The sequence below is a fragment of the Oncorhynchus mykiss genome, chromosome 25 (assembly GCF_013265735.2).
Source record: "Oncorhynchus mykiss isolate Arlee chromosome 25, USDA_OmykA_1.1, whole genome shotgun sequence".
Taxonomy (NCBI): domain Eukaryota; kingdom Metazoa; phylum Chordata; class Actinopteri; order Salmoniformes; family Salmonidae; genus Oncorhynchus; species Oncorhynchus mykiss.
This window is the reverse complement of record NC_048589.1, coordinates 16285696-16429874: the sequence shown is the minus strand read 5'-3', so window position 1 is coordinate 16429874 and position 144179 is coordinate 16285696. Positions and strand designations below refer to the sequence as shown.

The 144179-nt window shown below is 44.2% G+C and overlaps 1 protein-coding gene across 4 annotated transcripts; it reads left to right on the top strand.

Annotated features, from left to right (window-relative positions):
* Positions 1-37749: 37749 nt before the first annotated feature.
* On the top strand, positions 37750-108066 carry runx3 (RUNX family transcription factor 3). Of its 4 annotated transcripts, none has more exons than XM_036962234.1 (8): positions 37759-37985; positions 38707-38828; positions 71474-71715; positions 72725-72881; positions 74129-74248; positions 89918-90082; positions 99752-99823; positions 106635-108066. In XM_036962234.1, the coding sequence occupies exons 2-8, from the start codon at positions 38771-38773 to the stop codon at positions 107141-107143; spliced, it is 1323 nt and encodes a 440-aa protein (XP_036818129.1). In that variant the 5' UTR covers positions 37759-37985; positions 38707-38770; the 3' UTR covers positions 107144-108066. The 4 variants fall into 4 exon arrangements, with proteins under 4 accessions (XP_036818131.1, XP_036818129.1, XP_036818132.1 ...); XM_036962235.1 differs by having other exon boundaries at positions 37768-37985; positions 74129-74233; XM_036962236.1 differs by lacking the exon at positions 99752-99823 and having other exon boundaries at positions 37750-37985.
* The last annotated feature ends 36113 nt before the right edge of the window (positions 108067-144179 follow it).

The following is a 144179-nucleotide window of genomic DNA, read 5'->3' as shown; positions in this document are numbered from 1 at the left end:
TCGTCAGTAGTGTACCTTTGGTTCCTAGGGTGTTTCGGCCTTTCATACTATACACCCTCCCCAAAGTCGGCCAGCGACAGGGTGATCAATCCTACGCTTACGTCCCATTCCCAATTAGTCATAGGAGTTGCCTTGTTGTTGATAGCCAACATCCCATCTCATAACTTAGCTGACACGTATCTCTTTTCTGAACAATATTACATTTCTCCCTTCTGCTCACCAGAGATGTGGTACATTGTAAACAAGGCTAGCTGTTAGGTCACTTATTTATGTTTCATTTTTTGTCAGCGAAACCTGTTATTTAGACTGGTTTATGGAATGAGTTTGGCTGTGGATGTGTTCCATGTGATGCTCGGACGATGAAGTCTGCATTTATCTTTCACAATAAAAGGAGAAATTGAGGAATACAGTTGTGATGACCTTATAATCGTTTAGATGCTTTTCAGACAACACTGCTATTTAGACGCGTTTGTTGCATCATATGTAGACGTTCTGTTTCTACTGTTCCAATCAATACATTTTTGATGGTATGCTGCAGGGACCACTCAAAAATTATCACAAATACAGTGCCTTGCGAAAGTATTCGGCCCCCTTGAACTTTGCGACCTTTTGCCACATTTCAGGCTTCAAACATAAAGATATAAAACTGTATTTTTTTGTGAAGAATCAACAACAAGTGGGACACAATCATGAAGTGGAACAACATTTATTGGATATTTCAAACTTTTTTAACAAATCAAAAACTGAAAAATTGGACGTGCAAAATTATGTGAAACCTCCCAGGAAAACTTTCAGGGAACCTTAGTAAAACGTTCTCAGAACCTCCTTGCAACCTAAAGACGTATGTTCCCACAACTTCCAAGGAACCAAATCTGTTAGCTGGGCACCGTGTCAGAGGACCACAGAACCCTAAGAGGCACAGAGTGGTTTCCCCCTCGGCTCCTCTTTTTGGTTGCCTTGTAGGGAGAGCTAGACTGGTTGGTGGCATGATAGATCAGCCTGGTCACAGTGATGGAGTAGCTGGATTGAGGGAAACTAGGCTCTAGCCATGCTGCGGCAGGTGTGGCTAAGGGAGACTCACCGCTCTGGAGATGACAGCCACCCCATGCTGGTATCACATGATGAGACAGTCTCTCACACACACGGACATTGTGAAACTCATGTGCATCAAAATACAGCATAGCCAAAACAAGTTAACACAAATGTACAGCGAAGTTCAACACAATACGATATATGTAACGCATACTACTTCAAGATTGACTACTAATACTTCTTTAAAATACAAAAGCATGGCTATGGGGGCTGAGCTTATGGAATGAGTAGTAAAGCCTGATTCTCTTTTGGTGGATATGTTTTCTTGAGAGACAGTCGAGGACATCCAGTAGATATGTTATACTCGCCTCAATCACGGTCTGACGAGGAGGAAGGATATAGAACACGGAGAGATGGATAGAAATTGAAAGCAGAAACAAGCTCTCGGTATACACTGAAAAAAAGGAGATGCAGAGAGTTGGGATGAAATTCCATCTAAGTTTTAAGATACTTTCCCTCCATGAAACCCGGGCACTGGCCAGACAACCGCGAGAACGCCAGGGCCAGGGAGCGACCGCCATGAGTTTGCAGTTACTTTGTGCTTATTTGCCGAATACTTGTTAATGATCAATTGTCATTAGCTTCTCTCTGCGATGCCGAAACCAAGACCAGACCATTAAAACCCCAACAGAGTCCATCTAACTGGGGGTCAGAACCTATTAAACCTCTATAACAGGCTGAATCGACAAAAATCTCTGTAGGAGGGAGGGAAGCCTGCCTGCTCTGCAGCCAGTAAAACCTCTATGGTTGTTGTCAGAATCCACCAAACCTGGCTGCTAGTACTGTAAGACTCCACTAAAGCCTCCCTGGTCAGATAACTTGTAATTGTCTGTTTGGAGCATGCCCCCCTCTGAGAAGAGACAGAGTAAAAGTGAAGGGTGGAATAGTCAGGTGAGACCTGCGCCACTGTTTCCATGGTAGCAGACAACAGTAACACAAGTCTCTGTGGTTTGCATGTCTCTGGTTGGGTCCCTGCTATTGTTGTTGCTGATGTATTTATGGCCTCAGACGCAGACAGAAAGATGTGACGCCTGTCCCTGTCCTTAGCACTTAGCACTTAGCACTGATGGCTGTAAGATATGGGGCTCTCACAGACTGGTGCACTGCAATATATTTTGATTGCAGATTAAATCAACAGCAGAAACTGCATCTAAAATGTGATGAGGTCAACAAGGAAGTGAATGAGTCTTAGTCCTGGATGTAGACATCAGCAGACTGGTCATCTGTGTTGATCGGTGTATTCAATGTTCTTTCCCACGCCTGCAGACCATGTCCCTCCACTGGTGCGGAGTGACATGAAACCACGTTGATTGCCATCAAAAAACCAATGACTTCCTCAGTCGCCTGCTTGCTTCCACTTCTGCGCCTGTAACCTGCCGTCGCCATGGTTCCTGGCCAGCGTTCGCGTGAGAGCTTCTCAGACAGTCGTCTGGGTTCCGTGGTCACAGGAAAGCATCGGTCGCACTTCTAAACCGTTTTTCACTTCTGCTTTCGAGATTGGGGAAGGCTGGTGAAACAAACACACAATGCGCCGTCTGTGGTTTTCCACTCCCCGAACTATATCGCTGTCTGAACAAAACAAATAATATTAATGCTGATATGTACAGTGTGAAGTCAAATGTGATGATTCATGTCTAAGAGTGCTGTCTGCTGCCACCAATTAGAAAGTGAAAACTCTAGAACCCACAAAAAGTAAAAATTATAACTGTTCAATTTGAGCTTCCCCACCTATAAAGTTGATCCAATTATTATTTAGAACTTTTTTTCCTTCTTAAGATTGACTGTCATGATTGCAGTTCAATTATATTATGAAATAATTTCCAGTCTCATCAGCGCTCATCATCAGCTCTGATTACGGAAAGATAAGGTAGCTTGTTCAGCCATGTTGGATATTCTTCTACCACAGAATGACTGTCTACAGAAGCTTGTCACTGAGTCAGTCTGGAGGGATCACATCATAGTGTTTGGAACAGGGTCTGTTTTACTCATTAGCATAATGGAAACATGCACCTAACGACTGAGACATTCAGAAGACCACAAGTGATGGATGGAGTGATTCATCACCGCTCTCTCTCTCATCTCGCTGTTGACCGTTTGGTCTTTCAACGGTTATGTAAACCATGAGTCATCCAGCTATACTTGTCAGACAGTGAATAAATCCAAAAGTCGTCAGAAGCTCAATGAATCGCCAATGTAGCTAAATGGCTTATGACACAAGACATTGTTGGTCCAGTCATGTTTTTCTGAAGTTTTCTCAGCTGAAGGGGAAAGACAGACTAGAATACAGATTTTAATGTCTGATTTCTGTGAAAATTTGACCTCATGTTCATATGTTGGTCACCTACAGTATGTGGCTGAGCACCATTGGGAGAGAAATGGGTAGAATCCCTCTGATGACAGTCTAACTAAGGGAAGAGGTCAGTACTGCACGGTGTGGCGAAGATATGATTGAGAGCACAGCGAGAGACGAGTGTGTGTGTGTGTGTGTGTGTGTGTGTGTGTGTGTGTGCGTGTGTGCGTGTGTGCGTGTGTGTGTGTGTGTGTGTGTGTGTGTGTGTGTGTGTGTGCGTGCGTGCGTGTGTACGTGTGTACGTGTGTGCGTGCGTGTGTCTGTATGGACGAATCCAAGAGGATATTGTATGACTGAGTGAGAAAATACACAGCAAGTCTGTTGCATGGTTTTTTCCTTCGCATATGTGGTCGAAAAGCAAGAAAGGAACACCATCCACTCATACAGGAACTGGTCTGCGGCCAGGCCGGGGCAAAGCATTCTCATGCCAACCTCTGAATGCACAGATCAAACAAGCAGAAAGATGTATTCTCTATGAACCACAACGCAGAAGAGCATACAGTAGAACACATGCAGCAGTAGACCCATGGCGACACATTATGATTGCTCAATGGTACAGTAGTGTACTGCACTATAACAAATAATATTATGGCAGGATACTTCACTAATAATGATAACAATAACGTAGTCAACTATGTATTTGACTAGTTAGCTCTCACCTGGTTGTGAGCACCATACTGTTTTGCACCAAGGTCAACTGATGAAAGCCATGTTGCAATATGTTTGGCTGATCCCCAGTTTATTATGCAACAGGCTGTATCATTGTCATACCCACATGAATCACAGTGACTGATATATCTGTGGAAGTCTAATGATTTGATGTTGCAGTGAGTTGCACAGGTTATGCTGTGGAAAGTGAATGTGTGTGAACCAGAGTATGTGTGAGTCTCTATGAGTTTAAGCAGGCTGATGTTCAGTGAGTCAGATCATGAGCAGTGGTTTGTGTGGGGGTGAATGCAGACCTTTTGATACGTCTACATGACTCATCTGAGCAGAACCTGGCCAGGACTTCTGGGTAAAAAGGTTTCTAACCAACCCTGTGTGAAACTCAGCATCTGCACTTCAGATACATGTTGCCGTTATGGCATCCCATTGCAATTCCGATTCATTCCGTTGTGACGTACAACATGTTAATCTTCATATCATCATATTAGCTTGTAAACTACTGTAGTTTAATAGACCCACTATAGGGAATTCATGTCTTTAGATATTGTGCCTTGGTGTATGCCCACAAACCCTGCCTGGGCCCAGCACTCATTCATCTCTGGCATCTGTCACCATCAGTGGTGGCTTCTCTACCAGAGCAAAGCCCACAGGAAAAACAGACAGGGGCCCTTTAAACCTCCTACTTGCACCAGTAGTTAGCGTTGTAGTGATTCTACAACAACAACAATGCAGCACCAATATTATTATAGTAGCAGATTACAATATGGTTCCAGTGTGGGTCCTCAGGACCCCTTGACTGTGTCTGGTCCTATATGTGACGTCAGTTTGTTTCTGTAATGTTTACATCATGTTGTATCTGTAAAGCCAGTAGTAATACAATAGCTTCACTTCAGAATGGAATCCTGCATATTGAGGAGGCCTTCAGGACTGACATGAAGAAGCCAGTATTAGAACACTCAAGCTTAACAACACACACACACACACACACACACACACACACACACACACACACACACACACTCACATGCACACGCACACCATTGGCGGAAAATAAACCTCAGAGTCTTGTCACGAAAGCCTCTTGTCTGACAGGCAGGTGATGTGGAATGGTGTTTAGGGTACACTGCAAGCATTCTGTTACTGCCATACACACGCACCAAAAAAGGTTAAGCAGAAAAACAAAAAGAGGCAGTTCCCTCTGGGTTGTCTACAGAGCAGTGAAGCCGAGCAGCCAGCAAGCCACTGACCACAACCACAAGCCCCAGTATGTCAGCAAGCACCTGGCTACAATCTCTCCCAGACAGACACACATGCGACATACTGCACGCAAGTTGCACAATTTGGCTCTTTCCTAAAATTATGAGGAAGAAGATGCACCAAGCACCTGCTGCCAGCAAGGCATGAGCATGAGGCATTTGAGAATGAAGTGCTGCATGGATTGTCGTGCCTGTGCGCCAATTTATGTGTGTGTGTGTCAGCGAGTGTGTCAGTGGAACCCACCGGCTTGTAGGCCTATTTAAAGCAGTGAGCGTGGGAAACTACCCTAAACATGATGCTTGAAGTTAAAGGTGTTGTGAAGCACATTACCCTGCATGCTATGTTGCTTAAATGTACATACAGCACATCTGTTCCTTATCAAAGTTTACATTTACAATTTAGGTGCTATTTTGATAAGCAGAATAGATGCTACACACACACACACACACACACACACACACACACACACACACACACACACACACACACACACACACACACACACACACACACACACACACACACACACACACACACACACACACACACACACACACACACACACACACACACACACACACACACATTTATAACTAACCTTGTGAGGAAATAAATTCAGTCCAATTCAAAATCATATTTTATCATATTTTACCAAACTTTTACCTAACCCTTACTCTAACCCTTACCCTAACCTTAACCCTAACCTTAACCTCAAACACCTAACCTTAACCCTAAACCTAACCCTAGCTCCTAATCCTGAACCTAATTTTAACCCTAACCCTAACTCTAACCTTAACCCTAAACCCCCTAGAAAAAAACAAAATGTCCCCATAAGTATCGCACGCACGCACGCATGCACACACACACACACACACACACACACACACACACACACACACACACACACACACACACACACACACACACACACACACACACACACACACACACACAGAGAGAGACTTTAACCCTAAGAAAAGAGTTGGGGCAGACAGATAGGATTTGGGCAGAGATTCAGAGGAAGCGTTGTACTTTGGTAGCGTGGAGATAAGAAAGGACAGAGGCACGGTAGACCCCTTCCTTATTGTTTATATCTAGATGTTGATATGTAGGTTTTCTGTTGTCCCATATGCCCGCAAACCATTAACCCCACCAATACCCAAGTGATTTTGTTATCAGTTAAATGAAACAAACTCAGAAACCATTATCTTTGCTGCTGCCCATGCAATAACTGTGTCTGATATTAATACTGTACAGAAAAAAGTAGCAAACAGTCTCGAGGGTGTGAATTTCAGTCTTGGTCTGTACTGTACAACCCACTACAGCACTGAAGACCTAGGTGTTAAAACCACACTCACACTCAGTGCTCTGTAGCTCTCCTTTTCCTGTAAAGCAGTTGCAGTTAGACACACTGAAACACAAGGGACCTGTCAATCACTACAGTCCTGTATGTCTCAAGGTCAATGGTAAACTGTTACCCCCTTCTTCCCTTTTACATTGTGCTCCTATGTCCAGGCTAATCCATTCTACCAGCCCCCCAGCCCCCCACCAGCCCCTCGTTGACTGACAGTCCAGTCCTCTCCCAGAGCGCCCTGACACCCAGAGAGCCCATCCACTTCAAACAGTCATCTGAGGAGGAAAGGCATTAGGGGCCGTCTCAAGGCGGTATTTGACACCCGGCAAAGTGTTTATGTCTCTAAGTTGAAAAAGAGAGGTGGAGGGAGGTGGTTTCACTACACTGTTCCAACACCATGCGTACATGTATACCTCTGAGCACCCCATCAGTCCAGGGGGTTTGGAACGCATTAGAGGCCAAGTGAAAACCTGCCCTGAGTGGTCTTCATTAGGGGCAGGCCCTGCCTCCCTCTACCTCCTACCTCTCTGCCTCCTCCAGGGTCACAAAGGCAGCGCTGTCTCCCATGCAGAATAAAAGACAGCCGAGGTCCATACATCAGCCGCACCGTCTGGAACTACAAGCAATGAGGGATCGTATGAGCCAGGGGATTCAGGATCACACATACACACACACTTACACATGAAGAGACAGCACATGCACAAATCTGTATCAGGCCCGCCAAGGTTGACAAAGAGCGATGAGATCCAATATTACAGGGCAGAGTAGGGAGAGAGAGAGAGAGAGAGAGAGAGAGAGAGAGAGAGAGAGAGAGAGAGAGAGAGAAAGAGAGAGAGAGAGAGAGAGAAAACCATACAGGGGGTACTAGAGATGGGAGTCTGGGGAGTTGAAAGGCCTCAAAGAGAAGTTAGGGGCCATAGAGCGCCCCGTGTCACCATCACCTCATAAAACATCCTAATGGACGCTGCTCCCATTTGTCAGAGAGAGAGAGAGAGAAATGAAAGAGAGAGAGAGAGAGAGTGTAAGGGGGTGAGAGAGAAAGTGAGAGCGACATTCAGAAAAAAATGGTGTGTGCTGTCATATTACTGGTTCTCAAATGGGTGCAGGTCCCCTGACCTTAGGGTTCAATCACACAAACGCAAAGGTGCATACGTACACACACACACACACACACACACACACACACACACACACACACACACACACACACACACACACACACACACACACACACACACACACACACACACAACGCATTCGGGAAATTATTCAGACCCTTGACCTTTCCACATTTTGTTAGGTTACAGCCATATTCTAAAATGTATAATATTGTTTTTTTCCTCATCAATCTACACACAATACCCCATAATGACAAAGCAAAAACAGGTTTTTAGAAATGTATCACATTTACATAAGTATTCAGACCCTTTACTCAGTACTTTGTTGAAGCACCTTTGCCAGCGATCACAGCCTCCAGTGTTCTTGGGTATGAAGCTACAAGCTTGGCACACCTGTATTTGGGGAGTTTCTCCCATTCTTCTCTGCAGATCCTCTCAAGCTCTGTCAGGCTGGATGGGGAGCGTCGCAGCACAGCCATTTTCAGGACTCTCCAGAGTTGTTCGATTGGGTTCAAGTCCAGACTCTGGCTGGACCACTTAAGGACATTTAGAGGCTTGTGCCAAAGCCAGTCCTGCGCTGTCTTGTTGTAAGGTATATCTTCGCCCCAGTCTGAGGTCTTGAGCGCTCTCGAGCTGGTTTTCATCAAGGATCTCTCTTTACTTAGCCCACTGTTCCCCGATAGGCTGTCATTGTAAAATAAGAATTTGTTCTTAACTGACTTGCCAAGTTAAGGGATGGAAAGGGATAGAATGATAATATGTACATATAAATATATGGATGAGTGATAACTGAGCGGCATAGGCTAGATGGTATAGAATACAGTATATGAGAGGAGTAATGCAAGATATCTAAACATTATTAAAGTGACTAGTGATCAATTTATTAAAGTGGTCAATGATTTAGAATCTGTATGTAGGCAGCAGCCTCTCTGTGTCAGTGATGGCTGTTTAACAGTCTGATGGCCTTGAGATGGAAACTGTTTTTCAGTCTTTCAGTCCCAGCTTTGATGCACCTGTACTGATCTCGCCTTCTGGATGATAGCGGGGTGAACAAGCAGTGGCTCTGGTTGTTGTTGTCCTTGATGATCTTTTTGGCCTTCCTGTGACATCGGGTGCTGTAGGTATCCTGGAGGGCAGGTAGTCAGCCTCTGGTGATGTGTTGTGCAGACTTCCTTGCGGTTGTGGGAGGTGCAGTTGCCATACCAGGCGGTGATACAGCCCGACAGGAGGCTCTCAATTGTGCATCTGTAAACGGTTTTGAGGGTTTTAGGTGACAAGCCAAAATTATTCCGTCTCCTAAGGTTGAAGAGGCGCTATTACGCCTTCTTCACCACACTGTCTGTGTGGGTGGACCATTTCAGTTTGTCTGTGATGTGTACGCCGAGGAACCTAAAACTTTCTACCTTCTCCACTGCTGTCCCTTCGATGTGGATAAGGGGGTGCTCCCTCTGCTGTTTCCTGAAGTCCACAATCATCTCCTTTGTTGTGTTGACGTTGAGTGAGAGGATGTTCTCCTGACACCACACTCCGAGTGCCCTCACCTCCTCCCAGTAGGCTGTCTCGTCGTCGTCTAGGGATGTCGTCTGGGCTGGCAGCCTTGCCATGTATCCATGGTTTCTGGTTAGGGTAGGTTTTAATAGTCACATTGGGTACAACATCTCCAATGCACTTCCTTATAAACTCACTCAAGTAATCAGCGTATAAATCAATGTTATTTTCTGAGACTGCCCGGAACAGTTCCCAGTCCACTTGATCAAAACAATCTTCAATTCTGATTGGTCAGACCAGCGTTGAATTGTTCTAGTCACGGGTACATCCTGTTTGAGTTTCTGCCTATAGGACGGTAGGACCAAAATAGAGTTGTGGTCGGATTTCCCGAAGGGAGGGCGGGGTGGGCTTTGTATGCATCACCGACGTTAGAGTAGGAGTGATCTAGTGTATTCCCCACACGAGTGTTTGGCCGGCAGGGATGTCCTTGTCCCATCATGCTCTAGGACTCCTGTGGCGGGCCGGGCGCATGCACGCTGACAAGGTCACCAGGTGTACGGTGTTTCCTCCGACACATTGGTGTGGCTGGCTTCCGGGTAAGGCAGGCATTGTGTCAAGAAGCAGTGGTTGGGTTGGTTGGGTTGTGTTTCGGAGGACACAAGGCCCCCTTTAAGTCTATCAAAAGTGTGCGAGTTTGAACATGTGTCCATTAGGCATATGGAGGTTTTTTTATCAGCATAAATTAGATTGAGCAAAAGAAGCCCCACTTTTATTCCATAGGCTTGGATCCGCACTATGCAGCTGTTGCGAGAGCGCATTTTTCACTGGCTGTCCACTGGTTTCAAAAACAATGATGGGTAGGCAGCTTAAACTTCTTGAATTCAACCAATATTTGGTTCAAATACATATTTAGATTTGTGAACAGCCATCCAGAACAACCACAATCCATAAGGTGCAAATAGGTAAATGAGAGAGCAGCAGTGTGATTCACATCAATGCGTGATATCAATAATAAGTGATATCCATATCGCCGTAGACTACACCACTGCTGTCATCCTTACCTCCAAGCGTTTATTCAAGTTGGATAATCTTTGGATGCCGACAGCAGTCCTACCATTGGAAGACATGGCTTGGACTGTAGCCTACAAAGCCAATTCTTGCTATTTTCCCACGATTGATCAAACACATTTGGTGTATCATCATAGTGGTCTCTGACTTGTGGTCAGACTCGCTCAGCGTCTTTTTTCAATGCTGATTTGAATGTCATTGAGAAAACAGGAGAAGTGTCAACAACAACAAAAAATCGCAAACATCCTTTCTGAATTTAAAAGTAACTCTCGAAGAAATCGTCACATTTTTCAGAAGTATTTGTAATATGATTGCAATATTTTAGCTGGTATTGTAACGGATTACAGTTACCATTTCTTTGTAATCCCTTACAATGAAGGGGAATCTTCATTTCTGTTGAAACCACAAACACCATTATCATTCTGGTTTATCACTTCCAAAGGTGTGCATTTCGACATTGTATACAGTGGACTTTCTCACAAAGCAAAATTAATCATATTTAGACTATAGACTCAACATGTGCAGCTGCAGCCCAGTCTATGAACACTGCTCCTGGACTAGAACAATGTTTATAATTTCAAAGCACAATAATGCAATAACATTCCCCAACCCTGCTGAATACTGTTTATTTCTATTTGCATAAATGTCAAAAAATCTATTTTTGCTTTGTTATTATGGGGTATTGTGTGTAGATTGATGAGCGAAATGTTTTCTTTAATCTATTTTAGAATAAGGCTGTAACGTTACAAAATGTGGAAAAGGGGCAGGGGTCTGAATACTTTACAAATGCACAATACATCTGAGTCCCTCTCCCAGCTGTAGGTCAGTAAAACCATCCTGAGTACAGAGATGAGTGTGGTGACATAGTTCTGACAGGTGGGGGGGGTGGTCCTAAAAGCAGGTCGTGCCCACACACACTATACCACAGAACACACACTCTACCATAGAACACACACTCTACCATAGAACACACACTACCATAGAACACACACTACCACAGAACACACACTACCACAGAACACACAATCTACCATTTTACACACACAATCTACCATATTACACACACAATCTACCATATTACACACACTCTACCATGGAACGCATACTCTGCAGTAGAACACACACTCTGCCGTAGAACACACACTCTGCCGTTTAACACACACTCTGCTGTAGAACACACACTCTGCCATAGAACACACACTCTGCCATAGAACACACACTCTACCATAGAACACACACTCTACCATAGAACACACGCTACCACAGAACACACATTCTACCATAGAACACACACTCTGCCATAGAACACACACTCTGCAATAGAACACACACTACCATAGAACACAGATTCTACCATTGAACACACAATCTACCATAGAACACACACTCTGCCATAGAACACAGACTCTACCACAGAAAACACTCTCTACCATAGAATACACACTACCACAGAACACACATTCTACCATAGAACACACACTCTACCATAGAACACACATTCTACCATAGAACACACACTCGACCATAGAACACACACTCTGCCATAGAACACACACTCTACCATAGAACACACACTCTGCCATAGAACACACACTCTACCATAGAACACACACTCTACCACAGAACACACACTCTGCCATAGAACACACACTCTACCACAGAACACACACTCTACCATAGAACACACACTCTACCATTGAACACACACCTCTACCACAGAACACACACTCTACCATAGAACACACACTCTACCACAGAACACACTCTCTATCGTGGAAAACAGATCCAGAGAAGTTTGACCATTGTGGTGACAACATGACTCACCTTTCTGAGAAACAAAAAAAAGAAGTACCAAAACACCTTTCCTCTGAACAGCTACATTATCGAAAAATGCTGCCTTTTCTTTTCATGTCAATGCATGTGGGCGCAACAACAACAACAAAAAATATGCTCAGGGTAGGCTATACTAAATGCACACAGTGCCTGTGATTTTTTAACTGTTCCTACATAGCAATACAAGTATTTTCCTGTATTTCTGTTCTCCAAATCAAACCATATGCAGTGCAGGGAGGGTTAGGGTGGCTCAGGGTAAGGCAGGGACAGGCCTGGTTTTAATAGTGAGAAAACATCAGTGGTCCTGTAACAGAGACCTACAGACGATTAAGCGTTATTGTGCTTTGAAATGATAAACATTCTTCTAGTCCAGGAGCGGTGTTCATAGACTGGTCTACAGCTGCACATGTTGAGTCTATAGTCTAAATGTGATGCATTTTGCTTTATGAGAAAGTTCACTGTAAATGAGCTAATGGTTTGTTTATGTGTGATGGAAAGCTCCTGTATACAATGTCGAAACTCACACCTTTGGAAGTGACAACCTAGAATGATAATTGTGTTTGAGGTTTCAACAGAAATGAGGACTCCCTGCAATAAAAGAGAAAAAGACAAAAGCCAACAACTGCCCCCACTTGAAACTGTGAGGAGAAACGGATTCTCTGTAAGACGCGCGCGCACACACACGCACGCACGCACGCATACACACACGTACACACACACACACACACACACGCACGCACGCACACCACACACACACACACACACACACACACACACACACACACACACACACACACACACACACACACACACACACACACACACACAAACACACACACACACACAAGCTGTGTGTGCAGTAGCCCTTGGCACATAGCTACATGCAATGCCCCTGCAACAGTTTCCTGGTGTTATCACCTCTCTATCTTTCTCACAGAGGCTGGTACAATGATCCTCTCACACCCGCCTGTCTTCTTATCAGTCCTGCCTGAGAGTCTGAACCATTATCAGATCTCTGCTGAGAGATGGAGAAACTGCCAACCAACTGATTATGCTGTTTGTTTACACATGTTGTCTAATCCACATCCACATCACATCGAATAAAGGAAATTAACGCAGTGTAGTATTCCGGAGTGGTCTGCAAGTTTAAAGAACGACAAGTTATTCCCAGAGGATTTAGAATGATGGGAAATAGACTATATAAACTCAGCAGAAAAAGAAACGTCCCTTTTTCAGGACCCTGTCTTTCAAAGATAATTCATAAAAATCCAAATAACTTCACAGATCTTCATTGTAAAGGGTTTAAACACTGTTTCCCATGCTTGTTCAATGAACCATAAACAATTAATGAACATGCACCTGTGGAACGGTCGTTAAGACACTAACAGCTTACAGACGGTAGGCAATTACAGTCACAGTTATGAAAACTTAGAACACTAAAGAGGCCTTTCTACTGACTCTGAAAAACACCAAAAGAAAGATGCCCAAGGTCCCTGCTCATCTTCGTGAACGTGCCTTAGGCATGCTGCAAGGAGGCATGAGGAATGCAGATGTAGCCAGGGCAATAAATTGAGATGCCTATGACAGCGCTACAGGGAGACAGGACAGACAGCTGATTGTCATCGCAGTGGCAGACCACCTGTAACACCTGCACAGGATCGGTACATCTGAACATCACACCTGCGGGACAGGTACAGGATGGCAACAACAACTGCCCGAGTTACACCAGGAACGCACAATCCCTCCATCAGTGCTCAGACTGTCCGCAATAGGCAATGCCACCAGCCATACTGCTCGTTCTGTGCTTGATTTTCTGCAAGACAGGAATGTCAGTGTTCTGCCATGGCCAACGAAGAGCCCGAATCTCAATCCCATTGAGCACATCTGGGACCTGTTGGATTGGAGGGTGAGGGCTAGGGCCATTTCCCCCAGAAATGTCAGGGAACTTGCAGGTGCCTTGGTGGAAGAGTGGGGCAACATCTCACAGCAAGAACATGCTAATCTGGTGCAGTCCATGAGGAGGAGATGTACTGCAGTACTTAATGCAGCTGTTGGCCACACCAGATACTGACTGTTATATTTGATTTTGACCACCCTTTGTTCAGGGAGACATTATTCAATTTCTGTTAGTCACATGTCTGTGGAACTTGTTCAGTTTACATCTGTTGTTGAATCTTGTTATGTTCATACAAGTATTTACACATGTTAAGTTTGCTGAAAATAAACACAGTTGACAGTGAGAGGACGCTTCTTTTTTTGCTGAGTTTAGGTATATGGGTGATTCCAGTGTTGTGGACATTACATTCGCACGCAAGTTCACAACTTTAATGTCTTACAGAATGGACCCTTTACTCAGTACTTTGTTGAAGCACCTTTGGCAGTGATCACAGCGTCCAGTCTTCTTGGGTGTGATGCTACAAGCTTGGCACACATGTATTTGGGGAGTTTCTCCCATTCATCTCTGCAGATCTGCAGGTTAGATGGGGAGCGCCGCTGCACAGCTATTTTCAGGACTCTCCGGAGTTGTTCAATCGAGTTCAGGTCCGGGCTCTGGCCGGACCACTCAATGACATTCAGAGGCTTGTGCCGAAGCCACTCCTGCGTTGTCTTGGCTGTGTGCTTAGGGTCGTTGTCCTGTTGGAAGGTATACCTTCGCCCCAGTCTGAGGTCTTGAGCGCTCTGGAGCAGGTTTTCATCAAGGATCTCTCTTTACTTTGCTCCATTCACCTTTCCTTCGATCCTTGTCTCCCAGTCCCTGCTGCTGAAAAGCATCCCCACAGCATGATGCTGCTACCAACATGCTTCACTGTAGGGATGGCTTCCAGGTTTCTTCCAGAAGTGATGCTTGGCATTCAGGCCAAAGAGTTCAATCTAGGTGTCATCAGACCAGAGAATCTTGTTTCTCATGGTCTGAGAGTCTTTAGTTCCTTTTGGAAAACTCCAAGTGGGCTGTCATGTGCCTTTTACCGAGGAGTGGCTTCCGTCTGGCCACTCTACCATAAAGGCCTGATTGGTGGAGTGCTGCAAATATGGTAGTCCTTCTGGAGGTTCTCCCATCTTCACAGAGGAACTCTGGAGCTCTGTCAGTGACCATCAGGTTCTTAGTCACCACCCTGACCAAGGCCCTTCTCCCCCGATTGGTCAGTTTAGGAAGCTCTAGGAAGAGTCTTGGTGGTTCCAAACTTCTTTGATTTAAGAATGATGGAGGCCACTGTGTTCTTGCAAACCTTCAATGCTGGGCCTCGACACAATCCTGTCTCGGAGCTCTACGGAAAATTCCTTCGACCTCATGGCTTATTTTTTGGTCCGACATACACTGTCAAATGTGGGACCTTATATAAACAGGTGTGTGCCTTTCCAAATCATGTCCAATAAATTTCATTTACCACAGGTGGACTTCAATCAAGTTGTATAAACATCTTAAAGATGATCATTGGAAACAGGATGCACCTGAGCTCAATTTTCAGTCTCATAACATGGTCTGAATACCAGGGTTGGGTAGGTTACTTTCTAAATGTAATCTGTTACAGTTACTAGTTACCTGTCCAGAATTGTAATCAGTGACGTAACTTTTGGATTACACAAACTCAGTAATGTAATCTGATTACATTTAGTTACTTTAGATGACTTTCCCCTTTAGAGGCATTAGAAAAAGAAAATAATGTATGTTACCAATTGAACAACATCTATTGCAGGATAAATCAATGTTAAAGTTTACATAGCTGGCCATATATGGATGTTAAATTGTACTTTATGGGTTGGTTATGTTGGCTTCTTCTAAACCCATCGATTTCTACTACATATAATAACACGTTAAATTATATCTTTACATTAAAAACCAAAGTCTATCAGAATTCCAGTCATTCCAATAAATGATATGCACCTTGATCTTTAAGAATAGGACTTTAAATTATGGAAATATAGATTAGCCAAATTGTGTTACCTGAGCACAAACCCAAAACTAAAGACTTATTAGCCAGCCTTACTCTGCTGTTAATGTTTTGTTGTCATGGAGGACTGATTGGGTTCACTGATTTGAGTTGAAAAATAAATGCTGCTCTCATGGAATGGAATGCTTTGAGCACTACTGAAAGTGATATTTACATGTGAAAAATGAATGCCATGTGCTGCATTTGATATAGACCTACTGTTTACCTTTTTGTTGGTGACACTTTGATATCTTGATAATATGCAGCTGTTTAAAGAGCAAATCCACAAATGAAACAATAACACAATCATCGCCCCGTCTCTGTTGGCAAAAAGCTGAGGGAGAGACATGGAGAAATGTAACCACTAAACGTAACCACTAAATGTAACCACTAACGAATTACAGTTACCATTTCTTTGTAATCCCTTACATGTAGGGGAGTCCTCATTTCTGTTGAAACCTCAAACACCATTATCATTCTGGGTTATCACTTCCAAAGGTGTGCGTTTCGACATTGCATACAGTGGACTTTCTCACAAAGCAAAATGCATCACATTTACACTATAGACTCAACATGTGCAGCTGTAGACCAGTCTATGAACACTGCTCCTGGACTAGAAGAATGTTTATCATTTCAAAGCACAATAATGCAATAATATTCCCCAACCCTGCTGAACACTAATTTAAATAAGGTATTTCAGTTTTTTATGTTTTATAAATGTGCAAAAATGTCTAAAAGCCTGTTTCACTTTGTCCTTATTGTCACGCCCTGGTCTTAGTATTTTGTGTTTTCTTTATTATTTTGGTCAGGCCAGGGTGTGACATGGGTTTATTATGTGGTGTGTTTTGCCTTGTTTTTTTTGTAGGTATTGGGATTGTGGCTTAGTGGGGTTTTCTGGTATAGTCTATGGTTGCCTGAAGTGGTTCTCAATCAGAGGCAGGTGTTTATCGTTGTCTCTGATTGGGAACCATATTTAGTCAGCCATATTCTTTGAGTGTTTCGTGGGTGATTGTTCCTGTCTCTGTGTTTGTTTGCACCAGATAAGGCTGTTTAGGTTTTCACGTTTCTTGTTTTGTTAGTTTGTTCATGTGTAGTTTCTTTATTAAAGAACCATGAATCAAAATAACCACGATGCATTTTGGTCCGATCCCTGCTACACCTCCTCTTCAGAGGAAGAGGAGAAAGAAAACCGTAACAGAATCACCCACCAAAAAAGGACCAAGCGGCATGGTGACAGGCAGCGGCAGCAGGAGCAGCGAAATCCAGTTTTCTGGACATGGGAGGAAATCTTGGACGGAAAAGGACCCTGGGCACAGCCTGGAGAATATCGCTTCCCCAAAGAAGAGCTGGAGGTGGCAAAAGCGGAGAGGTGCTGGTATGAGGAGGCAGCATGACGACGTGGATGGAAGCCTGAGAGTCAGCCCCAAAAATTTCTTGGGGGGGGCACACAGGGAGTATGTCAACGCCAGGTAGGAGACCTGCGCCAACTTCCTGTGCTTACCGGGGGGCTAGAGAGACCGGGCAGGCACCGTGTCTCCAGTGCGGGTGCATAGCCCGGTGCGGTACATACCAGCTCCTCGTATCGGCCGGGCTAGAGTGAGCATCGAGCCAGGTAAGGTTGGGCAGGCTTGGTGCTTAAGAGCTCCAGTGCGCCTGCACAGTCCGGTCTATCCAGTACCACCTCCACGCACCAGCCCTCCGGTGGCAGCTCCCCGCACCAGGCTTCCTGTGCGTGTCCTCGGCCCAGTACCACCAGTGCCAGCACCACGCATCAGGCCTACAGTGCGCTTCGCCTCTCCAGCGCTGCCAGAGCCTTCCTCCTCTCCAGCGCTGCCGGAGTCTCCCGCCTGTTCAGCGCTGCCGGAGTCTCTCGTCTGTTCAGCGCTGCCGGAGTCTCCCGCCTGTCCAGCGCTGCCAGAGCTGCCAGTCTGCATGGAGCAGCCAGAGCTGCCAGTCTGCATGGAACAGCCAGAGCTGCCAGTCTGCATGGAGCAGCCAGAGCTGCCAGTCTGCATGGAGCAGCCAGAGCTGCCAGTCTGCATGGAGCAGCCAGAGCTGCCAGTCTGCATGGAGCAGCCAGAGCTGCCAGTCTGCATGGAGCAGCCAGAGCCGCCATCTGCATGGAGCAGCCAGAGCCGCCAGTCTGCATGGAGCAGCCAGAGCCGCCAGTCTGCATGGAGCAGCCAGAGCCGTCAGTCTGCATGGAGCAGCCAGAGCCGCCAGTCTGCATGGAGCAGCCAGAGCCGCCAGTCTGCATGGAGCAGCCAGAGCCGCCAGTCTGCATGGAGCAGCCAGAGCCGCCAGTCTGCATGGAGCAGCCAGAGCCGGCAGTCTGCATGGAGCAGCCAGAGCCGGCAGTCTGCATGGAGCAGCCAGAGCTGCCAGTCTGCATGGAGCAGCCAGATCCGCCAGTCTGCCAGGATCCGCCATTCAGCCAGGATACACACAAGTGTAAAGGGATAAAGAATATGTACATAAAGATATATGAATGAGTGATGGTACAGAGCGGCATAGGCAAGATGCAGTAGATGGTATCGAGTACAGTATATACATATGAGATGAGGGTAGCCTCATCTAACATACATCACTCTTATTTGTTTTATCTCTCCTACATGCCAATATTTTGAAGACCGATATCTTGGATTTACCCCCCATTCTTTAAGAAATTACATTTGTGAATTTGCGTGCAAATGTAATGTCCATAACACTGGAATCGCCCATGTACCTACAGTTGAAGTCGGAAGTTAACATGCAGATATGTTGGAGTCACCACTCCACAAATTTCTTGTTAACAAACTATAGTTTTGGCAAGTCAGTTAGGACATCTACTTTGGGCATGACACAATTTTTCCAACAAATGTTTACAGCGATTATTTCACTAATAATTCACTGTATCACAATTCCAGTGGGTCAGAAGTTTACATACACTAAGTTGACTGTGCCTTTAAACAGCTTGGAAAATTCCAGAAATGAAGTCATGGCTTTAGAAGCTTCTGATAGGATAATTGACATCATTAGAGTCAATTGGAGGTGTACCTGTGGATGTATTTCAAGGCCTACCTTCAACCTCAGTGCCTCTTTGCTTGACATCATGGGGAAATCAAAAGAAATCAGCGAAGACATCAGAGAAAAATTGCAGATCTCCACAAGTCTGGTTCATTCTTGGGAACAATTTCCAAACGCCTGAAGGTACCACGTTCATCTGTACAAACAATTGTACGCTAGCATAAACAGGAGGCGCGTTCTGTCTCCTGGAGATGAATGTACTTTGGTGCGAAAAGTGCAAATCAATCCCAGAACAACAGCAAAGGACCTTGTGAAGATGCTGGAGGAAACGGGTACAAAAGTATCTATATCCACACTAAAACGAGTCAAATATCTACATAACCTGAAAGGCCGCTAAGCAAGGAAAAAGCCACTGCTCAAAAACCTCCATAAAAAAAGCCAGACTAGGGTTTGCAACTGCACATGGCGACAAAGATCGAACTTTTTAGAGAAATGTCCTCTGGTCTGATGAAACAAAAATAGAACTGTTTGGCCATAATGACCATTGTTATGTTTGGAGGAAAAAGGGGGAGGCTTGCAAGCCAAAGAACACCATCTAAACTGTGAAGCACGGGGGTGGCAGCATCATGTTGTGGGGGTGCTTTGCTGCAGGAGGGACTGGTGTACTTCACAAAATAGATAGCATCATGAGAAAGGAAAATCACATGGATATATTGAAGCAACATCTCAAGACATCAGTCAGGAAGTTAAAGCTTGGTAGCAAATGGGTCTTCCAAATGGACAATGACCCCAATGTCATGAACCGGCTCAAAGCCGGTAACAAAAAGGGAGACAACGTGGAGGTAAAGAACAACAAAATATATTTATTAACTGAATTAAAGTTAATACAATCAACACTGGTGTGTGTTTAGTCCGTAGTCAGTAGTGTAAGTGAGTGGTCGCGTGTATACATGTGATAATGAGGGGTGTTGAAAGGTGCCAACGCAAACAAATCAAATAGCCACAAAAATGCCAAAACCAAAATCTGTCTGTGTCTGCATGGAGAGAGAGTCTCCTCAATGAATGGGGAAGAGGTGCATTTATCCTGGGACACAGCCCAGGTGTGTCCCATTTCACATGACGACCCTTCCAGCTCCGCCCACCGACATCCTATTAAGGAAAACAAGAGCAAAGAGAAAGATTTCGGCAGACAGAGTGGAAGGGTCGTCACACCAAGCATACTTCCAAAGTTGTGGCAAAATGGCTTAAGGACAACAAAGTCAAGGTATTGGAGTGGCCATCACAAAGTCTGACCTCAACCCTATAGAAAATATGTGGGCAGAACTGAATAAGCATGTGCGAGCAAGGAGGCCTACAAACCGGACTCAAACCTGACCAGCTCCGTCAGGAGGAATGGGCCGAAATCCACCCAACTTACTGTGGGAAGCTTGTGGAAGGAAGGCTACCCAAAACGTTTGACCCAAGTTCAACAATTTAAAGGCAATGCTACCAAATACTAATTGAGTGTATGTAAACGTCTGACCCACTGGGAATGTGATGAAAGAAATAAAAGCTGAAATAAATAATTCTCTCTACTATTATTCTGACATTTCACATTCTTAAAACAACGTGGTGATCCTAACTGACCTAAGACAGGGACTTTTTATTTGGATTAAATGTCAGGAATTGTGAAAAACTGAGTTTAAATGTATTTGGCTAAGTCTAACACCCATCAATAACTTGTCATTCTTTAAACTTGCATTAATTTCCTTTATTCGATGTGATGTGGATGTGGATTAGACAACGTGTGTAAACAAACAGCATAATCAGTTGGTTGGCAGTTTCTCCATCTCTCAGCAGAGATCTGATAATGGTTCAGACTCTCAGGCAGGACTGATAAGAAGACGGGTGTGAGAGGATCATTGTACCAGCCTCTGTGAGAAAGATAGAGAGGTGTTAACACCAGGAAACTGTTGCAGGGGCATTGCATGTAGCTATGTGCCAAGGGCTACTGCACACACAGCTTGTGTGTGTGTGTGTGTGTGTGTGCGCGCGTGTGTGCATGTGTGTGTGTGTGTGTGCGCGCGTGCGTGCGTGCGTGTGTGTGTGTGTGTACGTGTGTGTATGCGTGCGTGCGTGCGTGTGTGTGCGCGCGCGTCTTAGAGAGAATCCGTTTCTCCTCGCAGTTTCAAGTGGGGGCAGTTGTTGGCTTCTGTCTTTTTCTCTTTTATTGCAGGGAGTCCTCATTTCTGTTGAAACCTCAAACACAATTATCATTCTAGGTTGTCACTTCCAAAGGTGTGAGTTTCGACATTGTATACAGGAGCTTTCCATCACACATAAACAAACCATTAGCTCATTTACAGTGAACTTTCTCATAAAGCAAAATGCATCACATTTAGACTATAGACTCAACATGTGCAGCTGTAGACCAGTCTATGAACACCGCTCCTGGACTAGAAGAATGTTTATCATTTCAAAGCACAATAACGCTTAATCGTCTGTAGGTCTCTGTTACAGGACCACTGATGTTTTCTCACTATTAAAACCAGGCCTGTCCCTGCCTTACCCTGAGCCACCCTAACCCTCCCTGCACTGCATATGGTTTGATTTGGAGAACAGAAATACAGGAAAATACTTGTATTGCTATGTAGGAACAGTTAAAAAATCACAGGCACTGTGTGCATTTAGTATAGCCTACCCTGAGCATATTTTTTGTTGTTGTTGTTGCGCCCACATGCATTGACATGAAAAGAAAAGGCAGCATTTTTCGATAATGTAGCTGTTCAGAGGAAAGGTGTTTTGGTACTTCTTTTTTTTGTTTCTCAGAAAGGTGAGTCATGTTGTCACCACAATGGTCAAACTTCTCTGGATCTGTTTTCCACGATAGAGAGTGTGTTCTGTGGTAGAGTGTGTGTTCTATGGTAGAGTGCGTGTTCTATGGTAGAGGTGTGTGTTCAATGGTAGAGTGTGTGTTCTGTGGTAGAGTGTGTGTTCAATGGTAGAGTGTGTGTTCTGTGGTAGAGTGTGTGTTTTGTGGTAGAGTGTGTGTTTTGTGGTAGAGTGTGTGTTCTATGGTAGAGGGTGTGTTCTATGGCAGAGTGTGTTTTTTATTGCAGAGTGTGTGTTCTATGGCAGAGTGTGTTCTCTATGGCAGAGTGTGTGTGTGTGTTCTATGGTAGAGTGTGTGTTCTATGGTAGAGTGTGTGGGCACGACCTGCTTTTAGGATAGTTTTACTGACCTACAACTGGGGGAGGGACTCAGATGTATTGTGCATTTGTAAAGTATTCAGACCCCTTCCCCTTTTCCACATTTTGTTACGTTACAGCCTTATTCTAAAATAGATTAAAGAAAACATTTCGCTCATCAATCTACACACAATACCCCATAATAACAAAGCAAAAACAAATTTTTTGACATAATGCAAATTAAAACAGATATCTTATTTACATTAGTATTCAGACCCTTTGCTAAGAGACTCGAAATTGAGCTCAGGTGCATTCTGTTTCCATTGATCATCCTTGAGATGTTTCTACAACTTCATTGGAGTCAACCTGTGGTAAATTCAATTCATTGGACATGATTTGGAAAGGCAAACACCTGTCTATGTTAGGTCCCACAGTTGACATTTTATGTCAGAGCAAAAACCAAGCCATGAGGTTGAAGCAATTGTCCATAGAGCTCCGAGACAGGATTGTGTCGAGGCACAGATCTGGGGAAGGGTACCAAAACATTTCTGCAGCATTGAAGGTCCCCAAGAACACAGCGGCTTCCATCACTCTTAAATCAAATAAGTTTGGAACCACCAAGACTCTTCCTAAAGCTGGCCGCCCGGCCAAACTGACCAATCGGGGGAGAAGGGCTGAATGCCACCAAGATTGAACTCTTTGGCCTGAATGCCAAGCGTCACGTCTGGAGGAAATCTGGCACCATCCCTACGGTGAAGCATGGTGGTGGCAGCATCATGCTGTGGGGATATTTGTCAGCGATAGGAACTGGGAGACTAGTCAGGATTGAGGGAAAGATGAACGGAGCAAAGTACAGAGAGATCCTTGATGAAAACCTGTTCCAGAGTGCTCTGGACCTCAGACTGGGGTGAAGGTTCAACCTTCCAAAAGGACTATGATCCTAAGCACACAGCCAAGACAACGCAGGAATGGCTTCGGGACAAGTCTTTGAATGTCTTTGAGTGGCCCAGCCAGAGTCCGAACTTGAACCCGACCTAACATCTCTGGAGTGACCTGAAAATAGCTGTGCAGCGACGCTCCCCATCCAACCTGACAGAGCTTGAGAGGATCTGCAGAGAAGAATGGGAGAAAGTCCCCAAATACAGGTGTGCCAAGCTTGTAGCATCCTACCCAAGAAGACTCAAGGCTGTGATCGCTGCCAAAGGTGCTTCAACAAAGTACTGAGTAAAGTGTCTGAATACTTATGTAAAGGTGACATTTCAGTGTTTAATATGTTATGAATTAGCAAACATTTCTAAAAACCTGTTTCCGCTTTGTCATTATGGGGTATTGTGTGTAGATTGACGAGGAAATATAACAATTTAATACATTTTAGAATAACGCTGTAATCTAACGAAATGTGGAAAGGTTGAGGGGTCTGAATACTTTCCGAATGTACTGTATTTCCTAATCTGTCTTTGGTGCAGGTCACGTTATTCTTCACATTACTGTCTCTGGTGAACACACACTATATCAAATACAATCTATGTTTATTTGTCACATGCACAGGATACAGAAGGTGTGAAATGGATACAGAAGGTGTGCGCAGGATACAGATGGTGTGAAATGGATACAGAAGGTGTGCACAGGATACAGAAGGTGTGAAATGGATACAGAAGGTGTGCACAGGATACAGATGGTGTGAAATGGATACAGAAGGTGTGCACAGGATACAGATGGTGTGAAATGGATACAGAAGGTGTGCACAGGATACAGAAGGTGTGAAATGGATACAGAAGGTGTGCACAGGATACAGATGGTACAGTGAAATGGTCATTGGCATAGAAGCAACATCAAAAAAAGAAAATGTCTAGCTAAAAATATTTTAGAATTATTAGATCATGTTTACCCAGACAGACTTGTCTAAATTGATGGGTCATGTGAAATAAATGTTATAACCACCCCCAGCCACGTCTAACTAAGCGGATGGGTCGCTATTTTCTAGACATGTTCATGAACGACAATAGATGGCCGTAATCACCCCCAGACACACCTGGCTAACTTGAAGGGTCATGTAATCATCTGTCAAAGTGGATTCTTTTGTTTGGACATGTAGCTAGCTCAACAACGAACCAGCATAATCCCAACTCACACTAATACCAATACAAACATTGTCATAGCTGTAGTATAAATCTGCAGTTAACTAAAGCTAACCAACTAGGTTCAATGTTAGCTAGCTAACAATAGGCTATAACTAGCAAATGCAAATTGATTTCTGATTCAAATAATAGTACTACACAGATCATAAGCGTAACGTTAGCTAGCGAGCCAGCGAGCCAGCGAGCTAACATTCGTTAGCTAGCGAAAAATACACTTTAACTTGCAATGAAAACGACTTTCTGACAAAATTAGAAATGTATAATATCTGAACATTTAGCTAGACTCTTACCTGTATATATGGATGAACGCTTCACGGCAGACTGGAACCATTTAACTCAGTTTTGTTTCTTGCTACATCTTGTTTAGCTAGCATTGTGTCAAGTCACTCCGGTTCACACTGACCGTGGAGTGTGCAGAAAGTATCCCATTACAACTTTTTCCAACTGATCTGTCGATAGTCCATCAATGTTGTTGAGAAAAGCAGCAAAACATTTGTAGTTCTCAATGGCTAATGTTATATCTTTCAAAAATGACATGTAGAAAGGACACAAGCTGAGCAGCTCACATTATAGACAGAAGCATACTACATGGCAGACCAATCCAAACTCCTCGCCCGGCATGTCCAGCCCATCCATTAATTCAGCCAATCATGGCTAGCGGGAAGGTTCCTGTTTTTTTCTGTGACTAAACCAACCAGGCTCGTAATTTAACCATTTTATTTGTATATACAGATGTAATACACGTTTGTTATTAAGGCACATGAAAGTTCACATGTTCCAGAAGGCATTTCTGCCCAAAAACACATTTAAAAAAGAAGAAAAAAAATGCTCAAATGATGTGTGACATATGCCTAGCTTCCTGAAACGGGTCACATATGGTCATTATATGAACTGGCTAGCCAGATAACTTAACGTTCACTAGCTAGCTAACAAGCTAGAAACGAACCAAAACATTGTTTAGAAAGTTGCTTTTAGTTGCCTAGTTTGCAAGATTGACACATACTAAATTCATTTATAAACGGATGGGTTTATTTTGAACCATCAGGCTACTGATGTCATGCAGCCTGTAGGTTTTGTGTTTATACTTTTTCAAAACGGCAACGACAAGTTTGATGTCGGACGACAATAGAGTGTTCATGACGTCCCTGTGACAACTGTCTACAGACATGTCGATAGACGTAGTTTAAACTTGCCTTTAGTCTTGAAATCTTTGTTTGCTTAGTACACTACCATACTCACTCTGTTTAGCACATGGCCTCACATGTGAATCCTTTAAGAAATGGGTGGGGCTAAGACAAGAGGGTGTGAACAATTCTGAATGGGTGTAGACAAAGAAGAGCTCTGCAGTAGATGTTCCAAAACAGGGAAATTTTCTCAGGATTGGGGTTAAAGGTTTATCAACTTTCAAAGCAGAATGACTTTACCTTTGTTCCTCAACTGTAGTGTATAATATACCATTTTCTAGCTCTGAGTCTCTACTTTTATCCAATGTAAAAAACATAATTTCAGATTTTGCTACATAAGACCGAATCGAGCCAGTTGGTCACATATGATTGACTGAAAATACGTTTTTGAGACTTGGACTCTTACTCTAAAATGGCCAAAATTCATGCAATTTCCTCCTTAAACTTTTCATATAAAACATGAACTCCAGCATATAGACCTTAAAGATAAATGTAAACATGGTTACATTTTGGAAATGACTAATTACTAAATTACTTTATTTGGGCATGCTCAGGTTGACCTTCCCACAGAACCGCCCACATCTGAAAGTGACAGTTTTCTGTAACTGCAACTGAAAGTGACACCTGAAGTTTATTCTGTTTTACACATCACCGTTGTTTGTATGAATGGCACCAGGCTCTGCCATACATGCAGAGCTTGACTTGGACAGGAGCTCACTGGAGCTGAGTACCGGCACCTCAAATGTTCTACTGCTTGAGCTCCTGTTCCTCTTATAGAATATTAGAGCAAAAGTATTGTGGAGCTCCTGCACCTAAATATAAACAGTATAAATAATATAATATAAACAGAACCTATTTCAGTCCAAGTCAAGTACTGTATACATGTGAAAGAGTACAGGCAGTACGTGCACACATGCACGTACACACGTACACACACACACACACGTACACACACACACACACGCACGCACGCGCACGCATACAGACACAGACACAGAAAGTAAGTCACCGTGCAGCTGTCTGTGCACTAATTGAGTAGCTAGCGTGGAGCAGCATCCTGCCTCCACAGACAGACGAGCGTGTGAGCAGACCAGTCTATCACATCCAAACCTCTGTCTGAACCACAGGAAACACGCACGCACACACACACACACACACACACACACACACACACACACACACACACACAGAAACACACACAGGTAATAAAACACGGTCGGCCTAAATGACTTAGTAACTGTGTAAAACAAATGCTCTGCCAAAACCTCCCTGCAAACAGACATAGTGTGCAATTGACTTGAGTTACAAGCAGCTGGAAAGACAGAAACAACAATCATGTAGAAGAAGTGTTTTGATGCAAATGCGCAACGTTGCAGCAATGTTTCCTCTGCGTTTCCTGGCAGCATTGTGAGGTTGGTGGAGAGCACCTGGGTTGATGGTAGACCGTATTCTGGTCTGGGTTAGGTCTGATCTGGTCTGGTCTGGGCTGGGCCCGGCCTGGTTTGGTTTAGGGAATGTGTGCTTGGTGTTTTGGGTGTTTGAGGTCTCGGGGTTGCTGGGGATTTTTGAGAGGCTCCGGCGCTTATCGACTGTAAGAGATGGAAACCCCACAGAAGGCAGCTCCACCCACTCAGCGCCCATCAATCACTGTTGCCGCCAGTGAAGAGAAACCGACGCTGACACACACACAGCCATTTTCTGTCCCAAGTACAGCTGCAGTATCGCCGTGGCACCCCATAGTATGGTACCCCACGGTGTCGTTACCATCGCACTGATGGTGAAACCAAAACAAATCAAAACCCTTTCCAAATACATGTGAGATAGCACAACTTTATACAACGACACCCGTTTTATATTGTTAAGTCACAATCCAAAGTACATGCAAACCGTGAATGCTTTGGCGGCTCGTGAGAAGCAGAGAGTTTAGTGTCTTGGTTGGCACATTGTGTCTGAAAAACAGGAAGAGCTAGGGTAAAGCAAGCGGAGGGGGGGGGGGGGGGGGGGGGGGGTGCACCACAGAACCAGAGAATAGTAAAGAGATTGTAACACAACTAATCTTCAAAACTCTGTTTTATAATTCCACCATCAGTATTGTACTTTATTATACCTATTTTCAACATGAACTATATCAGAGTGTATTAGTCTGGATCCTCTAAAGTTCCCCTCCACTAAGTCCTACTGCTCCACCACAACATAAAACCTGGCTTGTCTTTAAAGAGTTTCTCCTTCTATCCCTACAGTATGTTCCCCTGACAGTGGTCTCCCAGAGTTCCGGCCCTGCCTGCAGGGTCTGTTGTGCAGGCCTAGCTGCCACAGGGCAGCTCCCCTACGGTGTGTAATAGAGTGTAGCGACACAACGGCCTGCTCTGCTCTCTGTGGGCTCACCACAGTCTCTATGTCTGCTAGAGCCAATAAATAAATAATGGGCAGAGTGATCACTTCCAACCACGATACTGAATTCTCAACCACTGCACTGCATCTGGGAGTACCTTGCTTTAGCAAAAACACACAAAGCCTAGCGGCGTGGGCTACTGCTCAGTTTGGGATGGTATAACTGCAGTAACAATGCTTCACAAGGCTCTCAATGAGTTCAGGAAATGACTGACAGTTTGGCTGTGTTTTTAACAGTATGTTATTTTCAAATTTTTACACGTTATCATTCTTCTACACATGGTGGCACACCAACTTCCTCCTGGTGAGGGTTCTGGAGGTGCCACTACTGGGAAAAACAGAGAGAGAGAGAGAGAGAGAGAGAGAGAGAGAGAGAGAGAGAGAGAAAAAGTTTAGAATTTCCAAGAAAATGTCTGCTTTACAAAAAGTCAGAATAACTGATTCCAAGTTGTATTTTGGATTGTACATCATCTGCAGTGTTAAAATGTGTCCCAGATCAATCATTAATAACAACCTGTGTACAAACTTTATATGCACAGAAACATATAAAAGTAACATGCACTCACATCTATTTTCTACAATTACGAATGGGCAGTATTGGTATAGCAAGAGAAGACAAGGTAGTTGTGAACAGTAAGGATACTAAGCCTGACTACTGTCTAAATCCAATCCAAGCCCAGGACCAGTGGATAAAAGGGCGGCCCATATCCCCGCCGGCGATGGGTGCAATGACGGCCACTTCATTATAAAAGCCTCCTCAAGTCCCACAGTGCATTCCACGTTTATGGGGAACATATGGGGAAGCCTGCAATTTTTAGACCACAAAATAAGACCCTTTGCAGCTGGACGCACGACCGCACTCGGTCCTTTTTGCCTCCCGAGCCACACCCGAAAGGCGTAGGACCACTGACAGTGATTAAACCACCACAGTTTTCTCAGCAAAACAGGAGTTATATTGAGCTTAAATACAGGGACTTGATAAACAAGGCATGGGCAGCAGAAAAAATTATCCAAAAGACCACAATGATCTTCTGACCATTTCTCTCACGGTCATGGGCAGAGCAACTGGGATGCATTTCAAAACACGGAGCAGATGTTTACCTAGGCAAAGAGCAAATACAGAGAGAAGAGAGGACAAAGACAAAGCCTTGAATCCACTCAGTTGAATTTTTGATTTGGCTAGGGCAACTAGATGGACAGAGCCAATGATATTTATTGCTCAGAAACAATAACGGTCACATGTTGTATAACTACAGTAAGAGAAAGGCTGGGGTTGATTCCTTTTTCTATGTTCCCCCATGGAAAATCCAGATGCAATTTCTTCACACACAGCAACAGCAAAAAAGGAAACTGTTGATTGTCTGAAGTGCTTTTCTTCTTGTAAACTTCCAAAATACCAATATAATCAATTAAATGTGAATACATAATATATCATTGACATGCCATGAACAACAATATTTAAATTATGCATACAAACCACATACACTGTTGTTCCGATGTAAAGCTTAAACATTGTACACCACTTCTGCTACACCCAAACGCATTGCCACAGACCTAGACGGCAAAGCCCCTACTGTGAGACCAATGATCCTATTACGGTTCTCCACTACTGATCTCCGGTCTCCCCCTCCATAAACACATACAGATGAAACAGGCCAGGAAGCCACAGAGGCCCTCCATTCCAACAGCTCGAGAACAGAGGAGAGTAGTAGAGGAGAGTAGTAGTGGAGAGTAGTAGAGGAGAGTAGTAGTGGAGAGTAGTAGAGGAGAGTAGTGGAGAGTATTAGAGGAGAGTAGTAGTGGAGAGTAGTAGAGGAGAGTAGTGGAGAGTATTAGAGGAGAGTAATAGTGGAGAGTAGTAGAGGAGAGTAATAGAGGAGAGTAGTAGAGGAGAGTAGTGGAGGAGAGTAGTAGAGGAGAGTAGTAGTGGAGAGTAGTAGAGGAGAGTAGTGGAGAGTATTAGAGGAGAGTAATAGTGGAGAGTAGTAGAGGAGAGTAATAGAGGAGAGTAGTAGAGGAGAGTAGTGGAGGAGAGTAGTAGAGGAGAGTAGTGGGGGAGAGTAGTAAAGGAGAGTAATAGAGGAGGGTAGTAGAGGAGAGTAGTAAAGGTGAGTAATAGAGGAGAGTAGTGGAGGAGCATAGTAGAGGAGAGTAGTAAAGGAGAGTAATAGAGGAGAGTATTAGAGGAGAGTAATAGAGGAGAGTAGTAAAGGAGAGTAGTAGAGGAGAGTAGTGGAGGAGAGTAGTGGGGGAGAGTAGTAAAGGAGAGCAGTAGAGGAGAGTATTAGAGGAGAGTAATAGAGGAGAGTAGTAAAGGAGAGTAGTAGAGGAGAGTAGTGGAGGAGAGTAGTGGGGGAGAGTAGTAAAGGAGAGTAATAGAGGAGAGTAGTGGAGGAGAGTAGTAGAGGAGAGTAGCAAAGGAGAGTAATAGAGGAGAGAAGTGGAGGAGAGTAGTAGAGGAGAGTAGCAAAGGAGAGTAATAGAGGAGAGTAGTGGGGGAGAGTAATAGAGGAGAGTAGTAGAGGAGAGTAGTAGAGGAGAGTAGTGGGGGAGAGTAGTAAAGGAGAGTAATAGAGGAGAGTAGTGGGGGAGAGTAGTAGAGGAGAGTAGTAAAGGAGAGTAATAGTGGAGAGTAGTAGAGGAGAGTAGTGGGGGAGAGTAATAGAGGAGAGTAGTAGAGGAGAGTAGTAGAGGAGAGTAGTGGGGGAGAGTAGTAAAGGAGAGTAATAGAGGAGAGTAGTGGGGGAGAGTAGTAGAGGAGAGTAGTAAAGGAGAGTAATAGTGGAGAGTAGTAGAGGAGAGTAGTGGGGGAGAGTAGTAAAGGAGAGTAGTGGAGGAGAGTAGTAGAGGAGAGTAGTAAAGGAGAGTAATAGAGGAGAGTAGTGTAGGAGAGTAATAGAGGAGAGTAGTAAAGGAGAGTAATAGTGGAGAGTAGTAGAGGAGAGTAGTGGGGGAGAGTAGTAAAGGAGAGTAATAGAGGAGAGTATTAGAGGAGAGTAGTAGAGGAGAGTAGTGGAGGAGAGTAGTAGAGGAGAGTAGTGGAGGAGAGTAGTAGAGGAGAGTAGTAGAGGAGAGTAATAGAGGAGAGTAGTAGAAGAGAGTAGTAGAGGAGAGTAGTAGAGGAGAGTAATAGAGGAGAGTAGTGGAGGAGAGTAATAGAGGAGAGTAGTAGATGAGGGGAATAGATGAGAGTAGTAGAGGAGAGTAGTGGAGGAGAGTAGTAAAGGAGAGTAGTACAGGAGAGTAGTACAGGAGAGTATTAGAGGAGAGTAGTACAGGAGAGTAGTACAGGAGAATAGTAGAGGAGAGTAGTACAGGAGAGTAATAGAGGAGAGTAGTAGAGGAGAGTGGTAGAGGAGAGTAATAGAGAATAGTAGTGGAGGAGAGTAATAGAGGAGAGTAGTAGATGAGGGGAGTAGAGGAGAGTAATAGAGGAGAGTAATAGAGGAGAGTAATAGATGAGAGTAGTAGAGGAGAGTAGTAGAGGAGAGTAATACAGGAGAGTAGTGGAGGAGAGTAATAGAGGAGAGTAGTAGATGAGGGGAATAGATGAGAGTAGTAGAGGAGAGTAGTGGAGGAGAGTAGTAAAGGAGAGTAGTAAAGGAGAGTAGTACAGGAGAGTAGTACAGGAGAGTAGTACAGGAGAGTATTAGAGGAGAGTAGTAGAGGAGAGTATTAGAGGAGAGTAGTAGAGGAGAGTAGTAGAGGAGAATAGTAGAGGAGAGTAGTAGAGGAGAATAGTAGAGGAGAGTAGTAGAGAGCAGCATTGGAGAGTTGTGGAGGAGAGTAGTAGTGGAGAGTAATACAGGAGAGTAGTAGATGGGGGGAGTAGAGGAGAGTAGTAGAGGAATGTAGTAAAGGAAAGTAGTGGAGGAGAGTAGTAGTGGAGAGTAGTAGAGAGTAGTGGAGGAGAGTAGTAGTGGAGAGTAGTAGTGGAGGGTAATAGAGGAGAGTAGTGGAGAGTAGTAGAGGAGAGTAGTAGTGGAGATTAGTGAAGGAGAGTAGTAGAGGAGTGTAGTAGAGGAGAGTAGTGGAGGAGAGTAGTAGAGGAGAGTAGTGGATGAGAGTAACAGAGGAGAGTAGAGGAGAGCAGCATAGGAGAGTAGTGGAGAGTAGTAGAGGAGAGTATTAGAGGAGAGTAGTGGAGAGTAATAGAGGAGAGTAGTAGAGGAGAGTAGTAGAGGAAATTAATAAATGAGATTACTAGAGGAGAGTAGTGGAGAGTAGTAGAGGAGATTAATAGGGGAGAGTAGTAGAGGAGAGTAGTAGAGGAGATTAATAAACGAGAGTAATAGAGGAGAGTAGAGGAGAGTAGAGGAGAGTATTAGAGGAGAGTAGTGGAGAGTAATAGAGGAGAGTAGTGGAGAGTAGTAGAGGAGAGTAGTGGAGGAGAGTAGTGGAGAGTAATAGAAGAGAGTAGTGGAGAGTAGTAGAGGAGAGTAGTAGAGGAGAGTAATAGGGGAAAGTAGTAGAGGAGAGTAGTAGAGGAGAGTAGTGGAGGAGAGAAGTAGTGGAGAGTAGTGGAAGAGAGTAGTGGAGAGTAATAGAGGAGAGTAGTGGAGAGCAGTATTGGAGAGTTGTGGAGGAGAGTATTAGTGGAGAGTAATAGTGTAGAGTAGTGGAGGAGAGGAGAGTAATAGTGGAGAGTAATAGAGGAGAGTAATAGAGGAGAGTAGTAGAGGAAAGTAGTGGAGGACAGTAGTAGTGGAGAGTAGTAGAGAGTAGTAGAGGAGAGTAGTAGTGGAGAGTAGTAGAGAGTAGTGGAGGAGAGTAGTAGTGGAGAGTAGTAGAGAGTAGTGGGGAGAGTAGTAGTGGAGAGTAGTAGAGAGTAGTGGAGGACAGTAGTAGTGGAGAGTAGTAGAGAGTAGTAAAGGAGAGTAGTGGAGGAGAGTAGTAGAGGAGAGTAGTAAAGGAGAGTAATAGAGGAGAGTAGTGGAGGAGAGTAATAGAGGAGAGTAGTAAAGGAGAGTAATAGTGGAGAGTAGTAGAGGAGAGTAGTAGAGGAGAGTAGTAGTGGAGAGTAGTAGTGGAGAGTAGTGGAGGAGAGTAGTGGAGAGTAATAGAGGAGAGTAGTGGAGAGTAGTAGAGGAGAGTAGTAGAGGAGAGTAATAGGGGAAAGTAGTAGAGGAGAGTAGTAGAGGAGAGTAGTGGAGGAGAGAAGTAGTGGAGAGTAGTGGAGGAGAGTAGTGGAGAGTAATAGAGGAGAGTAGTGGAGAGCAGTGGAGGAGAGTATTAGTGGAGAGTAATAGTGTAGAGTAGTGGAGGAGAGGAGAGTAATAGTGGAGAGTAATAGAGGAGAGTAGTAGAGGAGAGTAGTAGAGGAAAGTAGTGGAGGACAGTAGTAGTGGAGAGTAGTAGAGAGTAGTAGAGGAGAGTAGTAGTGGAGAGTAGTAGAGAGTAGTGGAGGAGAGTAGTAGTGGAGAGTAGTAGAGAGTAGTGGAGGAGAGTAGTAGTGGAGAGTAATAGAGGAGATTAGTGCTCTAGGGAAGACCCTTTCTGCATTGTACACACAGCCCTCAACACAGAGTTGCTCAGTCAGGCCAGTCAGGTCTGATCGACTCTGAGGAGAGACTGACTGCATCATCATTCTTCTTCTTTTTAGAAAGAAACATGAATCTATTGGAAATCCCAAATTGTTTGCATAGTCAGTTCACACACAGCTGTGACACACACACTTATCCCACCAGACATGCCACCAGGGGTCTTTTCACAGAACTTAAAACTTACTACCCTCTCCACTACTGTCCAATCGATGTGGATAGGGGGGTTTCTCCCTCTATTTGGTATTTTAATAGGATCCCCATTAGCTGTTGCAAAAGCAGCAGCTACTCTTCCTGGGGTCCACACAAAACATGAAACATAATACAGAATGACATAATACAGAACATCAATAGACAAGAACAGCTCAGGGACAGAACTACATACATTTTTTTAAAGGCACACGTACCCTACATATCAGTGCATACACACAAACTATCTAGGTCAAATAGGGGAGGGGCGTTGTGCCGTGAGGTGTTGCTTTATCTGTTTTTTGAAACCAGATTTGCTGTTTATTTGAGCAATATGAGATGGAAGGAAGTTCCATGCAATAAGGGCTCTATATAATACTGTAAGCTTTCTTGAATTTGTTCTGGATTTGGGGACTGTGAAAAGATCCCTGGTGGCATGTCCATGTTATATCCTTCCTGTTTGCCCCTGTCCGGGGGTGTCCTCGGATGGGGCCACAGGGGACTCCTGACCCCTCCTGTCTATTTATGCTGCAGTAGTTTATGTGTCGGGGGGCTAGGGTCAGTTTGTTATATCTGGAGTACTTCTCCTGTCCTATTCGGTGTCCTGTGTGAATTTAAGTGAGCTCTTTCTCTCTTTCTTTCTCTCTCTCGGAGGACCTGAGCCCTTGGACCATGCCTCAGGACTACCTGACATGATGACTCCTTGCTGTCCCCAGTCCACCTGGCCGTGCTGCTGCTCCAGTTTCAACTGTTCTGCCTCATTATTATTGGACCATGCTGGTCATTTATGAACATTTGAACATCTTGGCCATGTTCTGTTATAATCTCCACCCGGCACAGCCAGAAGAGGACTGGCCACCCCACATAGCCTGGTTCCTCTCTAGGTTTCTTCGTAGGTTTTGGCCTTTCTAGGGAGTTTTTCCTAGCCACCGTGCTTCTACACCTGCATTGCTTGCTGTTTGGGGTTTTAGGCTGGGTTTCTGTACAGCACTTTGAGATATCAGCTGATGTACGAAGGGCTATATAAATACATTTGATTTGATTTGATTTGATGTCTGGTGGGATAAGTGTGTGTGTGTAAATTGACTATGCAAACAATTTGGGATTTCCAATACATTCATGTTTCCTCTAAAAAAGAAGAAGAAGTGATGCAGTCAGTCTCTCCTCAGAGTCGATCAGGCCGGACTGGCCCGACTGAACAACTCTGTGTTGAGGGCTGTGTGTACAACGCAGAAAGGGTCTTCCCTAGAGCTGGAATCCATATAGCATACAACCTCTTCACATATCATGTCAAATATGTCAAACTTCTGCCCAGGATGTCTTATCCAGGCTCTCTGGTACAGTACATTACAGTTCCACAGAGCTGTCATCCCCTGGTGGCCTGGCACAGCGTGGGCTGCAGAGGTGTGAGAAGGGGAGGCTGTGCTGTGGGTGTGAGGTTTTGTCGGAGGCCTGTAGTGGCCGAGGAGAAGTACTGAATAAAGCCCTGGGGCCGTGCTGTGACCTCAGCCTTCGGCCACACTCCCCGACGCCATGTCATTTTCCCGTCCCCGCGTTGCCGCCTAACCAACGGCAACTGCTCATTTACAGGGCAGTGTGGGCTCTGAGGCGCACAGATACACACTAACACACAGACCAGAGCATGGAGCATACAGCCCTGTCCAGCAATTAGCACATGAGCACGTGCGGGTCACGAGTCATTCACTACACATGGACAAACATGGCTATGAGTCATAGACACGCAAAATGCTGCAAATCTTAAAATGATTTACAACAATACTCACATATGCATACAAACTCACAAGTAGCATAAAAATATACATGTCCGGACACACACAAACAAACACTGGTTGCCCAGGGTAACCGTGGGTCACATGACTGTCCAGACAGTGGTTGTGGGTCCTGTTGTCCAGACATGGTTAGCGTGACTGAGAGAGAGAGAGAGAGAGAGAGAGAGAGAGAGAGAGAGAGAGAGAGAGAGAGAGAGAGAGAGAGAGAGAGAGAGAGAGAGAGAGAGAGAGAGAGAGAGAGAGAGAGAGAGAGAGAGAGAGAGAGAGAGAGAGAAAGAAAGTTTGGGCAGCTTGGCTAGCTAAGGCACACCCAATTACATGACTCGCACATGCAGTGTCTAGTACTTTAGAGGACAATGTCTGTCTGCAACTCTGTCTGTGTGTCTGTCTGTCTGGTTTGCATCTTGTATCATACACTGAGTGTACAAAACATTAAGAACACCTTCCTAATATTGAGTTGCACCCCCTTTTGCCCTCAGAACAGCCTCAATTCGTCAGGGCATGGACTCACGTTCCACAGGGATGCTGGCCCATGTTGACTCCAATGCTTCCCACAGTTGTGTCAAGACGGCTGGATGTCCTTTGGGTGGTAGACCACTCATATTACATATACACTGTTGAGAGAGAAAAACCCAGTAGCGTTGCAGTTCTTGACACAAACCGGTGCGCCGGGCATCTACTACCATACCCCATTCAAAGACACTTACATTTTTTGTGTCTTGCCCATTCACCCTCTGAATGGCACACACACACAGTCCATGTCTCAATTGGCTCAAAGCTTAAAAATCCCTCTTTAACCTGTCTCCTCCCCTTCATCTGGACTGATTGAAGTGGATTTAACAAGTGACATCAATAAGGGATGGTCAGTCTATGTCATGGAAAGAGCAGGTGTTCTTAATGTTTTTTTATTGGACCTTTATTTAACTAGGCAAGTCAGTTAAGAACACATTCTTATTTACAATGACGGCCTACCAAAAGGCAAAAGGCCTCCTGCGGGGACGGGGGCTGGGATTAAAAATATTTTAAAAATATAAAATATAAATATAGGACAAAACACACATCACAACAAGACAGACAGCACAACACTACATAAAGAGAGGTCTAAGACAACAAGATAACAAGGCAGCAACACATGTTTCGTACACTTGTGTAGTTATGCAATATATCAAATGTAGGGCTCTATAGGCTTCTCTTTTTAGAGCCCTGACCAGATTGTGTTTTCTGAAAGTGTCAAAACCACAATCAGGTTAAATCCGGTTTAGATATTTGAGGGGGGGGAACTCTGACATACCCACAACACACTGGAAATATGCTATTCACTCTCAGGCTGTGCTTAAAGCCAAAATGCTTTTTAGTAAGTTATGTAGTAGTGGATCTATGTTTATATACTGTATTTTCTACATATTTTATCAACCTTTGTGTATTGCTCCTTTGTCCTGTATTACAGGTGTGAAATAAATATTCCCAAATAATTTTATTGTGTGGTAGGTAAGAATAGACTTGGTGAGAAGCAGAGTGAATGGGACAGTGTGTGAGAGAGAGGTAGTAAGAATAGAGGGGACAGCAGAGCAGAGCAGCACTGCAGCTAAGATTACGATACTATCAAGCGGTAAGTGAGGGTGGAGGGTTGGTTTTCCAGGCCCAAAACCACCAGCTCTTACAAACACAGATGCGCAGTGAGTCAGACATACACACACAAACACATACATACACACAGTCTCTCTCTGAAAGCGCTCAGAGACAGAACCCTCTCTACTCTGCTCTGCTCCTTTTCTCTCTCTATGCAGCGGCAAGCCCCAGTCTCCACAGTCAACGCTCTCTCTCGGTCTCTCTCTCTCCCTCACTCTCACTCTTTCTTCTCTCTTATTTCTATTTCTCTTAATGCGTGTTCAATGCTTTTCTGGTTGTTCACATTGGGTTTCGGCGCCCTCTGAAAGCCTCACAGACTTTGAATGGCGTAGGCCACTGCCTGGTTTGAACTTAAAGAAAACAGAACATTTCCAAAACTTGGCCGACCAATCAAAAGAGAGAGAGAAAAGAGAGAGGGGAGCAGAGAGCTGAAAAAGTAAAAGCAAAAAGGAAAAAATAAGCTACACCGAGTAAGAGCGAAAAGAGAGAGGGGAGGGGAGGGGAGGAGAGGCCCTGTGACCTCATGTGACATGTGACGTGAGCTCCTCCACTCACGGAGGGGAGTTGGAGGATGGCGAGGACGCAAAGAGAGCTGTGGCTTTAGCCGGCGCTAGCTAACACTGACGCTCCAGTCAGGTCACCACCGTGGGACACCACGTCTCCTGACAGAGAGAGAGATTACCTGGCTAACCTCAGAGCCCCTGCCCACTGACGGAACGGACCAGCACAGCACCACACCTCCCTGCCACCCCACCGTGGCCTGCTAACAAGACGTCCAGACCCGATACAACAACGGTGAGTGCATTGGAACCAGAGTCCTGGAGAGGGATGGTACCACTGCATCTCAGTGTAGCCACACTCTCCCTCTCCCTCTCCCTCCCAGCTTGCCATTCTCTCTCTCTCACTCACCCTCCCAGCCTGCCATTCTCTCTCCCTCTCCCTCACCCTCCCAGCCTGCCATTCTCTCTCCCTCTCCCTCACCCTCCCAGTTTACCATTCTCTCTCCCTCTCCCTCACCCTCCCAGCCTGCCATTCTCTCTCACTCTCCCTCTCCCTCACCCTCCCAGCCTGCCATTCTCTGTCCCTCTCCCTCATCCCCCCAGCCTGCCATTCTCTCTCCCTCTCCCTCACCCTCCCAGCCTGCCATTCTCTGTCCCTCTCCCTCATCCCCCCAGCCTACCATTCTCTCTCCCTCTCCCTCACCCTCCCAGCCTGCCATTCTCTCTCCCTCTCCCTCATCCCCCCAGCCTACCATTCTCTCTCCCTCTCCCTCTCTTTCACTCCCTCTCCCCCTATCATTCCCTCTTCCTCTCTTTCTTTCTGAATGTCTCATACCCCTGGTGCTGCATACTTATACTGCTCTCTTTGCAGGCTTGTGGCGAGGGATTCCTGCGGTAGTTACAAACCCCAAATTCTTGGTTGCAAATGGGCTCCGAGTTCCAGGATCTATCCTTCTCCCTCGCTCTCCTCTCTCTCACTCTTTCGTTCTCTATTTCAACCACTGTTTCTCTCCAAGGTTGGTCGTTATCGACTGTAGAGAGGGCTGACGACGGCTCTGGCACCACTTCAGCCACGAGGACATGGCTTCCAACAGCATCTTTGACTGCTTCGGGAACTACGGCCCCACTCTACTGAGAGGTAAGCACTCTCTCCTCCCCTCAATACGCTCTCTCTCTCCCTCTCTCCCTCCTCTGTCATGTCTGTGGCTCGAGGCGTCAGAGAGAGAATGATATTGGCGGCTCTGGCGGTCCACCCTCTCCCAGTTGTTTAAAATGTGTGGCCTCGTCTGTTTGGCAACACGAAGGAGTGTGGGGGTGTGTGCATTTTCCAAAACAGCAGGGACAGCAACACTTCTAAAAGAGAGACTTTGTTTTGGTGTTTGAGTAGACCCTCTCTGAAAGGATCGTACCACACACGCTGAATGCCCTAACGTTCCTATTAAATGGGTGGAAAAGGAGGCATGGGTCCATACAGTAGCCGAGGCCGTTAGTGACAGGGCCCTTACAGCTGTGGGCCTCAGGGCTGCGTCTGATATAGTCTTGATGGAGCACACCAATAATGGGCTTCTCACCACAGCCATCAAGAGGGGGGGTTTTCTAGCTCTCTGGGAGAATAGAAGGAAGGAAGGCTCCATCGGACCGGCCTTTACTGGAACACAGCGATACGATAAAACAGAAAGAGAAAAAACATTGGTCTGTCTCCTTCACTACTTACAGGAGGTACTCTTGGCCTGTGTGGTGAGGTGAGTGCATTACACTCAGGCTAAAGACTGCTGTTAATGAAGGAGCCATTTTTTCCCCGTGGTTACCTCAGTCCTGCAGTACTTGGATTAAAGCCTAGATTGAAGTCAAGTTTAGCGAGAATTTTCCCGCTGATATAATAAAACAATAAATTATAAGATTATTAATAACAATGTACTAAATTAGATTACATATAGTAATAGAAGATTCAATTGTGTTCAAATTAGATTAATAGCAAAATGATACAAACAAATTTTCAAGCAGCTAGAAAGTGACGAAACCATGTAAATCGTCTGTTCTGTTTGTCACAGGAGAATATCTGACTTCCACTCTAAATCTAACTGTTGAAAACTCTGAATTAACTGTATAAACTGTTGGCTAAGTTTGGAGAGAATTTTCCCGCTGATATAATGAGACAATAAATTATAAGATTATTAAATAACATTGTAATAAATTAGATTACATATAGTGATAGAAGATTCAATTGTGTTCAATTGCAAAAGGCCTCAGCCAACAGTTTATACAGTTAATTCAGTTTTCAACAGTTAGATTTAGAGTGGAAGTCAGATATTCTCCTGTGACAAACAGAACAGAAGTTTTACATGGTTTCTTCACTTTCTAGCTGCTTGAAAATGTGTTTGCATCATTTTGCTATTAATTTAAAAAGTCCCCAACATGTAATTTTATCGAGGGCATGTTGCTGTGAGAGTATTAATCTGAGGAGGTCTGGGAGATTGGTTCCCTACTACATAAAACAGCAACAGAAAATCTACCCTCGATTACGTCCTGGTTGCTGTGGTAATTAGAGAACCACTGGATAAGCACTACCAGCTCCTAATTGTTTGCAGAATAAATCTTAAAATCTCTGGAGCCCAGTTTCCCCCTCTATAAACATGCGCACACGCGCGCGCACACGCACACACATCTGCCGCTCATATGAGAACAAGCCTCTGATATCCCTACTGGAGCAGTGAGCAGAGTGACAGAGGATGGTGTTTCAGTGTTCTCACAGCTCAGACAGATACTCAGTCATTTATAGTTTCCTCTTGACAAAGCCGCATCTCTGCACCATGTCTTTCTCTCACTCTCCTTCTTACGCATCACTAAATGTTTCTCTCCCGCTATAATTCAGACTGGAGCATGAGGTCTGGCTGTTGATTGATAATTCTCCTTTAAAGCATTACGGCCTTACTTAGTGTGCAACCCTCTAATGTCTGACCGAGTTGGGATCATTTCTTACGCTTAGCGGACCTCTTATGTAAAGCGCTTCGGATGCTTGAATTTGTATTTTGACTGTAGCGACAGGGGAAAACCAAAGTGCATGCAAAAGATAGGATAGAAAAATAGAGAGTGTTTAAAGCTGTAATCACCATTGGAAATCATTAATGAATATGCAATATCCTTTTACAATTTATTCAGTGGAGAAAATGAAAGCGAACTGTAATAGAACAAAGGCAAAAAGTCATTAAATCCTCCGGTTCAATTTGAAAGCAATTCAAATAGACTGCCTCATGTGAGAGAAATACTCTGGCGGTTAGTTTAACAACTTGCATTACACAGGCAAAGCAGTTTGGAAAAGACTTTTAAAAAATGGACTGAAATTAAGAGGATATTGTTTGTGGATATTGTATGTTTCCAATTCCTGAATTTAATACCATGGACATGTGGATGTGTACATGTTTTCAGAAGTCATAGTGTTACAGTTAAACTCTGCCTATAGATTGTGCTTCTAAAGTACTTTCTTTTAAATTTAGCTGGTAAAAAAAAAGAAAGTCAAATCCCAAACATCGCATGTTCTTCATCATTTTTGCAAGATCTATATCTAATGATTAGCAACTCGAGATAGGCTACCCATAGATGAATATGCATTCAGACACGATCATCTGAATACATAAATACAAGTAGACAGGAGCCCTGTCCATAAGCAGGTATAGAATGATATTCTTAGCTCCATCACATTAAGCAGCAGTATATCTCATGCTGAGAAGTGAACACATGTGAGCACGTGATGTGCAACATCTGACGCGCTTTGTGTGAGAAAAGAATGTGCTTCACCTCAAAAACCTCACTCCTGTAGCTCAGAGAAGAGGAGAGAGAAAAGAGAGAGAAGAGAGAAGAGAAGTGAGAGAGGGACGCTGAAGCTCTCACGCTATTTGTAATGAGAAAGAGAGCCCCTCCAAAAACAGTTGCGAGGCCCTGACAGTTAGCACACTAGGGCAGGCTGTATGTGAGATGGAGATGCTCTCTAAAGGCGCTAATCTGATGCAGACGAAGAGAGCTCCTGCCGTTCCCCGATAACCACAATGAGGTTACACCTGCTCCTCTCTCACAACAGACCAATTATCCAGACACACACATATGAGGTATGCTAAATACTCACAGAACTAACATTAGCAGCTTGGTATCCCAAATTCTTGATACGAGTGAAATACCAGGTGATACGAGTGAAAATAGCAACTATTTCACTCTGTAGAGAAAAATGTATAAACTTTTATTGGGTTACAAACCTGCCACTTTTGCTGTCTTCAGCGTTTGAGTCAGGTGAGGTTCCTGGTTTACAGTGACTCTGATTGGGCGTGGGTACTGGGTCATATCCTTGGCTTGGTTCCCTGACCGCTTTTCCTCCTAGCTGGAAAGGAAGCTTTTTACCCAATAGGCCCTGTAGACAGGGGGGGGCATTTTAGAGTGTAACGCTCATGGGAGCCAGTTCCCTTTGTGGCAGAAAAAAGGCCCCAGTTTATTAGGGTGGGAATGGTTTTATATGTTTGGCTTGTTGCACTGTATGAATGAAAGTTAGGGTTTCTGTGTGAAAAACACGCCATGCTTTGCCACAGTAGTAGTGAGTTTATTTTTGGTGGATTCTGGGAGGTGGTCTGGTTAGTTCTACAACTCGGAAATAAAAAGCTAAAAGACTCACAACTGTTAGAATTGTATGAGAAAAATAAACTTTGGGTAAAACCCTCTAATGAATTCTCTCACATTACAGATAAGCCTCAAGATGAATTTAACAAAATGATGAGATCTGTCAACACCTGTTGATGGATAACACCTTCAGGGGTCGCCAACAAGATGGCTTCCAGGTAGAGGAAGGAAGGCGGCATCTGCTGATTATGTGGTCAACCAATTTCCAAACCCCGTCTCCCCTAAATTGTTTGGCTGAGCACGCTAAACTCTATATAACGTTGGTCAAGGTTAAAGTTGTGCTAAGTGTTGTAGTAAATCAAATGTTCTGGTGGTCGACCGGCAACCACAAGGGCCAGATTCTCTGGAGCTGGTCTCCAATCTGATAATGTGGATATTTCCTGTATTGGTCTCTCTCTCAAATTTCGTTTGAACAAGTAATTGTTTCGGAAGGGCGGACAACTTTCTATCAACAAACAGCACTGGACGGGTGATCAACATATGTTTCTGAAATTCATCTTGAAAACAAACTCAAGGTAGACTTTGTGTAGTATGGCATGGCTGGTGTGTATAGTGAGTCAGTAGGCATTGTGCCAGACTGAAGCATTAAGAAAGCTCTGTGTGGCGTCTCAACCCCTTTAGCACAGTTCATCCAGAGTTAGACTTCACATTAAGAGCAGCTCTCTGATTGTCTATGGCAGTTCTGAGGGGACTGACCTCTGTGAATGTCTATGGCAGTTCTGAGCGGACTGACCTCTCTGATTGTCTATGGCAGTTCTGAGGGGACTGACCTCTGTGATTGTCTATGGCAGTTCTGAGGGGACTGACCTCTGTGAATGTCTATGGCAGTTCTGAGGGGACTGACCTCTGTGAATGTCTATGGCAGTTCTGAGGGGACTGACTTCTGTGATTGTCTATGGCAGTTCTGAGGGGACTGACCTCTGTGATTGTCTATGGCAGTTCTGAGCGGACTGACCTCTCTGATTGTCTATGGCAGTTCTGAGGGGACTGACCTCTGTGATTGTCTATGGCAGTTCTGAGGGGACTGACCTCTGTGAATGTATGGTAAATACATTACCACACCTCCCTCAGACAAGCAAAAAGGATAAAACACATTATGCCCTTACTTAATAACTACGGCATAATTGGTATGGTGAGAGACACAAATGTCCAAGTTTGTCATGATACAATGCACTGGGATTTCAGCGGAATTCATAACGTCTAGACAAGCTATTTTCTGGGACCCTCCGATGTGGAAAATAAATATCGGAACAGGAACACTAGCATGCAGGCAGGAAAGTATTCAGACGACGAAAGTATTTGGATAACTGGACAAGGAGATGGAAATGATCACAATATCATTTTCTGGTTGTTTTTTTTAAAGTCTTATATCTACTGTTTATGGTTACAATATTCCGATGAGTCATTTCTTTACGCTTAATTACGTTCTCTTATGAGATGATCATATTTCATTAGGCCCTTACTGTGGTATTGATTAAATCCCTGCTATCATGCTTTTAATAACCTCATCCCTTTTGTCTGAGAGAATTGAATTATGAACAAACCCAGGCTTGTAATGTTTTTGATCACTTATCATGCAGTTGTATAACAGCTGCCCTGAACCACAGCTAGTTTCATGCACTGAGGCAGCTGACAATTAGGGACAAGCAACAGTCTAATACCACCAGTGATTATGCATGGTGACCTAAGTTTGGCAATAATTAAGTTACAGGAAGCTTATATAAGTGCTATTAAGTAATTTTGTCATGCCATTAAGTGTTAAATACCATGTGATTAATTAACTAAATGAGACCCTAGTTGTACTAATGAAGGCGATAATAGATCAGATTACAACCAACAAGGAATTTACAGGAAATTAAAGAATGAAAATGAAGATCCTTCTTGAAAATAAATGAATTATGTATTATTTTTTGAACGGTCTTGTCTATCAAAAGAAGCCAACACTGGACAAACAGAGTCCATTTGAAGTGAATTTGAAACTTCTACAGAATGTTGTTGTTTTTCATAAGGCATGACCCCTCCCTGCTGAGTAATACCGTTACACAGATGTTTCGAACAACATCCGATCTGTAGACACAACATAAAGAAGAATCCTCCCATTTAGCGTAGCGCATGAAAACTATTTCAGCATAGTTGTATTTTCACATGCAGCTAATTTCAGTTGCCTATATACAGTATGGTACATCTGGTTTTCAACGCGGAGACATCGAACAATTCAACAGCAAAACAGCTCAACAAGCCAGAATGTGAAACTGAACTAAAGACTGAAGCCTCTTCTTCCTTCATTACGATAAATCTCATGCTCAAAATGTCCATAGCCCATCCCTCTTCCCAAAAGCAATAAAGAAAAAAGTTAATTACGGTGGAGCAAAGATGCAGATAATGATAGGATATATAAGCTGCAGGCGATGAAATTGTTTTTGATACAATATTTTCTCTGTTTTTCCCAGAAAAATCTCAAGTTGTTTGCATTAGTTAATTATCTTTGGTGCAATAAAACACATTTTAGGGGGACGTGACAACCTTCCCAAAAAGTAGAAAAAGTTATTTCAAGAGATCATCTTTTCAGAAATGGGAAATGACTACTTGACTTTTTTTTGCAACTTGACTTTTTAGACAGGGGCAATTTTATGTGATCATGTATTCTAAAAACATGATTAAAATCTGCTCCAAATTATGATTCAAAGATGTCTGCAGGAAGAATAAGGTGTCAGCTATGACATGACAACCTGGGTTTACCCTGGGTTTATTATTTTGGTTATTGAACTGCAGTAAATGAAGTGGATTAATGCCTGGATTACAGTAAAGGAATTTCATCATGGGTCCCTTATCTGTGCTACTCAGAAATGCATAGTTATGGACATGAATGCCATTCTCTTCATGGTCTTTTTGTTGTATGTGTGATGTAAGTGCCTTAATGTGTTTGGAAGCCAGGAAGAGTAGTTGCTGCCTTGGCAGGAACTCATGGGGATCCCTAATAGATACAAATACAAATGGGGATGTATCCTAAATTGGCACACAAATGTAGAAATGTGCCATATCCTCCTCTGCATATCTGGGTATTATTCTACACACTGGCTATTATTTTAATGAGCTCTTACCCCAAACAAGACCAAATCTGGTTGGTCCAGACCATATCTGAACGAATCATAGACATCTATGTTTCACAAATTTGGACATCAAAGTACAGCACAGTAGAGCACAGAACAGCACAGCACAGTAGAGTACATTACAGTAAAGTAGATTATAGTTCAGTACAGTACAATGCAGTACATTACAGTAAAGTAGATTATAGTTCAGTACAGTACAATACAGCATATTACAGTAAAGTAGATTATAGTTCAGTACAGTACAATACAGTACATTACAGTAAAGTAGATTATAGTTCAGTACAGTACAATACAGTACATTACAGTAAAGTAGACTATAGTTCAGTACAGTACAATACAGTACATTACAGTAAAGTAGATTATAGTTCAGTACAGTACAATACAGTACATTACAGTAAAGTAGATTATAGTTCCGTACAGTACAATACAGTACATTACAGTAAAGTAGATTATAGTACAGTACAATACAGTACATTACAGTAAAGTAGATTATAGTTCAGTACAGTACAATACAGTATATTACAGTAAAGTAGATTATAGTTCAGTACAGTACATTACAGTACATTACAGTAAAGTAGATTATAGTTCAGTACAGTACAATACAGTACATTACAGTAAAGTAGATTATAGTTCCGTACAGTACAATACATTACAGTAAAGTAGATTATAGTACAGTACAATACAGTACATTACAGTAAAGTAGATTATAGTTCAGTACAGTACAATACAGTACATTACAGTAAAGTAGATTATAGTTCAGTACAGTACAATACAGTACATTACAGTAAAGTAGATTATAGTTCCGTACAGTACAATACATTACAGTAAAGTAGATTATAGTACAGTACAATACAGTACATTACAGTAAAGTAGATTATAGTTCAGTACAGTACAATACAGTACATTACAGTAAAGTAGATTATAGTACAGTACAATACATTACAGTAAAGTAAATGCTTTTTTCAATCTTTACTAACGACATTCCACTGGCTTTGAGTAAGGCCAGTGTGTCTATGTATGCGGATGACTCAACACTATACACGTCAGCTACTACAGCGACTGAAATGACTGCAACACTTAACAAAGAGTTGCAGTTAGTTTCGGATTGGGTAAAAAGGAATAAGTTAGTCCTAAATATTTCCAAAACTAAAAGCATTGTATTTGGGACAAATCATTCACTAAACCCTAAACCTCAACTACATCTCGTAATGAATGGTGTGTAAATTTAGTAAATAGAGGTGACTAAACTGCTTTGGAGTAACCCTGGATTGTAAACTGTCATGGTCGAAAACATATTGATACAACAGTAGCTAAAATGGGGAAAAGTCTGTCCATAATAATGCACTGATCTGCCTTCTTAACCACACTATCAGCAAGGCAAGTCCTACAGGCCCTGGTTTTGTCGCACCTGGACTACTGTTCAGTAGTGTGGTCAGGTGCCACAAAGAGAGACTTGGGAAAATTGCAGTTGGCTGGCTCAGAACAGGGTAGCACAGCTGGCCCTTAAAATACCCGGAGAGCTAACATTAATGACATGCATGTCAATCTCTCATGGCTCAAAGTGGAAGAGAGATTGACTTCATCATTACTTGTTTATGTAAGAGGTGTTGACAATCTGAATGTACCGAGCTGTTGTTTAAAATACTACACACAGCTCGGACACCCATGCATACCCCACAAGACATGCCACCAGAGGTCTCTCCAAAGTCCCCAAGTCCAGAACAGACGATGGGAGGCGCACAGTACTACATAGAGCCATGACAAAATAGAACTCTACTCCACATCAGGTAACTGATGTAAGCAGTAGAATCAGATTTAAAAAGCAGGTAAAAGTACACCTTATGGAACAACGGGGACTGTGAAGAGACGCACACAAAGGTGCATATACACACATTGTGATATTGTTGTATGGTGGTATTGAACATTTGTGTTGTGGATATGTGGTGGTGTAGGGATGTTACAGTTGAAGTCGGAAGTTTACATACACTTAGGTTGGAGTCATTAAAACTCATTTTTCAACCACTCCACAAATTTCTTGTTAACAAACTATAGTTTTGACAAGTCGGTTAGGACATCTACTTTGTGCAGGACACAAGTCATTCTTCCAACAGACAGAATATTTCACTTATAATTCACTATTTCACTTATAATTCACTGTATCACAATTCCAGTGGGTCAGAGGTTTACATACACTAAGTTGACTGTGCCTTTAAAAGGCTTGGAAAATTCCAGAAAATTATGGCATGGCTTTAGAAGCTTCTGATAGGCTAATTGACATAATTTGAGTCAATTGGAGGTGTACCTGTGGATTTATATCAAGGCCTACCTACAAACTCAGTGCCTCTTTGCTTGACATCATAGGAAAATGAAAAGAAATCAGCCAAGACCTCAGAAAAACATTTGTAGACCTCTACAAGTCTGGTTCATCCTTGGGAGCAATTTCCAAACGCCTGAAGGTACCACGTTTATCTGTACAAACAATATTACGCAAGTATAAACACCATGGGACCACGCAGCCATCATACCGCTCAGGAAGGAGACGCGTTCTGTCTCCTAGAGATGAACGTAGTTTGGTGTGAAAAGTGCAAATCAATCCCAGAACAACAGCAAAGGACCTTGTGAAGATGCTGAACGAAACGAATGCAAAAGTATCTATATCCACAGTAAAACGAGTCCTATATCGATATAACCTGAAAGGCCGCTCAGCAAGGAAGAAGCAACTGCTCAAAAACTGCCATTAAAAAGCCAGACTACGGTTTGCAACGGCACATGGGGACAAAGGTCAAACTTTTTGGAGAAATGTCCTCTGGTCTGATGAAACAAAAATATAACTGTTTGGCCATAATCGTTATGTTTGGAGGAAAAAGGGGGAGGCTTGCAAGCCGAAGAACACCATCCCAACCGTGAAGCACGGGGGTGGCAGCATCATGTTGTGGGGTTGCTTTGCTGCAGGATGGACTGGTGTACTTCACAAAATAGATGGCTTCATGAGGGAGGAAAATTATGTGGATATATTGAAGCAACATCTCAAGACACCAGTAAAGCTTGGTCACAAATAGGTCTTCCAAATGGACAATGACCCCAAGCATACTTCCAAAGTTGTGGCAAAATGGCTTAAGGACAACAAAGTCAAGGTATTGGAGTGGCCATCACAAAGCCCTTACCTCAATCATATGGAAAATCCTTGGGTAGAACTGAAAAAGCGTGTGCGAGCAAGGAGGCCTACAAACCTGACTCAGTTACACCAGCTCTGTCAGGAGGAATGGGCCAAAATTCACCCAACTTATTGTGGGAAGCTTGTGGAAGGCCACCCGAAACGTTTCATCCAAGTTAAACAATTTAAAGGCAATGCTACCAAATACTAATTGAGTGGATGTAAACTTCTGGGAATGTGATGAAAGAAATAAAATAAAATAAATAATTTTCTCTAATATTATTCTGAAATTTCACATTCTTAAAATAAACTGGTGATCCTAACTGACCTAAGACAGGGAATGTTTACTAGGTTTAAATGTCAGGAATTGTGAAAATCTAGGATAAATGTATTTGTATACTTCCGACTTCAACTGTACATGATGTACTGTTTTATCTTTAGCTCATTCAGTACAAACATAATTCACTGTTTTATCTTTTCTTTTATATGTAATGTGGGTGCTTTGGTGTTTGGACCGCAGGAAGAGTACTGGGGATCCCTAATAAATACAAATACAAATGTCAGTCAGTTTTGGTGGTCATAATGTATTTTACAGGTGATTCAGCTCTACCAGCCACAGGATTTGAGACATTTTTACATGCATAGTATGTATACTGAACAAAAATATAAATGAAACATGTAAAGTGTTGGTTCCATGTTTAATGAGCTGAAATAAAATATCCCAGAAATGTTCCATGCGCACGAAAAGCTTACGTCCCTGTTAGTGAGAATTTATCCTTAACCAAGATAATTAATTCACCTGACAGGTGTGGCATATCAAGAAGCTGATTAAACAGTATGATCATTACACAGGTGCACCTTGCGCGGTGGGCATTAAAAGGCCACTCTAAAAAGTGTAGATTTGTCATACAACACAGTGCCACAGATGTCTCAAGTTTTGAGGGAGCGTGCAGTTGGCATGCTGACTTCATGAATGTCAACCAGAGCTGTTGCCAGATAATTGAATGTTAATTTCTCTACCATAAGCCGCCTCCAATACATCCAACCAGCCTCACAACCGCAAACCATGTGTAACCCGCCAGCCCAGGACCTCCACATCCGGCTTCTTCACCTGCGGGATCATCTAGGACCAGCGACACGGACAGCTGATGAAACTGTGGGGTTGCACAACCAAAGGATTTCAGAAACTGTCTCAGGGAAGCTCATCTGTGTGCTGTCGTCCTCACCAGGGTCTTGACCTGACTGCAGTTCGGCTTCGTAACTGACTTCAGTGGGCAAATGCTCACCTTCGATGGCCACTGGCACGCTAGAGAAGATTCACGGGTGAATCAGCGTGTATGGCGTCGTGTGGGGGCGAACGTGTATCAGCGTGTATGGCGTCGAGTGAGGGCAAGCGGTTTGCTGATGTCAACGTTGTGAACAGATTGCCCCATGGTTACGGTGGGGTTCTGGTATGGGCAGGCATAAGCTATGGACAAGAACACAATTGCATTTTATCCATGGCAATTTGAATGCGTTCATGTGGTATCCATAGATAAGGGCCTTATGCATTTATTTCATGTCTGATTCCCTTATATGAACTGTAACTCACTAAAATCTTTGAAATGATTTCATGTTGCGTTATATTTTTGTTCAGTGTAGTTACCATGGCAAGGTACAGTTTTGGTTAAAGGGGTAGTTAAAAATGAACAACAATGCTTGCATACTGAAAATGAATACTGAAATGCCCATTGACAGTAAACAAGACAAGATTACTAAGAATGACAAGAATTCTAAAAAACAATGTAATATGAGTTGTGCAGAATGAAATATATGAATACATTTCCCCCCCTAAAAGACTGACCTAAGGTAACCTTAGTGTGGATCTGTTGCTGTACTTTCTCTCCAGCTGCTCAGTTCTGTAAAAACTCAGTAGAAAGCCCTACACGAGGGAATCCCCTCTCGGCTATGGAGCAGAAGTGGTCTCTCTATCCCTTCCCATTCTCTCTCCCTTCTCTGTCTGGTGCTAGGTCACTTTGTCTGGCTCTGAAACTCTTCTCACGGACACACACACACATTTACACACATACATACACAACATACAGACACACACATACAGACTTTGAGTCAGAGAGGAGTGATGTACAGTGTGTCAACGTGATGACCATATCATTCTCTCTCTCTCTCTCTCTCTCTCAATCCCGTCTGACCTCAGTGTAATAATCTGTAAGAGCTCACAGATGGCCTCCTGCTGCTTTTATCACACTCAAGGACAACCCACAGTTGGAGTAAACGCAGACTTGAAATGACTAATACTGGTGTAGTAAATTTACAAACAGAATTTTTGAAAACCTAAATTATAACAGAGATTTGATTGTACATGCATATTTATTTAGTTTTGTTTGCATTGGAAAAATACAGGTTGTATTAATGTGATGGAAGCCGTCCTACCTGGCAGTGGTGAGAATTCAGGTACTATCACCTCTTACATGCTGTCATACACAAACCAGACCATCAGAGTTAAACCACTGACATTTAAAGCCTCACAAACCAGACCATCACTAGAGAGTTAAACCACTGAGATTTAAAGCCTCACAAACCAGAACATCACCAGAGAGTTAAACCACTGAGATTTCAAGCCTCACAAACCAGAACATCACCAGAGAGTTAAACCACTGAGATTTAAAGCCTCACAAACCAGAACATCACCAGAGAGTTAAACCACTGAGATTTAAAGCCTCACAAACCAGAACATCACCAGAGAGTTAAACCACTGAGATTTAAAGCCTCACAAACTCCTCTTTTTGCAGCCACAACCTACACTGAACCTTAATTTCACCATCAACACAAAACCTCTTATCTTCACACCATCTCATCCACCATCCCCTTGGCTTTCACGCACGATAAAGACTACTGCAGGGCTACCTCTGCTAACTTAACCAACCCAGCAGAAAGTTGTGTGTTACATGTAGCTAGGGACCAACCGAGGCTCCTTTAATCAGCATAATGACACAGCGAACAGTCAGCCAGTCAGTCAGTCAGTCAGCGAGCGTTTGATCAGGCTAATCACCACACGACAAGCCAGACTCTAGCCTCCTAATTTGGTTTATAAACGCTCACTGTTGTCGTCGTTAGCCTGTCGTTAGCCTGGCCCGCCCTGGCGCTGAGGAGCCCGAGGGGCCAAACACAGCAATCAGAGGATTAGCGAGCAGTTAGGGCTCCTCAGAGGCTCTGAGTCACAGAGAGAGTGAGGAAAGTACGCTACATTGCACTGCATGGGGCAGGGTGCTAACCACTCATGGGCAACATCACTAGTGATTAGTCACAAAGATTATGAGAGGAAACATTCAGCCACATGGACACATGGAACTCATAGAGCGACAGAGAGAGCTGCATGCAATGGAGAGAGACAGTGTCCGCCTGTCCGGACACAGTAAAAGTTCAGAGAAGAGACGAGAGTTCAAGTAAAATCACAGTGATGACAGCTGGTCTCTTCTCTTCTCATGATTTCATTCAAACTCAATTGGGTTCAATTTGATGATTGACAGTAATGATTTTGTGTTCAAAGGAGTGGTTTTATTGCAGGTGATGAAAATAATGTATGTCTGTGAAACTCTTTAAACTCTCTGACTGAGAGGAGCCACACCCTTCCTGCATCGGAATGAAAGCCTTCAGGCCCAGTGCAGTCGCTCGCTGCTTTCAGAGTTGTCTCAAGTCTGCAGTGGAAAGTACCATGGACAGTTGTCAGGAAACAGGCGCTGGGTCACTGTTTTATTCTAGTCTCGCTCTCCAGTGAGCTAGACAGGGCCGAGGAGATTGAACTCCAGTGAAGAGAAATACATGTGATTTCAATATCTAGAAATTCTTTGAGGCGTCTTTACACTTGAATGTGTGACAGAACCTGGGATGACCTCCGTTAAATACCCAAACAAGGATGAAGGAGTTTAACAGGGCAGGGTGGCTGCTTAGACAGCAAATGAGATAGTGAGTGAGTGATTGAGTGATTGAGTGAGTGAGTGAGTGAGTGAGTGAGTGAGTGAGTGAGTGAGTGAGTGAGTGAGTGAGTGAGTGAGTGAGTGAGTGAGTGAGTGAGTGAGTGAGTGAGTAGACAGTACAGACAGTGGTGGAAAAAGTACCCAATTGTCATACTTGAGTAAAAGTAAAGATACTTGACTCAAGTGAAATAGTGAAATTGAAAGTCACCCAGTAAAATACTACTTGATTAAGAGTCTAAAAGTATTTGGTTTTGAATATATTTAAGTATTAAAAATAAATATAATTTCTTCAAATATATAAAAAAAATCATTATATTAGGCAAACAAGAATGCATTTTTATTTGTTTATTTGCAGATAGCCAAGGGCACACTCCAACACTCAGACATCATTTACATTACTTAAGTTATACTTTTAAGTATTTTTACTTAAATGTATTGTATTTTACAGTAGGCACCAATGTGTTAGAGTGTCCTGAAGGCAAAGGGGGTGGTGGCCAGTTTATGGTCCAAAATGTATTTAACAACATGAACCAAAGATGATCATATTGGCACAGTCAGGATTGTTTGGTGAATTCCTCACCAGACAGCCTTTTTCTTCTTAGCAGTCATACCACTCATACCTTGTCTTGTTCCTTCATATTTCCATGGGGACAGCCTATACTCGACAAAAAAATAAAAACATGTGGCTTTTGTTGCAGGAAGGAATGAACAACAGCATTCCGTGAGTAACCACATGAAAGTTTCCTCTGGCCATGGAGGCAGGCTCCCCTGCCTCCTGCTGACACGACTGTGACTAATTAACTAGAGAACAGAACTGACACTCCAGTCTATACATCCTCTTTCCTCTCCACCTCTCCTCCCCTTTCTTCAGCTCTCCTCTCCCCAATCTCCATCTTTCTTCTCTTCTCTTCTCCTCTCCTCTGCTCCCCTCTCCTCATCCACACTGTTTAATTGTACAGGGCTCCTCTCTGGGTTCCGGCAGAGGGGACAGCCACACACGAGGACAAAGGGGCATTGTCTGCTGGTGAAAATGTGGTTAACAGGCCCGGCTATAATGGCTTGGCGGCTGTTGGCAGCCATGCACACTTCCTAATATTCGGTTCACATGCGATTTCATTTGGGAAAAAACTGAGTTATGGGGCTTTGCCTTTGTGCGAGAGGGACGCCTCAACTTATTTTCAGAGCCGGCGGGCTAGGGTTCACCCCTCGCTGGGTCTCTCATTGCGCTTCTATATTTGTGTGCGATGTCGAGCTCCAGGATCACAGACATACTCCCATTTTGGCAGGGGGAAGGGAAACAATGTCTCTGTTTGCCAGTCAAATGTGTTTGGCTGTCAGACTGAAAGGCTTCCAGAGCTCCGAGCTGTCTCCTCTTCTCGTCAGGGTGACATGTTTGATCTCTCAGAGACCATTTAATACACAGAGGGAATTTCAACTGCTGGGTGGTTTGATAGGCAGTGCTGTGCAGCAGCGCACCAGGCAGCAGCTCAGAGAGGAAAGGGTTGCTCACCTCACTGTGGACAGTCTGGATGTAATCACAGTGTCTGTACACTGAATCTATAAATGTCTCATGGCATTACTTTTGTCCCTGCCCACCAGAGGTGTGTGGTTACCCAGTGTGGAGTGTGAGGAAGTGCAGCATCAGTGAGCTAACAGGTCTTGGGGCTGTGTTGAGTACAGGGGTGGTGATGCAGTGCGTAATGACTTCACAAACGTGGGCCACGTCTAGCCACAGTTACACATCGAGAAGCTGTTTGTTGGATTGGTGAAATGGTGGGCGAGGACTTCATCGAATCATGCCACAGTCTCACAGTACAGTGTGTGGGACGTGGGGCGGAGGTGGGGGGGATTGATATGGTGACCTCATAAACATGCGCCACAATCACACATAGCAAACCAGCGTGGTGGAGTGTTAGAGTGGTGGAGTGTTAGTGGTGGAGTGTTATAGTGGTGGAGTGGTGGAGTGTTAGAGTGGTGGAGTGTTACTGTGGTGGGGTGTTAGAGTGGTGGAGTGTTAGTAGTAGAATGTTAGTGATGGAGTGGTGGAGTGTTAGAGTGTTGAGTGTGAGAGTGGTGGAGTGTTAGTGTGGTGGAGTGTTAGTGTGGTGGAGAGTTAGTAGTAGAACGTTAGTGGTGGAGTTTTAGAGTTGTGGAGTGTTAGAGTGGTTGAGTGTTAGTGTGGTAGAGTGGTAGTGTGGTGGAGTTTTAGAGTGGTGGAGTGTTAGTAGTAGAATGTTACTGGTGGAGTGGTGGAGTGTTAGAGTTGTTGAGTGTTAGTGTGGTGGAGTTTTAGAGTGGTGGAGTGTTAGAGTGGTTGAGTGTTAGTGTGGTAGAGTGGTAGTGTGGTGGAGTTTTAGAGTGGTGGAGTGTTAGTAGTAGAATGTTAGTGATGGAGTGGTGGAGTGTTAGAGTGGTTGAGTGTTAGTGTGGTGGAGTTTTAGAGTGGTGGAGTGTTAGTAGTAGAATGTTACTGGTGGAGTGGTGGAGTGTTAGAGTGGTGGATTGTTAGAGTGGTGGAGTGTTAGTGGTAGAATGTTAGTGGTGGAGTGGTGGAGTGTTAGAGTGGTTGAGTGTTAGTGTGGTGGAGTTTTAGAGTGGTGGAGTGTTAGTAGTAGAATGTTACTGGTGGAGTGGTGGAGTGTTAGAGTGGTGGAGTGTTAGAGTGGTGGAGTGTTAGTGGTGGAGTGTTAGAGTGGGGGAGTGTTAGAGTGGTGGAGTGTTAGAGTGGTGGAGTGTTAGTGTGGTGGAGTGTTAGTGTGGTGGAGTGGTGGAGGGTTGGAGCGGTGGAGTGTTAGAGTTGTGGAGTTTTAGAGTGGTGGAGTTTTAGAGTGGTGAAGTGGTGGGGTGTTAGAGTGGTGGAGTGTTAGTAGTAGAATGTTAGTGTTAGAGTGGTGGAGTGTTAGAGTGGTGGAGTGTTAGTGGTGGAGTGTTAGTGGTGGAGTGTCAGAGTGGTGGAGTGTTATAGTGGTGGAGTGTTAGTGGGGTGGAGTGTTAGAGTGGTGGAGTTTTAGAGTGGTGTAGTGTTAGAGTGGTGGAGTGTTAGTGTGGTGGAGTGTTAGTGTGGTAGAGTGGTGGAGTGTTAGTGTGGTGGAATGGTGGAGTTGTGGAGTGTTAGAGTGGTGAAATGTTAGAGTGGTGGAGTTTTAGAGTGGTGGAGTGTTAGTAGTAGAATGTTAGTGTTAGAGTGGTGGAGTGTTAGAGTGGTGGAGTGTTAGTAGTGGAGTGTTAGTGGTGGAGTGTCAGAGTGGTGGAGTGTCAGAGTGGTGGAGTGTTAGTAGTAGAATGTTACTGGTGGAGTGGTGGAGTGTTATAGTGGTGGAGTGTTAGAGTGGTGGAGTGTTAGTGGTGGAGCGTCAGAGTGGTGGAGTTTTAGAGTGGTGGAGTGTTAGTAGTAGAATGTTACTGGTGGAGTGGTGGAGTGTTAGAGTGGTGGAGTGTTAGAGTGGTGGAGTGTTAGTGGTGGAGCGTCAGAGTGGTGGAGTGTTAGTGGTGGAGTGTCAGAGTGGGGGAGTGTTAGAGTGGGGGAGTGTTAGAGTGGTGGAGTGTTAGAGTGGTGGAGTGTTAGTGTGGTGGAGTGTTAGTGTGGTGGAGTGGTGGAGGGTTGGAGCGGTGGAGTGTTAGAGTTGTGGAGTTTTAGAGTGGTGGAGTTTTAGAGTGGTGAAGTGGTGGGGTGTTAGAGTGGTGGAGTGTTAGTAGTAGAATGTTAGTGTTAGAGTGGTGGAGTGTTAGAGTGGTGGAGTGTTAGTGGTGGAGTGTTAGTGGTGGAGTGTCAGAGTGGTGGAGTGTTATAGTGGTGGAGTGTTAGTGGGGTGGAGTGTTAGAGTGGTGGAGTTTTAGAGTGGTGTAGTGTTAGAGTGGTGGAGTGTTAGTGTGGTGGAGTGTTAGTGTGGTAGAGTGGTGGAGTGTTAGTGTGGTGGAATGGTGGAGTTGTGGAGTCTTAGAGTGGTGAAATGTTAGAGTGGTGGAGTTTTAGAGTGGTGGAGTGTTAGTAGTAGAATGTTAGTGTTAGAGTGGTGGAGTGTTAGAGTGGTGGAGTGTTAGTAGTGGAGTGTTAGTGGTGGAGTGTCAGAGTGGTGGAGTGTCAGAGTGGTGGAGTGTCAGAGTGGTGGAGTGTTAGTGGGGTGGAGTGTTAGTGTGGTGGAGTGTTAGTGTGGTGGAGTGGTGGAGGGTTGGAGCGGTGGAGTGTTAGAGTTGTGGAGTTTTAGAGTGGTGGAGTTTTAGAGTGGTGAAGTGGTGGGGTGTTAGAGTGGTGGAGTGTTAGTAGTAGAATGTTAGTGTTAGAGTGGTGGAGTGTTAGAGTGGTGGAGTGTTAGTGGTGGAGTGTTAGTGGTGGAGTGTCAGAGTGGTGGAGTGTTATAGTGGTGGAGTGTTAGTGGGGTGGAGTGTTAGAGTGGTGGAGTTTTAGAGTGGTGTAGTGTTAGAGTGGTGGAGTGTTAGTGTGGTGGAGTGTTAGTGTGGTAGAGTGGTGGAGTGTTAGTGTGGTGGAATGGTGGAGTTGTGGAGTGTTAGAGTGGTGAAATGTTAGAGTGGTGGAGTTTTAGAGTGGTGGAGTGTTAGTAGTAGAATGTTAGTGTTAGAGTGGTGGAGTGTTAGAGTGGTGGAGTGTTAGTAGTGGAGTGTTAGTGGTGGAGTGTCAGAGTGGTGGAGTGTCAGAGTGGTGGAGTGTCAGAGTGGTGGAGTGTTAGTGGGGTGGAGTGTTAGAGTGGTGGAGTTTTAGAGTGGTGGAGTGTTAGAGTGGTGTAGTGTTAGTGTGGTGGAGTGTTAGTGTGGTAGAGTGGTGGAGTGGTGGAGTGGTGGAGTGTTAGTGTGGTGGAATGGTGGAGTTGTGGAGTGTTAGAGTGGTAGAGTGTTAGTAGTAGAATGTTAGTGGTGGAGTGTTAGAATGGTGGAGTGTTAAAGTGGTGGAGTGTTAGAATGGTGGAGTGTTAGTGTGGTGGAGTGTTAGTGTGGTGGAGTGTTAGTGTTAGTGTGGTGGAGTGTTAGAGTGGTGGAGTTTTAGAGCGGTGGAGTTTTGGAGTGGTGGAGTGTTAGTGTGGTGGAGTGTTAGTGTGGTGGAGTGTTAGTGTGGTGGAGTGTTACTGATTTGGAGTGTTAGAGTGGTGGAGTGTTACTGTGGTGGGGTGGTGGAGTGGTGGAGTGTTAGAGTGATGGAATGTTAGAGTGGTGGAGTGTTAGAGTGGTGTAGTGTTAGTGTGGTGGAGTGTTAGTGTGGTAGAGTGGTGGAGTGGTGGAGTGTTAGTGTGGTGGAATGGTGGAGTTGTGGAGTGTTAGAGTGGTAGAGTGTTAGTAGTAGAATGTTAGTGGTGGAGTGTTAAAGTGGTGGAGTTTTAGAGTGGTGGAGTTTTAGAGTGGTGGAGTTTTGGAGTGGTGGAGTGTTAGTGTGGTGGAGTGTTAGTGTTAGTGTGGTGGAGTGTTAGAGTGGTGGAGTTTTAGAGTGGTGGAGTTTTGGAGTGGTGGAGTGTTAGTGTGGTGGAGTGTTAGTGTGGTGGAGTGTTAGTGTGGTGGAGTGTTAGTGTGGTGGAGTGTTACTGATTTGGAGTGTTAGAGTGGTGGAGTGTTACTGTGGTGGGGTGGTGGAGTGGTGGAGTGTTATTAGTAGAATGTTAGTGGTGGAGTGGTGGAGTGTTAGAGTGATGGAGTGTTAGAGTGGTGGAGTGTTAGAGTGATGGAGTGTTAGATTGGTGGAGTGTTAGTAGTAGAATGTTAGTGGTGGAATGGTGGAGTGTTAGAGTGGTGGAGTTTATGAGTGGTGGAGTGGTGGAGTTTTAGAGTGGTGGAGTGTTAGAGTGGTGGAGTGTTAGTAGTAGAATGTTAGTGGTAGAGTGCTGGAGTGTTAGAGTGGTTGAGTGTTAGAGTGGTAGAGTGGTGGAGTGTTAGAGTGGTGGAGTGTTATAGTGATGGAATGTCAGAGTGGTGGAGTGTCCGAGTGGTGGAGTGTTAGAGTGGTGGAGTGTTAGAGTGGTGGAGTGTTAGAGTGGTGGAATGTTAGTGGTAGAATGTTAGTGGTGGAGTGTTAGTAGTAGAATGTTACTGGTGGAGTGGTGGAGTGTTAGAGTGGTTGAGTTTTAGAGTGGTTGAGTGTTAGAGTGGTGGAGTGTTAGTGATGGAGTGTTAGAGTGGTGGAGTGTTAGTAGTAGAATGTTAGTGGTGGCGAGGTGGAGTGGTGGAGTGTTAGAGTGGTGGAGCTTTAGAGTGTTGGAGTGTTAGAGTGTGGAGTGTTAGTAGTAGAATTTTAGTGGTGGAGTGGTGGAGTGTTACTGTGGTGGGGTGGTGGAGTGGTGGAGTGTTAGTGGTAGAATGTTAGTGGTGGAGTGTTAGAGTGATGGAGTGTTAGTGGTAGAATGTTAGTGGTGGAGTGTTAGAGTGATGGAGATTTAGAGTGGTGGAGTTTTAGAGTGGTGGAATGTTAGAGCGGTGGAGTGTTATTAGTAGAATGGTAGTGGTGGAGTGGTGGAGTGTTACTGTGGTGGAGTTTTAGAGTGGTGGAGTTTTAGAGTGGTGGAGTGTTAGAGTGATGGAGTGTTAGAGTGATGGAGTGTTAGTAGTCGAATGTTAGTGGTGGAGTGGTGGAGTTTTAGAATGGTGGACTATTAGAGTGTTGGAGTGTTAATGGTAGAATGTTAATGGTCGAGTGGTGGAGTGTTCGAGTGGTGGAGTGTTAGTAGTAGAATGTTAGTGGTGGAGTGGTGGAGTGTTATTAGTAGAATGTTAGTGGTGGAGCATTAGAGTGTTAGAGTGGTGGAGTGTTAGTGGTAGAATGTTAGTGGTGGAGTGGTGGAGTGTTAGTGGTAGAATGTTAGTGGTGGAGCGTTAGAGTGGTGGAGTTTTAGAGTGGTTGAGTGTTATTAGTAGAATGTTAGTGGTGGAGTGGTGGAGTGTTCGAGTGTTAGAGTGTTGGTGTGTTAATGGTAGAATGTTAGTGGTGGAGTGGTGGAGTGTTAGTGGTAGAATGTTAATGGTGGAGTGTTAGAGTGTTAGAGTGGTGGAGTGTCAGTGGTAGAATGTTAGTGGTGGAGTGTTAGAGTGGTGAAGTTTAGAGTGGTGGAGTGTTAGAGTGTTAGAGTGGTGGAGTGTTAGTGGTAGAATGTTAGTGGTGGAGTGTTAGAGTGGTGAAGTTTAGAGTGGTGGAGTGTTAGTGGTGGAGTGTTGGAGTTTTAGAGTGGTGGGGTGGTGGAGTGGTGGACGATGGCTTGATGAACATGCATCAACAGCCCAGCAATAGCCCGAAGCAGCAGACATATCTACCTTTATCTGACCTTAGCTCGATTCACAGAATTCCTCACCAGTGGCTCAATTATGCCTATTAACAATGATTAAGCAAAGCAAATTTTAAGGAAAGTAACTAAAGGGAATTTGGTCGCAAGAATAACTGTCAAAGAAATAGAATATCGGTATGTTCATAATATCCTTTTAGCCTATTTGTGCGATGCGCAACAAAACACATTCTGAAAACTCTACCACACAGACATAGAATTGGAGCTGCCTCCCTGTCCCAAGCGGTTCCCTGGCCATGGCCTCAGCCTGCGTGTGGTAGCTGAGGCTAGCTGGAGCTGTGATCTGGCTCCGGCACGGCTCTGGCAGTGGTGTGGAATGGCAGTTAAACTGTCACTGGGAGGAACTATAAATCTGCTGCTGAAGGTGAATGTAGCGTGATGCTGCTGCTGCCACAGGTGTGCTGCCTGCCAGTTAGTTCCTCTGTATTCTACAGCCGTCTGTCTACCGTATCTCCCCCATCCAGAGGAGGCTAGGATCACGGCTCCTGTAGCCGGACACAGTTGGCTGAGGCTAGCCAGAGTGAGTCAGCCAGTCGGGGGTGTGTGTGTGTCTGTGTGTTGGGGGTGGGGGTGGGGCTGCTGTCACTTTGGCAATGCCGAGGCACATATTGCAGCGATTACCACAGCGGAAAAATGTTTTTCTGCAACATGCAATTACTACAGATTACAGATTGCCTTCCTTGCATCAGAAGAACTCACCAGAGAGAGGAAGAAACACTGGGATGGGTGCCTGCACAGACAGACAAACTTCTAGACAGACAAAGAGACAAAGAAAGAAGAGAAATGATTACAAGTCATACTAAAAAACCTCAAACGATGGATGAGTTGGTGCATTCATGAGACACATTTAGAGACTAAGGTCATGGACAGTTAGGGCCAAGTAAGGATCACTCTAAATACAATCAGCTACTTCACCATGAAGCTAAATATTCCTATTGGAGGATAAACAAGTCTCTTCAAGTTTGCAGAGTGCAGAAGTTGAAGTGTATGATTTACCAATTACAAAATGACGTCAATGTATACAAAACATGGTTCAAAGCCTAATCAGACGTGGCAGTATAACGGAGTGGATGAGGCAACCTTCAGGTCAGGTCATCAGTCTACTGCCCTCAACAATACATCATCCTGGATCCGCTAGCTCGGCAAGAAAGGGCCCACAACTCACACGCAACCAACTGGATCAAAACTCAACCAAACGTGCTCCTATAATAACACAGCTCTTTTCGTGACTTTATCATCCAATGGTACTCTTAGTGGCTTTCCAATGAATAAACACCATGCATAACCACATCACAGCCTTCTAACTGTCATCGTGGAGCGAGTGTACCCGACAGATGATGTGTGAGGGCGGACCAATGGTGACATGAGAGTTCACAGAGAGAGTCCTCAGGGCAGGCCTGGAGGTGTCCCCTTGAACTGCTACTAAAGGACAGGGGTGACAGGGGTGGGGTCTAACCACGGAGTAAACCCTACACCCTGATCTAAACCTTCAAATCAAACACGCACCACTTGAAACTATTTCTTACACAACATCTTTGATCTGGTATTGATAAAGCATGTCAATGTGAGGTCACACTACCGACAAGTCAATTGATCTTTGTATACCTATAATTTTCATGCTACCAAATTGAATTATTATGCAATCGTTATAGTGTAGTACTTTTTTGTCTGGTTTAGTGCAGCCTTTAGAAGAATTGGACACATGCTAGGGTGTATCAGAGGGAGAGTATATGAGTACTAGTACAACAGAACATACAGTCACCTCACCCCTAGTCACGTCTGCAGCAGCCCCCTCTAGAGGAGAGGCTCCCTCTCTCTCTCTCGTCTCTCTCTCTCTTTATTAACATGGGACATGGGCTTTATTGACATGGTAAACATATGTTAACATTGTCAAAGCAAGTGAACTAGATAATAAACAAACAAATATCATAGTAAACATTACACTCACAAAAGTTCCAAAAGAATAAAGACACTACAAATGTCATATTATGTGTAAATAGTTAAAGTACAAAAGGTCAAATAAATAAACATAAATATGAGTTATATTTACAATGGTGTTTGTTCTTCACTGGTTGCCCTTTTCTTGTGGCAACAGCTCACAAATATTGCTGCTGTGATGGCACACTGTGGTATTTCACCCAATAGATATGGGAGTTTATCCAAATTTGGTTTGTTTTTATAATTATTTGTAGATCTGTGTAATCTGAGGGAAATATGTGTCTCTAATATGGTCATTGTGATAGTGTTGCGTTTAGGAGGTAGGTGTAGGAGTCAGGCGCAGGAGAGCAGAGATGTCTGAGAGGTGTACTTTAATAGGAAAGTCCACCAACACAAGAATGGCACAATCAAAAAAGGTACAACGCCCTCGACAACAGAGAACCCGCACAAACGCACGGAGAAACAAACAAAGTTCCGACAATAACACTCTTAAGAATCCGTGAAAACAAAGAACAGCATAACCTCACCGAGCACATCACAATGAAAGAATAATCCCGCACAAACCTAGGCAGGCAACAGGGTAAATATAAACACACAGAAATGAAAGCAAAGGAAACCAGGTGTGAAACAGAACCAAAGACAAAACAAAACAGAAAAGGAAAAAGTGATCGGTGATGGCTAGTAGACCGGCGACGCTGACCACCGAGCGCCGCCCGAACAGGGAGAGGAGCTACCTTCGGTAGAAGTCGTGACAGTCATACATTTGGCAGGAGGTTGGGAAGTGCAACTCAAATTCCACCTCATTTTGTGGGCAGAGTGCACATAGCCTGTCTTCTCTTGAGAGCTAGGTCTGCCTACGGTGGCCTTTCTCAATAGCAAGGCTATGCTCACTGAGTCTGTACATAGTCAAAACTTTCCTTAAGTTTGGGTCAGTCACAGTGGTCAGGTATTCTGCCACTGTGTACTCTCTGATTAGGGCCAAATAGCATTCTAGTTTGCTCTGTTTTTTTGTTAATTCTTTTCAGTGTGTCAAGTAATTATCTTTTTGTTTTCTCATGTGTTGGGCCTAATTGTGTTGCTGTCCTGGGGCTCTGTAGGGTGTGTTTGTGTTTGTGAACAGAGCCCCAGGACCAGCTTGCTTAGGGGACTCTTCTCCAGGTTCATCTCTCTGTATGTGATGGCTTTGTTATTAAAGGTTTGGGAATCGCTACCTTTTAGGTGGTTGCAGAATTTAACGTCTCTTTTCTGGATTTTGATAATTAGCGGGCATGGGCCTAATTCTGCTCTGCGTGCATTATTTGGTGTTTTACATTGTATACCGCGGATATTTTTGCAGAATTCTGCTTGCAATTTGGTGTTTGTCCTATTTCTCTCTCAAGTGCTGAGAGTTAAATGTCAAATGTCTCGGAGTGTGTTGAAAACAGTGATCTGAGTGGCCTCTTCATCGCAACCAATGTCTTCACTCATTTACTGTAGCTAGCTGTAAGGCCCAGAGACAAGACAGAGACAACCCCAGCCGCCATTATTTTACTTTAATAAGCCCTTGGCTACACTCCGCACCTTTTAAAACATGTAGGCTGTGGATTAAAGATGAATGAGCTGAATGTGCTGGTTGTCTATCTCTGCGACTGCACTATTTCAGCTCGTCATGCTTACATAGTAATTAGCGGCTGGTTTTGGAAATGTTACAGGCTCATTCATCAGTTTATGGGATATATATTCTGACTGCCTAAACGGATCCCCAATGAGACCGTGACTTTCTCATGAATCACATGCATATACTCAAGTGAAGGCCTACAGTATTCAATTTGTGATTTACCCCAAATTAGTTTAAAGTAATTGGAAAAGAAAGATTGTGTAATCTCAATAAAGGAGTAGTGGTGCTCCTATCTGAGGCAGCTAAATGGAACGTTGTATGATGAAGGAGTAATTGGCTAACACTTTAGATCTGAGAAGGTATGATAAAAACTAGCAATGTGGTTCCTATTTGCTGGTCTACATCATAATGGACAACAATGACCACCAACTGCAATGTGCTGACACATTATATAATCATCATTTGAGAAAACATCAGCAATCGGAGATCAGAATCCCCATACAAAATGAAACAATCTTAAACCCAGTTTCTCTGTGAAGGATTACTTCTAAAAGTCTCTCTATAGTCTGTGTGTAAACATCCAAATGCTAGAATATGATTTGGCTTTGGGACGAGGGACAGAATGCTTTGATGACTTACGTCATGCTTGGAAGACTAATCACTGACACTCTTGTCATATCAAGCAGCAGAAGTCCATTTCATAGCAAACTGCATTTCAAAAACGACAACGGGTAAACAGCTCTGGCATTTCAACTATACCACAGAATTCATCATTGGTACAAAAAAATACCCTGATCCCAAATGTAGAGCTCATTTAATCCGAGAGGAATAAAACTTCATTTCATAGGAGTCGTCCATTCAGAACACTCATATTTCCACTGAGCAGAAAACCCCCGGCTGAAATTCGAGCAGACACTTTTCGGAAGGAATGCGTTCGGTGGGTTGAGGGCCAGACTCGCCCTGTAATTTGTGAATGTACAGAAATGTGCGACCGCCACAGCCGCTAAAGATAGAAATCTTTGTCTTATGTCATCATTTAACCTCAAACTATTTCTAATTGCCCCATAGCCCACTTTTTCAAAAGAAAAGATCCCCTCCAATGGCACATGTGCACACGCCTGAAAATAGCTTGTGTATTTATGTGGTTATTCATATACATATCGAGAATGAACATTTCACTTTTGTATCTCCTCACATATCTGAAAGTGTCTCCCCATCAAAGCCTCTTTAAAGTGACATCAGCCATGGGAGATATGGCTGGGTGGCGGGCATGATAGCGTTGGGTATAGGTTTACACCTCAAAGGCTTGTGTGGGTTTCTCAGCTAATGGGGATGATATTCAAACTATTAGCTTTTACATTCTGTCTCATTATTAGCCAAACCATATGAAAATGGAGAGGAAGAAAACTTTGCCACTCCCCTTGATCTTCCATGGTTTGGGGTGTTGGTTGGCGACTGCAGGGCAAGGCAGGCCTGAGTACGCTAATTTGAAAACATGGGAATGAAAGGGCTGAAAGTGTGATGCTTTCTCCTGTGATTTCTCTTCTGAAAACCTTGATGGTAATATGGTCCTAAGTTCTTGAAAACAGAGGGGGACAGAAGGGCTGGAGGTTTATATGCCAGTGCACAGTTCACAGTAAGAGTTGTTGTATGATTTAAAGGAGGAAACTTAAATGGGAATCTATTCATTTTGGTTGGAGCTCTCCCTAACCATTCTTGCTCTAACCCCCCAAACTCTTTCCAAACTGGAGGCATGTAGTGTTTTGACTGGGCCTATAGAGGCTAGGGCTGAAAACTCTGGGTTTTAAAAGTAGAGGGTAAAAACTAGTCTAGCGTCTGCGTGAGGTGGGTCTGGGGTTAGACATCCTCCTGGAGTTCTGCGTTCGGTTGAGCTTAACCCACTTGGATCATTAAAAATCGTTCAGAGGCACGACAGGCTACGTCCTCAGAGTCTGTGTGGCTGAAACTATAGAAACTGCGTGTTGCAATGTAGGAGTATAAATATGACAGGAACCCGAAGCGCGTGTTACCGCTGCGCAGGGTAGCTGGTCGTGTGGTCATATATTAATAATAAATGGAGGCAGAAGGATGACTGAAATGTCGCCAATGTCATTGTCCCACTTTAGTTCTTTCATTGCCTCAAAATAGCGAACAATGATAGGCGATACTTTTGAAGACATGAGGTCCTGAAATATGCACCCTGCAGCTTCAGCTAATTTAGCCTACATTTTGAGATCATATAGCATTTACATTTTAAGATGTTATTATTATATTCAACAGTTGGTTGAATAGTGACTTTCTAACTACTCAGATAGAAACTCAGAAGATATTAGGCATATGAGTTTATAATTAGAAGAACGACCTGTTTTAGACAAATGTCCCTTGTTCTCCAAAAGCCAAAAGCCACAGGCCTTGATCTTTGAGGTCATTTGGCAATTAAGAATTTTCTCTCTTCGTAAAGAAACAGGTTTGCTGACAGCTCACCCCGTTGAGGGCTCACATCACTATGCAGTCTGCACTCTAGACAACCGCCTAGCAGAAGTGCCTTCAGAAAGTATTCAAACCCAATTTTGTTGTGTTACAAAGTGGCATTAAAATTGATTAAATTGTCATTCTAACATTTGTAAAAATATATCTATGAAAAATAAAACACTAATATATCTTGATTAGACAAGTAGTCAACCCACTGAGTCAATACATGTTAGAATCAGTCTTGCTGGGCAAGTCTCGAAGAGATTTGAACACCTGGATAGTACAATATTTGCACATTATTCTTTAAAAAATTATTCAAGCTCTGTCAAGTTGGTTGTTGATCATAGCTAGACAGCCATTTTCAAGTCTTGCCATAGATTTTCAAGCCGATTAAAAAAAAAAAAACTAGTCAACTCAGGAACATTCATGTTGGTAATCAATTCTATTATATATTTGGTCTTGTGTTTTAGGTTATTGTCCAGCTGAAATGTGCATTTGTCTCCCAGTATCTGCTAGAAAGGAGACTGAACCAGGTTTTCCTCTAGGATTTTGCCTGTGATTAGTTCTATTCCGTACATTTTTATCCTAAAAAACTTCATAGTCCTTGCAAATAAATGGCAAGCAGACCTATAACATGATGCATACACCACCATATTTGAAAACATGAACAGTGGTACTCAGTTATGTGTTGTATTTGCCACAAACATAATGCTTTGTATTCAGGACATAAAGTAAATCTATTTGACACATTTTTTTGCCGTTTTACTTTAGTGCATGTTTTTGAATATTTTTATTCTGTACGCAGCGTTTCCCAAACTCGCTCCTGGGGACTCCAAAGGGTGCACGTTTTGGTTTTTGCCCTAGTATTACACAGCAGATTCAAATAATTAAAGCTTGATAATGAGTTCATTATTTGAATCAGCTGTGTAGTGATAGGGCAAAAAACTAAACGTGCACCCCTTGGGGTCCTGAGGACCGAGTTTGGGAAAAACTGCTGTACAGGCTTCCTTCTTTTCACTGTCATGTAGGTTAGTATTGTGGAGTAACTACAATGTTGTTGATCCATCCTCAGTTTTCTCCTTTCACAGCCATTAAACTGTAACTGTTTTAAAGTCCCCATTGGCCTCATGGTGAAATCCCTGAGCTATTTCCTTCCTCTCTGGCAACTGAGTTAGGAAGGACACCTGTATCTTTGTAGTGACTGGGTGTATTGATACAACAGCCAACGTGTAATTAATAACTTCACCATGCTCAAAGGGATATTCAATGTCTGCTTTATTTTTTTACCCATCTACCAATAGGTGACCTTCTTTACAAGGCATTGGAAAATCACCCTGGAATTTGTGGTTGAGTTGAAATTCACTGCTTGACTGAGGGACCTTACAGATAATTGTATGTGTGGGGTACAGAGTAGCAGAGATGAGGTAGTCATTTAAAAAAATCATGTTAAACACTATTATTGTACACTGAGTGAGTCCAAACAACTTACTATGTGACTTGTTAAGCACATTTTTACTCCTGAACTTATTCAGGCTTGCCATAACAAAGGGGTTGAATACTTATTGACTCAAGACATTTCAGCTTTTTTTCATTTGTATTAATTTGTACAATTTTCGAAAAACATCATTACATTTTGACATTATGTGGTATTGTGTGTAGGCCAGTGATTTAAAAAATCTAAATGCAATCAATTTTAAATTCAGGCCATATGTAACACAACGAAATGTGGAAAAAGTCTAGGGGTGTGAATACTGTCTATACAGTGCCTTCAGAAAGACAATGGCTGTGTGATAATTGTTATCAATGTGTTTGGCGCCAATTCGTGTTGTTAAAATATGATTTAAAATGGCTTCCCTTCTAACGGTCTCGGCCTTGGCAGGCGTGAAGAGTGTATAATTTTCTCATCCCATCTCCCTCGCCACTCTACCCGCAAGACTTTGGCTTCGTATCTGTCTGACTGACATCAGTATAATAAAGAAAATGAAGGGTACATCTAAACCCACTCCCATCCCTTCCTTACCACAATTTCCTTACTATCTAAAATAAAAAACAACAGAAGAAACGTACACGCGCTACACGCGCGCGCGCACGCACGCACACAAACAAACACACACACTTAGTATATTCAACATAAGTGGGAAAAATACATTTCAATTTACATTTAAATAGTCTTATTATGAGTAGTCTAATTATTGTCATGGATAATTATATATCAAACACTATTAACCTACATTAGTAATCGCATTGGGGATTCACTTCAGTAACGCAATAATATACAGCCTACTGCCTGCAACTAAACAGTACTTTGGAAAATTGAAGGCGAATAAATTGACCTTAGATCCACACTTTGGGAGGTAAATTGTAACAGCTTGCATCAATGAATCGTTGCAAGGTATTTATTCCATCCTTGGATGTGTTTTGTGTTATTCATTTCTGACATAATTCTGATGGGAGCGGTTTTTAATATCTTTGTGGTTTGTGTGCATCTATGGATCATTTAACACCACAAAATAGCCCCAACAATCAAATGCCTCTTGATTTAAAAAACAAGTTATCCACAAATATTTGACATTTCATTTTAATTTTGGATTTTGTATTAATATGTGCTCTAGGCCTATATCGAATGCGATTGTAGGTAATCTCCATAATGTTTTTTGCTTACTTTTGTATGCTTACTAAATAACTGCTATTTTATATGTGGTCTATACAGTCATATATTTGTTTATTCCATAATTTATTGTGCGTTGGACAAAATGGTAAATATCCCTCCATACACCTGCGGTGGAAAAAAGTCAAAATTCTAAAACAAAATCCACGTCCTTAATCGAAATGATCGGCTATGGGAGTAAAACAACACATGTATTCATAACTTCATTAGAAAGTAAAAGGTGACATTAAACGAATAAAGCTTGAGTGATTTTTACTTCCCCCTAGAAGCCTATACATCAATTCAGAAAATAATGTAAATGTCATTATTTGGGATCCCGAGTACAATTTCTGATGAATTTTCAACGTCAAAAAAACGGCAAGTTCGACACAGGTGATAGATAATAGGTCGTCTATGACTCACATTTTTTCGTCTTGGTGCAGGTATATAGTATATATGCTGATATTTCTCATTTCTCTGATGGTATAAATGCCGTTTCTCTATCCAGACCCCCTCTGTACTGAAGGCAGGTCCATTTGACAAAGACAAATTGCGCCAACTAGCGCCTGCGAGCCATCATTGCCTGGGAAGGAGTGAACAGGGTGTGTCGTTTCTTGTGCAGTTCATAGTAACCTATTAATGGATGGAATTCCAATTAATAATTGCCTGTGGCTACTGTACTTGGCACAATTGTAGTTGTTATGTAAGCCTATTAGTTTCAATTTGGCGTGATCGAATGAAAGTGATAAGACAATTATATGTAATTATATAGGCTATATTTACAAAGATGCACCTACTATGCATATTGTGTCAAATGGAGGCCAATATTATTTATTTATAGTACTCATCATTAGCCTAATTCAGCCCATTTCCCTGGATATGATATTTTAAAAGGAAAAGAAAGAGAACAAAAAGTATATTGCTAATTCCACATATTATGTCAATAGGTCTCTAACCCTAGCAGCACTACGGTTCATTTTTTATTTTATTTTTTATTTCACCTTTATTTAACCAGGTAGGCTAGTTGAGAACAAGTTCTCATTTGCAACTGCGACCTGGCCAAGATAAGGCATAGCATTTAATCTAGCCCAAGCCTATTACTCTATTTTACATAATACTAAACCAAACACATTCATCCATAGATGCCTTTGATGTTCTCTGAAAAAAGCAGGAGTGAACTGCAGGGACAAGAATGGGAAAATCATATCAAATTCACAACTCATATTGATCAACCATATGTCATTTGAAAGGTGCATGAACTCCTGACATGATAAATAGCACATTGCAGTTGATTGACAATTATGCATTCAGATGTAGCAGCCTATTAATTTTAGTAAAACTACATTTTGCTAATAGTGAGTATAAGCCCATAACAATATCATAAGTAGACCTACGCTACATTATATGACTGGCCTACTTATCATCAAAATATGAATGATATATGTTTCCCTAAATGTCTCTTCTGCAGTCACCAAATTAATGCGCCAGCTTGAATTATTGTTATCTTTTCACACTGTATGTAAACACACTGCGGTGATGTGCTAATATAAGCAGAATGCATTATGTGATTCTATTTCTTCGAAGGTTTTTGCCGGTGTCATATATAGGCATAAAGAAGGAAGACTGATCAATCATAACACGACGTTTTTTAAAATCTTCAATAAACAAATAGGCCGAACTTTTATTTAGCATCACCATTCAGCCGCGATGCCGGATGTAATTTCAACACTATAATGAATGCATGAGAACAGTTGCTGTAATTTTACGTATAAATTTAGCCTAACTGTGCAAAACATTAAAACAACTAAGCACATAGTGTAGAAAAGCAGAAGATACGTAGTCTGTCAATAATATATCGTGTGAGTATAACAGAGTAAGCAGAGAGCGCTTCACTTCGCTTATATTCCGGAGACGTTGATTGGTCTAATGAAAGAAAGCCCAACCCAGGCGACTCATTGGTCGAAGTCATCCGCACACTCCAACCACTAAACAGTAAAATGACTTGAGTAAATAATATCACGGCAGTCTTCACTCTCGCACCACCACTCAGTCAAGCGCCTATTTCAACCTGGAGAGAGAATAGTTCACAAGAAAATAGTTTTGGGATCTCGACTTACTTTTTAGTTTCATTAAGGATAATATGTGGCAAGTGGCAGGACATTTGATACCGAGGAACAAAAATCATTGAATAAAAAGAAACTTCTTCACCTGACGTCCGCGTGTAACCATCGGAATTCTTCGTCTCAAACTCTGCGTCGAGAACTGTGAATTACTGAGTACACTGTAGCCTACTTTGGCGAGACTCGATGAGCATAATTCAATTGAAGGGGCTCATTCAGTCACCGAGGGTGAAACAAGATTGAGAACATTCTGCTGTGAAGTTGAAGCGCAAACAAGCAGCACTCGAATCGTCAGCTTCCGTGAATATTGCAAAAACGACTGGATTTTATAGTTTGCCTTAGACCTTTATTTTCTAATATGCGGCCAAAATTGTAGTGTGGAGGGGCGTCGCATCAAGTGCTGAATAGTGCAGAATAGAAAGTGAGCCATAGCATAGGCAACCAGAACAGAGCACAGTGAGAAAGAGGTTAGATCGGAGTTTGCGGTTTCTTGGTTTTGTTGTAGTCAGTGGGAAACAGAAACCAACTTGATGTTTGTCAGGTAGCTACATCCTGAGCAGATGATATAACACGCAACCATTAAACTGTATCGTCTCTGCAAGGTACGACATCTACTACACACACTGGACAGTCCAGGACTCATCGTGATAGATTAACCGGGGGCTGCGTGCGCTCAGCTACATCATCGCGTAAACCACTGGACTTCGCCGAGACCAAAGGAGCAAGTGTCAGAGAACGAGAAAATATACATATTAAAAAAAAGAGCCCCGAACACTCGTCAAAACCCCTAGAGAAGTGGCCGTGACCCAAGCTGTTGTGATGCATATTCCCGTAGACCCTACCACCACCAGACGGTTCACACCGCCCTCCACGTCGTTCCCCTGCAGCAAGATTGGAGACGGCAGCGGGACCATGGGCACCCCTGGACCGCTGAGGACACGACCCGAGGCCAGGAATGTGGTGGACGTCCTGTCAGACCACGCTGGCGAACTGGTCCGGACGGACAGCCCAAACTTCCTCTGCTCCGTGCTGCCCTCACACTGGAGGTGCAACAAGACACTCCCTGTGGCTTTCAAGGTAAGGCAAATTACTAATTACAAATGGGCACTTGTAAAATAATGAACGACCTAATGATGTATTACTGCTACCGCAGAATAATTTGAACTCAAGTGTCAAATGCCATTTTTATGTTTTCTTGAGCTTCACATAGCCAACAGGGCATAAACTGGCATTAGTATTACAAAGTTTACGCAGATCCATGTTATGTAATATAAATAATTTAATTAAATCAAGTTGTGAAAATCCTAGTGGCCTACCAAAGTGATAACTTGGCAGTAGCTTTTTTTTTGTTGCATTTGACCCAATTGAATATGACATTTACACAGCCTAGTGTTTGGATTTGCACGAACTGCAAATAGGCCTACATACAATGAAGGAACAATTAGCATACAACATAATACAAATAATTACAATTTAGTAATAATAATGATAATAATACAATTAATTAATTATAGTTGACAAACTAGTTATTATTAAATTGCTATTTTGAAAGGCCTTTCAGTGCAGAATAAAATCAGCATATTTCGAAGCAATGAAACGATGCTTCACTGCACGTTATCAATTATATTTGTACACCAGGAAGTGATAGAATTCGCGGGCTAAAAGTGTAATGTTTTGTAAAATAGCCTAAATATATTTTATTGTATCACATCCAAATGTAAAAATGCTTGTTGAGGTCGTATTCTTATTTATTAAAATGTGCTAACATTCTTTTTAAAAGCGATTTGGATATTGGCCGATCAAATGTAAAAGTCATTTCCATTGCTTAAAATATTGTTTCAATTGCAAGCTTGCTCCAAGGAAGCATCTCACCATGTAATTTAACCCACCTATAGCACAATAGGCCTTTATATTTGGACCCAAATATTTTATATTTAAATATAAAATTATTTTTTTAATGAATTGGAAATCAGGTGTAATATTTTAGTTTTATGGTGCGTTTTCTTTTCTTCCACCGGATGTGGTTTGGTGTAGTCTGTGTTTATTTAGCATGGTGATCCAGGTTGACCGCGTTGTGTTCTCACAGGTTGTCGCACTCGGTGATGTGCCCGACGGGACTTTGGTCACAGTGATGGCGGGGAACGACGAGAACTACTCAGCGGAGCTTCGGAACGCGTCTGCGGTGATGAAGAACCAGGTCGCCCGCTTTAACGACCTGCGGTTCGTGGGCAGGAGCGGACGAGGTGAGCGGAAGGAGTCACGCACCTCTATCTTACATCATTAATAATGAAGAGTTTACTTCACATACAAAACACCTTCCTGCATGCGTCATTGCACTGACTTGCAAAACTATAGCCTGAGTATACCTCATTTTGGTAATCGATTTTAAACAAAGAAAATGATCAAATAAATTAATGGATAAAATAAAAAAGGTTAGGGGACGTGAGATTCAGATGAAAACCACGTCGAAATTCATCTCCTGGTGTAATAGCTTTAAAGAGCGTACAACCATTACCAGTGTTTATTGGAAGACGGGAAATCCAGAGCACAATATAATTATTCCAAATTTTAAGATTTTGTTTGAAAATGCTTAATAGACAGAGCGAAACCCAATTTCAAACTACAGCCTAATGCTGAGTGAGGCATTACCACAGTTATTTCTATAATTGACCATCACGCACGCCCCTCTCAAAATATGATCGGGTTAGTAGCCGCAGCCTGTATATTATATGAACATTATACCATTGTCTTTACATGTCCAAATCACCAAAATGACTGGACCAGAATATTCAGTTCAAGGCTTGGGACTTGCTTGTTTACACACCTTTAAAAACTAGGCTCACATAGCTGACGTTCGACCAGAACCTTCTCCCTTCCCTCTCCTTCCTCCTGGCCCGCGCATTCACACTTTTAAATAGTTGCTGACTGATGAATGGAAAACGCTCTAGTAGATCCTTTCATTTTTGTAGTCAATTATCCCACCCCAGGATTCCCTTTTCCCCAACAGTCTCTTTAACAAGATAGGCCATGCCTTGTTTTTATTAAAGCGCCGCTTCATAGCCTGAGATGAAAAACGGACCGTTGCATGATCCAGCGCTCTCCCCACGCCTTTCATGCAGATGGAGAGCTCAAGGATGAGAGCTCGTTTATTGTTCAACAATCGGCCTTGTTGAACAATAAACTGTTGCTGTAAGCCTTTCAGAGATTCTGGAATACATTCTCTCAATTCAAATCATGCCCACAGTTCAGCTCATCAAAGAGGTGGTCCCTTTAATTCACAAACTTAAAAGGGAGGCATATCAGAAGGCACTTTTAATTCAGCAAGTTGACTGTGGTGGTCATTACCAAAGTGCTTGTTCCCACAAAAATCTGTTTATTTCCACAATTAATTACCCAAGCCTATAAACCTTCACACATGATGTTCCTCCTGAATCTATGTCTTACTGATGCATTTCACTTACCAAGGCCCTCTCTATTCTGTCTAACCCAGGAAAGAGCTTCACTCTAACCATCACAGTCTTCACCGGTCCTCCTCAGGTGGCCACCTACCACCGTGCCATTAAAGTGACTGTGGATGGGCCCAGGGAACCCAGACGTGAGTACTTACAGGGTACATGAGAATATTTGTCTTGTCAGAAGTCTAATGTGCTGCTATATCAGGAGCTGTGTGTAGAGGGATTCACAGAGAGAGAGAAAGAGAGAGGCTATTCTTGGTGTAGGGGATGAGAGAACAGGGTGCCATCATTGGAGACTAAAAGAGATACATGAGTCATATGCAGATGATACAAGAAAATGTAGCCGTGTGAGTGCGTGTCCATGAGTGTGTGTGTGTGTGTGTGTCTGTACGGTCAGTGTGTGGGAGGATCAACAACAGTTGACCAGCAATTGCAGTTAATAGGAGACAATGCTGTGTATTGGATGGTGCAGCAGTGTTCGTGTCTGTGTGGTATAAGGGCGTGGGGAGTGGCACTGTCAGAGGAAACGGTAAAGTGTATTAATGCATAATCAGAGACCGCTAAGAGGAGCTGTGTGTCTCCAAGCAGCTAATACCAAACGCTTATGGCCTCACCCTGCTGCCTCTGGTCAAATGGTCATACCTGGGTGACCACATAAGTGGCTCCTTGACTTAATACTCTTAAAGAGATGGTTTATGCTAACAGATTTAGCCCAATATGCTAAAGCCGTTAGAGCCATCATTTGGGTAGTGATGCATATCAAAATGGTTTAATGTGTGATCATGTGAAAGACTGGATGATTGTGTTACAAGGATGAGTCAACCTCTAAAGGCTGCTGGTGTGTGTGTGTGACCATGCATGGCTGACACCAGTCAGATCAGATGGGTATAGGGTTTAATGATCCTTCCTGTTAAGAAATCATGTTTATTATGGTTCTACTGTACAGGTTTTTAGTGGCTGCCCCGGATGGGTGAATTGCTACGCTTATTTGGGATAGGGTGGATTCAGCCCAGTCAAAACCGACCAACTGGCCAATGCAGGGAGCCAGGCGGTTCTGTATGCCACATGGAGGGGACATGGGGATCCTAGCAAGGGGCGAGGGGGTGAAGGGCGAGGGGTGGCGCATCGCCTGCCAGGCTGGAGGCTATTTGAGGAGGCGTTGAAAATGGAGGAGAACAGTGTGGAGAAAGGGAAGGGGGAGGAATAGATAATAATATCCTTTGTGTTTGTGTGAAATGTGATAGAGTTGCTGGCTATGTCTGTATGTTGTAAATTATATGTACTGCATTTTGTTTGTGTCTGCGTGCATGCACTGCCGAAGAAAAACAGGCCGTGTGTTGGCTTCCTGTAGTTAGAAACAAGCATGCACATACGGTAAAGCAGTCTCCTCTCTGTCTACATGTCATGTCTGCACTCAAGGCATCAGAGTGGCCTTTTATTCACTATACACCCTGGTGGCCAGGCCCCATCCTGCTATACAGCGACATGGTTTAATTTAGGGAAGGGGACTTTTGTGTTAAAAAGGTTTAAAAGAGTGGACTCAAATAGAGAATGGCACCACCCCCACTTTATAACGACAATCCTTACATTATTCCTTCCTAAATATTTCAGTGTAAAAAAATACATCAAAAATTAAAAACACACAACACAGACTTTATGATATCCTCAGTTAACCAGCTGTCTGCATATAAGTTTAAGTATAACATCAAAGCAGATGACCATCCCTCTATCCCATTGTGAGATGAATGAGAGCCTGTTCCCTGGTTGGCCTGCATACGTTCACCTGTCGGTTGGCTGACTGGCAGAGTAGAGCGGGTCAGGCTGCTCAGGGCTTTACTGTGTGTTTGTGTAGGGCCTGCATTTCCATGGCTGCCAGCAAAGAGGCTGGTACAGGGGGAGGGAGGCGTTTTATTAACGTTTACAAATCCAGCTAGGAAACCTGACGGACAGGAAGGAAGCTCCCCTGCGGCAATGATCTGCCAAACACACAACGCTCACCTCACACAGCATGATCCAAAAACCCATACACAGAAACACACACAAATACACACACAAATGCTTTGCAGACACACATTATTTTTTCCAACTAATGTTGAAAGTGTTAGACTTTTTCCTCCCTTCTCCTCTTCCCCTCAAATACAATATGTTGCTTTTGTGTCACTTCGTCCCAAAACACTCCACTTGCTGTACAGTAGGCCTATGAGCAACATTTTACAAAGTGAACCCTACAGCACAGTCTCTTTGATTAGAGCCACCCTGTGCTTTCTGAGAAGCAGCTTTGTGTACGTCAATGTTCTGCTGACGATCAGAGAGAGAGAAGGAAGACGTGCGATAGGAAGCAAGATATGACTGAAGTGTTGAGACCCTCCCTGTCGCTGCTCGCATGCAGTTGCCCCCCCACCTTTCCCTCCCCCTTTCCTCTCTCTCTCCCCTCTCCTCCCTACCGAGTTCAGCTGAATTAATCCCCTAACCGTATTTAGCCTCCGTCTTCTCTCTCTGAGTGATGACATCACCCGTCACATATCCTCCGAGGGGAAGGGCTGTTAGTACTTTATGTATCTCACCCAGAGTTAATCAGTTCCTGAGAAAGAGGAACTCACCAGAGACGAAGGACACAGGGCTGGGCCGAGAACATACATGACTATGAGAAAAACAGAGGAAGAGGACCATTTGTTTCATAGCTCAACCCTAGGTGAGAGGCAGCAGAGGCAGCCATGGTGCACTACACTGTGTGTACAGTTCATCAGCTTGCATACATGCAAACAGAGACATGTGTATGCACATGCATGCATTCAGTCATGGCAGGCCCTTTACTGCTGTCTATCCTGTTTCTATGATACTACCACACTCTTTCCCACACACAGTATTGTACTTCTACAGAATTCACTTGATCATTGCTGTGTTTTGTTGCCAATATTTATTCTGTTGGGTGTGTTCACACAGCTTCAGAAGATTGAGGGGGGTATGGGGAGGGTGGGCAGGTAGGTTCTATTTGCATTTGGCACGCAGACTGTACAAAGAATGCAAATAGACAATGACATTTGCGTTGCTATTTTTCTTGACAGTGCAGTCTCTCTTCATAGTAAACAAAGAGAGGCGAATGTTAATGTGTTTATGTGCACACAGCTGTGTGTGTGTGTGTGTGTGTGCACCTGCCAGGTGTGTCCATACCCTAAGTCAGCAGCTCGGCCACGCCTATGCTCCACAAATCACATGAAAGGTTCGCCCTCGGTGCCAATTGCTATCTCAAAGGCCACTTTGATGTTGAAATGGAGATGGGTGTTTTTGAAAAAGCCTACAGGTGTACCAGTGCCAGGAGAGAAAAAAGTGTCACGTCTGTCTGACGTTGGGTGCTTTCCTGCCTAACCACATAGCCAGCCCAGCCATCCTCACTAAAACTCCCAGATGCACAACCTGCAGATATGGTGACATAGCAGCAGCACTTATGTCAAAGAAGAAAAACACCTCCTTTAAGAGACCCATGATGTCATCTGATGTGGAATTGGACAGGGGCTGTTAAAGACATAAAGGACACACATTTCTAAGGCCAGTCAAGCCGGAGGTATGGAGAGAGTGTTGTTTGGAATGACGTGAGGCAATGGCGAGCGTTCTCTCTGGACTCAGTCTCTCCATCACACTTGGCCTCTGCGATTAGAAACAGAGCAAATATTGACTGACTGACTGATAAATCCGCTGGAATGCAGTCTGTAAATTGAAAATATTCGATTGGTTTCAGAAGAAACCTATGTTCTGGGACAAACATTCACATCATTCACTCTGACTAGGTACAGGAGTGGGGCAAGAGGGAGCTGGCATATGCCATGTATACAGTGACTCTGCTATAATACTTCCATCTGCTAGTGTCCTCGACCATCCAGTTAGAGGCCCGAGGTGAGGCCTGTAGAGCCATGGCATGATTAAGTTCCTTCATTAGTGGAGAGGTATGGCTGAGAGGGTGGAGTTGATGCTTCTTTCACCCTGGCTGATGCGACCTATACACCCATCCATCAGCATCGAGTACAACCTCCTAAAGGGAAACACTCGGCCTCAGCTACCCCCAAACCCTCCATACACACAAACACACACTAAGAGAGAAAAACAGGCAGACAGAAACAGACACAACACACCACTGTAGATAATCCCACTAAAGCTCCCTTGTGAAAGCACTGCAAATGAGCCTAAATACCTCAGCCTGGTCCAGACGAAGAGAAAGAGCCCATCACAGGCTCTTTTTCCTCAGTTCTCCCCATCTGTGTCTCTCTGTTTGCTTTTCTGAAAGTCGTTGTGACATGACTGCAGACGTTTCTATCAAGGAGGAGAAAAGGACGAGCATAGCATTGTCTGCTGCTTTGTTATGCCCCCTTTCTACTCCTCAGGTTAGTTATATAGGCTCAAGTCTGCTCCTGTCTGGGTGGACACACACACCTCGCTATGTGCACACACATGCCCCGGGGGGGTTTCCTCCAACAACCTTTTCACTTTGTATTCGCTGACGTCATACGCAGCAAGTGGACACGCAAAGAATTACAGAATTATTTACAGAGGCCTCTGCCCGTACTTTTAATTCTGCCTGATGGTGCAAGTGAGGCGACCTAGATGCTTTTTCTCAGAAACAGAGAGAAGTACGGCAAATTGCATACCCAAACTCAGCCCCCTTTCATCTCCAAATGTCTTTCCTGTTTACCTACCAATGGAGGGAAGTATAAGCCCACTCTGTTTACTGCTTCTTCCTTATTTACACTCACCCATACAGGAGGGAGTCATTACGACCTTTTAGACCTAATTTAATAAAAGTTCAGATCTCGATTTAGACAAATAAATAGCCCATGATTTGGAATGTTTTCTCTCTTACTGCATTATGACAAACAGTTTTTCTATGGAGAGGGGAGGGGGTGAATAGTGTGAAGGAGTACCTGTGGCTTACTGGAAAACGCTGTGGATGACTGCGGTTGACATATTTATTTTTCTGAGACTTAATGGTAAGGAACAGTCAGCAAATAATAGGTGTTTGGAGATGTTGGTTCCAGAGCTGGAGGAGTCAGTAATCCCTTGGGTAAACATGGGGGAGAGAAGCCTTGGCTCTTCAGCCTCTGGTTCAAACATCACTTTAACAAAGGCAGCAAATACTACTGGCCAGCCTGTTATAGCATATTAATGTCTGGTCTGGACTATGGGCCCAATTCAGACTTAGGAAATCTTTTTTACGCATTTTGATTTAAACTCTTCTCAGTAGTTGGTATTCAGACTTAACATATACAGGTGCGTAATGGGCTTTGCAGGCGTGGTTCCCTTACGCACACTGAATAAATGTAATTCAACTGCTGAAAACATTTATCTAAAGCCATCCCCTTTAAATACGGTGAACCTTTAAATATAATTTTCTCGACAGACAGGTTCAGAATAGGGATCAATGACAGAAAGCCATCTAAGTACACGCATATTCATCTCCTTTCAGCGCCAATCGGTAGATTAAAAAAAATACTCTGATCTTGTACATTATTTAGGGCTAGGAAAATATTTATGAATCCTACATAAACAGGGTTGGAGAGCCTTAATGAACAAAATACATTGTTGAATGAAAAATCCAGGGGTTTGATTCATCCTGAAATTTGCCATATTCAATTGTTCAACCCATGAAATATTGGAAGAATAGAAAAGTGTACAACAGGGGTTGAACAACAGTCTACCCTAATCCTCATTAACCACAGAACTGTGAGACTCCAGGTTTAAACTGCTAGGTATGGTCTGCGTTCCATAATTATTCAAATAGGCTACATGCCCTTAATTATTGACAATCATGTAATACGCCATAAGGCACACGGACGTGACGGAGGAAAGAAAGGTCAATGGAATGGAATGATGCAGAAAGTAGGCTACAAATGGAAGAAAACTAACAGTCATTGCACTGTATGTGTGTATTACTGACGGTGGCTGCCGATAGTGTTTCATATTTAATATGATAGAAATGGTCATTAAAAAAAGAAGAAAGGTCTGGGCATATAATGAAAAACATTCTACAGTGCATAAATCAACTCTGTAGGTTCAACGCTACTGTCAGTGTGAACATGTTCCCATAGGCTACAGCCTGGGCTTGGGTCTCCAAATTTCATCCCCCCCCAAAAAAATTATGAAGCTATAGGCCTACAATTCAAATTCTGAATAAATACAGCTATTTATACTTTACTGTGGAAAAGAGGCCAAAATTCACTTTTCAGTGATCATAGGATAAAATAGATCAAATATCATTAATTTATATTTCCAATCCCCTTATCCAAACGGATTACTCATATACCCAGGTCTTATCAATACAGTAGTTCTTATCAATGTATAAATTACAGTGCATGGAGATTGGTGTTATTTCTATCGTACATTTTTTTTTAAAGTAAACCTACAGGTCGCTAGTCCTTATTCGTGGTGTCCTCTCATGTAAAGGGGGTGGAATTATGAGGGCATTAAGTCAAGGTCAGAATACGGCATATCTGTAGACACACCTCTGCCAAACCTTCAATTCTTAGATCTTCAACCCAAACGAATAGCGGGTGAATAGCATGCTATTCTCATGCTTAAGTTCGAGGTCAGAATATGTGTAGAGAGAAAAGGGCATAAAAAAAAGGAATTATGTTCCATTTACGCACACTTAACTTGGCTTGGAATTTCCCCCTATGAGAATGTGGACAGGGCTTTTTCCTGTGGCACTCTGCTGACCTTGATCGGAGTCAAGATTAAAGTGTAGAACAACATGATATTGCAACAATAAAACAAACTCGTGCTTGTAAACATTCACATGCACTTACACACACGCAAATACACAAGAAAATTCACACCTCCCATTTGACACATCTGGAGTCTACCTTCCTGTCATTTGTCACTGAGCAGTGTGTGTGCGACCCATGAGCGCATGTGTGCAGACGGGCCTTGTGTGTGTGCAGACATGCCTTGTGTGTGTGCAGACGGGTCTTGTGTGTGTGCAGACGGGTCTTGTGTGTGCTCGTAGCTAAGTTCATGCGCACCGAGGTGTGAATAAGAAACCGTTTGACACATCTGCTAGCATTGCGTTGACGCATGTGACGACGATGGTTGCTTTCCTTTCACACAGATCTGCGAGGACACCTCCCCTCCCTCCTACCAACACCTCATTGCTTAGCAAGCCCTGGCTACCCCTGCACACACATCCCTGCAACCCCTACAGCCTCGCACCTCCAGAGCTAAAACAACACTCTCAGCGCAGCTTATTTCTTTAATAGGATCTGTCACCGGGGCAAAAAAGGGCCCTCTCTGTTCTGCAGCAGAAGTGCTGAAAAACAACCCCCCCTCCTCACCCACCTTTACTGCCTCCGCCCTACTGACACACATCACCCCTCCCCAGAGGAGAGACACACACGTACAGTAGTGTAGTGGGACAAAAGAGGGCTGATTGCTCAGTGCTACAGGCCTCTCTTTATTGTTAGTGGATCCGGCTGTATGGGGCCTAGTCTACACCCCTCCACTCACACTGCCTGCCCTGACCTGCACCACTGTAGGGCTGTCCCTGTGTGGCATAGCCCCTATTCCTCACTAATCACACTCACACACACACACACACACACACTTCTAACTACACTACCAACACACACACAGCCTTATCCCTTCATCAAGACGGGAAGACTGGATCACGGTCTCACATTCTCTCTCAGCCCTGCTGTAGACGGGAGGATTTCAGGCTGAGGATGGTCCCCAGGGGAAGCATAGCTAGCATCTGCTCAGAGATAGACAGACAGACAGACAGACAGCAGTAACAGGCTGGGAAGAGAGCCAGGCTTAGCTAAGCTTCCCCTGATAGATTGGTGTAGGCTGTGGAAATCCCACCAGTACACAGACCTCAGTGTGCAACATGGGCAGAGTGACAGTCGACTAGTCACAGCCACGTAAGTATCATGGAATCCCATGGTGGAATTTACTACTTGCTAAAGGCCCTCCGTCTCATGGTGATAGTTTACAGTCTGAAATAATGCATCCATTCAGTTCATGACGTGGACACCGGACGTCAATATATATAACAAGATACATTAAAAGAGTTCATTGTGTGTGTGTGTGTGTGTGTGTGTGTGTGTGTGTGTGTTTACGTGTCTCTGTGTGTGTCTGTAAAACTCATTTAGCCAGACTAGACAGCCACAAACACTACTAAGAAATAAACCTCACATCCTTCTGGGTCAGCCTTAAACTGATCTATGATTGGACAGCCTCTAAAACCCAACTCTGTCATTGATTTGAGTTGTAGGGGCAGTGTGATCGCTAAAGCCTCAGGCGTCTCGATGGCACCAGTAGTAGAGTGAAAGGGGAAGTCAAAGGGGGTAGGGAAAGGCAGGAGGCAAAATAGTCAAGAGAGGAGGAAAAGGAAGACAGGTGCGCAATGCTTCGCTCAACAGATGTTGAAACGTCTTCGAGCGCCAACACAAAGCGGAAGTTCGCTAGCGAACCGACCGACGCCACTCCAACACCCTCTCAACTGTCATTCTGAGGCAGGTTGACGTTTCTGACTGACAAAGAAACCGTTTGAGAGAGTTTATAGTTCAGGATAGAAAGTACAAGGCCTATTGCCTTGAAAGGTTCCTCCCTAATACACGCATATTCAGACACATCACTGAACACAGTCAACAGCAGCATGTTAGTTGTGTGTTGTTTTTGTGACTCTATGAATCATCTCAGCAGCTGTATCCACACACGACAGACAGGGAGAGGCTGACATCAACATGTCATAACAATAGAGTGACAAACACAGAACTCTGCTCTACAGCTATTGGTACAGTGCCAACATATAAGGTACCTACCTAACTTACTATGTACACCTATATTGTATAAAGGCAGAGCTCTGGTCCGTCTGTGGATGCTAACATCAAGGCCAGGGTGGACTGACCAAATGTCAACGTCCATGGACGTCCGGTGTCGGTCGGTGCCCAGTGGGGGAGGAAGCTGTTAATAGTAAATGGAAAGAGAGGGGGCTCATGGGTAGGTGTCAGAAAGAAAGAAAGAAAGAAATGAAAGAAAGGAAAGAAAGGAAAGAGAGAGAGAGAGAGAGACAGACAGAGAGAGCCAGAGAGAGAGAGAGGTTGTCCAGACTCAGACTTTTAACACTCTTGGTTTGATAGAAATAAAACAGTTATGAGCTGAACATAACAGTATGCCAGTGGAAGGGTGGATAGTAGCAGGTGACCTAACTGTGGTTTGTGATGATTTCCCATTGTAGCCAATTCAGTTGCAGTAATTCCATTACAGAATTTTTGGTAATTCCGTTACCAATTTGGAGTTTTTTACGAGTTTTAATCACTTAATAATTCATAAACAAAATGTATATCAGTAAAACACTATAACCAATTGATAGGCCTACCTTTACTTGTTACTTCTGTGAACTTTTATTATCCTCCCTCATGAGGGAGAGAAATGAGAACATTTGTTGGTTTTTGGTAAGACCCCTTTTTAAATCTGTTTATCCAGAAATCAAAGCCTTTACTTATGCAATTGTTTTTTTTTCTAAATGTAACTATGCCTTAATTTCCCCAAAATATAGACTCTTAGCTTTCATTTGACACCCAATTTGATATGCTCCTATGAACTTGGGTCCATTTACATGGAAATGCCCATAGTCCTTATAGAGGTGCGCTAGACGTTTTCAGTCTGATATAGGCACTCAACCAATTCGAGTCTGTTATCAAGTGGCTTTCAAGTCCATTTATACGACGAATACAAATATTTACACTTCAAATATATTCAGCACGTATTGCCCTGGGTCCGGGCCAAGGCACGTATTGCCCTGGGTCCGGGCCAAGGCACGTATTGCCCTGGGTCCGGGCCAAGGCACGTATTGCCCTGGGTCCGGGCCAAGGCACGTATTGCCCTGGGTCCGGGCCAAGGCACGTATTGCCCTGGGTCCGGGCCAAGGCACGTATTGCCCTGGGTCCGGGCCAAGGCACGTATTGCCCTGGGTCCGGGCCAAGGCACGTATTGCCCTGGGTCCGGGCCAAGGCACGTATTGCCCTGGGTCCGGGCCAAGGCACGTATTGCCCTGGGTCCGGGCCAAGGCACGTATTGCCCTGGGTCCGGGCCAAGGCACGTATTGCCCTGGGTCCGGGCCAAGGCACGTATTGCCCTGGGTCCGGGCCAAGGCACGTATTGCCCTGGGTCCGGGCCAAGGCACGTATTGCCCTGGGTCCGGGCCAAGGCACGTATTGCCCTGGGTCCGGGCCAAGGCACGTATTGCCCTGGGTCCGGGCCAAGGCACGTATTGCCCTGGGTCCGGGCCAAGGCACGTATTGCCCTGGGTCCGGGCCAAGGCACGTATTGCCCTGGGTCCGGGCCAAGGCACGTATTGCCCTTTGCAGTCCAGATAGAGTTTCACTTTGCCCCTGAAAACTCGCCCAGCCCTTTACTAAAAAAAGCTTGTGTTCAATGTGTCTCTCTTTGGAAGGGAACATATGTTTCTTTCTTTCAATGTTAGGAAAAAAAGCTGTATCGTGTGATCATTCAGCTGGACCCGGCCGTGTTTATGAGCTGTCATTAACACTCTCTGAGCAAACACTGTCTATGTGTTCCACTGATATGGGCTTTAGAGGGTTAGGGCGGGACTTGCTGAGATTGGCTCGTCTGAAGGGGTTGTGAGCTCTGAGTAAGAGTTGCCCATAGGCACAGCTCTAGAATTCCTAAATACTAACCTTCATCATCCTGCTCCTTGTGGCTCAATGCAATTTGTAGGCGATCAGGGTTGATCATTTTGCTCATCAGTGTTTCAATTCAGAGGGACCAGTCACAGGGTCAGTTTCCCACACTGATGTATCTTATCTGTTATACTTGAACCTATCTACATGTTCTGAAGAGCACAAAAAAACATTGGGGACATCAAGGCTCTATGTCTTTAGTTAATCTGCTGATAAAATGGTATTGTATTGGGCAACAAAACAAGAAAACACAAACGCTGGGTGGGAAGGGCACAGCCATTATTTCTAAAGAGATTTTCAGTGAAATGGATTTTCAGTACATCATTAATACCAGACATTTTGTATCAACCTTTTTATGTGTTCGTCACAGTCCTCATAATGCTGTAAGATGATGCAACAGCCATCTAGAGAGGAAGCTAGTAAATCTACAGCTTCTGGCATCCATTTTACCTCTTCCATGTATTGAGGGCTGGTATTTGAACCACATCATCCCTGCCTCCCCGTTGGCCTCCATCTCCCAGCTCTATCTTGTGGTTATGATATCATAGAGAAAAAACGGTGCATTCTCTCCTAAGTGCACCCTGACACATAAAATATTCATCCACCACACAATCCCCTCCGAAATGGGTCTGTGTTACACAGAAACCCATGGTCAAGACCCTGCAAAGTGGGAGTCAACCTCTGGCAATCTACCAGACACACTCATGGAAAAGCTGGGGTCAGACCCGAAAAGAGGTTTAAACACTGCGTTGAACAGCAAGCAGGCCATGGGCTCTGTCGGTCTCTTAACCAAGGCCAAGACAGGGACTAGAAAAGCCAATCATCCATTCTCCCTCCATCGCACCAATCCATTTCCTCTCTCTGAAGCTTAGAGTGGTGATGATATCTAACAGAAGAAAACAGGAGGAAGGTTGTGTATACTGTATAAACTGTGTTAGCTTCCAGATGGGAAACTGCTGAAGTTTTCTCATCTATAAAAAAAAAAGTAAATGAGAGGGAGGGCGAGAGAGAGAGAAAAGGAGAAAGAGGGGACAGACAGAGAGGAAGTCGGGAATGAAGAGGGAGAAGAGAGGAGAGCTAGAGTCGACCATGTGAGTTGATTAGTGGTGTTAACAGTAACTGTGGGGTTTGGGGTAATGAGCACCAGGCATGGTCCTAATGAAGCCTCAGCTCTGCTCCTATAGTTCTCTCTCATGGCTGGCCAAACCCTCTACTGGAAGTACAGTACAGTGTGTCGCCACACACCCCCTGCCAGCTGGATCTGAGCCACTAGATCCACTGCTGTGTGTGTGTGTGTGTGAGATCGTGCGGTACAATCACTTTCATCCCCAAAGCGCCAACCAATTCATCCCAGACCACCACAGGCCACAGAAAAAGTGACCAATTCTAATTTTCCCCCTGGTTGTTTTTTTACTTCTTCCACAGAGCTGGATGTATCATATCCCTGACCTCAGCCGTTTGAGGTGGTGTAAATCTCTTAATAACTGCACTAACTATTGGTCTATATTTGGAGGGCCGTTTCTCCTGGCCTCCCCTGCTCTGGGGTGGAGCAGACAGTAGCCACAGTGTCTGTGTGGGAGATGGAGCCAGCTAAGCTCTGTAGCTGCCTGTGTGTGTCCCACTTTCCCTCTCGATGGTGTGGGGACTGGGAGGGGGACTGGGTTCAGAAATGTGTGAATAACAAGATACTAGTTGTAAAAGTGTGTGAGTATAAGTGTGCTTAAGCGGGTGTGTCTGGAGTAGACTGTGTCCCTGTGTCATAGTGAGATGGTGGGTGTATAGGTGGGGTCACTCACTTTTACTGCATCCTACTACAAGTCTGACTTCCAACACAGGGAACACAAACAGCTGGAGATGTCCAACAGCCCTGGTCTCTGCATTCAGACACATTTCTCATCCATATGCACACACACACACACAGACACACAGTTGGGTTGGTTACTTTTTAAATTTAATCCGTTACAGTTACCTGTCCAAAATTGTAATCAGTAATGTAACTTTTGGATTACCCAAACTCAGTAACGTAATCTGGTTACATTCCGACATTCCGTTACTTTTAGATTACTTTCCCCTAAAGAGGCATTAGAAGACAAACATTTATATTACCAATTGAAAGACATCTATTGCAGGATAAATCAATGTTAGAGTTTACATAGCTGGTCATAAATGGGTGTTGCATTTTACTTTATGGGTTGGTTATGTAGACTTCTTCTAACCCATCGCTTTCTACTACATATAATAATGCAATTGTATATTTACATTAAATTAAGTCTGTCAGATTTCCAGTCATTCCAATGAATGTAATACCCCTTCCAAAATAGGACTTGGAAATATCGAAATATAGATTAGCCAAATTGTTTTACATGAGCATAAGCCCAAAACTAAGGACTTATTAGAAAGCCCTACTCTGTTGTTTATGATTTTTGTTGTCATGGAGGACTGATTGGATTCATTACCTCGGGGTTGAAAAATAAATGCTGCTCTAATGGAATGGCTTGCTTTGAGCACGACCTAAAAGTGCTATTTGAATGTGAAAAATGAATGCCATATACTGCATTTGCTATAGACCTATTGTTTTACATTTTTGTTGGTTACACTTTGATTTCTTGATAATATATGCAGATATGTAAGTCTATCAAAAGTGTGCAAGTTTGAGCATTTGTCCATTAGGCCTTTGTTTTTTATCAGCACACATTAGATTTAACAATAAACGCCCCACTAGTCTTCTTAAATGAAACTAGTGGTTGACGGTATGGAACACAATACCTCAGAGGACTTTAGATGGAGGGACCCCATCAAACCTTTTTTTCATAGGCTTGTATCCGCACTAGTTGCAAAAACAATGATTGATAGGCAGTTTAAACGTAATCAATTCAACCATTACTGGGTTAAAATACACATACACATTTGTGAACAGCCATCCACAACAACCACAATCCGTAAGGAGCAAATACCTAAATGAGCGAGCAGCAGTGTGATTCACATCAATGTGCTATGTGGATATCAATTATAAGTGATATCCATATCGCCCGTAGGCTACACCTCTACTGTCATCCTTACCTCTTACCTTTATTCAAGTTGGATAATCATTGGTCGCATCATTGGAAGACATAGCTTAGCCTACTAAAGCCGATTCCTGCTATTTTCCTGTGAACCATCAAACACACGTGGTGTGTCATCATAGTGGTCTCTGACTTGAAGCTTCAAAAGTATCTGTCATCGGATTACAATATTTTAGCTGGTAACGGAATGGATTATTACACTCATTACAGTGTTTTTTTTGTCATCCTTTACATGTAACGGATTAAACACACACACACACACACACACACACACGGGGGAGGGTGTTGATCCCAGTGTGAGTATGTGAGTTAACATGTGTGGGTGTTTTTTTTTACTGGCAAGAGAAAATGTGTTGGTGTGTGTGATGGGGGAGGTGATTGTGTGGGTTATGGGTATTTATCTATGTTTTGTTATGTGCATGCATGTGAGTGTTGATTTGAATGTGTCTGCATCTAGCCATTGGAAGCATTGTAAACTGTTAAATTCTACTTGGGAGCCAAGCTCAGTCCACATCATTGGTGTGTGTACGTCTGTGTGTGTGGGAAGGGGGGGCAGGGGCGAGATAGAGAATTCTATATTGTATGAAAAGAGAAGAGTGAGTGGTAAAGGGGAGGATGCATTACCCATGGGTCAAGTCGCAGGGTGGGAGGATATATTACCCTTGGTTCAAGTCGCAGGCAGGGAGGATATATTACCCATGGGTCAAGTCTGGAGAGAGGATGGGCAAAATCCATATCAGTCTGTCTGCTGGCCCCCTTTTATATAGTGATAAAATATTCAAATCCAGCCATTACTTCACATTAGAGATGCCAGGGAGAAAACCACAATGTTTACATGCTCTTTCAGACATGTGTCTGTTGCATTGATAGTTACATATAAAGCCCTTCTTCCATTAGAGGAGTCCCTCATCCGGATTCACGTATGGCATTTAGGTGTGTGTAGAATATACACTGCCAATATTTATGTAAACTATTTAATTTTCTATTGTGACACCACATGTTAAATACATGTCTTTTTTTATTTCACTTTTATTTAACCAGGTAGGCCAGTTGAGAACAAGTTCTCATTTACAACTGCGACCTGGCCAAGATAAAGCAAAGCTGGAGAGAGATTGCACTGGAATTAGCCTTTCAAGTATAACTTTTAAGAAAAACTATTCAAAGTGATTTGGGTTTGAGTGTAGTGATTTGTCTTTCCAAGTCTTGTTCAGATCAAATGTAATCGAGGTGCCAAATATGCTTTTTCTCGTACATTCCCACCTCTCTCGTCACACACACACACACACATGCACATACGCGCAACCGTCCACACAGTGTGTTCCAGTCTGATGAGTAATATAGTCTAGGAGCAATTCCTGGGTGTTTCCCTCACTGAGTAACTGCTTGGTCAGACCTGAGTCGCTGTATGACGTATAGTCATCATTTCGACAAGCAGACCCAGTCTGGGGCTGTACTTCTGAGTGCAGAATTTTCTCATGCCGTAAAGTTAAACAATTTCATACTATTATTATCATACTATAATTATATTATTGTGCTAGTACTATTGATATACACCGGAGTATTAGTGCTATTCCTATATGAATGTTTATCTGATTTTAACGCACAGGCAATTGCAAGTTTAGCTCAACCACAAGTCCAGTGCCTGTCAACATTCTATGAGTACTGCTATATTTCTAAGAAAGCTTTCGTATAATCTGACTGAATCAGATTAGTTGGTGGAGGACAGTGGCCTTTATTCATGTATATAATTCTGTCACTGTACTATTTGTTTTCACACTAATTATGTCTTAGAATAGAATGGGATGCCATTGCCAATATAACCATTCCACTTCTAAACAAACCCTCACAAAACGTAATAAGCTGTAAACTGCTGGTGCCCATGGACAGGGTTAGGAAATAAAACTCAAATATTACTGCAGACCTAACATTTGGATGTGTTATTGCTTTTACTATTTTTGACCATTTGGTACCGCTGGGGAAAAACGAATAAAGAGCCATGATTTCCCGGCTGTGTAGGTGGTAACTTGGCTCTCCTCTCACTCTCTTTTTCTCTCCCTCTCTCGCTCTCTTTCAGGACACAGGGTGAAGATGGAGGACCCCCAGAAGATGCAGTTCTCTGATAGGCTGACAGAGATTGAGCGCTACCAGCGGGCCAGCCTGAGGATGGGGCCTGGTAACCCCCAGCCCCGGCCCATGCACCAGAGCCACCTGGGGCCCTCTACCCAGTCCCAGATACAAGGTAGGGCCGCTGACCAGACAGGAACAACTATCACACTGACTCACTCACACCGTCTGTCCCAAGTCAGTGTTGCTCACTCATCACAAAACACTCCACCTTCTGCTACAGCCCTGTATATAGGGGTTAGCGGTACAAATGCTTATCCCTGCCGACAGTGAGAGCTGACTTTGCTATCAGTTTCAAGTTTTATAAGTCGTATGTACAGGATACACATGGTATACACTACAAGTAAATGGTTACTTGCAGCTTCCTTCTGGACAATGAAACAACATTAAGAAATAATAAAAGATAAGAATAGGAACATAAAGTAAATGGCTCAGTAGAGTAAACCTTTTGGAATAAGTATAATACAGGAGTTTATGTGTGTGTGAATGCTTGCTAAGGTGTAGAGAGTCAGGGGTCAGTCCAGGTTGTCCAGTTGGTCAGTCCAGTTCTGTCTCTGAAACTGTCTCTGAGCCTGTATCAGACCTCATGCTCCAATATCATCTGCCCTGACGGTAAGGGAGTGAACAGCTCATGGCTGTGGTGTTATGAGCTGAGTTAGCCTGCATGGTCTGACTGTGACACATAATGAACTGACGGTGTTGTTCTCACTTTAGGGGCTGAGTTAGCCTGTATGTGGCAGGCTGAAGCCCCAGGTTGAGTACAACCCTCCCTACTGATATGAGATCCCAGACCCGGGGGAGGGTCCAGTACATTTACTGGCAGGGGCCGCTCACTCATGCCAGCTCTGTCCCCGGATGCCCTGCATCGGTCACAGGGTCCAGTCTGGGGCCAGGTGGCAACCTGATCACTGCCAAACAGCCTGGCCAAGGCACTGGGGCTGGAGCTGGTTCACCACACCACTCTACAGCCTCAGGAATCTCACAGCCGCCCGCTTCCTCCGCAATCACGTCAGTCTCAGACTGACTGGCACAACAGGGCAGATCTGCAATGGAGACAGGGGGAAGGAGGTGTGTGTGTCTTAGGGGAGAGAGGGTACGTGGGTGGAAGTTCGCTCTCAGACATACAGTACCAGTCAAAGGTTTGGACACACCTGCTCATTTAAGGGTTTCTTTATTTGTACTATTTTCTACATTGTAGAATAATAGTGAAGACATCAAAACTTTGAATTAACACATATGGAATCAGGTAGTAACCAAAAAATGTTCAACAAATTCAAATATATTTGATATTTTAGATTCTTCTTCTTTTAGATTCTTTTCCATTTGCCTTGATGGCTTTGCACACTCTTGGCATGCTTTAAACCAGCTTCACCTGGAATGCTTTTCCAACAGTCTTGAACGAGTTCCCACATATACTGAGCACTTGTTGGCTGTTTTTCCTTCACTCTATGGTCCAACTCATCCCAAACCATCTTAATCGGGTTGAGGTCGGGTGATTGTGGAGGCCAGGTCATCTGATGCAGCACCCCATCACTCTCCTTGGTCAAATAGCCCTTACATAGCCAGGAGGTGTGTTTTGGGTCATTGTCCTGTTGAAAAACAAATGATAGTCCCACTATGCGCAAACCAGATGGGATGGCATATCGCTGCAGAAAGCTGTGGTAGCCATGCTGGTTAAGTGTGCCTTGAATTCTAAATAAATCACTGACAGGGTCACCAGCAAAGCACCCCCACACTATCACACCTCCTCCTCCATGCTTCATGGTGGAAACCACACATGCGGAGATCATCCGTTCACCTACTTTGCGTCTCACCAAGACATGGCGGTTGGAACCAAAAATCTCACATTTTGACTCATCAGACCAAAGGACAGATTTCCACCAGCCTAATCTCCATTGCTTGTGATTCTTGGCCCAAGAAAGTATATTCTTATTGGTGTCCTTTAGTAGTGGTTTCTTTGTGGCAATTTAACCATTAAGGCCTGATTCACACAGTCTCCTCTGAACAGTTGATGTTGAGATGTGTCTGATACTTGAACTCTGTGAAGCATTTATTTGGGCTGCAATCTGAGGTGCAGTTAACTCTAATGAATTTATTATCCTCTGCAGCAGAGGTAACTCTGGGTCTTCCTTTCCTGTAGTGGTCCTCATGAGACAGTTTCATGATAGCGCTTAATGGTTTTTGCGACTGCACTTGAGGAAACTTTCAACGTTCTTGAAATGTTCCATATTGAATGACCTTCATGTCTTAAAGTAATGATGGACTGTCATTTCTCTTTGCCATACATAGGGCTATCTTCTGTATACCACCCCTACATTGTCACAACACAACTGATTGGCCCAAACACATTGAGGAAATAATTCCTCAAATTAACTTTAAACAAGGCACCTCATGAAGCTGGTTGAGAGAATGCCAAGAATGTGCAAAGCTGTCATCAAGGCAAAGGGTGGCTACTTTGAAGAATCTCAAATATAAAATATATTTTGATTTGTTTACCACTTTTTTGGTTACTACATGATTCCATATGTGTTATTTAATAGTTTTGATGTCTTCACTATTATTCTACAATGTAGAAAATAGTAAAAAAAAGAACCCCTGGAATGAGTAGGTGTGTACAACCTTTTGACTGGTACTGTGTGTCAGAGCTTCTTAACGTGATGGCATGTCTGGATGTGTGCAGACAAAACACGAACAGACATACAGACACAAACACACACGAGGCACACACACATACACGCTGTCCTCTCCCACCCACTCCCTAGTTCTCATGCAGGGGGTTAAGGCTGACAGACAGAGTAAGGCTACTTCCCAGTTAATGAGTCTCTATCAGTGTGTTTAGGAGTGTTTTGCTATCTGTGGGTGGAAGTGTATCTCTCATGGGGTTTAGCCTTGTGCTCCTGACTCACCACTGTGGACCTACCTATCGTACAGCTCAGCTTACACAACTGTGGTTATCAGCACCAGCTTGGACTTAGTTTAACTGATGTTGTTGTTCCTCTATAAGTGCCATGTAATGTACTGAACATGGCCAAGGAAAATCATCTGCCAGTGCTGTGGACCAGTAGGACCAGGATTAGTTGGCAGTTAGACAGAGATACAATATATATTTCATGATATTAAGTTTGGGTTCTGTACTTTACTGCGTGTTGTCTGCCAATGGAAGGGCCATGGCAGGTAAGCTTATCCAGAGGGACTTATCCATAAGGGATTTCTTAATATCTCCAAACTGTCTAGCAGGAGAGGTGTACAGACAATGCTGGGATGGCATGTGAAGAAAGGCTCTGTACTTGTCTGCATAGCTGCAGGAGGATTAGGGCAGGAATTACCTCTTCATAGGCCTGTCAGATCTCAAAGACCTGCACCAGTTGAACACACACACACACACACACACACACACACACAGCACGCTCACAAACACGTGGGGCGTATATATATGCACAACCCCCCACACACAAACACACACCTCCAACATAGACACAACACATTAATGTGGCTCAGAGCCGCCAGGGATGAGAGGTATAGAGCTCCAAACTGATTCCACACAACACCTGCAGGTGCTAGGGGCCCTCTCTGAAGAGTGTGTGTCTGTCTGTGTCTCTGTATCTCTGTGTGCGTGCATGCGTGCGTGGAGGACTGTAAAACCACACACCTTAATCTCTGATATTACCATCACGACTTTATAGCTCAGGGCTAGTGCTAAAATAATTCAATAACAATGAAGACACATTCGCCCTCCTCTCAGCTACCCAGTGACATATAAACCTGGGCATCTCCATGCCAGCTTAGACAACACACAACTACAAACCCAGCTCAAACTAAAATAGTACCTTTTGTAATAAATACATTTGGAAACAGGGATGTATTTACATATAAACACGACACACGCCTCTGCTTTTGGCAGTCGTCGCAGGCAGAGTTGTATTTTGCGGAGGATCACAGGGTAATAGATGAGTGAGCGTCAACACTTTATAATTACATTGATTCCCATCTTGCTGTTGCAAAAAAAAATGTTTTCCATTATCCACACATAAACCTGGACTTTCCAGCTGACGACAACGTGAGAAAATACAATATCATCTCCTAATGAAGCCCTTCGCTTCATATTGTTGTCTGAGCCATGAAACAGAGACAGAGTTTTGTTGTCAACTAAAGCTAAACGCTGGGTGGGATTCTCAGACGTACACACACACACACACACAGTATGTGGTAACAAACACGCACACACACAGTATGTTCTAACAAACACACACCACTCACACAGTTACGTGCCAATGTTGCAAGCTCTGCTAGCGCTCTAGACAGCCAGGATAATTAAGAGCTCATTACAGCGCATGCAGTGACAGGATTCAAGCCCTGGCAGACACTGCGCTTGCTCGGCTAGCCGCTTGTTTTTGTTCAGCCGTGACCACAGGTGAGGCTGCCGTGAGGAATGAACCTACGGGAGGGCGTGTGGGGAGCTGTGTGTGTGGCTCTGCCAGGGCAGTCAAGCAAATCTCACACTCAGACAATCGACAACAAAATTGTTATTCTGGTTTACTCTGGTGTGTGGTGTGTGTTTGTGTGTTTTAATGATTTTTAGAGAATGCCATCTCCTTAACACACCCTGGGTATAAAGTCTACAGCTCATTCCAGTCTTACCAGCCAGACAAAGATGTTAAGATTAAATGGAAAAAATATTTGATCTCAACGGGACGCTACAGAAATAATCCTGATTTCAGTTTTCCTCTTTCCCTTTTGAAAAGGAGACTAAACTAAACAAGATCGCCAGAACAAAGTTGCTCTTTTAACTTAAATGTGTTTTAAGAAAAAAAGACAGCAGCAATTGAATCATCCAAAAGAAAGTATTTTGCCTTTTGAGGTAGTATCATTTAACATGCTATTTGTTCCAACACCTGTGTTTTTCTGACTGGAGATGAATATCAGATACTAGCATACCTTTCGGCCATCTAGTCAAGTGCTCCACTGCTTTGATGAGGGCCCAATAAACTTGTGGTGTGTGTGTGTGTGTGTGTGTGTTGGCTGTGAGTGATACAGCACACTCTAGTTGTATTAATTATATAATACTGTTCACAAGGTCGAATGCTAAGCCGTGACACCTGTATGGTATAGGTTACAAAATAGCAGGGGTCAAAATAAAACAATTTACTGGTGGTTACCGTAGATACTCCACCAATAAACCACAAATCTTCCAATGGCATACATCTGCAGCAGTTCTGCTGTGGTGAAAGGTCAAACAGGTGAATCTATCCCGGATTCTCTCTGGTTGTGAAAGTCCTGCTAGCTAGAGGGAGGTCCTACCCCTCCTCTCCTGTCCACAGTGACCACACTGTTTACTCCACATAAACAAGCCGGCTGGCCCCCCAAGCGAATGCCTGCTCCAGTCTACCACTAACAGCCCTGATCAGACCCAGAGCCCCTAACCGCTAGTCCAGGGTCAGATATTATTTAATCCTTCTAATGGTAAATGTTAGGATGTGGAGTTGGGTAATCTGATCCTGGATCTGTGTCTACCTCAAACCTCAAAACCACTCTAACACCCAGCAGGACATTATCAACCAATTATAACCAACAAAGAGTCACTGTAAGACACAAGTATGCCAGTCCCTGGAACATGCAGCCGGGCACATAGCACATGCTTATAGAGGGAAAGGTCAAAGCATCGTGCCTCCATGTCTCTGTTTAGTACCAGATGTGCTTACTAGGTTATTGTGTTGGTTTGTGGGTCATTGACTGTCTGTCAGGACAAGACCAGAGAGAGGTGGCCATGCTGTGAGCCTGGTGGAGATGCTGTTGGCTCCAAGCTCCATTTGGGCAGCAATGCATGCTGGTCCGTGCCAAACCCATACAGGAAAGGAGCTCTCAGGCCAAATGCAACCAAAACTAGCGGGAATCCAGACCAGCAACGAGGGATTCTGTTTTACTTCTCCAGCGCTGTATTTACATAATATATCAATGGTCGCCATGGGGTTTATTTGTTATGGTGCCTAAGAGCTGCACTTGTGGTTACTCTGTTTTTGTGACCTTAGTTAGATCTGAATTATTCAAACTGAAAATGTTTTTGTTCTCCAATTTAAAAAAAAAACTCTTTTGAAGCCATCTCTAAACAGTAAGCTGGAAAAAGAGAAAAGAGAGCTTTTTTTCCCAGACTCAACTGTTTGTGTTAGTTATAATTTAACATCAGAGCCGGGTCGAGCTTTACATTTCAGCAATTACAGAAACTACATGTGCGCAATGAACAGTCTCTATTGAGTCTGAGGAGAGGGGAAAGGGAGGCAGGGCAGGGGGCTCTCAAATAGAACATAGGATTTTTCAGTCGATGTGTTTGTTTTTACTCATGTTTAAGTGAGGGCTCAAAAGACATATCAAATGTCCCACATAGCTGAGCCAAGGCCATGTTCCTCCCCTCTCACTCGCTCTCTAACACGCTCGCTCCCTCTCCCTTCCTCGCTGGCGTCTCTCTCGCTTTCTCTCTCTCTCTCTCTCTCTCTCTCCCCCTCTCACATTCTATCTCTCCGTGGTGACGCCTAGGGCCTAAGCGAAACAGGAAGCCAGCACAAGGCCCAGCATTCACTGTGTCTCAATGACACGCTTCATTACGACAGGCGCATTACATGTCTCTGAGGCGCTGCCGAATCCGGAGTCATGTGGACAGACGCCATTTTGGCCCTTTCATCTCCAAATGCACTTCAAAAAGCAGAGTATGTGTTTATTTGTGTCTTCCCAGCCATCACTGATGGCACCCCAAAAACGTTCATATTTGTGACGCGGCCGTCGTCTTCTACCCCTAATGCACATACCCCCTTCCCCCAATCTCTATCCCCACCCAGGGGGCTGAGACTCATATTAACAGGGGTAATCTGTGCCGCTGGTATTGATGTTGTCCACCAGCCAATCAAAATATTTGAAGGAAATGTTTATTTTCTTGAGCGGATCGCACCAGCTGCTTCGAAGCCTTTCTGAATAACCCCATTTATGTGTAAGAATTTCCCATTGTGGGGCGAAGCGCGGGACCTCTCAGAGGCTAAGTGCTGATCCGGGCCTTTGGAGAGGAAGTAGACTAGCTCCGGGGGTGAGAGAGCTTTTACACACCCCAACCCCAGCCAGCCTGGGCCCAGTGTGGGCATAGGTGAACATCCCCCTCCTCCCCCTGTTCCTGGCCCCTCTCAAGGTCAGGATCACAACTGCTAATATAGCGGTTAGGATGTTGTTCCTCAGCTCATACTATAGTGTAGTGTTACTGTAGCCCGGCTAGGGACAGGGACATGACCAGGAACTCTCCAGGCCTTAGTTACTGTATGTTCATGTCAAAACTGCAATATAAGTATACTGAACAAAAATGTAAACGCAACAGCCAACAATTTCAACGATTTTACTGAGTTACAGTTACAGTTCATATGAGGAAATCAGTCAATTGGAATAAATGCATTAGGTCCTAATCTATGGATTTCACGTGACTGGGAATACAGATATGCATCTGTTGGTCACAGATACAGTACCTTTAGAAAAAGGTTTGGGAGTGATTCAGAAAACCAGTCAGTATGTGGTGTGACCACCATTTGTTTAATGCAGAGTGACACATCATAGCGTTGATCAGGCTGTTGATTGTGGCCTGTGGAATGTTGTCCCACTCCTCTTCAATGGCTGTGTAAAGTTGCTGGATATTGACGGGAACTGGAACACGCTGTTGTACACGTCGACCCAGAGCATCCCACACATGCTCAATGGATGACATGTCTGGTGAGTATGCAGGCCATGGAAGAGCTGGGACATTTTCAGCTCACAGGAATTGTGTAAATATCCTTGCGACATAAGGCCGTGCATTATCATGCTGAAACATGAAGTGATGGCAGCAGATGAATAGCGAGACAATGGGCCTCAGGATCTGATCACAGTATCTCTGTGCATTCAAATTGCCATCGATAAAATGCAATTGTGTTCGTTGTCCATAGCTTATGCCTGCCCATACCATAACCCCACTGCCACCATAGGGCACTCTGTTTACAACGTTGACATCCCCAAACCGGTTGCCCACATGACGCCATACACGTGGTCTGGTTGGATGTACTGCCAAATTCTCTAAAACGACGTTGGAGGCAGCTTATGGTAGAGAATTTAACATTCAGTTCTCTGGCAACAGCTCTGGAGGACATTCCTGCAGTCAGCATGACAATTGCACGCTCTCTCAAAACTTGAGACATCTGTGGCATTGTGTTGTGTGAAAAAACTGCACATTTTAGAGTTGCAGTATACTGAACAAAAATACAAACGCAACATATAAAGTGTTGGTCCCATGTTTACAGGGGCTTAAATAAAATATCCCAGAAATTGTCCATACCCCACAAAAATCTTATTTCTCTTACATTTTGTGCACAAATTTGTTTACATCCCTGTTAGTGAGCATTTCTCTTTTGCCAAGATAATCCATCCCCCTGACAGGTGTGGCATATCAAGTAGCTGATTAAACAGCATGATCCTTACACAGGTGCACCTTGTGCTGGGGACAATAAAAGGCCACTTTAAAATGTGCAGTTTTGTCACACAACGTCACAGATGTCTCAAGTTTTGAGGGAGTGGCAATTGGCATGCTGACTGCAGGAATGTCCACCAGAGATGTTGCCAGAGAATTATATGTCCATTTCTCTACCATAAGCCGCCTCCAACGTTGTTTTAGAGAATTTGGGAGTACGTCCAACCGGCCTCACAACTGCAGACCACGTGTCACCATGCCAGCCCCAGGACTTCCACATCAGGCTTCTTCACTTGCGGGATCGTCTGAGACCAGCCACTCGGACAGCTGATAAAACTGACAAGTATTTTTGTCTGTAATTCTGATTGGCTGAGCCTGGCTCCCCAGTGGGTGTGCCTGGCTCCCAAGTGGGTGGGCCTGCCCAGTCATGTGAAATAAATAGATTAGGACCTAATTTATTCATTTCAATTGACTGATTTCCTTATTTTAACTGTAACTCATTAAAATCGGTGAAATTGTTGCATTTATATTTTTGTTCATAACAGGAGATACAGTATATGACTGCCAACGTCTAACAGTTTCTCTGCTATCAGTATGTCTGAATCTGTATATGGACTAGTGGTTTTTTAAGAATGTGTGGGCATGAGTGTGCGTGTACAAGTAAAAGCATGTGTGTTTGAGGTCCACGGTTCATTCGTACAGTTTGGCTTGTAACAATTGCCCTATCTCTGTCCGAGAGCAAACTAACACTCTTTGCATGTCAAATTGTCAGCTTCCTGCGGTGTGGCCATTGAGTGTGAACCAGGGTCTCACGCGCTGCGCTTGTAAGGATTCTTCTCTCCCTGACAGGCTGACTGGACAGGCCAACAAAGGCCTCACACCTCCTCCTCCCAGACCCCTGAGAAACCAAAATATCTCTGTTAGCTCCATCAGCCCCTCAGCCCTGTTTTCCCAAGCCCTCTCTCGAGTCTCACTCCAGTGAGAGCTCCCCTTCTGCCCTCCTCTCTGCTCAGTCAGCACAGGCAAGCCTGTCACAGGTAGACAGCCAAACCACCACACTCCGATAGCTTTGACATGTTGCTGGCTTTTTATAGGGCATTGAAGAGATCTGCACTCAAACACAGTACATGCACAGAACCTACAGAATCATAACCGGAAACAATTCTCTCTAATCCTCTTGCACTTCTACTGTGCATCAGAATGAGAAACACTCATGTAATGAGGTCGTTGTCATACCTGCCCAGACTACAGTAGTGTCAGGCTAGTGTCATGTCTAAATTCTCCTTCATTAACACATACTATCTATGTCCATTGCAGCCCTGTGGTCTGACCAGATTGACCCACCAACTCTGAAGACATGCAAGGTGGAGGACGACCTCAGATGGTCAAGTAAGAGAGATATTATATCTACTCTACCTGGGGCCCCTATCCCAAACTGCTCTACGTCGCCTTACTTCTCACTTGTGCTTTCTCTCTATTGTTGTCGCTCGTTTTTTTTGTTTTGTTCTCTTTTCTTTCGGCCTCTCTCATTCACACACCCTCGCACAGCGGTAGGAAGTGAACAAGTATTCTGCTCTGCTTATATGACCCCGGTTTTAGGTGCATTTCAGCGTGAGTCATATCTCTGTGCAGGCCTATATGGGAAAGATGTTTGCTTGTGTTGTTTGTTTGTTTCTGAGGCTTAATCATAACATGCCAGGCCCAATCACTGAGCAGTACGAGAGGCGTGGTGAGCAATAAGAGATGGCCATAATTACTAGTCTGAGAAAACAGGCATGAAATGTACAGAGAGGGGATGATTGAGGAGGCTTGGACTACATACACAACATTACCCTAGCCAATTCACACTATCCAACATCTTCAGGAGTAGCTGAGAACAACAATTAAGACACTCTGCTTCATATCAATAGTCAGTCAATCATCTCTTTGACAAGGTGGAATTAATATAGAGATAATGGAAGAGCTGGGACGAAGGATATGCAATGGGCGTTCCACTCGTTGTGACATTTTGGGGAATGCGTTTTGGTTTGCCTTCAGAGCTCTGGATCCCAGAACATTCCAAAACACCCCCTTCCTCCCTCCCTCCCTGGTGTTTTGGCACTCTTCTTCTCCTGCCCCACAGCCACCCACCCGTTCTCTTCCCAGAAACCACCGAAGCACACTGCACCAGACCTGCTGAGTCATCTGCTTACACACCATTCAATGTTACTCCTTGATGATCCTCATACTAAGCCCCTTCTGTATGACTCATCAATTAGGCTTGTTGGAAAATCATGGTTTTCAAAAGGTTTGATAAGAGAAAGCCCCCGTTGTAAAACAGACTTTAGATGTGACTGTCAGTGATTTCCAAACACAATGCAGCAGTTTCATAATTTTTCAATGACTAGAAGATGGAATGTACGCAGAGATGGAATGTATAGATTGACATATTTACTTTTGACACTACGCGAGCGAGACATTCCCTTGACAGATATTCACTTCAGAACAAAATACTCACTAGGGTGTGAAAAGTGGAATTGCCGTTTGATGGGGACTAACGGTAGTGGGGAGAAGTCCTAATGTCTAATCATGAACTTCATATCCAATTCCAGAGAGACAGAGATTTTTGAACTATTACGATCAACAATAATATCGAAGAGTGCACATGCCACCTGGCCAGAACTCATTGGCCAGCAGCATACCACTCTGCATTCAACTGCTGGCTTGCTTCTGAAGCTACGCAGGTTTGGTCCTGGATGGGAGTCCAGATGCTGCTGGAAGTGGTGTTGGAGGGCCAGTAGGAGGCACCTTTTCCTCTGGTCTAAAAAAATGCCCCAGGGCGGTGATTGGGGACATTGCCCTGTGTAGGGTGCTGTCTTTCAGATGGGATGTTAAATGGGTGTCCTGACTCTCTGTGGTCACTTAAGATCCCATGGCACTTATTGTAAGAGTAAGGGTGGTAACCCTGGTGTCCTGGCTAAATTCCCAATCTGTCCCTTGTGGTCACCTAATCATCCCCAGCTTACAATTGGCTCATTCCTCTCCACTGTAACTATTCCCCAGGTTGTTGCTGTAAATGAGAATGTGTTCTCAGTCAATTTACCTGGTCAAATAATAATAAGTCATAGTAGGAAACAACAGTTGATTTAGTTAACAAACTCATAAATCACATCTGGTTCATTGATGCATAAGGAACATCTTGGTGTTGTATCATCACAAACACCCTAATGCCTCAATCGTGTTGCTAGTGATAGGTAGAGCCATGCAAAACCTGCTGGGCTCACATGCTACAGTGGCTGCAATGGAGAGGGCTTTGGGGTTGTTGACCGTGTTGTTCTAGTTCAGAAGAGCCACGGTAAGAGGTGAAGGCTATTTGCATCAGATGCGAAGCTCCAACCCCAAGGCCTGAGCGCTTAAACAAACATCTAAGGATCATTTGTGTTCATTTGTGTCTCCTATTCTTTGGCTTGTGGACCAACATTATTTCCCTGGCAATGTATTTCTTGGCCAAACTTTGACTATTCTTGCAGCGTTTGATCAAGATCTCACTCAGCATTCGTAACAACTTTTCATTCTCACAACTCATCAACAAAAAATCTAATCTACTCTTAAATCAGTGATGGTCTGGGAAGCATGGGACAGTCACTCCTCTCTGGCTGCGGTCTGAGGGAAGGAGATGAAAGGAGAAGAGATCTCTCTCTCCATCTCTCTCTCTCTGGGCCAGACTGGTCTGTTTTCTCCCTCTTTCCCACCCCTCCACTTATTTGCCTGAGACACCATTCCCTGGACACTGCTCGTCACAGTTTGCATTCAGCCTGAGTAAACATTTCACAGGTGAGGGCCTGGATTTGCATCCCCCCCCCCCCCCCCCCCCCCCCACACATTCACACACCTCGCTGGCGAACTCAGCTCGCCCTTATGTTAACAACCAAAATCAGTTTCTCCTGTAAGCAAATGAGGCAAACCTCCCTCCATATCTGGGTTACACGCTTGACTGTGGACTAGTGGACCTCAGAGAGCAAGCGAGAGAGACAGAGATTTCCCCCGCTCCTGCGGTGTGGCAGAACTCAATATGGGAACGTGCACACAAGCAAGGGAGCGAGAGAGAGAGGAGAGTGAAGGAAAAAAAGGAGCGCGCTAGAACAATGTGTTCTCTATTAAAAAAAACTTGATTCCCAGCCGCCACCCCTTTTAGAGTGGGAACATCACAGACGGCGGGCCGCACCAACTAGCCCTCTGGGGTCCATCCCCTCTCCTGTCCCTGCAATTTAGTCAACACGTTTCAGCTGAGCCTAATGGAGATCATGTGTTGGGTGGGCCGCTGCTACCAGCTAGGCCGCATCAGGACCAAAGATCCAACACTCCTCCTCCCCTGTACCCACAGCCCCGCTGTTACCACAGCCCCAGAGCCCCGGAGCCGCAGAGCCTCAGCCTATAATTAGCTGGCAGAGAGATGAGGAGGGGCTGTGTGTAGATCAGGGTAGCTAACAGAAGATTGCAAAACTGTGGTTCTGTGTGTGAGTAGAGAGTTGCTGATCTACCCGTCTCCTCTAGAGGGAGCAGCTGAGCTGCTGAGAGGTAAACAGTGGTGGTGACTGGCTGGCCCACCGCCAAGGTTGTGACGGGACTCAACCCCATTAAGGTGTTGTGATAAGTGTCCAGTTGAGTTTCCCCTGACAAAATACAGGAGCCTCTCCCCGCCGCAATTTAGTCAACACGTTTCCACTGGCGACAATTAAATAGAGATCATGTGTGGGGTGGGCCAAAGCCGCCAGAGCCATCAAGTCCCCGTGCCACAGATACAGGCTCCACCCTGAAGCCTATATTTATCAGGGAGACAGAGACAGAGAGAGACAGAGAGGGGGAGAGAGAGAAAGGGAGCTTTTTGGGAGTCCGGTAGGAATTAGTGGGCCGACTCCACTTATACTGAATCAACAGCAGCTGAAGGTTTGGATTTTCTTTGCGTGAAATCAGATACGGGGCCCGACTCTGGTGCCTGGTAGACTCTGGAAAAAGAAACAACACCCCCAACCCTCCTCACTAACCCCCCTTCATCCGAAAAGGAAGAAATTTTCAACTGCAGAAAATAAATGTGTTCTTGAGAAAAGAAAGCAGGAGCCGTGGAAATTGCAAAGGAACATATTTTTTTGTTGCTGAAAATGGACCCAATTCTCCAGACGTAGGGGAAAGACATTTCAACAAGACTATGGCACGCAAGTTCAGCATCTTCCCCCCTCGGGGCTGTGGCGTGCAAGCGCTTGCTGTTTCACAAATACAGCCTGTCTTTTCTCTGCCATCCAAATCCACATTTTATACTAGAGTCATGTGGGAACACTGAGCCCATCCAAACCAAATCCAGTGGAATCAGACAAACAAATGAGTAGGTTCAGGGGGGGGGGGCTGTGTGCGTGGCAGGTGCAAGGAACCATGTCACACCTGTTGACAATCACAATGTAGGTTGAGCTCTCCCAAGCCACAGCAAAAGACAAAGAAGTCAATAAAATTCCAGAGCGTACATGCATACCTGCATGCCCACCTTACCCAATAACTAACTATTCATCAGTACACATATGCCATTCTTTCCTATGTACTAGAAAATCAACCATGCTACAGGCCACAAAAAGTTCTACTGACAAGATCAGCATCCAGCCCATTACCCTATGTACATCTAGATTAAAACATACACCGATTCTACAATACATTAGGAACACCTTTTGCCCTCAGAACAGCCTCAATTCGTCGGGGCATGGACTCTACAAGGTGTTGAAAGCGTTCCACAGGGATGCTGGCCCATGTTGTCTCCAATGCTTCCCACAGTTGTGTCAAGTTGGCTAGATGTCCTTTGGGTGGTGGACCATTCTTGATACACACAGGAAACTGTTGAGTGTAAAAAACCTAGCAGCATTGCAGTTCTCGACACACTTAAACAGGTGCTTAAATCTTAAAAGACTTCAATCTTTTGTCTTGCCCATTCACCCTCTGAACGGCCCACACACACAATCCATGTCTCAATTGCCTCAAGACTTAAAAGTCCTTATTTAACATCTTCATCTACACTGATTGAAGTGGATTTAACAAGTGACATCAATAAGGGATCATGGATTCACCTGGTCAGACTATGTCATGGAAATAGCAGGTGTTCTTAATGTTTTATACATCAATACACTGTGGGCAACAGCATATAGGGAAGGAACGGGATGATTTACATTGCAGTAGGATAGCAAGAGGGGGATGACTTACCAATGATAACACAGGTGAGCATGGGAAGGGTATTGGCAAAACCAAAATCCATAACAAAGTCTAAATGACAATGCCATCATAAGTCTCAGATATAGGCCTATGCTACATATTTAATGTCATAAAACATATTTCTTATTCCAAAAACCATGGCTTCAGTAACACGAAAACCGTGAGACGTGACCTAAGAGATGAGTGACAGTTGTCAGGTGTTCTATGGCTCCCGTTGGCCTACTTTCTCAGAGGTGATTGACTGCCGCACCCTGAGCAAACCTTCATTCCTGATTGCCTGCCAAAAAGAAGTGAAACTGATCGAGTAGAGAGTTAAGGTTTAATGTCACGTGCACAAGTACAGTGAAATGCCTTTCTTGCAAACTCAATGTAGTATTGAAAATAAAAAACGTAGAACAGAAACCACACAATAAGTACAAATTGAAAAACAGGGGAAAGTAAGAAGCTATATACAGGATAAACAGATTAGTAGCAGCGTAAACGAAGGGTGTGTGTGTGTGTGTAGAGTCAGTATAAATGTGTGTGCATGTCATGTGCGTGTTGGAGTGTCAGTGTGCGTGAGTGGGTCGAGTCCTGAGAGTGTGCATAGAGACAGTCAAAACCCAACTAAAATACAAGGGTAGTCCGTTTAACAGAGACATTAAACGTCAGTTTATTGGTTTACAGAAGCCTACATCACACGGAATGAAGAAGAAAAATCACCGTTGTCAATATTGGTAATTGTAAGTGGAGCCTTTATGGGTTCTCTACCTGACTGATCCAACAGGTAGGCTAGCTGAAGGCCTAGGTGCATACATTCAATGCATGGTATGTGGATCTGTCCCTGTATGTACCTATCAAACCCAGATACTACAGTACAGTAGGTGGCAGCATGCTGTAGCCAAAACAGCCAGCTACCAAATCAATGGTAGAGAGAGACACACACAAACGAACTGGCTGACCCTGTATATAGTATGCTTACTTACTTTCTCGTATTCTTATTTGTATTTCTTGTGTGTTTTTGTTCTCTTGTTATTTTTAGTATTACATTCTTATTGATTAGTGCATTGTTGGGGTCAGAGCTGGCAAGAAAGGCATTTCACTGTACGTGACATTAAAACTTGAAACACACACATTTGGAAAGAACTGCCAAATCAGCCTAACCCTGCAGTCATGCATGTTTTTTTGGGGGCGGTATGGTGTTGTGTTTAAGGAAATATGCTGGTGACAGGAGCTGCCCCAAATCCCAGCGAGAAAAACTGCAGAGTCAAACCCTTGAGCAAGATCAGTTGAATAAATCAGGGAATGTTTGGCTGTGAAATTTAAGTCAAAACAGCTGGCTTTTGTGTGCTGTGTTACCTATGTGACCACACTTCAGGATAGTTTAGCACTGACAAGAATGTGACATTGAGACGGCTTGCATTACTTTGACAAAATACACAAATACATAGAAATCTCTCCCTCTCCCTCCCTCTGTTTGTCTGAATGGGATGGTTACCTCTTTAGTTTCCTGTTCTCTCTCATCAGTTTGATGTACGGTATGTGGAGTTACACAACAGCACACGCTGCACAACAAGCTATCAGTGTTTACTCAAAGCACCACTCTGCTCTGACAATACCTCTTTTCATTCCTCCAAACAACAGAGAACGCTGTTCCTGTACATTACTCTAGTTCAGCTGGTAGGGTTCTGTAGGAGGGCTATGTTAAAGGCTGAGAGGGAGGACACTCATAACTTCATCTGGTTCACAGAGCTGTGTGGTGATGTGCTGTCACAGCTTGATGTCTCAGTTTATTACTTGTAGCTAGTGTTTGCAGGGTTGTAGACTGGAGAGCCCACTGTCAGTTGGGGATGTGGTACTTCACTACAGCTTCCTGTCAAAGGAAGGAACTCTGTCCCTATCTCACTTTGACTCTGAAACATTTCCATGAGTTTGATCTATGTGCGCCAGGAGTTTCTAAACCAAATCTGTCGTGTCTCTCTCCCTCGCTCAGGTCCCACCGCTGACCTCTTCCCCCAGAGGACCACCTTCCCTTCTCTGTCCCCGCTGACCGACCCCCGTTTCTCAGACCCACGTATGCACTACCCAGGGGCCTTCACCTACTCAGCCAACCCCTCCAGCACGGGCATCGGAGGCCTCAGTGTGACAGGCATGTCCGCCTCCTCCCGCTACCACACCTACCTGCCCCCGCCCTACCCTGGAAACCAGAACCAGGGCAGCCACTTCCAGTCCAACTCCTCCCCCTACCACCTGTACTATGGCACCGGGTCCGGCTCCTACCAGTTCTCCATGGTGGGCCCGGCCGGGACCGGGGGTGAGCGTTCCCCCACCCGCCTGCTGCCTTGCTCTGGAATCTCAGCCTCTGGAGGGGGCAACAGCCTGATGAACCAGGGCCTGAACAACCAGAGCGAGGGGGTGGAGGCAGACGGCAGCCACAGCAACTCCCCCACGGCCATGAGCGGCTCTGGACGCATGGACGAGTCTGTCTGGAGGCCTTATTGACTGTCAGACAGCTAGAGGAAATGCAGGAGAAAGAAGAGAGAGTAAAGAAGATGAACGAACAAAAAAAGATGAATCCTCCCCCAAAAAGAAATGCTGCATGTTTGTATTTTATTTCTCGCGCACTCGCTTCGTACCCTTTTCCTAGTTGACCAAAGACATTCACTGTCTGTCAGGATGCCATGGCCAGAGATTGCCTTTATGCAAGCCATGGGTATATCCTGCACTGTGACAGGGACTACTCTCTGAGGCTCTGAAACCATACAAATCTCATGCTTTTCAATTGATGAGTAAGAAATGCAAAATAACTGTAAATAGATGTTATGGTGTTACAACAAAAAGCCATAGTAATATATCAGGATCTTTTGAAAAACAGGTACATGCATACCAAAGACTATGAATGGCAAAACCTTCATAGCCATTCACTCTATGCAGCTGATGAACTGAAAAAATGCTAGTGCTATTGTGGTTAACTAGCCAACACGACCAAAATGATCCTTTTCCCTCAGATGACAGTACCTTTCTTGGCATTACAAGCTAAGCATCCAGACCAGTGACTGTACTGCCTCAACGGCCTTTCACTGTCAGGTGATAATAGAGGTCAAATATGATGTTTGCTTCACGAGTGTCTCAGAAACTGCCCTAGATGGCTTGTGGCTGTATTGCTAATGTAACATAACAGTTGATTCTGAAGCTTTTATTTTGTGTGAGGTTTGGAGATTCACCCTTCAGTCCATGAAACGTCATTAAAAACAATACATGGTCTCAAAGTAATTCTGCATTGCTTGACAATTTAATGTACTATTATGTACTGATGTCTGAGTGAAGCTCCCCTGTAAAGTTGTTAATGTATTGATAATCTATGCAGTAGAATAGCTGATATTTTGAAGACTGTACAGGACATTAGCAGATTTTTTTTTTTTTTTTTAAAGCAGGAATTTTATGGATTCCTTTTGTTTTAGTTTGTTGGACTGTTTTCTTTATTTTTACTTATGATATATACACTGAGTGTACAAAACATTAAGAATACCTGCTCTTTCCATGACAGACTGACCAGCTGAATCCAGGTGAAAGCTATGATCCCTTAATGATGTCACTTGTTAAATCCACTTCAGTCAGTGTAGATGAAGGGGAGGAGACAGGTTAAAGAAGGATTTTTTAGGCCTTGAGACAATTAAGACATGGATTGTGTATGTGTGCCATTCAGAGGGTGAATTGGCAAGACAAAATATGAAAGTGCCTTTGAATGGGGTATGGTGGTAGGCTCATCGGTTTGTGTCAAGAACTGCAACATTGCTGGGTTTTTCACGCTCAACAGTTTCCAGTGTGTATCAAGAATGGTCCACCACCCAAAGGGCATCCAGCCAACTTCACAAAACTGTGGGAAGCATTGGTGCCAAGCGTTCCAACATGGGAACGCTTTCAACACCTGGTAGAGTCCATGGCCCGACAAATTGAGGCTGTTCTGAGGCCAAAGGGGGGGGGGGGGTGCATGCAACTCAATATTAGGAAGGTGTTGTTAATGTTTTGTACACTCAGTGTTTTTTTTCATTCTGTATGCAAACTGTTTTAGTATAGTATGGTTGAACTGGATAGCACAGTTTACTTTTTTATATTTATTTGAGCCAAATTTAAGGAAATGTTCACTTATGCCCAAAATCATTTAGCATTCTCTCCAACTTCTCTTTTATATAACTATTTTGTTCATTTGTTGTTTTAATATAAAAATTTGAATCTGTGTAATATATTGCTCCTAAATTATGAAAAAATACACTTCTATTGTTATTATTTTGTATTCCAATGTAGCGTAGATGCACTAAAAACTTTCATGATATTCCACCATCAGAACCACAGATCTCAGCATTCATTTCACCAATCACATTACTTATAAAGATTAAAGATCCCCCCCCCAGCCTCCTTAAGGCCCCAAAGTCATCGCAAAAAAAATATTCATTTTTTTTCACTGTTCTAAACATTCAATTATCATAATAAACTTTTATGTACACAGATTTTCCTTTCAGAGAGAGAAAAAAATACCTAAGGCACACATTTGTCAATCCAACCCACATTATGTGGCTATGCAGATCTTGTTTCTTTGTATATCAGACAAAGATACTAACCTGCACGAAGAACGACTGAAACCTCAGACTTTAATTGGCTTCATCTCAAACCATTTTGGCATGTCTGAATAAACTGACTCACAAAACATTGGAGACGAAGTGAGCTCATTTTCAAATGCACACACACACACACACACACACACACACACACGCCGTTCATACGAGAACAAGCTTCTGATATCCTTACTAGAACCACAGTAGATTGAGCAGTGACGGAGGTAAAGGTACAGGTCTGCACATTCTCACAGTCTCAAGGGCCTTTCCCCATGCTGTCGCAGCCATGATCCCTGTACCCCAGGGGGACACCTAGAGTAGGGATGAAGATAAGGGAGGTCAAAGTGGGATCCTCTTACCAACAACATGGGCAATCCTAACAAAAAAACAAGCCCCTTTGTTCTTCATGAGCTGTGAGTCCTTTGAAGCCTTTATAAATTGGATCTCTCTCCATCCTATTGTAATTTACTGCTCATTAGTGCCAGCAGCTCAGCGCTCTGCCCAGGATTAAGATGTTGTCAGGACAGAGCATCTTTGTATGAGCTGTGTTAAAGCCACTTAATTAAGTCATGGTGTCAGGTGTCTCATGTTACAAACTGGCAGAGGTTGTTTTTTTTGGTGATAAGGAGGAGGATGAGACTTGTTGGGGCTTCTTGGGAGCCCATGTTCTACCATTTAGGGATGGTTAATCACATACAGTATCTACTTCCCTATGCCTTATTCTTGTTCAAGACCATCAATAATATCAATATTCATTCCTATCTCCTGGTGAGTGGAGGGAAAACATTGCATGTCCTAGACTGTGTTCCTACTCATCCCTTTGGGTTTGAAGGCCTAACTTTAGATTGGGCAAAATTCATGCAGCTATGAGAAACCAAAGATGTACCTGATATGATGTGGTTATATCAAAACCAAAGAAATGCCTGTAATATTGTTCCATTGCGAGTTTGGATCTGTTGTTTTACACAAATTGTTTGTGGTAACTTTTGTAAAGCCTTGGTTGGTTTCCAAGATCTGTCGAAAACATGTCCACAACTCTTGTGAAAGAGGTTGTGTGTATATCATATGACATTTGCAAAACAGGAAGGCCAAATGATACAATTTAATTGTATTTTATTTTCTGTTGGATCTTTTGATGTTTATTTTAAAGAAGCTCCTCTTCATTTTGTTATACCATAATGTTAATTCATTTTGCTCTCTTTCCTTTTTCTTAATGCTCAAAGCATGTATGTCTGAAGCTGATATGTTAATTTAATTTTCATCCATGTAATATCTTTAAAGACTGTATTAAGTGCTTGTAAAGTGTGCGGATAATGTAGTTTTTAACAATTTTCATTAAAAAAAACATCAATTTCAGCTTTTTCTCGTGATCGTTGTTTTTATTCTAATTATAATATAGCCTAGTAGTTTAGTGGTTAGAGCATTGGACTAGTAACCGGAAGGTTGCAAGTTCAAACCCCCGAGCTGACAAGGTACAAATCTGTCGTTCTGCCCATGAACAGGCAGTTAAACCCAATGTTCCTAGGCCGCCATTGAAAATAAGAATTTGTTCTTAACTGACTTGCCTAGTTAAATAAAGGTAAAATAAAATTTGAGAAAAGTTTCGTCAACACAAGTTATAACACAATAGCACCATTGAGTAATACTGGAGGGGTCTCAAATATTTACGACCAAATTCTTCAACATGATTAGCTTCACTGCAAAGACATTCCACTGGATAATACTTCTTCAGTTCTGACATTCAATATTGAAAAGTCTGGATTGTAAATACCTCTATGGTTAGCAAAGGGAAGGTGTTGAAAGTGAACACGGTAACACGTAGGCAAAGGTTATAATTCAACCCCTAGAAATACAAACAGGATCACCTCAGCAGACTAACTAACGGGTGCAGTATAATGGGTACAAAGCAGGAAAACATCTCAAAGTTTAATCAAACTCAATGCATTCTAATTCATTACTTTCTGGCAAATTATGTTCTCATCCAATGCCCTCTTAGGCTTAGACCCAGAAATACAAAACCCTTCTCTCTGTGTTGTCATCTCATCATCTCAATGGTGGTGCATTACCCAAGCCTACCCTCTTAATTATCCCCCAGTCTACCATCAGTACGCCTCTCATTGGCAAATTACCCACACTCCTCAGTGCCTCACAAACGCCATAGCTGTCAACACGGCAGTACCCAGGGCGTAAATAAAGCACGTCCCAGGAATCCGACACCACCCTGGCAATCTCAGCACAGTGCACCTTGGCAAGTTGTCACTTGTTAAAAAACAAAAGAGTCAAAGTTAGGAATGTCGGCGTTCTTTTCCACTGTAAGGTTGGGTGTTAATTTATGCAGTGCTGATGGCATCTATTTGGGCCATTTGATGTCTGCCCACAGGATTAAACACACTCTCTCATAGGGTGGTCTGATATCAGTTCTGTGGTTAACCTGAAATACAATGCCCACAATCCCTAACTCTTAAACTAGTTCTACCTTTTGAGATGCCATGAAAAGGTCCGCTGCTTCCTTCACTCCCTTGTTCCTTTCTCCCTCCCTGGTATGCTGCTTTCTCTCTCTTCCTTTCTACCTTTAAACTCTTTCTTCTCCTCCCAAGCTACTCTTTTCTCTCATCTCCTCTTTTATTCTCTCCTTTCTTTTCACCGTACAGATGTAGGATCTTAATTTGATCACCACGTTGAGGGAGAACTTTCCTGCTATGCGGGAAACTAAAAACTTGGTGTATTTGAGGTATAAAAGGGTTCTGACGTTTGTAATTTCTAATTAGAAATTTCAGACTTGATTTTCCCTTCCAAAAAATTATCAAACCCTACAAAAATATCCATTACTTACTCCCCATAATAATTCATATTTCCTGTTGCTGCAGGATAATTTTCCTGCTGTAGCAAACTGGCTCAAATTAAGATCCTACATCTGTATGGGTTTAGCTCTGTCAGGCCTTCTGTGGACAACAAAGCCTCAGGATGCGCGCACACACAGGCTCCAGACACCACTGCATTCAATTAACTCAGAACACCACACACACACACACACACACACACACACACACACACACACACACACACACACACACACACACACACACACACACACACACACACACACACACACACACACACACACACACACACACACACACACACACACACACACACACACACACACACACACACACACACACACACACACACACACACACACACACACACACACACACACAGAATCCCCGCTGACAGATCTCACAACCGGTTAGATTCTCACACAGAAAGAGTGGCGCTCCACTTCACAGTGTATGACAGATCTGTGCTGTCTTAAACACTCCCATCCACTTCCTTTAGTCTCATCACAAAGCCAGTGTCCCTCCACGCTGCTCCCCCACGGCTCAGGAAATACAAAGAGAAGATGGTAAGCTTTCAATTAGCTAGAGCTCTGGGGAATTTTACAGCTGTTTTCACACACTCTGTGAGCATGTGCTTCACATGTGAGGGCCAGAAGAACTCCCATCTGGTTTTGGCTTTGTCATAGACATACGACGAGAAGAGTTCATTGTTTTTAATGTTCCCTCTGTTCCTTCGTTGTTGCCCTCTTCCTAAAACTGTAGCTCTCCATGAAGACGGGAAACACACTCAAAGTTGAATGGATGTGATAGAAGTCAGACGGCTTGATGAATGGTCTTACAGTATGAGGAGATTGGGAGATTTATTCTTCAGTGAGCAATCCCACAGATACGTGGCAATCAAACATACTGGTACACAAACACCAAAATGCATGTGAGCAAACACACAACTCATCAGCTAGATGACAGTAATACAACATAACACTTTGGATTACGGTATGTAACCCCGGTTCTCTGAAGGAGACATCTCACCATTGGACATGCCCTCTTTTGCGGGTCATTGGTTATAGCCTTATTCAATCACGCCTAACAGGCCAATCAGGCCCTGCATGTCTATATAACACCCTGCACTGCTCTAGTTTCCTCATTCTAAGAACCACCTCTTACACGAGTTGTGAAAGAGGGGCAATCTTGTGAGATGTCTCCCTCATCTTCTTCTTTAAATACCGTAACCCAAAGTTCTCTTTCAGTTGACTAAGTTCGACATCTCACTATGGGACACTTGCAAAAATTCCCGATAGCCAATAGCCCGTTTCCTGAAAAGCCTGTTGTGGTACATAATAATGTACATAATCCATCCTACTCAGCTCCAGCGCCAAGGACTGTGTGTACCAGGGAGGGCGCAGTAACGTCCAGGCAATAGAACCTCACAAAAGTGTGAGGGGAAGCCCAACTAGCCGCAGCACATATCTCCAAGACAGATGCCTCTGAACAGTGCCCTTGACGTGGAAATTCCTCTAGTGGAATGTGCCTGGACAACCAGGGGAGACTGCAATCCCCGACAATTGGACGCCTTGGCGATAGCCTCCAATCGGAGAGGCATTGTTTGAACCAGAGGCATTGTTTGAACCTGTTGTTTTGGCAAAGCAAAACAACAGTTGGTCACAACTCCAGAATGGCCTCGTCCTGTCCATGTAGATATGGAGGGTGCACACCGAACACAACGTGTTAATGCGTCGCTGCTCTGGAGAAAGGAACGGTGGAGGGTGGAGGAGAAAGAGGTCAGTGGCTTGACTACTATAAGTCATGGGAATGACCTTAGGAATGAACGCAGCGTTAGGACAAATCATAACCTTGGAGTAGTCAGGGGCAAACTGAGTGCATGAAGGATGAACCGAGAGTGCATGAAGGCCGCTAAACGCACTTGGCCGTAGCCAAGGCGAGCAACAGGGCTGTCTTATAAGACAGAGTCTTAAGATCCACTGTCACCAGGGGTTCAAAGTGATTGCCTGTAAGTGCATCCTGAACCAGTCCCAAGTCCCATGATGGGGCAAGTGGCTTGGAGACTGGATGGAGATGGCACGCTCCCTTCATAAAATGCCAAACCAGAGGGTGTGCCCCAATCATCGTCTCACCTCGTCCTACATGGCAGGCTGAAATCGCCACCAAGTAGACCTTAACGACAAAGGCCTGCCCTTGTCAAGCAATTCCTGTAGGAAGGAGAGAACGGCAGGGATGGAACACTGAAAGAAGACCAATTCGCGTCTCTCACACACTGCAAACTCAGAGGCAGTGACGAAAAGCCGTCGCTCTCGCCACGTCGAAGGCATACCTTAGATATCTCCTGTGTGCAGGATAAACTCTGATGTGGAAATAAGCATCCTTGAGGTCTGTGGTGAACCACTCATTTGGCAGCATGCGATGTGTTAGCATCAAAGCCCTGGGAGCTGCCTCTCTCAGAACCATTCAAACGGCTCTCTGAGGACTCAACCCGCTTACCCTTGTGGACTGCACTATTCCCATGAAACATGGGGGGCCCCTGCGAATTGTAGTCTGTACTCCTGGTCTACGGTGAGTAGGACTGCACACTCATGCCACTGCTCCTGTGAGGAGCAAGGGAACCCGCCTGTCCTCTGGGGGGGACAGGGGAGCCCTGTGGCAGTCGTCCCACAGGGGGCCTGCCAGGCCTGGTGGCCAAACAAGGACGCCCTCGAGAGGTTGATTGTTCAGAATGTTCCTATGCAAAACAATCATCCTGCTACACCACTGCCGTGTGTGACCTGTCGCAGGACTCCCGAGGAGACTGGCCTTTCTTTTCCTAGCCACCGTGCTTCTACACCTGCATTGCTTGCTGTTTGGGGTTTTAGGCTGGGTTTCTGTACAACACTTTGAGATATCAGCTGATGTAAGAAGGGCTATATAAATACATTTGATTTGATTTGGTCGGAAGGTCAGAGGAGCTCTGCCGGCTCCTTGAGCCTTGAGTCGAGCTTTGAGCCTTGAGTCGTTGCTTGGAGTGAGGACTGTGCCCTGAGGCACCATGTTTCTGGTGAGCAGACTGAGTCTGTCCCTGGGTCGGAGCTGCCAGAGAAGGCTGCTGAGGCTTCTTAGGGATCCTCCAGTTCTGTGAGGGAGGCCTCATGGTGACAAACTGGGAGAACGTGGGCTTCTGGGGCTTTGTTTCTGTGGTATCAGGAAGCCCCGAGCCTCAGTCTCCTTTTTCTTAGACTCAAACCTGGTGGGATCAATCTGTTCATTCAGGATCTTCCCCTTCTCAGACACCCTTGCGTTGTTCAACAAGAGGGCTCTCTGGCCGACGTTTGTGTGCGCCATGACCCTCCCAGAAGCCTCAGCGGTACACTTGAGGGTCCAGGTGGTATGGTCGGCAAGGTGACTTTGCTCCATTAGCTTCTCCTGGGTGATGGTGCGACCATTCACCAGGGAGTTGCACAGCTCCTTAGCCTGCACCGCCATGTAGATGGACAGGAGGGCAGCTGCGTTCACGGAACACCCCGCCTGAGCTGCAGATCGGTAGATTCTCTCATACATAGACACGGTGAAGCAGTCATTGGGATGAGTGAGCTTGGGGGCAGAGGAAGTAGAGCTCAAAGCCTTCGGGTCGAAGTGCTGAGCCAGGGAAGGCTCCACGAAGGCGGGCTGAGCCATCCCGATGATTCCATGCCGTGCCTTGAGTGGCTCCACCCAGGAAGACTGGTACACGTTGTCAGACGGATGTAGAATTTCTCTGAGAGGAGAATGTATCCATCCTAGTCTTCTTAGAAGTTGGGGAGGCGTGAGATTCTCAAAATATAATAAGGGGATGTCAGTTTTGACTCCTGCCCTACCTCTTCAGTCTGGCTGGGTAGCACAAACTGAGCAGAGAGAATAAATGATTCAAGGGCGTACTCCATCTCCTGGTCAGAGAGGCCTGATGCGGCAAGAGACATGCCGTCGTCCTCACTTCCGAATTCGTTGGAATTAAGGTCCACCCCCTGGGAAAGGTGAGGGTTCTCCAAAACAGCCTGAAGCACAGACAGAGGGGATGCCTGAGTAGCTTCTCCCTCCTCTGGGACTTCGTTGTCAGCAAAGTCGTCCTCGAGCAAGGATGAGGCCTGGGCAATACTTTCCGTGTACTTCGCTCTAAGGACACCGGAGCCCATACGAGCACAATGCACACAATTTGTGTGGTCGACGAGATCCTCCATAACGTGTTCAACGCCGAGGCAAGTAGTACAGAGCAGATGGGAATCCGTACCGGACATGTGATGCCCACAATTGCCAGAGCAAGCTTTGCTAGGCTTGTGCTGCTTTTTCTCCCCCTTCCCTGACAACTTGGCCGGTAAGCCTGTCGACATCTCGTTTTGCCCGGACAGACTAAAGCCAATCGAGTTACCGGGGGGCTAGCTAGCTACTCCATGCACTGCTACTACAACGGAAAGTCGGAAGAAACACAGGTTAATGTGCGCTTGAGCAAGGTAAGTAGAAACAGAAAACTTTATTTAACAGGGTGGTGGGAAACAAAATGCCGTATTCATACTTTCAGTGTAGTGAAAGTAGAGCCAACAGCGACGCTATCTTCACCTGAGTGATGATAGCCAGCTAGCCGAGCCACCGCTTGAGATACCAAGTGCCGACTCTGTGTGTAAACCAAGTATCTCGAGGTAGAACGGATGGCTGGGTTATCTTTCACAGGGAAATGTAAAAGGCATGGTGCTTCAATGGTGTGGTAACACACTGAAGAAACAATACTGCTCGTGCTAGCCAGACACACCGAATGGGGGTTTTGCCCAGAGATTGCTAGCTAAAACGCCAGTGGTGCTCAAGACACTCAAAAGTTTAGGTAGCTAACTCTGAATGATGGGAACCGACAGAGAGCTAGAGACCCTGGGTAGAAGTAGCTAAAATGTGTGGGAACCTGATATTAGCAGGATGATAAAGCAGTGGAGTTAGCTAGCTAACAATGCCAATTGTGAGTTGGCCAGGCAAAAGGTGAACTGTAGCTGGCTAACAACAAAAAGCTCTGCTAACAAGCTAATCCAGGTAACTTCACTCTGTAAAGTGAAGCTGAATTCCTGAAAATATAAACATTTGCCACTCAACGCTCCGTGGTGGGGTAGTAACCCACACCGAAAGGAACAGTTAAGTTGAGAGCTAAAGACACGTGAAGAACCAAAACATTAGGAAACCAGAGCAGTGCAGGGTGTTATATAAACATATAACATCCACAAAGCTCTGATTGGACTGTTAGGTGTGATTGCATAAGGCTTCAACCAATGACCCGCAAAAGAAGGTGTGTCCGATATTGAGATGTCAAACCGAGTCAATTGAAAGAGAAAATACTATTTTTCAGTTAGAGAAGAAGAAAAGACGAGAAATGCTATTTATAAATACAAACTGGGAAGAAGTAAGTAAAATGTTTTTTTTTGGAAAGAGTGCATGATCGTAAAGCCATAATTTCTCATGACCACAGCGGCCCAGCGGTACCTGCATACGAAACCCATTAGAGCTTATTCTGGAGCTGCTGATCTCTCCTCCCAGAACTCGTGAGAAGAGGCAAGCGGGCTAAAACTGGTTTGATTTGGGTTCTTAGTATGACTGGGTCTATTTTCCAACTGGACTGGTGGTGGGAAAAGCGGCTGCTGTCCAAAATCACAGTTCCCACACATTGACCGAGAACGGGAAGAGCCAAGGGCTCTTGGTCTATCAGAGTAGTGATACAACCCCTCTCACACTGAGGAACATGATATATGAGAGAGAGAAGGGAGAGAGTAGAGGAGAGAGAGAGAGAGAGAGAGAGAGAGAGAGAGAGAGAGAGAGAGAGAGAGAGAGAGAGAGAGAGAGAGAGAGAGAGATGGAGAGAGAGAGATGCAGAAGAAGAATGGGTGAGAATCTCCCACTTAAAGTAGTTTCTCATACAATGTAACCCTACAGAGACAGTTCTCTGTTTCTCCAAACACCATGCAGTTCCCACAGCGGAAGAACTCTCCATGGAGCTAAACCTCTGTTACCACGGAGACCCATGAGGATCATTGACGAAGGACCAGCTCAGAAAATAATCTGACGAAATCGCACTATCAGATGTAGATAAACGTAATGCCCCTGTGTGGAGAGATCAGAGCTTAGTTTGAAACAAAATGGTTGGAAAAGCTTAGAAACTCTGCTCTCATCTTTGATCAGACTGTCCAGTTCTCATTGTATATGGTGCAGGTGAAGTGCTGTTGAATAATTATGTTACAGTTTTTTTTATTTTTTTATTTTACCTTTATTTAACCAGGCAAGTCAGTTAAGAACAAATTCTTATTTTCAATGACGGCCTGGGAACAGTGGGTTAACTGCCTGTTCAGGGGCAGAACGACAGATTTGTACCTTGTCAGCTCGGGGGTTTGAACTCACAACCTTCCGGTTACTAGTCCAACGCTCTAACCACTAGGCTACCCTGCCGCCCAGTTGCATGCACTTCTCAATTTGCTACTTTTATATTAAAGTGCTGTAGTTCACACTACATACATCATCAACTGCCTACATGAATTTGAGTTGAGGATAAAAAAAATGTTATTTATAATAACTTAATGAGAAGCAGCGCTATTTTATAGACAAAAAGAGCTTCTCCCTTACTCCCCTGCAAGACCACTACAGCAGGACAGACAATCAGACCGCAAGTTCCTTAACTAAGACCATGCCTACTGGGCACACATGGTTGAATCAACATTGTTTACACATTATTTCAATGAAATTATGTTGAACCAACGTGGAATAGATGTTGAATTGACGTCTGTGTCCAGTGGGTGGTCATGGGGTTTACTGACCAAGACCACAACATATACATTCTTAATTATGACCACTTAATGGGTTTGAGTTGTTCTTTGTGGGTTCCTTCATTACATAATGTCCACATAGCTTCATATTTTCGTACCAAATTACCCTTCATTTGATTAGGCCACATTCATAGAGTAAAAATGACAGAAAACAGAACATTTGAAATAGAGTGCAAAGCAAATCTCTTTCAGACCATTTCAGAACAACACTGATGCACTGTATTAGGTTCTTGCATGAGTTAGATTCTTTATTTTGGATTCAACTTTATATATCTGTGCATCATCATTGACCTACAGTAGGACAACTAATTAGAGGGAGAAAAAAAAAGGTTTCCCAGAAATGTCTTAAAAAAACATCCACACAGTTGAACTGTTTCCAATACAGTTCCCTGATAATCCATACACATTGTCCTCTTTCTCACACAGTAAACTCTGAATAACAATCGCATGTTCATGTAAAGAGCTAGTGCTTCCTTCATACTACATTAAATTACACACGCACACGCACACACACACACTTCTAGCCTTTGCCAGGCTCTTCTCGGGCCTCCCTCCATTACCGTGGAATCTAGAGTTGAGTGGGGGGGAGCGAGGCGAAAAGGGGAAACGGGGATCCCTGTGGACCAGGTCTCTGTTCACTTCCTGCATGAGAAGTGAACATGCTCACTCTCTAGTTCACATACACAATCTCTCGCTCTCTTTCTTTATCTCTATCGCTTTTTACATCTGTGTGCACTGGCAGTGAGTAAAATGATGATTGTTTTAGTCTGTTTTCACTCCCATGGGAAAACAAAGGCTTGTTAAAACTGGATATGCGAGTCCTCCTTTCACTTTATGCTTCCCAGTGGAAGCTGCAGAGGCAATAACGACAGTGCCGTTTTCAATATAAAATGTCATACTGTACTCATGTTTACTGTTTAGTGTGCGTAACCTCATGTTTTTCTCTGTAGATAATCTGCGGTCACACTTTATTTGGATAGTCCATCTGTAGATGCTCTACAGACTATCAGTAACATCTACTAACCCTAACCTTAAACCTTACCCTACACCTAACCTATTCTAAACCCAACCCTAACCATAACCTTAGCAAGCAGTTGCTAATCAACAGATATTTTGTTGATAGTATCTGTAGAGCATCTACAGATGGACTATCTGGTCTATCCAAATAAAGTGGGACCTTATCTGCTCCTATGTAGATGTAGATAGATGCCACACAAGGGTGGTCTGTAGATCTATTGACCCGTGTCTTCTAATAACTGAGGACTGACACAGAGGGATCATTCCAAGCCAATCCACAGCCTCTGATAAATCATCATCACTCTGCTCTTCTTCATCGTCACCACTGTGATCATCATCATCTAGCACGAGCACAATTAACATAATCGTCATCATCCTCATGAGCAGCAGTATCACACAAACATCCAGACAACTTTGAGCCTGAATCTGCAAATATCAGACACTGCTGTGTAGCCCTCCTATCCACAACAGTGTTTCTGTTATTATAGAGTCCTATCTCATCATGTGGCCAGCACGTGACTGTGTTCCACTCCCCCTCGTCTGGCAGTTAAATCAAATCAAATTTCATTTTATTTGTCACAAGCGCCGAATACAACAGGCCTTACCATAAAATGCTTACTTACAAGCCCTTAGCCAACAATGCAGTTCAAAATTACATAAAAATAACGAGGCTATATACAGGGGATACCGGTACTGAGTCAATGTGCTGGGGTACAGATTAGTCGAGGTAATTTGTAAAGTGACTATGCTTAGATAATAAACAGCGAGTAGCAGCAGTGTAAAAACAAATGGGGGGGGGGGGTCAATGTAAATAGTCCGGTGGCCATTTGATTAAGATTAGTTGTTCAGCAGGCTTATGGCTTGGAAGCTGTTATGGAGCCTTTTGGTTCCAGACTTGTCGCTCCGGTACCGCTTGCCATGCGGTTAGCAGAGAGAACAGTCTATGACTAGGGTGACTGGAGTCTTTATCGCTGGGCTCAGAAACAGTTCCCATGGTTCCTCTGCAGTGACGTGGCGCATCCCCATTGTTTTGATCTCATCCTTAACGTGAGATCACATTACAACAACTCTTTTTTTGCAGCCGGGGAGTGAGATCTTCAGACACCAGACACCTTGACTGTCCTCCCTTTGATTTAGCCCATAAGGCAAAATGGAGACAGATGAAGGGAGGAAAAAATACTTTTGAATAGCAACGTCTGTTCGAAAGTATTCATATTTAGGGTATAATTGCTTTTAAGTGCTGAGATAAAAAAAAAAAATGTAAAAAGCAAAATGGGAGAGGCAACAAAGTCTGCTTTGGAGGAGGTAAAATTGCGCATTTACATTCTGGGCTCAGTCATGAGGGGATTTTCCTGAGAGATGACAGTGCGGAGGAAGATCAGAGAGAGAGAGCGCTAGAAAAGTGCTAATGTCCCCGACCAAGGTGGGCAATTACTGCTGATCCCAGACAAGCTTTCTGGCTCTAAAGATCCCCTCAGATCATCTCACACATATTACACTGCTTCAGACACACTCATACTGACAGCCCACTGGATCAGGCACCACTATCACACTCCATAGACACACTCCACACTCCTCCTCACTGTTCAGCTCCAGGGGGCTCTGTGCTTTCACAGAGGCCCCTCTCTTCCAACCAGGGGCTTAGACAGAAGAGCCAGAGTGGATTTGGCCCCTGTAGTGTCCTGGCTAGGCTCCATACACACATTATGAAGTGCTGCTTTCGGTCTATACTCTACACTGGGCCAGATCTCACAGCAGGCATGGACAAGAGGAGAGGAAAAGCAGCCATGCATCCTGGTCAGAGTCATTATTGAGCATCCATCTCTCCCTGATCCTCTGTTCGAATAAGAAACACCATTGCCAAGACCAGATTCACATGATTAATGGGTTATATTTAAACTCCAATTTGCCACAGCTAGAATTATACAGAGGATACATTTCTAGACAGACTTTTGGCACAGGGAACACTGTAATGGTAAAGAGTAAGAGACAAAGTATCACAGTATCAAAAGGGAATATCTACAAATATTTTCAACACCATCAACCCCCAAAAGTGCCATTCCATTTTTGTCCTGCAGCTATTCCATATTTTGCCTATGAGTGGCCCTGGACTTTTCCTTTTGTGGTTTTTGGAAAAGCCCCAACTTATCCGGCCTTGCTCCAATTTTCTTTAAATACCACCTTAATTGGGTTCATTTCGAGGGGGGGTGCTGGGGGTTCTGGTGGCAGGCAAGGGTGGGGTGGGTGAAGGAGAACCAGCCCACTGCAGGCGATCTGCACACTTGGGTGGCTTTACAGTCTGGGCCTCCATGGCAGCACTACCAGTCCTGTGTTTAAAGGCTGTTTTGGGCAGACCTTGGAACTAAGAGGTCTTCACGGATCCACCTGCACCAGAATACTCGAGACCTGATCCGAGACCCGAATTCTAGATAATGTCACAGGTCTGGGTCTGATTTGATTGGGTATGTGTAATCGGGTATGTGCAATTTTAACCGACTTGTCCGGAAGGGCCCATACAGATCCGAATGCGACAGCTGCAGACGAGCGAGAGAGAAATGTGATAACTTATGCTGCTGCTCTTGCTTTCCACGAGAGTGGAGAATGGCGCGTGTAGCTTGTTGTTGGCCAATCATAAGTCATCAAAGCGGCAATAGGCTACATTCATAGAGCCTCCGTGTGGGGCAAAAGTTAGGAGATATCTAATCAATGGGAGATTAAATTAAAATGACATTTAAAAGTTAAAAGAGAAGGATAGGCTATACCGACCAAGAGCCAACTGGGCTGCTACTTAATATTCTGAATGGAGTTGTTATTTGTAACTGTAGGGTGAGAAAGTGCATGCACTGCAGTCTCAATTACACTGGCAAAACATTAGCAGTGAGTCCCTGTTATGTCATTTCCGGGCCAGAGTATCTGCTGGCGTCGTGCTTGACTGCCGCTTCTCCCTGTTACCTGTTTAGTAACAGTGTTCACTCGTCTGCTTTTCGTTCAGTGTTGGTTTTGTCTACTTTTCGGCCTGTTGTTTTTGTCCACTTTAAGGCTACTGGAGTGTTGTGACTCTTAGAAACCGTGGAAGCTTGGATATTAGTGCTAGCTAGCTTGCTAGTTGGATGTTGGCCTACCTCTGAGTCTGGACGGCGCTGCTGTGATCACCTCCACCTGCCTGGATTCTTCCTCTGATCGCTGGGCTCTTGGTTCCCTGACCCACCTCTGGTTTATTGCCTTGGGAATTTATCTATTTTGAATTTCCCTCGCCATATACCTCCCTCTGGAATACCTATTGGATTACCCTCTTTGACTCTCCCACGGCTCGGTGTAGCTCCTGCCTCCTCCTGCTTATTCGCCGGCTAGCACTTCTCTCCCTGGCTCTCGCTCTGGTAACCCAGCCACCACTTTGCTATCGCGTGGGCCCCAGCCGTCAATGTCATTGAGTAAGTTTCCGCTCTCTCTTTGCTTTTGCTCTGCTGGCAAAACAGGTTGTGTTTCAGATGTGTTTTGACTGTGGGTTCTAATGCTAGCTGGTTATAAGTAGGTTAGTCCCCCTCCCTGTTCCCACTGTCTGACTACAAGATCCTTCATTTCTCTCTACCTCATCCTCACCCCACAACACTGACAAACGCCTCATCTCCTTCCGCAACATCAAAGCGGTTGACTTTGACGACCGCCCCCAGGTGCTGAAGGTAGGAAACAACATCTCCACTTCGCTGACCCTCAACACTGGGGCCCTACAAGGGTGCGTGCTCAGCCCCCTCCTGTGACTCCCTGTTCACCCACGACTGCGTGGCCATGCACGCCTCCAACTCAATCATCAGGTTTGCAGACGACACAACAGTAGTGGGCTTGATTACCAACAAAGACGAGACAGCCTACAAGGAGGAGGTGATGGCTCTGGGAGTGTGGTATCAGGAAAACAACCTCTCAATGTCAACAAAACAAAGAAGATGATCGTGAAACAGCAGCGGGAGCACCCCCCTATCCACATCGAAGGGACAGTAGTGGAGAAGGTGGAAAGTTTTAAGTTCCTCGGCGTACACATCACAGACAAACTGAAATGGTCCACTCACACAGACAGTGTGGTGAAGAAAGCGCAACAGCGCCTCTTCAACCTCAGGAGGCTGAAGAAATTTGACTTGTCACCCAAAACCCTGACAAACTTTTACAGATGCACAATCGAGAGCATCCTGTCGGGCTGTATCACAGCCTGGTACGGCAACTGCACCTCCCTCAACTGCAAGGCTCTCCAGAGGGTAGTGCGGTCTGCACAACACATCACCGGAGGCAAACTACCTGCCCTCCAGGGCACCTACACCACCCGATGTCACAGGAAGGCCATAAAGATCATCAAGGACAACAACCACCCGAGCCACTGCCTGTTCACCCCGCTACCATCCATACGGTGAGGTCAGTACAGGTGCATCAAAGCTGGGACAGAGAGACCAGAAAACATCTTATATCTCAAGGCCATCAGACTGCTAAACAGCAATCACTAACTCACAGAGGCTGCTGCCTACATTGAGACCCAATCACTGGCCACTTTAATAAATGGATCACTAGTCACTTTAAACAATGGCACTTTAAATAATGCCACTTTAATAATGTTTACATATATTACATTACCTATATCATATGTATATACTGTATTTTATACCATCTATTACACCTTGCCTATGCCGCTCGGCCACCGCTCATCCATATATTTATATGTATATTTATATTTAACACCATAGTACCCTCCAAACTCGTCATCAAGCTAGAGACCCTGGGTTTCGACCCCGCCCTGTGCAACTGGGTACTGGACTTCCTGACGGGCCGCCCCCAGGTGGTGAGGGTAGGTAACAACATCTCCACCCCGCTGATCCTCAACACAGGGGGCCCCACAAGGGTGCGTTCTGAGCCCTCTCCTGTACTCCCTGTTCACCCACGACTGTGTGGCCATGCACGCCTCCAACTCAATCATCAAGTTTGCGGACGACACTACAGTGGTAGGCTTGATTACCAACAACGACGAGACAGCCTACAGGGAGGAGGTGAGGGCCCTCGGAGTGTGGTGTCAGGAAAATGACCTCACATTCAACGTCAACAAAACAAAGGAGATGATTGTGGACTTCAGGAAACAGCAGAGGGAGCACCCCCCTATCCACATCGACGGGACAGTAGTGGAGAGGGTAGTAAGTTTAAAGTTCCTCGGCGTACACATCACGGATAAACTGAATTGGTCCACCCACACAGACCGCGTTGTGAAGAAGGCGCAGCAGCGCCTCTTCAACCTCAGGAGGTTGAAGAAATTCGGCTTGTCACCAAAAGCACTCACAAACTTCTACAGATGCACAATCGAGAGCATCCTGTCGGGCTCTATCACCGCCTGGTACGGCAACTGCTCCGCCCACAACCGAAAGGCTCTCCAGAGGGTAGTGAGGTCTGCACAACGCATCACCGGGGGCAAACTACCTGCCCTCCAGGACACCTACACCACCCGATGTCACAGGAAGGCCATAAAGATCATCAACGACAACAACCACCCGAGCCACTGCCTGTTCACCCCGCTATCATCCAGAAGGTGAGTGTCGTAGAAATTTCCTCTATTTACCAAATCATGAGAGCAAACCACACACAAGTCAGAGTTAGTTATCACAAAGTCCATCTTTAATTATATGAGCTCTATCACAACCCTGTGACTCTCAGATCAATTCAGTGTCTATCCATGAATTCTCTGAAAGTCCCTTCCACATTTCAACTGAGATCCTTTATAGCAAAGACACACACAGGATAAGACAGCATCGGCATAATTCATCGTTCAGCTTTGTCTCCTAAACTATGTTATTTTCTCAAACTCAGAACCATAAACCAATCCTCCATATCAACAGGCATATATCAAATCCATCCTATCTTGACAAGATCACAGAGACACACTGACTGGCACACAGACATTGTGGAGCCAAGAGATACACGCTTGACCTCTCCCCTCTCTCCGGCCCAAGCAACTTAGTCTTGACATAGAACAGATACTGCAACCCCGCCACAGTATTATACAAAAATAACATTCTGATGAGAAGTAATTTACAAACATATGATGAATGTAAAACATCTTACCTATGTTACCAACCAATTCTGATTATTCCCCAACACGAGGTCAGTACAGGTGCATCAAAGCAAGGACTGAGAGACTGAAAAACAGCTTCTATCTCAAGGCCATCAGACTGTTAAACAGACATCACTAACATTGAGTGGCTGCTGCCAACATACTGAATCAACTCCAGCCACTTTAATAATGGAAACTGATGGAAATTGATGTAAAAAATTTATCACTAGCCACTTTAAACAATGCCACTTAATATAATGTTTACATACCCTACATTACTCATCTCATATGTATATGTATATACTGTACTCTATATCATCTACTGCATCTTTATGTAATACATATACCACTAGCCACTTTAAGCTATGCCACTTTGTTTACATACCCTACATTACTCATCTCATATGTACAGTGCCTTGCGAAAGTATTCGGCCCCCTTGAACTTTGCGACCTTTTGCCACATTTCAGGCTTCAAACATAAAGATATAAAACTGTATTTTTTTGTGAAGAATCAACAACAAGTGGGACACAATCATGAAGTGGAACGACATTTATTGGATATTTCAAACTTTTTTAACAAATCAAAAACTGAAAAATTGAGCATGCAAAATTATTCAGCCCCCTTAAGTTAATACTTTGTAGCGCCACCTTTTGCTGCGATTACAGCTGTAAGTCGCTTGGGGTATGTCTCTATCAGTTTTGCACATCGAGAGACTGACATTTTTTCCCATTCCTCCTTGCAAAACAGCTCGAGCTCAGTGAGGTTGGATGGAGAGCATTTGTGAACAGCAGTTTTCAGTTCTTTCCACAGATTCTCAATTGGATTCAGGTCTGGACTTTAACTTGGCCATTCTAACACCTGGATATGTTTATTTTTGAACCATTCCATTGTAGATTTTGCTTTATGTTTTGGATCATTGTCTTGTTGGAAGACAAATCTCCGTCCCAGTCTCAGGTCTTTTGCAGACTACATCAGGTTTTCTTCCAGAATGGTCCTGTATTTGGCTCCATCCATCTTCCCATCAATTTTAACCATCTTCCCTGTCCCTGCTGAAGAAAAGCAGGCCCAAACCATGATGCCATGTTTGACAGTGGGTATGGTGTGTTCAGGGTGATGAGCTGTGTTGCTTTTACGCCAAACATAACGTTTTGCATTGTTGCCAAAAAGTTCAATTTTGGTTTCATCTGACCAGAGCACCTTCTTCCACATGTTTGGTGTGTCTCCCAGGTGGCTTGTGGCAAACATTAAACAACACTTTTTATGGATATCTTTAAGAAATTGCTTTCTTCTTGCCACTCTTCCATAAAGGCCAGATTTGTGCAATATACGACTGATTGTTGTCCTATGGAGAGAGTCTCCCACCTCAGCTGTAGATCTCTGCAGTTCATCCAGAGTGATCATGGGCCTCTTGGCTGCATCTCTGACAGTCTTCTCCTTGTATGAGCTGAAAGTTTAGAGGGACGGCCAGGTCTTGGTAGATTTGCAGTGGTCTGATACTCCTTCCATTTCAATATTATCGCTTGCACAGTGCTCCTTGGGATGTTTAAAGCTTGGGAAATCTTTTTATATCCAAATCCAGCTTTAAACTTCTTCACAACAGTATCTCGGACCTGCCTGGTGTGTTCCTTGTTCTTCATGATGCTCTCTGCACTTTTAACGGACCTCTGAGACTATCACAGTGCAGGTGCATTTATATGGAGACTTGATTACACACAGGTGGATTGTATTTATCATCATTAGTCATTTAGGTCAACATTGGATCATTCAGAGATCCTCACTGAACTTCTGGAGAGAGTTTGCTGCACTGAAAGTAAAGGGGCTGAATAATTTTGCACGCCCAATTTTTCAGTTTTTGATTTGTTAAAAAAGTTTGAAATATCCAATAAATGTCATTCCACTTCATGATTGTGTCCCACTTGTTGTTGATTCTTCACAAAAAAATACAGTTTTATATCTTTATGTTTGAAGCCTGAAATGTGGCAAAAGGTCGCAAAGTTCAAGGGGGCCGAATACTTTCGCAAGGCACTGTATGTTTGAAGCCTGAAATGTGGCAAAAGGTCGCAAAGTTCAAGTGGGCCGAATACTTTCGCAAGGCACTGTATATACTGTACTCGATACCATCTACTGCATCTTGCCTATGCCGTTCTGTACCATCACTCATATATCTTTATGTACATATTCTTTATCCCTTTACACTTGTGTGTATAAGGTAGTAGTTGTGGAATTGTTAGGTTAGATTACTCATGGGTTATTACTGCATTGTCGGAACTAGAAGCACAAGCATTTCGCTACACTCACATTAACATCTGCTAACCATGTTTATGTGACAAATAAAATTTGATTTGATGTACATATTCTCATTCACCCCTTTAGATGTGTGTATTAGGTAGTTGTTGGGAAATTGTTAGATATTACTGCACTGTCGGAACTAGAAGCACAAGCATTTCGCTACACTCGCATTAACATCTGCTAACCATGTGTACGTGACCAATCAAATTTGATTTGATGAACTAGTTGCCCAATCCAATACTACTCTCCCTCAACTCTCTGGCCCCCCTCCAAACTAAACCGGTCTCCTTTTCCTCCCCCTGGTTTACCCCTGAACTCCGCGCCCTGAAGCAAGCTAGCCGCTGCCTGGAGCACCTTAGCAGGTAGTCTGGGCTCAAAATGTCCACACTGAGGCCTATAAACTCTCCACCTACAGAGATGCCTTCAGTGCTGCAAGGTCCACCTACTTCTCCAACATCACCAACAGCTCCAAAAAGAACTCCCAGACTACTTCAGCCCAGTGACAACAGCTTCTCTACTACCTCCAAGATCACCAAAATAAACTCATCACTGATCATCATCTCCCTCAGCTGCCCCTCCCAGTCGTCACACCTAAGACCCGGCTGTCCGAATTTGCTCCCATTGACTCTCCCTATATCTCAAAACTCATCATGTCATCCAAGAGTACAACTTGCTTCCTGGACCTTCTCCCCACTGTTCTCATCAAAGCCTGCCTGCTCCCTGTTTATATATCACACACATCGTCAACCTCTCCCTCGCCCATGGAACCGTCCCCTACAAAACAGCTGCAGTTACTTCTTTCTTATAAAAGCCAGGCCTGGACACCGCCATCCTCAATAACTTCCGCCCCATTTCCAACCTCTCCTTCCTTGCTAAGACTCTGGAACGTACTGTTGCCAACCAATTACAAACCCACCTGCTAATCAACAACCTGTTCGAGCCCCTCCAGTCTGGTTTCCGCCCCCTCCACATTACTGAACCTGCACTCCTCAAAGTTGTCAATGACCTCCTCACCTCTGCTGACGCTGGTGCCCTCAACATCCTGATTCTCCTGGACCTGAGTGCCGCTTTTGACGCAGTGAGACATCAGATCCTCCTTGTCAGGCTTGAGGGTCTACAGTGGGGCAAAAAAGTATTTAGTCAGCCACCAATTGTGCAACTTCTCCCACTTAAAAAGATGAGAGAGGCCTGTAATTTTCATCATAGGTACACTTCATCTATGACAGACAAAATGAGAAAAAAAATCCAGAAAATCACATTGTAGGATTTTTAATGAATTTATTTGCAAATTATGGTGGAAAATAAGTATTTGGTCACCTGTTTGAACTTGTTATCAGTATAAAGGACACCTGTCCACAACCTCAAACAGTCACACTCCAAACTCCACTATGGCCAAGATCAAAGAGCTGTCAAAGGACACCAGAAACAAAATTGTAGACCTGCACCAGGCTGGGAAGACTGAATCTGCAATAGGTAAGCAGCTTGGTTTGAAGAAATCAACTGTGGGAGCAATTATTAGGAAATGGAAAACATACAAGACCACTGATAATCTCCCTCGATCTGGGGCTCCACGCAAGATCTCACCCCGTGGGGTCAAAATGATCACAAGAACGGTGAGCAAAAATCCCAGAACCACACGGGGGGGACCTAGTGAATGACCTGCAGAGAGCTGGGACCAAAGTAACAAAGCCTACCATCAGTAACACACTACGCCACCAGGGACTCAAATCCTGCAGTGCCAGACGTGTCCCCCTGTTTAAGCCAGTACATGTCCAGGCCCGTCTGAAGTTTGCTAGAGAGCATTTGGATGATCCAGAAGAAGATTGGGAGAATGTCATATGGTCAGATGAAACCAAAATATAACTTTTTGGTAAAAACTCAACTCGTCGTGTTTGGAGGACAAAGAATACTGAGTTGCATCCAAAGAACACCATACCTACTGTGAAGCATGGGGGTGGAAACATCATGCTTTGGGGCTGTTTTTCTGCAAAGGGACCAGGACGACTGATCCGTGTAAAGGAAAGAATGAATGGGGCCATGTATCGTGAGATTTTGAGTGAAAACCTCCTTCCATCAGCAAGGGCATTGAAGATGAAACGTGGCTGGGCCTTTCAGCATGACAATAATCCCTAACACACTGTCCGGGCAACGAAGGAGTGGCTTTGTAAGAAGCATTTCAAGGTCCTGGAGTGGCCTAGCCAGTCTCCAGATCTCAACCCCATAGAAAATCTTTGGAGGGAGTTGAAAGTCCGTGTTGCCCAGCAACAGCCCCAAAACATCACTGCTCTAGAGGAGATCTGCATGGAGGAATGGGCCAAAATACCAGCAATAGTGTGTGAAAACCTTGTGAACACTTACAGAAAACGTTAGACCTCTGTCATTGCCAACAAAGGGTATATAACAAAGTATTGAGAAACTTTTGTTATTGACCAAATACTTATTTTCCACCATAATTTGCAAATAAATTCATTAAAAATCCTACAATGTGATTTTCTGGATTTTTTCTACTAATTTTGTCTGTCATAGTTGAAGTGTACCTATGATGAAAATTACAGGCCTCTCTCATCTTTTTAAGTGGGAGAACTTGCACAATTGGTGGCTGACTAAATACTTTTTTGCCCCACTGTAGGTGTTGAGGGATCTGCACTGTCCTGACGACAATCATACCTCACAAACCGGACGACTACATCTCCCTCAATGGCCACACCTCAGACTCAGCTGCAGTTACATAGGGTGAGCCCCAGGGCTCTTTGCTGGGTCCCTTACTCCTCATTATCTACATCCTCCTTCTTGGTCAGATCCTCCGTCACGTCAACTTTGACTTCCACTGCGATACCGATGACACCCAGATCTACCTCAGCACCAAATCCCTCCTCAACCCACCTCTGGCCCACATTGAATCCTGCCTCTCTGCAATAAAAACATGGATGCAACAAAACTTCCTTGAGCTCAACTGTGACAAAAATGGAACTCCTCCTCATAGACAGGAAATCCACCCTCACCAAAGGTGGCAACCTCACCATTGACGATACCATGGTCTCTCCCTCCCTCCATGAACACAACCTTGGTGCCATCCTGGACTCCAACCTCTCATTTGACCACCACACACACTGTCAAATCCTCATTCTTCCACCTCCGCAACATTGCCAAAGTCAGGTCCTCCCTCTCCCGTCCTGCCGCTGAAATCCTCATACATGCATTCATGTCCTCCAGTCTTGACAACTGCAACTCACTACTCTCCGGCATCAACTCGAGCTCCCTCCATAAACTCCAACTCTGCAGCCCGACTCCTCACCCACACAAAGTCCTGGCAGCACATCACCTATGTCCTCTGAACTCCACTGGCTCCCTGTCTCACAATGCATTGATTACAAGATCTTCCTTCTGACCTACAAAGCCCTTCACCACCTAGCCCCCCCTTAGCTCTCAGACTTTCTTCTCCCCCCACCAACCCACACGCGCACTCCATTCCACCACAGCAGGCCACCTTGTGATCCCCAGGTCGTAGCTCCAGCGCTTCGGCCTTCTCCAGGGTTGGTCATAGCCTCTGGAACTCCATCTCTCCAGCCATCCATGACTCAGTGATGGACACTATCTTTCAGTCCCTCCTAGAGCCCCACCTCTTTGACAAGGCCTACCCTTAAGCTCCCTGAATGTCCTGAATACAAAGCATTATGTCCTGAATACAAAGCATTATTTACTGAACACAAAGCATTATGTCCTGAACACAAAGCATTATGTTTGGGGGAAATCCGACAACATCATTGAGTACCACTCTTCATATTTTTAAGCATGGTGGTGGCTGCATCATCTTATGTGTATGCTTGTCATCGGCAAGGACTAGGTCGTTTTTTAGGATCAAAAGAAAGCAACAGCAAACTCAGAGGCGGATGATGTCATGTCACCGTGTGGGACTGTGGGTCAATTAAACTTGTCGGAGTGGGCGCCCTGATTCTAGTTTGTGAGCTAGGCAGGCTACTGCCTGGGAAGGTCTCCCACTCAGAAGTACGAGATGGGGAGGGGGGCGGGGGTAGGTTGACCTCAGGTCTCCCCACAGGAAGCCCGAGGTAGGGGGAGCGGGGGAATCTATCAAATAGCGCACCTCTAACTTTGTACAATACTAATGCAATTATTAAAATCAGTCACAGTACGAAATGCCATCAAATAAACCACAATTCATTCATAATACTGTGAATATATAGTTTCACAGACATATTGTTGCATTTTTTCTAGTTTGTGCGAAATGGTTAAGAGTAATATAAAACCAGTGTGCACACCACCAAGGTGAATTGGTTCAGTCTTGACTCTTAGTTGACAGTGTTGGGGGATAGATAATGTATTGATGCTCGAGTGCCAAATTAGCACAAATGGATAAGAAAAGGTCTAAGCCATCAGGTGTCCAGTTTAGTAAAAAGAGGAAAGAAGAGGAGAAACGCGCTAAAGATAAAAGGTATGCAGCTATGTCATCTCTTTATGAGTATAATATTATGCATGTAATGATGTAGGCTAGTATAATACTTAGGTTTGTTAGCCTATGTTGCTTGCTATGCTATTACACATAGGGCAATAATATTCCGTTTTCTGTCCAACTAGCTTACATAACATTGGATATAATTTCACAGTTTCATCATGATAATGTGTGTAGCCTGCAGCAAAACAATTACAACCTAACTAGCACATTATTGATTTGGTTAACTTTCATTGAGGTGACATCATAAAGGTTTTCTGTGATTGTATTGACTAGGTCCTGAGCTAGGTAAGGGGAATTTCCAATGTTGTAGGCTAACTTAAAAGACATCTATATTATGCATATTGTGTGATATATTGAGTCTTTTGGGGTGTCTTATGCCTAGAATTAGCCAAGGAGATTGTATGGTTAATTTGGTTCCTATTCTGAAAGTTTGATAAATTATGCATAATGACAGGTATATTTAATTGTGCAACAAATGTATTTAGGGTGTCAGACTCATATATTGTATTTCAATGAAAATTCAGAGGCACACCTGAAATATTTGAAGCACACTCTGGCACTGGCCAGGATGAGGAGCCATCCACCTCCTCAGCCACACAGGCCTCTTCAGAAATCATCTCGGAGCCTCATCATGAGGAGCCATCTACCTCCTCAGCCACACAGGCCTCTTCAGAAATCATCTCGGAGCCTCAGCATGAGGAGCCTCAGCCCCACAGTTGTCTTCACAAATGTTGTCTGAGTCTGAGGAAGACCCATTTGCTTCCACTTCTCCCCAGCAGGATTCTTCAGCTGTGTTTGTGCGCACGTGTGTGTATGTGGGGGTACACGCACATGTGTTTGTGTATGCATCCCTGCATAACATAAAATAAAGAATTTCCCTTTCGCAAAGTTTTAAGTTTCGATATTGTAGGTAACAATGATGATTTTATGATTACTGTGTATGTATGTGGGAGGTTCCACCACTATAAATGCTATGAATAATGTGTGTAAACTAATGCCCATGTGCTCTCCATTAGAAATGCCTGTAGCAGCATCCCCACCAAATCCTGCTGCTGAGGATGAATCACTGTCTACAGACCCTGCTGCTGAGGATGAATCACTGTCTACAGACCCTGCTGCTGAGGATGAACCACTGTCTACAGACCCTGTCTACAGACCCTGCTGCTGAGGATGAACCACTGTCTATAGACCCTGCTGCTGAGGATGAACCACTGTCTACAGACCCTGCTGCTGAGGATGAACCACTGTCTACAGACCCTGTCTACAGACACTGCTGCTGAGGATGAACCACTGTCTACAGACCCTGCTGCTGAGGATGAACCACTGTCTACAGACCCTGCTGCTGAGGATGAACCACTGTCTACAGACCCTGTCTACAGACACTGCTGCTGAGGATGAACCATTGTCTACAGACCCTGCTGCTGAGAATGAACCACTGTCTACAGACCCTGCTGCTGAGGATGAATCACTGTCTACAGACCCTGCTGCTGAGGATGAACCACTGTCTACAGACCCTGCTGCTGAGGATGAACCACTGTCTACAGACCCTGCTGCTGAGGATGAACCACTGTCTACAGACCCTGCTGCTGAGGATGAACCACTGTCTACAGACCCTGCTGCTGAGGATGAACCACTGTCTACAGACCCTGTCTACAGACACTGCTGCTGAGGATGAACCACTGTCTACAGACCCTGTCTACAGACCCTGCTGCTGAGGATGAACCACTGTCTACAGACCCTGCTGCTGAGGATGAATCACTGTCTACAGACCCTGTCTACAGACCCTGCTGCTGAGGATGAACCACTGTCTACAGACCCTGTCTACAGACACTGCTGCTGAGGATGAACCACTGTCTACAGACCCTGCTGCTGAGGATGAATCACTGTCTACAGACCCTGCTGCTGAGGATGAATCACTGTCTACAGACCCTGCTGCTGAGGATGAACCACTGTCTACAGACCCTGTCTACAGACCCTGCTGCTGAGGATGAATCACTGTCTACAGACCCTGCTGACTGAGGATGAACCACTGTCTACAGACCCTGCTGACTGAGGATGAACCACTGTCTACAGACCCTGCTGACTGAGGATGAACCACTGTCTACAGACCCTGCTGCTGAGGATGAACCACTGTCTATAGACCCTGCTGCTGAGGATGAACCACTGTCTACAGACCCTGCTGACTGAGGATGAACCACTGTCTACAGACCCTGCTGACTGAGGATGAACCACTGTCTACAGACCCTGCTGCTGAGGATGAATCACTGTCTACAGACCCTGCTGCTGAGGATGAACCACTGTCTACAGACCCTGCTGCTGAAAATGAACCACTGTCTACAGACCCTGCTGATGAGGATGAATCACTGTCTATAGACCCTGCTGCTGAGGATGAACCACTGTCTATAGACCCTGCTGCTGAGGATGAACCACTGTCTACAGACCCTGCTGCTGAGGATGAACCACTGTCTACAGACCCTGCTGCTGAGGATGAATCACTGTCTACAGACACTGCTGCTGAGGATGAACCACTGTCTACAGACCCTGCTGCTGAGGATGAATCACTGTCTACAGACCCTGCTGCTGAGGATGAATCACTGTCTACAGACCCTGCTAACTGGCCTTCAGTTCTGACTGACAGAATTCAGACACAACTAGTTTTCAGAAGAGGTACCACCTAACTTTGTCTTCCCAAGGAATGAGAGTGATGGAAGAAGTTGCCACCACCAGTATTTCGGGAAGACCTTGGTGAGTGGTGAAACAATCCCTAGAAGTTGGTTGGTGTATTCTGAAAGAAACAACAGTCTCTTCTGCTGCAAACTATTTTCTAAGAAGAACAATAGTTTAGCAAACTCAGGTCGGACGACGGCAGCCCAGACCACCAAAACTGCATGAAAACATGAAAATAACTGGCAATGAGGATAAAAAGAAGGGGAACAATTGATAAAGCATGAGATGGCACTTATGGAGGCTGAGAGGATAAGATGGAGAGAGGCGTTGACACGTCTGACTGCTATTGTGCAGTCTCTAGCAATTAGAAATCTGGCACTAAGACAACACACAGAAACACTGTACTCTCCATCAAATGGAAATGTTCTCAAAGAGGTTGAACTGATGGCACAATTTGATCCAGTCATGAAAGAGCACCTTAACCGAGTCCAAAAAGGGACCTCGTGTCACACCACCATCTACCTTGGCCACCAAATACAGAATTAACTCATTGATTTGTTGAGAAGCAATGTCATTTCAATAATGGTGAGTGACATCAAGCTGGCAAAATACTTCTCTATCATTCTAGATTGCACCTCAGATGTCAGCCACACTAAACAGTTGTCAGTTGTGATTAGAATTGTGTCACTGAAAGAAGAGCCCCACATAAAGGAACATTTTATGGGGGTTTTGGAGGCAGAGAAGTCCACATTTGGCGTCGCTGATTCTCAAAAGATGAAAGGAGCTAAAAATTCCTTTTGAGGACTGCAGAGGACAGTCTTGTGATAATGGGGCCAACATGAGAGGCAAAAACAAAGGTGTCCAAGCCAGAAATGAATCCAAGAGCTCTATAGGTGCCATGTGGGGCTCACGCGTTGAACCTGGTTGTGCCTGATGCTGCTAAAAGTTCTGTTGATGCCACAGGTTACTTTGGCATCTTACACAAACTGTACTCCTTGTTCTCAGCCTCCACACAGCGATGGGCCATCCTGAAAAAACATGTGGCCATCGTACCGCTTCAGCATCTGTACAGTGGTGTGGTATGACATCTTGAGCCAGATCCAACATGTGAGCAAGCTGACACAGTCTCCCAGTATGCATGTGGATGTTGCAGTCCGTCTTCTCAGAAAGACAGAGAGAGATCTCAACAACTACAGGGCAACAGGCTTTATGACCGCACAAACATCAGCTTAAGGATATTTGCGAGGGTATGAATGTAGAGGCCGTTCTACAACAAAAAAGGCTGAGGTCCACAAAGCTGCACTTTTCAGACAAATCATTTGATGAGCCTTTGAGTGATGTCCTGAAGAAGCTGGTGGTGACATTTCTCAATGTCGTTGTTGATGCTGGAACCTCAGTCCTTCAGGAAAGATTTTCCACATTGGAAAATGTGGGAGAGAAGTTTGGAGCGCTGTCATCCTTCCAAAGTCTCTCAAATGAGGAGCTGACAGAACAATGTGAGGCCCTTAGTATGACACTGCACTATAAAGAACACTCAGACTTGGATGGCAGAGAGCTTGCACAGAAACTGAAGAACTTGCCTGACTTGACGTCGAAGACCATGACCCTGCTTGAGCTGCTGATATTTATACACGAAAGGGAGCTCTCAGAAAAGTATCCAAATTTGTGGACTGCTCTCAGAATTTGTCTTACTCTTCCAGTGACCGTAGCTGAAGCAGAGAGGAGCTTTTCAAAGCTGAAGCTCATCAAATCCTACCTGAGCTCCACCGTGTCACAGGAACGCCTTAGTGGCCTTGCTGTCATCAGTATTAACCATGCAATTGATGGGCATATTTCTTATGATGATGTAATTGATGACTTTGCATCAAGGAAAGCAAGAAAGGTCCAGGTTTAGATGACAGTTGTGCAATTTAGTTTGTGTGTTTCTTGTTTGAAGTGCAGTAGTGCAATAATCAGGTTCTCTTCTTTATAAGTGTTTTATTCTATTTGTGTATTTGTGTGATATAGGATTTGTCATGTACGTGTGGAGAGACGGACCAAGGCGCAGCGGATGTTGAGTTCCACATAATTTATTAATAAAGTGAAACTTAGCAAAAACAATACATCAATAAACTAACAACGAAACGTGACTACCTGGTGCACATGCACAAAACCTAAAATAATATCCCACAAACACAGGTGGGAAAAATGTTACCTAAATATGATCCCCAATTAGAGTCACGATTATTAGCTGCCTCTAATTGGGAATCATACAAATCACCAACATAGAAAAATAAACTAGAACCCCACATAGAAATAATAAACTAGAATACCCCCCAGTCACACCCTGACCTACTACACCATAGAGAAACAAGGGCTCTCTATGGCCAGGGCGTGACAGGATTTGAGCAATTTAGTTTTATTTGTGTGTTTTTTGTTAGCAATAGGGTAATAGTGTAATAATTAGTTTCTCTTGAATTGTATTTATAAACTACAATTTGTTTCTATTTGTCTTTGTTACTTCTTGACATTTATGAGTGTCACGTTCTGACCTCTATTTCCGTTGTTTTGTATTTATTTAGTATGGTCAGGGCATGAGTTGGGTGGGCAGTCTGTTTGTTTTTCTATGTTTTGGGGCATTTCTATGTTTTCGGCCTAGTATGGTTCTCAATCAGAGGCAGGTGTCATTAGTTGTCTCTGATTGAGAATCATACTTAGGTAGCCTGGGTTGCACTGTTTGTTTGTGGGTGATTGGCTATGTTGATGGCTTGTTTCAGCACAGTCCATATGATTAGCTTCACGGTTGTTATTTTGTTTACTGGTTTTGTATAGTGTTCAGTGTTCACTACTTTCTTTATTAAAGATTGACCATGGACACTTACCACGCCGCGTATTGGTCCTCAGATCCATCTCGCCTCTCCTCTTCAGATGAAGAGGAGGACGGCCTTGACAATGAGTCTTATTTTTGTATATATTTTTCTATTTATATAGTTTTAAATCACATGATTATTTATTTGTGTTCCAAATATCTGAATAAAAATTACAGTTAGTGCAGAACAGTGCTTTTTTTCTGCTTTCCAACAGACATTCAAGAGACAAATTCACCTTTCAGCAGGTCAATAAACAACAACACAAAGCCAAATATACACTGGAGTTGCTGACCAAGAAGACATCGAATGTTCCAGAGTGGCCTAGTTACAGTTGTGACTTAAATCTGCTTGAAAATCTATGGCAAGAGCTTGTAGACGTTTTTAAAGAATGTGTAGATATTGTACAATCCAGGTGTGCAAAGTTGTTAGAGACTTACCCAGAAAGACACCTGTAATTGCAGCCAAAGGTATTTCTAACGTTGACTCAGGGATGTGTATATTTATGTAAATGAGATGTTTCTGTATTTAATTTTCAATCAATTTGAAAACAATTCAAAAAACATGTTTTCACTTTGACATTATGGGGTATCGTGTGTAGATAGGAGAAAAAGTATAAACGTAATCAATTATGAAATTGAAATTATAAATGTGGAATAAGTCAAAGGGTATGCAACATGATCACAAAAGTGTTCCAGCCTCAAAAATCTAAACCAGTCACTGACAAAAAGCCTCTTCTTTGTAATTTCTCTCACGGACAAACAGACAAGCCTGTGAGTGTGCCTACCGCTCGTGAGGCAGGCAAGAGTAATCAAAGAAGAAATAAGACGTAGCGTCTGGGCGGGGCCAAGCACAGCTCTACAGATCTGGAACCAGCCCATTGTTCTGGCCTGCTATTGTTTCCTCCACTGCCTTCAGAGTGGATACCTGCCCACCAAATATTATACTGTACTGTACAGGTCTCAGACAGGCTAGAGTGGGCAGGCGCTACCTGGCTGGGTGAATGACAGGGGAGAGTAGGACATTATGTCACGTCAGGTGTGTCACAGGTAGAGTAGCGGGGAGAAGAGGGAGGGTACTGGCACATCAAAATGATAGCAGAAAGACAATAATTACTATAAAAAGGAAAAACAGGAAATAAAAATATTGAAAATTGAAAAAAAGTGGTTACATGAGGCATCTCAACATTAAACAACATCAGTACAGTATATAATGAATGCCACTTTATGAGGGGTGCACAGCACAGTCTGTAATACCTACAGGTTTCATGCAGACCACCATAGTCCCTGTGCCCAAGAACTATCGCCCGTAGCACTCACATCTGTAGCCATGAAATGCTTTGAAAGGCTGGTCATGGTTCACATCAACATCATCATCCCAGACACCCTGGACCCACTCCGATTTGCATACCGCCCCAACAGATCCACAGTTGATGCAATCTCTACTGCACTCCACACTGCCCTTTCCCACTTGGTCAAAAGGAACACCTACGTGAGAATGCTGTTCATTGACTACAGCTCAGTGTTCAACACCATTGTGCCCTACAAGCTCACCACTAAGCTAAAGACCCTGGGACTGAACACCTCCCTCTGCAACTGGATACTGGACTTCCCCCAGGTGGTAAGGGTAGGCAACAACACATCCGCCACGTTGACCTTCAACACAGTGGCCCCTCAGTGGTGCGTGCTTAGTCCACTCCTGTACTCCCTGTTCACCCACGACTGCGTGGTCGCGCACAACTCCAACACCATCATTTAGGCAGGGTAGCCTAGTGGTTAGAGCGTTGGACTAGTAACCGGAAGGTTGCAAGTTCAAAACCCCGAGCTGACATGGTACAAATCTGTCGTTCTGCCCCTGAACAGGCAGTTAACCCACTGTTCCTAGGCCGTCATTGAAAATAAGAATTTGTTCTTAACTGACTTGCCTAGTTAAATAAAGGTAAAATAAATAAATAAAAAAGTTAGCAGACGACACGTTGGTGGCCTGATCACTGACAACAATGAGATAGCCTATAGGGAGGAGGTCAGTGACCTGGCAGTGTGGTGCCAAGACAACAACCTCTTCCTCAATGTCAGCAAGACAAAGAAGCTGATTATGAACTACAGGAAATGGAGGGCCGAGCACGACCCCATTCACATCGCCTGGGCTGAAGTGGAGCGGGTCAAGAGCTTTAAGTTCCTCAGTGTCCACATCACTAAGGATCTATCATGGTCCAAACACACCAACACAGTCGTGAAGAGGGCACTACAACACCTCTTCCCCCTCAGGAGGCTGAAAAGATTTGGCATGGGCCGTCAGATCAAAAAGTTCTATAGCAGCACCATTGAGAGCATCTTGACTGGCTGCATCACCACTTGGTATGGCAACTGCATGGCATCCAACCACAAGGCGCTACTGCGTACGGCCCAGCTGAGCTCCCTGCCATCCAAGACCTCTATACCAGGGGGTGTCAGAAGGCCCTAAAAATTGTCCAGTCACCCATCATAGACTTGCCTGCTACCGCACGGCAAGCAATACCGATGCACCAAGTCTTGAACCAACGGGACCCTGAACAGCTTTTTTTCATCAGCTGTCCGGGTGGCTGGTCTCAGACGATCCCGCAGGTAAAGAAGCTGGGTGTACTGGGGCTGGCATGGTGACACGTGGTCTGCGGTTGTGAGGCCAGTTGGACGTAGTGCCAAATTACCTAAAATGACATTGGAGGCGGCCTATGGTAGATAAATTAACATTAAATTATCTGGCAACAGCTCTGGTGGACATTCCTGCAGTCAGCATGCCAATTGGACGCACCCTCAAAAGTTGAGACATCTGTGGCATTGTGTTGTGTGACAAAACTGCACATTTTAGAATGGCCTTTCATTATCCCCAGCACAAGGTGCACCTGTGTAATGATCATGCCGTTTAATCACCTTCTGATATGCGTGTCATGGGGAATGTTTTATATTGGCAAATGAGAAATGCTCACTAACAGGGATGTAAACACATGAAGCTTTTTGTGCATATGGAACATTTGGAACATTTCTGGGACCTTTCATTTCAGCTCATTAAACATGGGACCAACACTTTACATGTTGCATTTATATTTTTGTTCAGTATAGTTAACCAAATAGATACCCGTTCTGCATTGATCCTTTTTGCAGTAACTTTGACTCATCACATACACTGCTGCTACTGTTAACCATCTGTCATTTTATTCCTAGTTATATGTACATGTCTACCTCAATTATCTTGTAGCCCTGCACATCGACTCGGTACTGGTACCACTTGTATATAAGCCAAGTTATTGTTACTCATTGTGTATCTTTTATCACTGTTTTACTTTTCTATTATTTCTCTATTTTCTTTCTCTCTGCATTGTTGGGAAGGACCTGTAAGTAAGCATTTCACTGTTAGTCCACACCTGTTTCTTTACAAAGCATGTGACGAATAAATGTCATTTGATTTGACAGCATCATCCATCAAATGCAGATAATTGTAAATTAGTATGATGCAATGGCTGACACTGTGGTCTACTACTGATGAGATGGTTCCAAGTCAGACACATGCTCATCAGCACGTTTACAGGGAAAGAAATACAGCCCCCTTTCTCAAACTCCCTTAGAGGCTGCAGTTACAGAGCTTCAGAGGTAGAGGAGAGTTTTGGCCCAGGCACTGGAGTGGCACACACACACACAGACCTGCTGATGATTGAGCAGAGATGGACACACACACACTGAAATGCCTCAGTCTGGGGCAGACGAGGTGTTGATTTTTTACTGTAACCACCGGCAACCAGGCCAATGGAGCTGTTTAATATGGGCTGAAGAGAACGGGGGAGGCTCTCCGTTTTATGATCTGTGGAAAAAAAGACACATTTCCAACCGATGCTCCGTCCCAGGTTATGCGGTTGAGCCACAGGAGAAATGGACCTGCTGGGCTTCCGTAGCTCAATGAGTCTACTGAGCATTGGGGCAGACAGAAAACAGGGACTCTTCCAAAAATGGCACAGACACAAGCACTCACACACAGACAAACGTCCCTTTCCAGGCAGACATCTTAGTGGAAAAATGTGGTCACAAAGTGAAGGCCCAGGAGCATGAGGGAGAGCAGGACAGAGTAAGAGAAGGAGCAGGGACACGGTGGCTCTCTTATGGACAGGCCTGGGGAGAAGGCACCACACCCACCAGGGACAGAACCTAGAGGGGCAAGCTTGGGCAGGATATCCCATCCCAGGTCTCTGAACTCTCTATAGAGGATTTACTGGGATAGTGAGAGAAGATCAAACCAATACACTGATTTTCTTTCAGTTCAATTTATAGGCACTACAACAAGGAAGTATCATGAAATGCAGGTGGACTGGTGTGTGTGTGTGTGCGGGGGGGGGGGGGGGGGGGGGGGGGGCATGCATGCGTCAAATGTGTGTTTCTCTGTGAGTCTGTGTGTCTAAGGCCTAACCCATGGATGTTGTACCATCAAAGCCAGACTTACCCAAAAATCGGCATGATTTGAAACAGTGAGGCTACAGCGCATTTCACTACAACCGAGCGGGACCTCACTCCTAATAAATAGTTATAAAAACAAGATGACCGCCTCTACGTCCCGGGAAACAGAACCAGACAAGTGAACAACAAAACCGGCCGGGCTCCTCCAACCTACGCTGCCTTTCAAGCCGCGCCAGCCCTGCGGCCCAGCTCAGGGTTCTTGTACCATATAACACTGATCCACTTCAGACCCTGTTCCAGATTAGCCCAACCTCTCCTCCATCGTTAAAGGTACTGAACCACACCATTGTTCAACCTCCTATTCTTTCTGTGCCGAGCCAGAGCCTTTACTGCAACATGTCCTATGAGATTATCAGCAGACAGGGTTGAGTCTGGCCACAGAGATCACAGCTCCCTGCAACAAAGGAGCAGGCTAATCTGGGCTTTGTGGAGGTCTTATGTTCAGAGCAGGCCTCCTGGTGAACTGACATCCTTCAGGAGTAACACTTTCCATCTTATCAATGGTTAAAGCATTTTGTCTAGCCGTCTGTTACTTACGTAAAGCCTGCACTGGGCCTAATTGAGAGCTAAAAGCCATTAGGAGAGACAACCTGCCTCAGACACTCACGGAGCTATTAAAGAGAAACGCGTATTGTCTACTGTGGTAAAGCGGCAGGGCAATGATATAGGCCGGGTTTTCCTTCCTTCTCCCCCTCCAGTGTTAATTTTAAATGCGATGGCATCCATTATGGCTCCTGGCGAGTAAAGTAGACACCTTGCTTTGGAGATCAGAGGACTGAGAAGCTGGGGGCGGAGGAGCACCTGCGGTAAGAGATCAGAGGTTCACTTTGGAGAGTGTCACACGGATCTCATGCGCCTGCTGTGACCTACTCCAGGGTTTCCCAAACTTGGTCCTGGGTGCACGTGTTGGTTTCTGCCCTCGCACTACACAGCCGATTCAAATAACCAACTCATCATCAAGTTTTGATTGTTTGAAATCAGCTGTGTAGTGTGAGGGTAAAAAAACAAACGTGCACTTAGAGGGACAGCCAGACTGAGTTTGGGAAACGCTGCTGTACTCTACTAACTGTGCTATGTTTGACTGTACTCTATTCCACTGAACAATGAGTCTTCTCTACTCTACTAACTGTGCTATGTTTGACTGTACTCTATTCCACTGAACAATGAGTCTTCTCTACTCTACTAACTGTGCTATGTTTGACTGTACTCTATTCCACTGAACAATGAGTCTTCTCTACTCTACTAACTGTGCTATGTTTGACTGTACTCTATTCCACTGAACAATGAGTCTTCTCTACTCTACTAACTGTGCTATGTTTGACTGTACTCTATTCCACTGAACAATGAGTCTTCTCTACTCTACTAACTGTGCTATGTTTGACTGTACTCTATTCCACTGAACAATGAGTCTTCTCTACTCTA

Coding starts and splice junctions, on each gene's coding strand:
- runx3 (XM_036962234.1), top strand. CDS start 38,771: ATGGCTTCCAACAGCATCTTTGACTGCTTCGGGAACTACGGCCCCACT. Junction 90,083..99,751: donor TACCCAGTCCCAGATACAAG/GTAGGGCCGCTG, acceptor TGTCCATTGCAG/CCCTGTGGTCTGACCAGATT. Junction 99,824..106,634: donor GGACGACCTCAGATGGTCAA/GTAAGAGAGATA, acceptor TCCCTCGCTCAG/GTCCCACCGCTGACCTCTTC.